Consider the following 144,179-nt stretch of genomic DNA (forward strand, 5'->3'; position numbering starts at 1 on the left):
TTTTTTTGGGAGTCATTGTTGAAACTGAATGCTATTAATTTCTCTACTCCTTCTTCTCCGTGTTCTCTACTTTGGGTTTATCTAATTTCTTCTTCAACTCCTCCAGCTGCTGTCTCGCTCTCTGGGTGAAGTATCCTTCCACGTTGCTAATGTCCGGATGGACGAAGCCTGGCATTTTAACTTGTTCAATTTGCTCAACCTTCGACGGTCCTTTGGCACCAGATTTTTCTGAATACTCTCGTGTATTGTCTTGGAATGTAAAGCCCTGGAAGTAACAGCAACAATGTGGGAACGCCCGTCTCGGATATATTTGAGTAAAAAAATTCACCATCTTGTTGCATTCCATTCTTTTTTTTCTTATATAAATGTGAACATTTTCTTTTAATTTCCCGGTTATTTACTGATATATATAAATTTGGTTCCACATTATTTCGAAGTTCACATTTTAATTTAAATTCTATTGCTTCTTGACTTTAGTGACAAGTGGATAGATTAAAAAATATTGTAGGTTTTATTAATCAAAGACAAATTTTAAGACGAGAGTGTATTTGCCATGAAATCTCCTTCCAATAAGATACTCATGCACGAGGAGACGGTTGCCAGAGCATTAATGGTTGAAAAACTGTTGCTTAATAGTTTTGATCAGCCTTCATAAACTGTCTCATCTCAATGTTTAAATCTATTTTTAAAAAAAGTACAATAAATTAATAAAATACATTTATTATTTGCATTAAGTATTCATTTATTATACATTTTTCTACTTTTCCTTCTTTTGCTTCAAATTTTTTCTTTCCAGTATTTTCTTTTTTAAGGCCTTCAGCTGTTCTCTCTGTTTGTTGAAGAAGAACTGTTCCTCTTGTGCTGCCCCAAACTGGCCCATACCACCGCCAGACTCCCTCACAGAACCGCCAGCTCCCCCGCCCCTGCCGGCCCCAGATCCAGGAATTCCAGTAGGGTTTGAATAGCTCTTATATCTCACCTGCGGCAGAGATATTTGGGCTCTTCCTTCTCTGTTCCGTATAAGCATATTGATTCCACTCCGTTTGTACGTATTCTGGGAGTACAGTCGATTTCGGCCTACATTGGAGAGGATATCCCCATCTAAATATTTAATTGGATTCAGCAAGAAACGGGAGGCCATTTTTGTATACGATGTTTAATCTGACAGTACAAATTTGACATTAATCAAAGTGTTCCTTAAGAGCAAGAAGTTCCATTGTATTGACAAACCTATTTATTCAACAACAACATCGAGGAACAAAAAATCGAGAAATGAGTTGGTTTTTCTGTCTTTATACTACTTTAAATGTTAGGCATGACTTGAGTAATATGAAAAATAAATTTGAAGAGGTTTAAGACTTAATTTTTGTAGGTGTTTACATACTATCAACGTGACTTAAAGAGTTTTTGAAGTCCAAAAAAGTTATAAGAATATTGTTAGATGGTTTCAATATTCAAAAATATAGTTTGTTGCCTTCTCCATAAGTATTAAACTGTTTATAACAGACATTAAAATAAATCACTAAAGTACTTTCATGTTCTGTTTTTGGGCTTGCCAGATTTTGTCTGATATAACACATAACATATCGAAGATCTAATCTTGATCATTACATTTTTCAATGGAAGGGTAATTGTTTTTAATCCCCGAACCCAATTCAGGTCCAATACGTTCTAAATATTTTACTTGCTGTGTCTAGAAGCCATGCCCAAAAAAATTATATACACGCTAAATTAAACGAAACAAAACATATTTTTTTAATGTTCACAACTTACCGTACTAATGTATTTATCAACTCCTGCAAATTAATTTGCTACAGTTAATTGCTTTTCGCTTTAATAAAAATTTTAATAATTATTTATTTCATTATAAATATGAGAAGTTAGCAGGAATTTAATTGATTTGACGGATTTCATTTCAAAATGGTGGTCCATAAGGTATCTGATACTTTGAGCTGACTATCACAATATTTAATAATATACTAAATAACACCGAATAAAATATATTTACTTTCAGATCATAATCATTTGGGTCGCTGTCATCGCTGTTAACGTAAGGTTAGATTGAAACGGAGTTGTAAATGAATTTTTATTAGTTTTTATTCATTAATATGGTAGCGTTTGTTTCCAGAGAAAACGAATCACACATTTTTCATAAAAAATTGCTTAAAGATTGCACCTGCTTCCCAAAAGACAGTCAGCAACCGCGCGTCTCAGAGTTAGCTGCGAAATATGGCAGATATGAGAGAAGAGTGGTTTATCTATTCAAACATCAGGATTCAGGAATTGTTTCCATTTATGTACCAAATCAAGAGAAACAGGACAAGTTTCCGGATTTAACGGTTGGAAAAACAGACAAATACGGTTTTCCCAGCCGATACAATATACTTGACATTTTCAAAAATCCAGTAAGTTTGTCACCATCACTTATATCACCGAAACCAGAAAAACTACAGAATAAAACAATACTCGAACCGTCACAACACAAAAAACATGAAAAGAAAACAGAAAATGAATCCAAACTTAAAAACTCAACTGGTCAACAAGATCCCATACCTGATACTAATCAACATGTATCCCCTGATAATGGTCAACTTGTAGAACTACCTCACCATGTTATTATACCGGGTGACGAAGAACATAACCATGATGGCCAAAATGTACAAAAACCTCACTACTATATTGTACCAGGTGACCAAGAACATACCCATGATGGCCAAAATGTACAAAAACCTCACTACTATATTGTACCAGGTGACCAAGAACATACCCATGATGGCCAAAATGTACAAAAACCTCTCTACATTATTGTACCAGGTGACCAAGAACATACCCATGATGGCCAAAATGTACAAAAACCTCACTACCATATTGTACCAGCTGACCAAGAACATATCCATGATGGCCAAAATGAACAAAAACCTCACTACCATATTGTACCAGCTGACCAAGAACATACCCATGATGGCCAAAATGTACAAAAACCTCACTACCATATTGTACCAGGTGACCAAGAACATATCCATGATGGCCAAAGTGAACAAAAACCTCACTACCATATTGTACCAGCTGACCAAGAACATACCCATGATGGCCAAAATGTACAAAAACCTCACTACCATATTGTACCAGCTGACCAAGAACATACCCATGATGGCCAAAATGTACAAAAACCTCACTACCATATTGTACCAGGTGACCAAGAACATATCCATGATGGCCAAAGTGAACAAAAACCTCACTACCATATTGTACCAGGTGACCAAGAACATACAGATCATGAAAAAGGGTTGGAACCAAATAAAAAGGTTCATTTGAACTTAACTATTGTTGAGGAACCAGAGCTAATCTCATCAAATCCTACGAAGAAAAATATTGAAATTGATATAGCTAAAGATGTGCTTCAAAAACCATCTCAAAATGATGACAAAATTATAGGAGATAACAACTCAGATATCCTGAACATTTTATTAGATGACAAAAGGAATGTGAAGCTTCCACCACCAAAAGACATACAAATACCAATCAGCCCTAAATTTAATAAGTGGCTGATTGAACAAATTAAAATTGTGGATAATGATGTCCTCGGACTAAAGCTACCCAATGACGTAGAGGTGCAAAGATTTAAATACCTACTCATCAATCTCATAACTAAGAGTGGTTTTCGCCTGACTGAGCTCGGAGACTTAATGGATGCCAACGGTCGCGTGTTGAAGATTTCGAACTTAAAACTGAAAAGAGTTATGATAAGTGACCCAGCGGTTTACAAACATATCATGTCGAATTATAAATGTATAATCCCTCATGATATTCCGTATTTAGAAGCTGTTTTCGTTGGTTTAATCCGCCCGCCAAAGATCCTAGGTGTGATACCATTAAGAATGACTCTACTGCCAAAATGCAACGGAAATCGATGCAACCATAACAGTCGGTGTAACCCAGCTACTGGCAAAGTTAGCCCTATCGACCTGAAACAAACTACCGAACTTAATAATGTACCTGCAATAGAAAAGAATTTAAATGAACCAGCAATATTATCGTCCAAAGAAGAATCCAGAAGTCACACTGAACCAGAGCTGACCTTAAACCTAAACCCGGAGGATCTCGAGGCGGTTTTTGGAGAATATTCAGATCAGACGGCCAATGAAGAGAATGTCGAAGAATATAATAGTATTGATGGCAGTGATGATGATGAGGAAGTGATATTCCCAAAGATTGTTGGTGGCAACGCGGCCACTAGTAGCGGGACACCGGTCAGCAGCCGAGGACGATCAGGTTATAACGACCCATGGGTATATCGCTAGGAACTAGTATCTCACATTGATAGAAAAATTACATTAACATTCCAACACTTCTGTTTTAAGTTAAAAATAAATGTTTAGTAACATAACGTCTATGCATGTATTACTTATGTACTTCGTCCTTGTAATTACTACAACGAGGATAATTTTTTTATTGATTTTTTATTGGTTTTGGTTGATATTTATTTTATTATTTTATTTTTAATGTAATAATCTTTATATAATTCATCCGAAATGAAAGTAAAAAGCAAACGATACAGATGTAGGGTTTAAATAAAAATTATTAAAATAAAAGGTTTTTTTTTCTTTGCGAGATATCGTATAATTGTTTGGCATAATAGATTAAAATTAAAATTATAATAAAGGATCGACTGCACAGCTCCAGGATAGCAATATTGCCTTCAGCATTATTACCTTCAAAGCAGTGAGACAAAGTCACCCTTCCACATGCTACTATAATAGTGAGGTATGGTGCCTGCAACATTTGAATTAAAGCTTGCTATAAAATGTTACTTTCTCTTGTATAATTATAGGTCATACTTATGACTGGTTACTTAAGCAAATTCAATATAACTTACGGTTCCTTGGGAAAAGAACATCCCCAAAGATCATGCCATCTAGGCCAATTAGTATGACTAGCTCACCACCGAACTCGCTAGTTCGTCTTGTATGCGGTTGAAGTGGGAACGAGAGGTATAACAGCTAAATCTCTCTACAACCTAATAAAAGACTTGGGCCTGTCCACGACCGACGTATTTCGTACGTATTTGAAGGACAGCCCTAGTAGATTAATTTCAAATTTGGTTAGATAGAGAGAAGAGCTTGGAGGGTAGAGGTGAGCGTTTAGCGCGCGTTAGATAGAGGTCCCTTAAACCTACATCTTGGTCGCAAGTCCCAGGCACTGTTGAAGCTCCTCTTCCTGCAACGCGGTGGACCCGGCACCCGACACTGAAACCATGGAAATCTGAAAAGTTTCGTCTCCACTCGCTGCTAGGAACATAAATTCCATAGCATATTCACTCTGAACATCCTCTATAGTCCTTGGTATCCTAACCACTTAATCCATATATATTAGTGCGGTATTACAGTACATGCAACAAATATCACAATTAATGTTTTACGACTGACATACGACATAAGGTGAATTTAGATAGTAATTTATTTTATTCCACTGTAACTGATACAAAAAGCGATGAGCAATACATAAAAAACATCCTATCTCAAAGATATAGAATATATTTTAGTAGGACACATAGTTAATTAAGAAATAAAATAAGTTCAAAAAATTTGTGGTAAATTTTGATAAAACTGAAAACATCACGACAGCAAACAATTGTATTTTAGATTAATGGATGAAAAATTAATTTTAACGATTTTTTATATTTAAATCACCAAACGGCTACACGGCTGTATCCCAATACTTACTAGTACTAACATCTGAGACGAACTCAAACAACAGCGAGTATCTGATTCATATATAATTAAGGGAAATATTTTAAGTTATTTACTAACACAGAATTATCAAATTGATGCTATGAATGTTACTATTACTGGTAAAATCATTATCTGATAAATTGACCAAATAATAGACGTATATTTCCTTCGTCTTATTTTCTTTGCATCATTGCATAATTCACATTTAAAGCAGATTCAGTTAGTATAAGAATAAAGTTATATTAGCAAATAAAATAGCTCATTATTAATACATAATGTATTGATAATATTGTTCAAAATATTCAAATCTTTTTCATAATAATTAAAACTACAACTACAATATTAAAACTAAATTATAGAAGTATTTAATTTGACTGATCAATAGAATGAATTTGGAATTAATTTGTCTTTAAATGTTAAGTCGGCTAAACTGGCAACAATTTATAACGATACGATTTACGACTACAGCGCCTATTTAATTTGTCAGTTTATTAAAATAAATAAAAGTATCTTGGAATAAGCGTTTAAAATTTTAAATGAAGAGAGAAAAGAAATAGAAAATAAGAAAAAAATGTTTTCTTTTATGAAAAACATTTATCAGAAAAAAACTTTAATTTAAATTTAAATGAATTCACTTGTATCTTTTAAAAATGGATGAAAGCGTCATCTATCGAGCTTAGTTGTAAACTATCTTTAAACCAGAAACTTGTATATTGGAAAGATACGTTGGCATGTTGACAATTAGTCTTGGAATATTACACTAGATGGCTCTTCTACTTTTTATGTTCTACGAGCAATAGATGGCATTTTAGATTATTGTTTACTAATGTTTAATATTGTAATAATCAAATAAAATAAACAGATAAAGAAAATAGTATTACGATATTGCTGGAATTACGTAAGTTTAATAGTATGTCCCATTCATTCGCTTGGTTGAGTATTTTTTTTCTGTTTCATAAAAAAATGTAACCGAGCAGGTTAAGATTTGTGTTCATTCTGTCACAGTCAGTGACCGAATCGAATCGTCGGAGCGGTGGTTACGCTAAAAATATAATAACGAAACAGTTTAACGAAAAAAAATACATTAAAACAAGCAACTTAGTTGAAAGTCTTCGTTAAGTATGAAACAGATAAAAGGCGTGATTGTCTTTTTAAATAATGTTTCATAAATGAAATTGTATTTTGTGATTTCGCGGCATCGGTTGTATATTGTTTGTGAATGGTACGGTTAATGTTGCAGCTATGAAAGGATGTTAAGAATTATCCCTAAAATATAAGTGTTTAACTTTTGAGTTGGATGGGATTGCACGGCTGGTGAGTTTATATTTATTTATTTTTATTTAATAACTCTAATTGCTTGAAATATTAGATAAAATAAATAATTGTTTTACATATAAAGATAGAACTTAGTTATTAAACATGTTTTTGATAGTATTTTAAGTAAAAATTATAGTTTCTTTTTTAAAACGTTGCTACTTTTCATTATTAATTGTTTCTTGATTATTTTTTCCATTGAATAATTCTAGTTATAAACAAATATGTAATAATTTTATGTTTGAAATAACACTATAAGCTTAGAATCTATAGTCGTAACTAAGTTTTGTTGATAATAAATTTAAAAAAAAACCAATAAGAATTTTTTCCTTTTGGTAAGCAAACATTTTCGACATAGATTACTTTTCTTCTTAAAATCTTTGTTCAATTTATGTAAATATCCGATTAAAAAGACATCGAACAATGAACAAGGTTAAGTATAACGTATAAGGATATAAAGTCGGTTCAGAAATAGGGGCAAATAAAAAAAAACATCACTCAGAAGGTCAAAATAAAGAGGAACTTATAACTATAAATTATTCTTTTTGGACGTTTCACAATATTATTTTTTTTACCCGGACGGCCTTGAGAATGTTTTTGAGACTGTCTTATGTCATTCATATTACAATAAATTCTATATTATGAGATGTTTTTTCTTCTTTAAATTATCGGTGAGTAGTTGCATTTTGTGTTTAATCCTTTCTTGTATTACAAATATTTAATACCTTTATATATGAGCAAATATTTTTCTATTGTCTTTTTATATCGCGTGAAGTCCCCACATGCTAGCGATTAACACCGTTTAATATTTATAACCTGTAAATAAAGAAATGGTTTTATATCAACTTATGATATTTTTTTTTTTGTTTTTTTTTTTTTTACAAATAAGTTTACATTACTCAGACGCGAAATAAAATACATGTTGATTTTCTCATTGATCTAATATATCTTTAATCGAAATTATATTTATTTTGTAAAGTATTTCGAAATATAAAGCCTTTGTCACCTGTCAATGGATGTTTGACATTTAAACAATCGTAACTTTTATTAACTAAGCACGCTATAAAGAACTATTAAATTAATGGCGTAATTTCTAATTAGAAAATATTCTATTTCTTAGTTAAAGAAACATTAATCGCTATTTGTTGGATTAATAAGAGAATAATTGTAGTTAAATGGCATTAAAGAAATAATTTGTTAGGAGAATAACTCACACTATCATACTTTTCTTACGCACACGTACATAAAATCGTACTATTATATTAGAATAACATTGACATGACCTTGTGTGAATATATAAACATAGTGTAAGCATTGAAATACAAATACGAGTGTAATATGGAAAAGGACTTTTGCTAAAATTTATTAAAACCTCCATTGTATTATAAATATAGCAAGTGTCCAGATATTTTTGTATTGAATGCATAGTGATGGCGGGAAAATTAATAAATAACCTTAATAATTCTTTCAAAATGAAACTTAACGTAATAAAATAACTTTATTCGATTCCTAACCTATTTAGAATTTATTATAATGAATCTGATATTAGTCACTATCGATTACAAATATGGCCATTATATACACATGTACAAATGCCAAGATGATAATTATTTAAATTAAAAATCAGCAAGCGATCTTTAACAAAAAGTTTCTATATATAATCACGTGAAGGTATTTTGTTTTTCTAACACCGGAAACGCTGTGGTGCCGGAAATTTAGAATTGGCTTAACGTGAGCATTGTTTTGAAAAAATAATATCAACAAAATTTAATAAAGTAATTTTATTTTCGTTTTAATTATTCCTTTCGTATACATAATAAAAAATATAATGTTATTTAACTGATACGTAATGTTACTAATTATCTGTTAAAAAAAAAGCGAATCCTATTATCTTTTTTTTTTTAATAAAATTGGTCTTATGTTCTTGCGTTTTCTCTATAATACATTTCTTGGTTTGGTAAATTAAAAAATAATATGTATGCATATGCATGGCGTGTCGTGCACGACGGATTAATTGTCACGGCGATTTAGTTATAACATTTTATTTATACAAAATTGGAAATAGTTTGACTTTAGACTATTGATAGATTGATTCGTTCGTATGTAGTTGAACAGTTCCGAACAGAAAACTGTGCGTGTTGCGTTTGAAGACGCGAACAGGTAATAAGGGTACATAACTTGTTTCAGTTAAACGAAATAAAAATATAAATATATATTAATTAAAATAGTTTCTCGATTTATGCTTTACCTTGTCTGTCAATTTATTTTGTTTTGATTTATATTTTATAAGTCATAACATAAAAAAGGCTCGATTATACGTTTTGATCGTAATGAATCTTATGATCATTATAAAAATATTTAAATCTATCTCACTATACCTACAAATGACTATAAATAATTTTGGTTTGATTTTATGTAGACGCCATTTTTTTTTCGATTACAGTTGATATGACGGACATATTATAGAGACGTCAAGATTAATTCAATAATGGCTAAAATGGCTGTATATAACGAATCCTATTAACAATATAAATAAATCATTCATTTATTCCATTCAATCATTTAAATTAATAAAATTTTAGTACATTTCGTAACTTACGAAATCAGCAGAATTGCATATAAATCGTAAGTTATACCGACGATATTCGTAATATAATTACAATATTATATTATACATACATTAAATATACGAACAAATAGCATAAATAATTCCAAGGTGAGGTGAGTAAGGTTAAGTTTTACAAATGCTTGCACATCCAAACAGGTTTCATGCGTTCAGAGAGCGTTTCTTAATATCCACGTAAAGCTGTCCGCGGACTTTTATCATGTTTATTTTGTTTCCAGCTTTATTTTATATTTTATCCGACAGAGCAAAATGTAAGTTATGCTATCACGGACGTTTAAACGTTGTCATATAAAATAATTTACCGAATTTATTACGTATATAGTGAAGTTATAATTTTATATTCAATAATAAAATTTTAATTTATATCATATATGGTCTCGTATGTACTACATTAAAGACAGTATACAAATTACTACGCCGTCAATAACTAACTTAGCTTAAGGAGATCTACTTTATCTTGTTGTAGATTTTAATTAATGTAAATAGTATTATTTTTTATATTACAATACTAATACTAATAAATCTGTATATTTTATATATTATATATGAATTGTCTCCACTGAAAATCTCAATTCATTGTTAACGACGTCGTTGTTCTGTGTATGAATGATCGTAAAAAACTTGTCAGTGAGCAGTAAACCTTAGTTAATTCAATCATTTCATATATGGGTTAAAGGATCAACTACCAATAACGGATGTAACGATTTATAAGACCTGGGGTCAATTGTACGAGCGGCTACAATAACGGCTTTCGTATGTGTAACTTGACGTAGAGAATATACACACACACACACACACACACGCATATATATGTATATGTGTGTGTGTGTAGTCCTCATTAAAAATATCTTCCATATTCCTATTATATTATAAAAAAGATTAGCTTAATTCTTTAATTTAAATATATGTATATACAAAAATTTTATAATAATTGATCATTTATAACGCTATCGATGAAATTTGTATTAAATTTGGTAATTAGGTAGATATATCAAAAAGATAATTTTATTCGTAAAAACTCATATGAAAAAAAAATGACATAAAATTGTTATTATAATCTGATTAGCCAAATTAAGGAGGACTGTTAATGAGAGAGAAACAGTAAATAACAGATGTACCTAGTTAGAAAATACATGGATTTTAGATAATTTATAGCAATTTCTCATACTTATTTTTTTGTAAATCCCATGCTATGAGTCTATGAAAATAGTAATTTTTTTAAATATATTCAAAAAATTGCTTCACTTGATTATCATTGTAGTGAAGATTCATCTAATGATAATGAACTTACATCAATCAATAGTTTGTTGTATGGAGGTCGGGCTTCGTATTAAGTAATAAATATATGACGCCGCCTTGTCCGCTTAAACGCTTTTTAAAATTATACATTGAAGGATAAACACTTCTTTGGTTACGAGAATAAATAACAATTTGAATTAAGACGAGAACTGAGAGCGAACGATATTTTTTTACGAAAACCAACATGCTAGCATTTGTTTTATGCTATGGCTTCGTTCGCACTGGAATCGTGGAATATTTGGACGGATTATACGAATCTTGAGCACCGTGTGGAGGGAACGGGAAGGAGTTTGTCGAACGGAATAAAGGCGTTTAGAACAACGGTGTCCATCACATACATTTAACTTATAACGCAAAAGTTGGCCAGGTCTCCAACCAAGAGAGAATGAAACCAGTCAACTATCTCAGGTAATATGTTAAGAGACACTATCACAGTTCAAAGTAGATCGAAGAAGATATGACCTTGCACTAATCTAGTACTTAAAACTTAACTAAGTTAAAGCTCCTTTTTCATTATCCTATTTTGAACATCTTCAGTCATTCCTAGTAGAGAAGTCAAAGAAGATAAAGATATATTTGTTGATAAGCATTGCCGGAAAAGCTTCCCTCCTAAAATAATGCGTTTTATAAGTTATTATTATTGTAATTGCCAAAAATTTATATTCAACAAAAGATCTTGTTTAAGGGAATTTGGTGTTAAGCCCGCGGCTTTGGCAAGGTCACTTGGAGAGCGGTTACATGTTTTTAACACGGTGGTACCGGGACATTCTTGGTGGTGTCCTGCTGGTTAGAAGCAGTTAGACAAGAGGAATCTAAAGTCCAAATCCAAAAATTTAAATGACACCTTTATTTCATCTGCTCAAGAAATTACATAGACTATTGTGTACAGTCGTATCGAGAAACGTTTTTCTAGTTCGGAATTAGTGAGGATTTACTGCGTCTTCGCTTAGCAGTTACTATTATCATCATAGGAAGCATTCAAACATGAAAATACCAGAAAAACATTAAAAAAAAAATATATATATATATTTTGTGATTATAGCTTAGGCGTCGTGTTTCCTGGCTGTATGTGATGGGCGTTGGCTTTGAAACAATATGTTTAAGTTCGCTTCAAATAAAGCTGTGATTTTAAAAAGATAATTAATATATATTTACTCCAGTATAAATTAATATATTGGTATCATTTTTTTATTTCCTTTGAATAATGCAATATAAATTCCTTAATATAAAATCATTTAAGATATTAAGGAATTTCCTACGACTGACTTTACTGCCTCTCTCGATTTCTTAGTCCTTGTTGCTTTTATAAGGTTATCGGATATTGGGTTGTACTGTATTATTGTAATACATTTACCGTTTTAGACAAAAGAACTTCCAATTCTGTGAGCCTATTAGGCAACTAGTAGTATTTAATAAATACTAGCCTCTAATTCGAAAGAACGCTGAATTATGGGTTGTAAAATAATATTTTTTATATATTATATAATATATAAAATCGAAAACATTTACAAAAATCCGGCAAGAAAATGAACAAAATTATTATCACATTTCTAATGACAATATGAGTATTTAGGAATAACTCTGAATTAATTTTTTTAACTATAAGTTAGACACAGCATGGCTTGTGACTAACGTGTGAGTGTGCGCGGAATTCTTAGTACCAAATAAAATGGCGCCTTAAAGTTTTAATAGATTGTTTTAGAGTTTAGATTCTACCTGGTTTTTAAATTGATAGTAAAATAGACTTTATTACGGATTAGTAAAGAATTTTATTGCTTACACATTTTCATGCTCATTTTGAATACAAACGACAAGTTTGACTTTTTCATTCGAAAACATTGCTATATGTTTAGGAGTTAAAAAAATCTTCACTTTCGTTTATAGAAAATATATATATTGTTCTTTAAAAGGGAATTTTACTAGTAACGATAAAATGCCTGAATTAAAAATGTATAATGAAAAAATCATATATACGAGAAGGAATCCAAAATGGCTATTCAGAAATAGGTATAGCGGTCAAGTTTCTTTGGTGACTATCATGCTTCTTCAGTGTTTGGCTTGAATTTGCTCAAATATAAAAACTATAGCAATTTAAAAGTAAATATTTCTAATAAAAAATGACTTAATTATAGTTAATTTAGATTTTTATCGAAATAATGATAGCGAATATCATAATCAAACTGAAGAACAAAATAATGATAATACAAAAAACTTCACAAAAACAAGGCTTTATGTTTCAAATCGAATAGAAAAAAATACATTTTATGTAATGGCAATACTAAGGTGCGAAAAAAAAAATAGGTTTATGGAGTATTAACGCCAAATAATTGAATGTTTTTATAAATATTAACCCTGATAATCTCAAACCAATAGAACCAATTACTCAGTAACTGAGCACTGAGCAACCTTGCCCTACTCAACTATAACAGAGACCCACTTAAATAAATCTAAAATGAAGTCTATGCATACATGTTAAGGTAGATACAGGTCAATACATAAATATTGTTTGCTTAAAAGAAAATCTATTTATAAAGGAAAAATATACAAAACTGGCAAATCTGTCAAACATATATTGTAGTCGAGTTTTTAAAATGATTTCCTTAAAAACAATACATAATAATATTTGTGAATCATTTGCATGTTAATTACGTGATCAAACAGCGAATAACATGTAAATCACAAAGTATTACTGAATTTTAAACGGGATATACGTGATTTTTTACCAATTTATACATCTTTATCGTGAAAAAAAATACCATAAAATTTAGGTAAAAAATTCCTACATCAGCCAAGCCCGGCCAAGGTTAGAAATAAGTGCTTTTGGCGATCTTTTTTTTTTTTTCACATCCGTATGACGTAGGTTTATTCCATGACGCTAGCAAATATGGTAACACTTATACTGCGTTTTTGTCAATAGCAATAAAATTCTGCATTTTAAACGTTCTTTAATTTGTAAATTTAAAGTTATTTATTTCCAACCATTCATTAAAATTCTTGCAATAATCACTGTATTTATAAAATTATTCGACAACAACCAAAAAGGTTTGATCACAATAAGGTTTTATAAACTTTCATATTATCAGATAAATTGCATAATGTAAATACTATTTACTAGGCTTACATAATTGCAACTCGGTCAATGTCTCATAATGTTACTTTACTATAATTGACCGATTTTCGTAACTATTTAGTAATTTTGTCTAGTTTACGGCATGAGAATTGCTGATTTAGATACGACCTTGCATTTAACATAATGAGATTGTTCGGTTACTGTTTAATTATAATCTGTAACACAATTAACTAATATTTTTATCTGTAGTATACAGCCATGATTGCACGAAGTATAAAAAAACTTACAAATGATTTAGGTAATCTTTATTTTGTTGATAATAATGATGAAATTATAATATAAATTATTAGTAATGTATATATATATATAGAAAGTTCATTATTTCCTAAACCAAATAACATTACAAAAGGCATTGACAGCATTGCGCAGGCGCATGTCACATGACATAATACTGCGTCCCCATTTAATTCGGTGTTATATTGAGATGCAAAAACATGCATCTTTAAAAGTCAAAGAGGAACAAGGCTTTTTGCACAACAAGTTTTTGGTGAAGCAAAAAAACTGTCACGCTGAACTTGCATAGGTTTATAGAAAAACCTTCGGCGTGTCTTAAAAACTTTGCAGTATTATAGTACATAACGCACTTAGCCTGACTAGTTTGTTATTACCTCGTGCTATACTCTATAGTATTAACGTAGCTTATTGAATGAGAAACGGGAAACGCAAAACTCCTCGTATTTAGTGCACGATGCAAACTTGTACTAAACACTCAACTGTTATAAAATATCTGATGAACCCTAATATTACGAAAGAAAAAGATAAACCGTTTGCATTATTTGCTAAGAGCTTATCTTAAATTTTAAGCAATAATCTGTTTTAATTTCACGCTATCATTGTTTGTAAACAAGCAATTAAAAATGGATCAATTTCTTTAGCCTTATCCATTGACTTAATAGTTAATAGCCAGTAAAAGCCAGAATTTTATTTCGAAGATAGCGTTTGAAGGTCTAGGTCAATGAAAAGCTAGAAAAATTACCTTCAAATAAATAAAAAAAAAAAAAAACGAAACACGAAGCTTATGAGGTAAATGGAAATGGTATTACGACACGACCTTGTCCTCTTCAATGACAACGAATTGCAAATTGTGATTTCACGATCTTCCTCAAATTACCTTGGATTATGTTCGACATGAATACTTACTATAACAAGAAACGTTAAATAACATTGGCCGCATAGAATGTAATATTGACCTATATTTATTTAAAAAAAAAAAAAGTTTAATTCAATGACTGTTGCAGATTATTAACATTTTTTATCTGTTATATTAGCTGTAATGATTGCTTTTTTAATCTGTATCTATAAAGACATATTTGTTTTTGTAATACATGTATTGCCAACATGTTCTCAGACGTCTGCACTAATTCCGTTATCATTGTTTCATGCTGTAGTTTGTGTGAAATAGTATGCAAATCGCGAAAAGTCTAGTTTTCTTTGAGATATAAAATCGCAATGACAAAGTATGGTCACGGGAACACATAGAGTACGTTGCCCCGACAGTAGCATTCGATGTTGTATTATTCATTAACCAGACACGTCAGAACCAAATATAGTAACAACATCCTGTATATATATCTATAAAATATGCCATTATCTATAAATGATACCAATATATTTGGCTCATAGTGCTACTAGAACTCTTTTTTTTAATTGTTACTTTCAGTTTCATAGAAAAACATCACATTTTTCGCTATAAAATTATTGAAACTTCAAGAAGAATAACATACAAAAAACAAGTATACATAAAAAAAATGTTTTATCAAAATTATGTACAACTGAAAATCATAGCAAAGAGGTTTAAATAAAAAAAAATATTATCAAAAACGTAAAATATAAAAGTCTATTTGTTTTTATATACGTATAGTTAATTTTAATTCATCACCATATCTGTCCTCTGATCTTTTATCTGTAGTTCACTACAACCTAATGTGTACAGCAATTCTTCGCTCGGATTAAACTATTTACCCACGGCCCATTAGCAACCTGATGAGAATATTGCTACGATTTATGCTCTCATACAAGCTAAATATGAAACTAAGGTTTGCTAATTCATTATTAAGAATTTAACGTTTAGTTTCATCAAATATTTGAGATTAATTTGGGCTCTAAAGCTGTATAACTTGTACTTATATCTCTATAACTTTGATATCTGTACTATACGTAAGATGAATCTTGAAGATGACCCCGAATGATCATTTGAGTGGCAACCAAATTGAGTTTAAGAGTAAAAACGTGATTGAGAAACGGCCTTACACGCTAATATTTTATTAAGATAATATATATGAAATAATTTTTGCTTATTCTTAAATATATAAGTCTTATAGTAAAATATTAAATATTGTGAAGTTTCATTAACATAAATTAAGTATATTTAATTTTAATCTGTAATAACAGTCATATATTTCTATAAGATTTTGGATTTATATTTGCAGAAAACGGTTGTGCCAATACGTCATAGGATCACGTCGTTATGCCATGGGTTTGTGCCACTCGTATTTTTTGTTTTCATTACGAAGAAAATAAAAAAAAAATACAATAAAATCAAACCAAGAACGATTAATTAAAACATAATTTTCTTTTATTACTACGCGGACGATAAAAACTGCTGACGTTATTATCATTACTTCGTATATAACATTGTTTGTTACTAGGGACTATTTTCAGTACGAAATTATATCTTCACTAAGTTAACACCGCGGATTCGTCCATTTAGTATATTTTTTTACACATCGTCGTCAGTCTTGATAGATATATACTTTTAATGGCCTTAAATGTAATTTCTATATTAGTTTTTTTGGATTAAACTTGGGTTAATTCTTTACATAAAACATTTTTTTGTTAAATCTCTCGTCCGCATTGACTTGCAATGGTGTATAGTACTGCTTTTCACAGATACTTTTACTTAATTCATTATCAACATTTTTTTTTTCCTACGGATATTCCTAAATTATTATCTGTATTGATATTATAAAAGAATAAATGCGAAAGCTACTTAAAGTGTTGTTCTATGAGTGTAACATAAAAACCGTGATACAGATAATTCAAACCGCAGGCGATTCCTTTCACTATTTTGATGCAATATTATCAAGGACACGACTGATCGAAAATATATATCTATGGTTATTCAGATTTATTTATATGGAACATGTTTTTATGCGACAATTTTATCATATAGAAAAAATTAGTGCTTTAACAATACTTTCACTATTTTTTTCATTATTGTTTTATATATATATTACTTTAAACTTATAATCGACAAAAACTTAACAAACATTGAAAACACTATGATAAAATTTAAAAATAGTTCCTAGTTCCTTTTATTTAACAAACTTACTTTATAAATTAATTTATTAACTACACATTGAAAATTAAATCAAAGTAAATTAATACGTTAATATATATATATATATATATATGCTTTGTATGTTAAAATGAATTACATATAGCCTATAAGCTTTATACAAAAATATATTATTCAATATCTAAAAAAAATAAATGGGAAAGTGATTCGGATGTTAGATTTCAAAAGGTCGCTTCACGACCTTGACTATACAAACAAGTTAGATCGCTTCCGTAAAACGTATTTTACGATTCTATTGCTTCATCTTATTTTTTTTTTTAAATTTCAATAAATTTTAATAATCGTTGAATTTACGACAAACTTTGAGTTACCTTCGTGAGACAGTTTCGTAAATCTAAATATTTTCTAGTTTGCGAAACTTTTAGTTTAGTTGTACAATATTGAATATTTAAGAAACAATCTGTAATATAACTTAGGACAGAAACGATAATAAAAATTACTTCATAATTTTGATTAAAAGAGGTGTTAAAATCTCTCTTTTATTTATAACTCGGATATTCTAAAGATTATTGTCTAAATGGAATTACGATAATATGTAATTACTTTTTGTTAATCAAAGAAATGAAGCAATAAAATTATATATAGAAAAAAAAAAACTAAAATTTTTCACTCCTATGATTTATTATTTAGGATCTGTAAATATTTTGATTTGAAGCACATTAAAGGATCACACTTTAATTTTTTTTATGTCGTATGAGTAAGGAATACGAATAAATTTTTTAAGGCTATAAAACCTCCTTGGGACGTAATAAAGACAACGATCCATCCATTCAGCCAATTTCCTTATTAAATCATATGTGATACATTCTAACAGTAGTTAAGTATCAGTGACCCCCATATAGCAGCCAAATTCCACCGTCTAATTCTAAAATAGTACAAAACAAAATGTCAGACGCACGAACAGGTAAAGGTCGTCTTTGTGAGCTGCTCAATTAAAAATGGCGGCTTATTTATAATGCCTGTTAAATATTTGAAAGAAATATCATATAAATTGCTTGATGCGAATAGAATTCTCTTTATATTTTACTCATTATCCCAACTTTATATTCCAAAAAATATTATTAGCTAGTTTATTGTAAATTGTTTCACAGTAAACTAGCATGTGTGAAGATTTTGATACATTCCGTATATATTGTGATTAAGCTAGGGACAAGGGCAAGGACGGAATAGTAAGGGTAAGAATCCATCGTAATTTTATTAATATTTGGGTCAAGAAGTACAAAACTTATAGTGTAACGTATTTTCATTGATTCTAGACAAAACGTTCATACTGTTTCAAATTTTCCCTCCAATTTTGAGGCTTTAAGTGACACTTCGTAATTCTGATCCCAAAAAAGTTCTAGTTTTACGAATCTTCTATTTTACATTTTCTTTAAGTAAAAGATTTTTATCTAATTCAACAAAAAACAAATATAAATTTATGCTTGAATTAAATTTCAAAATCGTAATTTAAATCGCGATCCGTAAAATTTTGCTATCTTAGGCACCATTAGATGTTTTTTACGCAACCTCTGACGCGAATCCTGCAAGAGAACCTTGGTATTTTGTATTATCTGTATAAATTCTTATCTATTATTATCTATTCTGTGTCATATCGTTCTTGACATGCTTGTACAACCTTCGTGTTATGGTTAATAATGTATTTACAACGTTTGAGAATGATTTTCATGAATATTCCATTCATAACCTGTTAGTTAGTTAGTCAGACACGTGTGTAAGACGGATACGCAAGATTTGTATTTTTTTAATTAAAATTCATTAGAATAGCTTATATATAATAAATATAATTTATGCTTATATGTTATCTGTTATTTTGTTGTCACAGATAATAACAGGTTAACATAGGCAGAATAGTTTCAACAGTCAACTAGTAGTACTCTTCTAAAACTTCCTTTTAAGTCTTAATAGTTGTGTATTTTTATGAATAAACAACGATTATCTCAACAACATTCGACATGTTATATTAATTGATAATAATAAACAATCAATTCAGTTATTAATTGTATCGGTACTTATAAGGCACTATTGCGTTGTTATCATTAAATGGCTATACCATTGATAATAAAGGGAAACGTGAGTCGAAAGAAATAAATTTACAGCCCGCGACTTTGTTTGCATATATCGACATTTTTATTTGGTATGATAAACATTTTTCTTTCATTAATCATAAATGTAGCTGTTATTCGTTTGGGTGTACGTTAAGCAACGTTTTATCTAACCTAACAGTTGATGGGCTACCCTGTCCTATTAGAATTAATTTTATATCCACCATTAAATAGTTACTGTATGTATGTTTGCTAATATTAACATATCTCGTAAATGTTTATATATTTCGTGATACTCACAGTCTACACCAGAATACGAATTGCCTGTTAGAACATTACATGATGCTTTTGTGACAACTGGGTCACTTTCGATGTCTTAGTATGGAGGCAGTCATTCTAACTGTGACTTGAGAGACTTGAAATAACAAGAGTAGGCTCCGATTATTTCGCTCTGCGATGTGTAAAAAATAGATAAGAAAAACATATGAATTGAGAAGAAATCTGTATCATAAAAATATATAGAATTGATGTGTATATTCGCTATATTAAATTGACCTTTGTTTGCGTATACATAATATATATTAAAGAAAAAATATTTTCTTCTCTATCTCTGTTTGTGCTTATCTCTGAAATTATTGGACTGATTTTGACGTAAACTTCAGAGGCAGATAGTTAATATAATAAGCATAACTTAGACTACCTTTAGTGTATTTATTAGGCAAATAACTATTTCGTACGGACGAGGTCGCGGGCACAGCTGATATGTATATATGTATAAAATAATCTGTTAAGTCTATTTCTTCCTGTCATTTTATGTATGTCGTATAGTATCTAGTTCATACCTACATTTGAAAGGATGTCCCAAGTCTAGACTGTATCTCTGTGTCTAGATAACCCGATTGGTTATCCAGGATATTGGTGATCCAGAGGCCATTGAACTTATTAACTGTAAACTAACGGCATAACGTAGGAAATTTACCGTTGCGACAATCACAATACAAAGCTTTTATTATAACTTAGACTTATTAGCTACTGTTTACTATATTACACAATTATTGTCTTTATGTTCGTATATAATATAAGATTACAGAAACAAATGCCTATCAGTTGGATTAAATTAAATATATAAAAAAAATATGATTATTAAATTAATATTTATCAATGTATAAAATATAATTAGAAACGATTGGATGTATAGATTTAAGGAGCATTAATAAGAAATATTAAGGGCTTAATGGCGATGCATTGTTTGCTAACAACTTTGGCGCCGAAATTGACGGTTGGCTTGTAGTGGGTAAGCCAGCATTAATCTATCAGTACGGTCCACAAATTCTTCACCAAATCCCGCTGGACTGGACATTATCTTAAAAACACAGATAATTAACTAACGAAATGTATTACGGTAACTATTATTTGTGTTTTTCCATGATATGGCTTATTCAAACTGGGATTGTGGAACGGTTTGTCAATGTCGACATTTTATTTTATGAACGTATTTTAATACTGTCTAGAGAAGACGCTGTTAAAATTAGGAAATAATATTCCTGTATTTAATTACTATAGTTAAATTATGCCATCACTTAGAAAGACTATTCGTTGCTGATTCTAAATCTTTCTTAAACTATGTTATTTAGACAGCCATTGCTTAGTTGCAGCAACTTATATAGCACATTATATATTAGTAATTTTAATACTTTGTTTATTATTTAGTGATATCAGTGAAAATATATTATTTTATGAAATTTAATAACAGAAAATATGTAACTCTACCTTGGTCGAGTAACGTTAGAACCTACGTTTCCAACGGATACGTAAACAGATCTGTATGGTTCAACTTACTCTAAGTTTTCATAGTCATAGCACATACGAAGCGTATCACGTTTCTTATTCAACGATCTGCGTTAACGCTGTAACGTGCGAAGATCTATTAATAAAAAATGTTAACCCGTCGTATGTATTGAGTTTATTCAAACTAAGAGTAAGCATAAAGTATAAACAACTTTAAACGAAAATGTATAAATTTCTAGTAAATTAACGAGACTCATACTAAAGAATATGTCTAACGTTTTGTATAATTTTGAATTAATTCAGCTATTTTCTCAATTTAAATAAGACAGTTGTTTGAATTCACAGGTAGATACAACTCAAATATTAAGACAGTTATCGCATTTCGCTTACGATTCTAAAACAAACGATGAGTACTACTCGTGAGTAAAACTGACATATTTTATAAAAGTTAAATCCGCGTATAAAATTATTGTCAGCAATAATTATCAAACGTATGTTCATTTACACGTAATACTTGGACCAAATATAATACAGCCTTTAATTTGCACTATTTGGTGAGGACTTTCACTCTGCAATAACTATAAACCTAAAAACAAATTACTAACACGTTTGATTTAAATGCACTCTTCGAGAAAAACCTTAGTATTAGTAATATAAAGTTTATGTTTGTTATAAGTACGGATAACGTCTGAACCCGTGTTAGTATTAAAGTGATGTGTGAACTATGACGTCATTTCTCTGTACTTCTATATATAAAGGAAACTTGTATTAGTTACACTGTGTATAACTCAAGAACGGCTGTACGGATTTTGCTGGAAATTTGTGGGAAGGTAGGTTGGAATCAGGAGACGGACATGAGATACTTTTGAATTTACTAATAAAATCCAAAATCTGTTTATTTATTGCCTCTTAATCGAAACAATTCGCCTGGTCAGCTATACATTTCTAAATATGAAACTAACGCGGACAAAGTCGCGGGCAAAAGCTAGTTTGTAATAGGTATCGTTTGTCTTGATAGTCACAAAACTACATACGAAGCGTTTGCCGTTTCCCAATCATTGACCTACGTTAATACTATAAAGTGCGAAGATTTGTAAATAATAAACTATTAACGCTCCGTATATAGTGTAACTATTCGAACCTATGGTAAGAATAATCATGCAGTTTTTATTAATAAATCTATACAAAATTAATAAAATATTTTGATAATTTTCAGGTATTTGATAATTAATTATTTTATACCAAAGATAATAATAATCATATAATTAAGATTTAAACAAGATAATTGGTACAGAAGCTGACATCAGTATTATTTTACAACTGCAGCTGACGGTTTTATTACGTGAACAAATTTTAGGTATTTTAAGGTAGCAAAAACAACACACATGGATAATGATCTACAATATCAGTGAGATAAAATAAAATAATAATAAAATTAATATTTAATTAACGAAAATAATAAAAATTTTAATATTCACGTTATAAAAACACATATAGATCATCAAGTTAAAAAATTATCAGAAACATTATCTTATGAGAGAATTTTAAAAAAAGATGGCTGCTAGTTAACCACATTAAGGGACTAAACAGGAAGCGGACTTGGAAAACAAATACAACCTTCTGACACAAAAAAAAAACTATCTGTTATAGACTTTTTTTTTAATATTTTCCCCTAAGCAACATGTTTAATTCGAGTATATGTACAATAATATATGTCTCGTTATATACAACACACATATCTATATATATATATATATATATATATATATATATATATAATTATGTTTATTTAAATTATGCAATTTCCGCATATCTGCTTAGTTTCAAATGACTCATGATAAATAATTATTAGTATAACAAATATCTGCATGCAATTTTATTATAGTTCTAGATCATTACAGCTATCGATTACTGATTATAGTTATCATATGCATATTAAGGCATATTTAATTCACATATAGATAAATATAATGAATAAAAAATCATAAAGAAGACGAAACAAACATTCACAATTTGGTATATCGTTCGTCAAAACTTCAACATTTTAAATAAAACTCGCGAAGATTTCACTAAATTATGTAGTAATATTCTGCGCATATAAAAAATCAATAGGGAATTATCAAAAGACAAAATCTCGATCTCAATGCTTAATAGTTAAATGGTGAACAAATCTTGTAAGCGTCTTATATGCAACGATTGCTTCATAATCGTTTATTAATATTATTATTTATACTAAGTATATGAAAATTTTACTAAATGTATATACATCTCATGATAAAAATTTACGTAATTGGTTTCAATAACATTGCATTAATTACGCATTTATTTGTCTAAGACGATAATATAAAATATAACATACGCCTGGACTTGAGTCCTTTAAAGTAAATCGTGCTCACATCCCTTGAAACCTATTTCCAACGGATAACACAGTATAAAGTCATATATCTCCGGCGATATATTTTTCTTAGTGCACCTTTGTCATATAAACGTTGTGTTAATTTTCTCTCCCGGGACACTTTGTTTGAATACCGTCCTTGAATATAAAAGAACAACAGACACACACACAAACTTAAATGTGGTATTTTTATGTGATTATAGTTAGTACAGATGTAGTCGTGAGCTCATCACGTCTACACTACTTAATGTAATCTATCCAAACCGGATATATTATAATTAATTTCCCTAGTTTTATTGCCGATGCTTGGCCCTTTTCTTAAAAAATAATATAGTCACTGGAATTAAAACAACTGTTTTATTAGCATCGCGCGTTAAGTGACGTGTTTTTTCTCGTGCATACAAGTTAGGCACAAACTATAATGCCAAACTAAGTCACGGATATCAGTAAGTAATAAATAGTATTTCATAACATAAATACAAAATAAAAAAATATTTAATTAAATCAGTATGTGTATTAGGAAGTTCTTTTTATATATAGAAGTGCTGATAGTGTTGCTAGTAGAAATAAAATTATTTCTAACAAAATCTTTCCCAAAATTTCTATGCATTTATTGTATAGGTACATTTAACGATTTTGACAGTTCACAAAATAGCTTCATTATATCACCCGTGTTTCAACAATTATCTAAAATAATTTAATTAAAATTTATATGTACATACCTCCCAGATACATCCCATCAAGCTTTGACGTTTGTTTTCACAGATAACGTATAAAAAGTTTAAATTTAAAAAAGTCGTAATTTTTTTATTCACGGATGTGATGATAATTAAAGATTATGCTATAAACTATTCACATGCAGCTAATAAACATTATTTTATATCAAATAATAATAATATTAAAGAGATCTTTGAGATATTTCAGTAGTTTTTTAGTTTAGCATAATATTTATCGAGCTTCAATTAGAAGCTCAGCGCTAAAGCGTATTTTGTACTAATGACAGCAACATTTAATATGGCGGCTTTTTTTAAATGTTGCCAGAAAAAGTTTTAAATACTTTAAACTTTATATGGTAATACTAATAACAATTATTAATTAAATAATCGTAACTGATAAAATTATTTCCCATAGGTTTAAATGTGTAGTATAAGAGTTTTTGTTAATAGATTTTTGTAAAACATTTAATCGGGGTTACTATGACGAGCCAAACCAAGATTTACAATTCCAATTGCAATTACAGTAATCTGTGCAATCGATACAAAACGTGACTAATTAGTTGTTATGCAATTTTGTTTTCGAAAACTAATTAAGTAACAAACTTCACAATTAACAGTACTGTCGATAAGATGAAACAAAAGTTACGTTAATTTTTAATCAGTAGTATAAAATATTTATATTATTATTATTTTTTTTATATAAATTATCATAGAATTGTTTTAGTTTAAGATGCATTCTCAATTTTTTTTTTTTGACATTTTTGACATGACAGTTTTAACAATTAAGATCACGATTTTAATAATAAAATTGTACTGTATCGTTTCGCAGTTTTTCCATTTGTAAGCCAGATGCCGTGTGATTTACGTCTCGTGACATCATAACATCAAACAAATACCGAAGACAAGCCATTGGAAAGAAAATAATTTTTACCTTCTGACATCTTTATGAGCACCATATTTAAGTAAAAACTTATCTGATTTAAATCACTTATGACAATGTCCTGAAATGATTCTTATATAATCTTAAATTCAAACCGCGTATAAAATAAAATACGAATGTTTAAATTTAAAATTTTACATTTTTTTTAATAACTTTAATCGTATTATTTTTTGGATTTTGAACGTACCTACATTTATAAGACTTGTGCTGCTGTCGCTACTCAAGACCCCATGTTGTCATAGTAAACTATAAATACACGCTGTTTACATAAAAATATCTCGGTTCGTTCCTTGTTTCAGCCTTTGATGTTTGAGTTTCGTATTACTGAGAATAATTTAAACACAATATCATAAATTTATACGGAGTTTGTTAAACAGGATTTTTCAACTTGTTTGAATGTTAAATTGAACTGAGGAACATATTATTGAATTAAATAAATATCTATACTTACTACGTACTTAAAACAGAAGACGTCTGTTTAAATGGAAAATCATTTTCTTGAATAGTAAATGAACACGTTTATTTCAGTACACTTGGGTTGCATCATTTTAAGTCCAGTCAAGTGCTCTCGAGCTGAATTAGTAACTTACATTATAATAATTGAAGTGCACAGGATCAAGATATCACGATTAATTTTAGATATTCGCTTAAACTGTCCGAAGAAATTATGAACAGCGCCATCTCTTAAGCGTGCTTCAGAACTAAAAGAAGCCCGTTCAAGGAGTTTTTATTCAAAAGATATGAGTGTTGAAAAGTATAATAAATTTTGTTTCTGTCTGTTATAATCTGAACTACCATTTCAATTTTACAATGTCCTCTTCTCGTGTTAAGTCATGAATTATGATCAAAAGCAATTTGTTGAATGCAATTGGCTTAATCTGGCAATAACGAGGTCAAGGGGTTAGTTAGAGTGTGAACTAACTTTTTGCATCTCATCTCGGTTATTCATCGTCAAAGATTGCGTTTAAATAATTGCTTGGATGAAGTAAAGCTTTTTATTCAGTGGCTACATCCAATTAATTGGCCACTTGCAATTGTATGGCATTTTTTATAAAAAAAAAATGCCATTTTTGTAGCATATTGATTTTAAGATATTATATTTATTCCTATTTATGTTATAATCCAACTCATATGTTTTCTTAACTAAACAGGTTAAATGACATTCAGATAGCCACGTAAATTTAGGATATTATCATCTATACAAAATTTTAAATGTAAGAAATTAATTACTGCTATATATTATATTAACGAGGTCGTTATTGGAAATTATCAAGATTCACTAGTTACGTGCCTTTTTCCACGATACAGCCCGCATGCTACCTTAATGAGAACCGAGTGACACTCACAGAAAACAGAATACGAACAAATGTGATGAATTTAAAACTTAAAAAAAACACAAAGGTTCATTCAAATTAACTTAAGTTGGTAATAAAACTAAGGATTATTAGTAAGGATTGATTGTCACATAAACATCTACTATAAAAAGTTTATTCCATAGTTCATCACGAAAAACTTTAATGCTGTATGTTATTAGTCGGGTAATAATAACTCATACTAAGGGTATAACACGTATAGGTAAAACACATGGTACTTTGTTCATTATTTCATATTATTGCATTCTCCAAGGCATGAAGGAATTTGTGGGTAGGTGGAAAAACAATTTTTACAAAGTCAAAAAATGTATTGTAAAATAAATAATGTACAGTTAAAAACTACAAAATAATTAAACTAAATTTGAAATATATCTTTCTAAGATCATTCCTTCGAAGGCTTCATCCATACTTTTCCCAAACTTTATTAAACTCAGTTTTGTTACTATGTAACGCCATCTATAATTGCAGCACTAAACCAAAGTACATTAAATAAACAAGTGAATTGTTCAATCTACATTTTATATTATAAAAATAATACATAATCGGTATATCAAATAGGATGTTAATGTTATGACCAACAAAAATTATATAAAATTATAATATAAAGCGTGCTTGCACAATATATATATATACTCATAGTTTCTTCCACCGCACATAGTCCAAACCATATATACTGTTTTCTTCGTTTTTAATATATTTATAGTTTACTTCAAACAGACTATCCCATGAGTATATAATGTTTTTAATGTTATCAGGATTTCCTAGCCAGTTGAGGCCATCTTTATAAAAGTCCTATTATTATTATTTAATATCGTTCTATTGTTCCAGGTGTTCAGAGCGTGTGATGGTCCGCTGGGCGCTGGTACTCCTAGTGGCTGTAGCTTGCCACGCCGCCACACTCGACTCGGAGCTGGGCGTCGGCAAATCCATCAACATCTTCATGAGGTGACACGACACTTCACCATTAACTAATATACTGTACTGTAGCAGAAAAATTACGCGTACAGGGAGTAGCTAGCCATTTCGTTTGGCCTTTAATTTGCTATGGTGATATAAGCATATTTATTCAAACTATTTTACGTAGAAGCTATGTATATAGATTCTAAACCGGTTAAAAAAATTCGAGGTTCGAGCCATTTGGTGTATGTTTACTCCGGCACTGAGTAAATCCTTCTTAGTCTTCATACTAGGCGGAGCCAAGACCAAATTCTTAGTCTACAAATAGGATAATTGGACCTATTGTTTCTTATTCCCGTAAATTTCTAAGCATCAAGGGAAAATAACTTATGAAGATCCAACTTAAAGCCTATGAGGATGATTACAATCATTTAAATGTATGATTTTTTTTCAATCTCCTCAAATAATAAGCAGATCAAAATCATGTATATAATTTAATGTAAGGATTTTATTCTTATCTATAATAAAATCTACGAAGAATCGAATCGGAGACAATTTTATGTAAATCTCATTAGCACCTCATTCCTCTCGACCCTGCGTCATAATCAGAACACCTGAGGACTGATCTAGATTCGTGTTGAACGATGCCAACAAAAGGGAGTATAATACAAAATTGCTTCAATCTATTTACTATAAGAGTACAAGATTGACTCACTCCCAGTCTTTTGTGCTGTCAATCATAATAACCTTTACGGCCATAAAGAACATTTGTATGCAATATTTTTTTATTCAGGCTTTTAATGTATAGAGAATGTGGAAGACAATTGCTTTATTGGATGATTTCTTTGGAGATACTTTTATCACTGCTGTTGTTGAGAAATACTTTCGTTTTTCTTAATTAGGAAGAATTAATGAACGTTATGTCCTACATTTAGTAATACATTTTAGTCTAATTCTTGACGTAACGTAGCCGGGGAAGGACAAATATGGTTATGTTATCTGTGATTGTAATGATTTTGATAACAAATTGCAAGATTTTATAGGATATGTACTTTATCACCGAAAAGCAACTCGACAATAAACGATCTGTATCATAAAATTTAAGTGTCTGCTTGTGTTGTTACAATAACTTGCTGTTCTTTGTCCTTAAGATTATTTTAACGAAACGATCAAATATTTTCCGTCCGTCTGTATTTTAATATGGAACTATTTAAATAACGCTCTTTATATATATTTTAATATCATACGTTTATGTGGAGAATATTTAAAATGGAGTAGAAATATAATGTATTTACTGAAATCAATTAATAACAAGAGAACGAGTATGAAAGACTAGTTTTATAATAACATCGACAAAGTTTTATTCTTATCTGTATTGGAATTGTTTTTTTGGCGGAAATTAAATCAGGATTAATTTATCCTTTAAATGAAAGAAGACAAACATATTTAGGATATCACTTGCAATAAGTATGACATTGGCATAATATTCTACTATTCCAGTGCGACTGGAGCCATAGCATAAAAAAAATATGAAAATGTTGACATTACAGATGAATGAAATAGTGCTATTTCTCACATGTGCTCAGTAATATAATTAAATATATGTTTACATAGGAAACCACATTGTTTAATCATGCAACGTTGAACTAATGTTTCTAAACGATTCTTCCATATTTGTGTTTAAAAGTCCCTTACACGTCTTTGTTCTCTGAGTGAGACTTCACATCGCCTTTGAGGGTATTACAGACTTATTGTAATTTACAGAATAACAATAACATAGAATAAATCGACATAATTTATAATATAATACAAGTTTATTATATTTATAGCAACAGAATTAAATTCAATTAAATATCATTGGATTCCGAACCGAATTTTTCACAATGATTAATGCTTAATGTAACAACATACTTCATCTATAATTCCTAGCAGACTATGAGCAGTTCCGGTATGAGATCAAAAGATCGTTTCAGATATGGCTACCTCAGTATATGCATGCGAGTGGTACCACGCAACGACACAGATGGCTGGGTGTTCAGAGAACCAACTGTCAACGTGTTCAAAGACGTCGACCAGCTGGTTCTGGCCCCAAAACCGAGGACAGCAAAAACGCTGTTCGACGGTGACTTCCACATGGAGTTCTGCGATAACTTGAAACAGCTATTACAGGCGTACTTTAGAGACTTCAGCTTTGAGAGGTACTATAAAGAGAGCTTGAGTTTGGATGATTTTTTTACGTAGAATTCCCATTCAATTCCATAAAAATCTTAAAGTTTCCTTCAAGCAGCATAAATTGAACCAAGAACTGATATACTGTAATGCTTGTAGGACCTAAACTCTCTGTATTGCTCCCACTGATTACATCTGAAGTTGAAACAAAAGAAGAACCTGGAATTATTTATTTTTTAGTCCCAGTTATTATATGTCCTCATGTTTATTTTAATATATTTTCCAGGTTAGAACGTCCGTGGCGGGCGTTCACAGCTGGCTGGCCCACGGACATCATGGCTAGGAACCTTGGAATCAACTCATCATTCATCACTGGCGATCATTGCTACGTGCTAGTGAGAGTATCCAGGTATTTAAACCACCAACTTGATGGCTCGACATTCTTATGCCTTATTGCCTTTGGAACTCTGGTTAAACTATAGCAGTGACACAAGAATAACAAATTTCTTTAACAAAAAGTCAAAACTTCCTTAAAATATACATAAAGTATTGGTTGTTAAATTGTTATCTTTCCAGAATTTGAAAAATGCGGTTTTTTTTTTATTCTATCCAAAGAAATTAACATAATTGTATAATATTAGCATAATAGTAAAGGCTGAATAATTTTGAACATAGAGTATATGGATCAATATTAAAAAAAAAAAACTGTCAGTAATTAAAAAGTTATTTGTCAGGTTCCGCGAAACCGCCAAGCTGAAAGAGATACCGTCCGATATTTCCGTCGAGGACGTAGTGTATGAGGCGATTGATGAAACTAATGTCGGCGACACGGTGTCCATAGCTGACTTCATACGGAAATATGGCTCGCATTATATAGCGTCATATGTCACTGGGAATTCACTGTATCAGGTAAGTCTGATAGGTGTATACGATGACAAACACACGACAGATACAGTTCAAGAAAGATAATGATAGAAAACACGAAAATGAAACATCCAAAGTTGACCTTCGTTCGGTAGAAACTGACTTTTCAAAAAAAATGTTAATTATTATACGATACATATTTAAAGCTTAAATAAAAACTTCATGGTTTCCGTATTAAAATGTTGCCAGCACTTGTAATTACAGGTATCTACTTATAATAGAAATACATACAAAACCTCCTTACTTTTGCCAAGCAGAAAAAAAATTTAATGGAAGAAATAGGTCCATTAAAATGCTGTTTTCCATTTAATTATTTTAATTATTTTTTTTACGTATAATCCATAACTTGGTGGTTAATATAGTAGTGAGCATGTTTCACAACAACGTGTGCAATCGCGTGGGATGGATCACGTTAGTAACGTGAGTTTGTTTACAAAACTTGAGGTTATTTTGAAAATCGTCAATCGTTTACTTGATAACGTTTGACTCACTTGATGTGTTTAACTTTACCATCGCTGTCTTCTATATGAATATCAATTTATTGCTTTTATTTTTTTTTATGGCATTCCATTGTAAATGGCCTGTGTTATTTTATATGGTCTATTGTACATTACTTTTTATTTATATTGGACTAATGAAAACTTTTTATTACATTACATTTAACTTTTTTTTTTATTTTAATAGCATTCATTTGTTAATGGCCTGTCTTATTTTTATTTATATTGAAATTAAGAAATTATTTTTTCATTATCACACTATTCCAGCTATAGTTAAAATATAATTTTATTTTTATCTAAATATCAAAACGCATATTATGTTTGTTTGTGCCTTACGTAATTTTAAAATAAAAGTCAGTTTGGAATGATACTTTTGTAGATTTCCAGATATTATTTTCTGCGAGACCCGTTTAATTAAAAGTTTTGTCTTACCCACGAATTTTAGCGGGTAAATTAAATGATATCGAAAAAAATATATACGTCAATGTGACAGAGCAACGTTTGGAATTCTTTATTCTTGTTTCAACTATCGCTATTCTGAAATCTGATTAGTATATTTTATTAAATATTATAAGGTATTCGTGTTCTCTCGCGGCGTGTACTCTCGTATACGGGAGCGAGTGAAATCAAAGGGCGTGGGTTCTATACCGCCAGCTGACATCGACAATTACTTCTCACCGCTGTACGCTGAACATATAGGAGCTGTCAAGGTTGGCTGTTGATGATAGGGTTGCCACCTTCGAGTTCTGGACATTTAATAAATAATATTTAATGATTTCTCGTTCTCATCTCAGGGCTGAGAAAAAGTTAATTAATTTATTTGTTTGAATTTTAATTCACATGAATTCTAAACAAGAAGGTGGCAACCCTCCTATTATAAGATTCTATCAACAGTAAAAAATACGTTGCATCATGCTTCGTATTTAAACATCTTTTCTATTCATCTCATCTATTATCATTTTCATAGGAAATCACAAACTAAATTGTCAAAATTTTATAACTCGTTTTAAAATTATTGCCATTTCAAATTTATTCCTAGTGTTTTATCCGGAAAATACATTACAAGTTACAAATAAAAAATCTTAAAAAACAACTGGAGAGCAAACGAATTTTGTTTTAAATACTTAAACTGTAAATATGGCTATTATAATAGTATGAGGTATGATATAATAGAAAAGAGGTTTGGTTCCAACCTTGGAAAAACCATAGACGAAGAGTATACGCCACGAAGGAATAATATAAAAAAATAAATTCGTGAATCCTGTCTATGCTCTCACTCCAGGTGTTTGTGTTCTCTAGAACCGTATACTCAGTTATCAAAGAAAGACTTAAAAGCAAAGGCGTCGGTGACATTACAGCCAAGGAGCTGGAGGGATATTTCTCACCCTGGCAAGCCAAACATATCGGTCAGATAAAGGTAGTCAATAAAACCTCATTAATCATTCACTCTCATTTGACATCTCTCTTATTCTATTTTTTATAATCTGTTAGTCTTTTGTCAGTTGAAGTTTTAAATTGTCTTTCAATTTGACAGGTCGCGAGCGGGAACAAAACTGTCGAGAGTTGGGCGATGAAGAAGTTAAGAGTACATTATTATATTTTCTCATATCCGAGTTTGTTGAAGCTGCACGGAGAGCCGGCGTTGTTGAGAAATTTGGACACGTTGCTAGGCAACGAAGCGTTGCTGCAACTAGAACTGAAAACACTATCGCCAGCATTCAAAGACGTTAAAAAGAAAAAGTGGTTCGAAGAAGTTATAGACAATTATTTAAAGTTATGGGAGAGTAATATGTGATAATGGTGATAATTAGGTAATGTAGGATTTAGTCGTTTTTAAATTTATTACAATTGTTTGTGTAGCGCCATCTATGTGTGATCGTTGAAACTGTTGGGATTCATTGACAGTTATTTTTTATATGCTAGTACATTAAAAAAAAATTATAGATATTTTAGAATTATTTTTACAAAAAATGTTTTGGCTTTGAATGTGATACCAATAATAACAAAATGAACCACAAATTTGAGACGAAAACGTTTATATTACGCAAATATAAATATATATATTTTTATAATTATTTATGATATTTAATTAATGTAATATTTTTAAGATTTACACTTTTACATAAATAGTTAAATATACTTTAATATGGATAATTGCGTACAGCGCCATCTAGATCGGTTTATGTAAACTAAAGTGTACCCGATGTGAACAGCGATTTATGTGCAATAAAATCAACTTTTTAATAAAAAAAAAATATGTACAAATATAATAATGCGGGATCAAAAGTGAATGCATTTATAAATCACAATCTTGTATGTAAATATATGGAGTCAGTTGTGAAATAAAATTGATTGTGATCGTATTGTTTTTTTTTTTCAACAATATTCCCTATCAGATCAAAGAATTGACATTAAAATATAAATTTATAACTCACCATTAGATCTTTTTTTACAAACTATGAATATGCTTTATGACATTAATCTTAAGAGATAATCTGTCCTAATTACCGCAGCTTCCTATGACGAAATGGTTTATTGTCTCAAACTTTATCAAAAACAAACCAATCTGAACGATAATGTGTCATTCAACTTTAGATTTAGTCGGTTTCGTGTCTAAATTTGGCGAAGTTTTAAAATTTTTTGTTCCATGTATAAACCTCAAGTTGATAAAACTTTTTTTTTTATTATCATATTTTTTATCTGTACAACTGTCAGTGGAATTTACTATAGTTTAGGACGTAAGAGAAAATATATATAGGTATATAATAATAGTAATAATTCTATCAAAACTCACAAACCCCAGATAAATGTAATTCACATACAGTTCAAAGGTTATCACGGAACGTGGCTCACAACTGACAACCTTGGATTTTTTTAAGTGATCTTAAATAAATTTGTAAATGGAACATGTCATTAGAAAAGTCTGTTGAGAAGGTTTGAACATTTAAAATAGGTTATCATTGATGTGCTTAGTTATTTACAATAGTAAAACCAGAAAAAAGTTTATATATCTATTTTCTGGTTACAATCTTATAGTTTACGACGGCTGTATGAGTTATGCCTTGGTTTAGTTTAAAAAGTAATATCCATAAATAAAATTTAGGCATTGTCAGTGATGTTACCCATCAGTTTAAGCAATTGTTGGTATAGTTGAGAGGGATTTTGTTTAAAAAAATATTTTAACGACCCGGTTTCCTATTTAAGCATATCACACTAACGTGTACGTTAACCGGACTGTAAACATGCAGTTTAATTAACAAATATAATACTAATAGTTAAGTGGAATTTATTTTATCGCTCAGTTTTGACCTATTAAACTATTTAGCGCTTATTCCAGCGCTGCTTCGTTACACTTTGAGAGTCGATATAATAAAACAGTACATACGCATATTCTTAAAGTGTTAATTTCGCATTAATCTCAGTCCATCATGAAATTAATTAAAGATTTACGAAACTCCGTATAGTATGTGATAATAAACTAATCTTAGGTCAAGTTCACTATGTTTCGTTTAGCGAAATGTAAAAAAAAACGTCAGTCTAAACGCCGCCCGCATCCGATGTGATTGCTTCCCGTTATGTACCTACTTGATTACGAAATATGTTTTTGTTGTTTTTGGCTATATTTTTCTGTTGCGGCCTCTGTGACAGCGAGGAGGGCGATCTTGGATACAGTTTGAACATCGGCAATGCAATAGATGTGTTCGCCAAGTAAGTCAAGTAATTATTTTTTTTTTTTTATAAATATATATATATTTTTACGAGATTTATTATAAAAATCGATACAGTTTCTTGATTATTATTATTTTTTATATATTTTATGCAATATTGATCTATTTGACGCGATTTTTTTTATTTAGTTTGTCGGTGATTGTCTGTGATCTTGACTTCTGAGATACCGAATATGATTGTTATTGTCATAAGTAATCTTTTTTTTTATTTATTAACCCTTAGCCGCTGTTTTGACCGCTATACTATTATTATTTTGTAAATATAGCACTTTTAAACATAGTATTTTTAATATAGCATATTGAGTATATAAACAACTTATCAAGACAAAAAAAAAATTCTTAAAAACGTGATTTCACATTAAATCTCTATTAAATATTACAGCGGTAAAGAAGTGATCTATTATAACAACCTTTTAGCTTTAATTTTTTACGCATTCCATTGATTTTTTTTTTTTATACAAATGTAATTTTACAAACGCATAGACATTTAAATGAACTCTTATTATCATTTATATATATATTTATAAAATTTTAATTAAACAATGGAACTAATACATTTTGGATTACCACGTGTATTTTATTAATTTAAAAACAACACACTCCCTACTTTTCGTTCACTTTGCAACAACCGTGATCACTGGCAAACGAGATCATCTCGTCGGGAGTATGTATTTTTTAAAATAATAAAATACGCGTAGTAGGTAATCCGAAAAATATTAGCTTCATTTAAATGAATACTCGCGAAAGTCTTAGAAATAAACAGTTATTTTAATTAACTAACAGTTACGGAGATTTATCTCAAGTAACCCAAGTGGTATCTGCTGATTATGAAGATGAGAACGAGGACTCGATAGAGCCTTTCAGAGAGAAAAATATCAGGGTATTCGAAAATGTCAGCAGTGTCGAGAGACTTGGAGACACTATGATGGACATGACAATACTGCTATGTGAGACCTTCGAAGATTTGCTGTCCACTTACTTTCAGAACTTCAAAATAGAAGGGTGAGGAAAAATTTTCGATATTTTATTCTTAATCTCAATGAAATTGATTGTCGGAACAGATTAGTAAACTGGACAGGTTCTGTTTAAGAATAAAAATTCAATTGATGACAAATAAATAGATTCGTTTCATAACGAACATATGTGCAGACCGTGTTCTGTTTGTTTCCAGTACAGAAAAACCATGGAAGGCGTTTTTGGGAGACTGGATCTACGACGAGATCATGAGGACATTTGGCATTGAATTTGATTCGAAATCTGACAACTGCTGTTATGTTCTGGTCAAGCTGTCAAAAGTATACAAATCTGTCAAAATGGACACATCCAAGGATATCCGGGTGAAGGAATATGTCCGATATGCTGTTGACAATTTAAATGTGTCAAATTCGGCGGAAGTGAGACGATTTATGAAAAGCTACGGCACACACTACATAGACTCATACGTGACCGGAAATTTCATATATCAGGTACATATAATGATATTTTTGGAAAGAACGTGTCTTTATTTAATATTTCATGAACTGTAAACAGCTATAACACGGTATTTTTTTCCAAAAATGCTATCACATTCTTATTAATAATGCTTAATATTCAATAACATTCGTGATAAGTAACAAAATTAATATAACTTTCTTTCCAGGTTTTTAAATACAAACGATCAGGTTACAATCTTCTTAAGTCTTATATACGACTACAGGATCGTCGTAAAAGTAATTCTGATAGCCTAAGGTTCTATTTCTCTTCCTACTTCCTTAAACAAGTCGGGGATATCAGGGTGAGTCATGAAAGTAATCTCTTCGATGAAACAGTACACAACAAATATAATTAAGTAAAGAAATTTATTTTACTCAAGAACTCATATTTCTTTAAAAAGTTTTACTGTATAATTGCAATTACAGTAATATATATTTCATAGTACTGTTTATATAATTTTTATTTTTACTAAACATGTTACGAACAATGTATTGCAAATTATAGATTTCTTATCTTAAAGGGCCAGATTAAAATTTATTACTATTATTATTTATTATTATTTCAATATCATATATAATGATTTATACATAATAAAAGTATTGCTTTTTGCATCTGGTTTACTTATAAAAAGTTTAAATTAAAAAAAAATTTACCGATTTCTAAACTATATCCACTTACTATTCAGCGACATTCAACAATATTTAATAATTTAACCGAGTACAATTGATAACGTAATGTTACACAATTAATATTGGAATTCGATACTCGGACAGATCTTGTTTGGTTTCATGAAATTTGCTGGCATTTGTATTATTTGTAACAAACATGAATTAAAAAAAAGTTGTCTCACGTTACGACTTCCATTAGAAATGTCATTTTCAAATTCAAATGATTGGGTAGGTTGATACGTTAAGAAATTTGTATACATCAATCATATTTATTTATATATAAATATCTTAATCTCAATCTCAATCTCAATGTCTTATATTTACGAACAAAAGAATTAATGTAATATTAATATACTCATTATATCAAATAAATACAAGAAATTTTCAACAAATTGTTATGGACATTAAAAAAAAAAAAATTTAAATTAAAGGTATGAAAACACAAATTAAATAATATTGGCTATTAACGACAACAACAAAGAATTTTATGGATAAAATATCACAAACCTGATTAACTTATTCGTAACTCCTCCCGCAGCGGAAATCGGAAGTTCCAACTGTCAATACCACTCGAGAAATATGATAGCGTTGTTAACCTAACATTTTCAAAATCTTGTACGCTTAAATATAGGTTATAAGTTTTAATTTTTACAATATGTATGTATTTACGTAAAACTTCGTTATTTTTCTGGTGCGTCGTGCTCAAAATATATATTTAATTAACATCTATAGGTACAGGTATTCAACGATGTTGAAATTAGCTACAGCCTAAGTTAATTTAAAACCACAATGTTTTAAGTCATTACAAAAAAAATTAATTATAAACAATCATATTTTTAGTTTTTATGGACATTAAAAAAAGATTGAATTCAAGAAAATTCCTTTACAGATCGCCAGTGGTAATAAGAACTTGGAAGAATGGTCTAGAAATAACTTACGTGACAGCCAATATCTGTTTTCAAGACCGAGTCTCTTAAGACTTCATTATAATCCTATACTAGCGTTCAAACTCAACAGTATGCTGGACAACGGAGCCCTACTGGGCCTCGGATTGAAAATATTGAAACCTATATTCAAGGATAAGTACAAAATGGACAAATATAGTGAAATTGTTGAAAACGACCTCAAACTGTGGGAAGTCAACGCATAGGAGAACGGATATTTAGTCAAAACATCACCTCATTCTTACACCAGTATTTAATTAAAGAAAACTAAGTAACTTAAATGATTTCCTTTATTAATACATTTAGTTTAAGTTACAGATTATAATACGTTCACATTTAATTCATCATTGAATCACATACAACCATTAGAATTACTATTATGAGATCTTACGTTAAGACTAACATGGAAAAAAGTTAGAAGCATCAACATACAAAATCTATAAGATTAACATACAGACCCCAAAAAACCTCTAGGCCACAGTTTTATATATACCACCCTGTCCCCGACATACATACATTTATAAGATATGCTGTCTAAGCTTACAGTTAATCAGAAAATATATGTCATCGCTGATTCCGAGTTAACTGAGCTAATCACATAATATATTGAAAATATATAATAATTTTATATAAACATACTAAGTCTAAATATTCCAAATATTTGGCCAACAAATCGTTTATCAATTCCTGTTCCCATGGATACCGTTTAATCTATTAAAACAGTCTGTCCATACAACCCACACATATAAGCTAACAATAAGATTCAAAAATTCTCAAGAAATCTGATTTCATTGAATATTGAAATCACATTTACATATAATTGACAACATATGCGGAAAGAAGATAGAAGCGTCTACTGGTAATATTTAGAATATTTTAATATTATATTAGTACTATTTAATTATATGAGATAATATGAGATACAAAGCCTATCCTGTAATGTCATGTTGGCATATTAGTTATATAGAGGTTGGTTGAATATAACAACAAAAAAGTGTCCTAGTATACAGCATTCATGTTTAAAAAAATATAAACATAATAAGTATTTTTAATAACTTCAGACTTTAACATGAAATTATTAAATATATTTTATTATAGGGCAACCCTAAACTTATGTCACTTTATTGTAAACAATTTCTATAACTGTCAATCGGTAACACTATTTTTTGACACTTGCTTGATATAGTGCTGGGGTGATATTCTATCACTGAACCGTCATACTGTATTAATTACAACCGGACATCAATACAGGTTATAAATTAATATTAATAAAGGTTATTCATTATAATGTAATAACAAATTATTGTTTAATATTTTAGATGTCGACAAAAATGTAAAGTTGCCATATTTTTTTTTTTATAAGTATACTTTTATAACACAATTTCATTGTGTTGATATATGCCGAATAATATGATCGATATACAAATTTTATGTAATGGAATTTAATCAAGGACATTAAACAGTCACGTTGCGAAGACTCGACAAGTTCTGCAACAATTTTGATTGGTTTTGGCCGTATTTTACCGATCTTTGGACACTTAATGTTTGAACGAAGATTTTAGTGTATTTCATACGTGCTCTTGACCCTTGTGCAGGCAAACTGACAGCGATTCACACGTTTACCGTTGATGAGCAAGTAGAGGGGATTGTTCACTCTGATGCTCTTGAATTCGTATTCCTGAAACATGTAGTCAGGTGTTAAAAACATATTGTATTGGTATTTCAAACTATCTAATATCTGATCAGCTTATTTTAATACATTATGAATTTTACTACCTTCACCAATCGTTTCCTTAGTAATAGTTGGTATTCTCAACCTACACACCAAAGTTTTCGTTAATAACACCATCGCATTTCATCGTAAATGTAACAATGATAAAGAAAATGACTATGAAGTCATCAAGGCCGTGAAGCGCCATGTTATCTAATACATTTTTTTGTGTACATATTAATTAGTGCGTGCATTTATCGATAAATTAATGAACTAAATCGATAGTCGAAAATTTGATATTGTTAAAGTTTTTTTGTAAGGATCTTTAATTCTATTGTTAGGCGATAGTCCATACAACAAAATTGATCTATGATTTAAGAATTACAAAGGCGAAAGAACTGCCAAAAAGACACGGATAGTTATTAACATTAATGCGCAGATTTACGGATATATAAATATACTTATACCCCACCATTAATTCCATTTATATTATAAATGAAAAATTTTATAACGGTGTATCGTTATTTGTTGCTCTTTTATGTAGAGATCAACCCTCTCGTCATTCCATGGATTCACCGTGCGTGTGCCAGGTCCGTCGCGTTGCAGGGAGAGGAGCTTCAACCGTGCCTGGGGCTTGCGACCCAGGTGTAGGTTTAAGGGGCCCCTATCTAACGCCCGTTTAACGCTCACCTCCACTGTCCAAGCTCCTCTCTCTACCCAACCAAGTTTGAAAGGAAGCCACTAGGGCTGCCCTCGAAGTATGTTCCAAGAATGAACTGATGTTAGTTCCGGACAGGTTTTAGGGACATTTAGATATTATACCTCTCGCTCCCATTTCTACTGCATACAAATTTACGACAACCTATTCTTAGTGAGTTCGTTATATATATTGAAGGGATTTTGATGAAACTTTCTCATAACGTAGCAAAGATATCAGAATGAAACACATGCTATAATTTATACCCTCATTAAGTGTAGTCCGCACGGGAGTCGGGAACATATCTTAAGCTGTGTATTGATGTGAAGTCACAGACAAAAACAAGTATCTGATAGACGTACCAGGTCGTCATGTGTGCCTTGATGATGTTCGAGGACTGGTTCGGGGAGTGCGACCGCGTCTCCCACCACTGGGCCGCGTCCTTCAGCCCAATTATACACGGACACCAAAACGCACAGCGTACTCTCGTCTGTTAGGGCGAATGTGCTGAAGAGATGAGATAATTAGAGATTAGAGAGATTAAAGGACGTCAATAGTAAAATTTGTTTGGAAGGATCCGCTATACAAGGAATTCAATTGGGAATTTTTGGAAGAAACTTCATACAGAATCCAGGATATTTTCTTTGATTTAACTTAACTTTTGGCACCAAGTAACACTTTTGTTATAAAAGCTCTACAGGTTTAACCAAATTTATATAACTTTTGTGTTATTTAATTACAAAATAAATTTATTATAGATTAAATACAGCTAATAAATGTATGTCACTCACAATGGCACGCAGTTCTCATGGTGTATGGATCCCACGACACGTCCCAAGATAACTTTATTCTCATTGCTGCCATCTTGCAGCTTGTCAAGTGTTACGTGCTCCAACAAAACGTCCTTCCTGTTACCGAAGGTTTGGAAGTTTTGTGGAAGATAGTCCCCCAGCATTCTTTGATCTATGGACTGCAAAAATATATGGAACTTAGAATTTGTTAATTTTTTTTTTTTTGATATATATTAAAGATTTGTACAAAGCTCCATTTACTCATTGGAATGATTTACCTATATCCCATTGATCAGAAAATAGTGTAAAAATATAATGCATGTAAGTTTCATTGTATCTTTCTAATTAACTTTAAAATAATAGACCTTAACTATTTTGTCTATATCATCAAGTTAAATTAAATCAGGAGACAGATTTGAGTATTTTCTTGCACGTGACACACTCCTGACTGATATTGCTACGCTGTGACTTGTAGTTGGCCTTTATTATATCATTGCTCTTAGAGAATTTGTATATAGAGATAGTTTCAGTAAAGGTTAGTCTAAACGTGGCGTGCACAGAGATTTGGGGTAGGGTCAGCAGATTATGTTTGAAAAAAATAATACAAAATTTCATCATTTCCTCTTCTTAAACCTTGATAATAATGAGGTCTTTCGCAAGTATTCATTTAAATGAAACTAATGTTTTCGGATTACTACGCGTCATTTATAATTATTATGCAGACGAGATGTCACGATCACGGTAGCTGCTAAGTAATCGAAATGTCGGAAGTAAGTACCTAAACCGGAAATATTAGTTTCATTTAAACATTGATAATATCCGCGCATAATGTATAAATGAATGTAATGAATCATCTCTCAATTACCTCTGAGCCACGAAAGTACCTTAAAACGATTACGATCTGTTTATCACCGCTTTATAAAAGTTATTTAAATCGGAATATTCAATGGAGATCCAAACATTCTGCATACAACACGAGATTTGTAGATCGTCCTTGAAATTTTTTGTATGGAAAATAAGCACCGAGTAGTTGTGCCTACAGCCGCTTTCTGCATAGCGGCGCTAGCAGTTAGCAGCGGCCGATCGAAAATGTTTCGTTTTTACATTGATAGATGGCAGTTTTAACAAATCGTAAATCAAATGTCATTTTAAATGTCTGTAAACATTTGTATTTCGTAGTGTATAATTAAAAGTAAGAATTAAATAATATAGGTTTAGTTGTTACATGGGTAGGGAATGCAGTGTTTATCTATGGTGTGCACGCCACTTGTCTATATACATATAAACCACTTTATTAAAAATATTTTCTTTGCAATTTTTGTATATTTTTGGAAGTGTGTTTATGTTGGCGGTTTTTTTTCTAAACCGCTGTACCGATTTTGACGCGACTTTCACTGGCAGATAGTCGCTATTATAATAAGGATTTGGACTAGTTATACTTTAATTTTTTTTTCTTTTATAAAAAAATTATAATTAAATGCAGAGAAAGGTTTAGCAAAATGTTATTATGTGATAGAAGTCTTAATGGGTACTTACTCGCACCATATTCGCGAGTCTCTTGGCCTTGATCCTTCCCCTCGTCCTTACGAGTGTGGTTGCAGCTGCCAGGTGTGCCTTGAGAGCTGTCAGCTCGCGAACTGCTGGAGCCCAGCCTGGATCCAGCTGCATCGCTGTGCGGAACATCTCCAGAGCTTCGTTGTACTGCTCTTCATATTTCAACGCCTGTTAGATTTATTGTGATATTGCCAAACGTTACGATATAGGGAGTATACTTTGTTTCGCTTAAAGATATAAAAGAAATACATTTTTATATTTTGCATTTTGTAATAAATAAACAGTAATAAAATAATGTATTCGAGTTATATATAAATGAAATAAAAAAAATTGGAAAGGTGCAACGGTGTTGCCTTCACCTAAAATAAAACGTCGCAAATAAAATCCGCCTAAAGGGAGAATATTTGTTTATTGTTCTATTGAGATTTTCCACCTCAAGGATGTTTGGGGCAACATTTTTTGTGTGCGTAACATAAGTTCGTTGTAAATAGACCTTTAGCCTTTGGGTAAACCATCGTAAATAAAGCCAATATTTTCGGATGAGAGCTAATCTCGTCTGCCCGTGATCACGGTTGCTGCAAAGTAACCGAAAAGTCGGGAGTATGTAGTTTTTAAAATAATAAAATAACGCGTTCATCATCAGTCTATCGGAGCCCACTGCCGAGCAAAGGCCTCTTCTGACATGGAGAAGGTTAGAGCATTAATCACCACGCTTGCTAAAAACGGGTTGGCGATTTCAATATTATAATTTGAAATTATAAGACCAGGTTTCCTCACGATGTTTTCCTTCACCGTCCGTCAGTTGTGTCTTAATACTCTTAGAAAGTACATAAGACTCGGAAAAGATCACTTTGGTACTTGCTAGTTTTCGAACCCGCCCTCACGTATGAGAGGAGGGCCTTTAACCTCCAGGCCACCACGACTTCGCGCATAATTCGCAAATAACGCGTTGTAATCAGAAAAATATTAGTTTTATCCCAATGAAAACTTTTGAAAGTCTTAGATCTCGTTAAGACATCGTATATTAAGGTTCGACGCTATGCACAAGATAGATGACAATTGAGGCAAAAAGTCACGGAAATATCTTTCGGTATCCAAAAACACAACCGCCATGATACCCAAGTGTTTCTGAGTAAAGATGGCCGAAGTATTTCTAAGTCGTCTAAGTGACTATTCCAACATTTGTCACATAATCTGTACAGCGGTTTAATATTCACAGGACTTAAGGGATAAAATGTCACAGTCAGAGTTATATTATGGCATCCTTTTCAAACTAGTTTAAAATCCTACAATACTATTACAAATTTCATCATAACATTGTTTGTGGGTTGCGTTTGTTAAAAATATAGGACAGAATTTTCTTTCCAGGATATTTTTTTGAGATACAGATGAGATCTTTTTTGTCCTTATAAGACAGAACTCTTGCATTATTTCTCATGTTGCTGCTATACACGGGTGATGGGAGACACTTATGGCACACACAAAAAAGGAGTTTTACTATTCCGAGTCATAAACATTTTTATCAGAGTATTTTTTTTTAAGTATTAACATTTGCCTCTTGTGTATAAATTTGTTAAAAGTACTGTAATATGGAATACTTACCACACCCTTGTTGTAATATAAATCTGGTTGACCCCTAGCTATTGGATCCGACCAGGCCTGTTTGTAAGCACTCATACATAGTTTCAACGTAGCCGGATCTTGTTTGACCATGAAGAACTGACATAAATAAGCATTGCCGAGAACTGTCCACGATATACCATCCTTTGTATCTTGAGCTACGGCCTCCTTGGCCATAACTACACTGGCTAAGATCGCAGATTTCGCTTCACTGGCGCTACCAGTGTTTTCTTGACGTAGTATTATTGAAAGGCATCGCAGTGCCACGCGATTACGTTCCTATAAATATAATGTATTGTGGTATATCATTAAAACAATAATTCATTAAGGGATCGTTCAACTAATTTACCTAGTATAATAGCAGAAGTTCACTCCATATTGTATACATAAGCTAGGACCATATAAAATAAATTAAAATATAGCTTACATGTTTAAGAGCACCTTCAAAACTATTTTTAGCTTCCTTAACATTCATATTCTTCAGATAGCATTCGCCGAGTTCATTCCAGGCACTAACTAAATTGGGGTTTAGTTTCACCGCCTTGCTTAAGCATTGGGCAGCTTGAGGATCATAGACGGAGCTAATGTTGTAGCATCTACCCTTCAAGTATAGGAATTCTGCTCGGTGAGAAAATGGTATTTGTGTGTCAACTGTAATTTACAAAGGTTACTTGTAATATAGAATGATAACCACCTATGTCACGTTATTTATATCATACCATCAATATTTTCAAATTTCTCGACTAACTTCTGTTTTTTCTCTTCAACACATTTGTTTTTCTCTGATGCCATTTCAAAAGGATGATTTTCAAAGAAAAGATCCCTAAAGGAATATAGGTCTCGCAAATCTTGCTACAAATAAAATTTGAATATTAATATTTTCATTCAGTAATATGGATTGGGAACTGAATATTTATAACGGAGGAAAAATATTTTATAAAGAATGCACCTATTTGAAATTTTTAAAAAAATGAACGTTTTAGAAGCCAATATGATGAAATCATAATTAAATTTTAAGTAATTATTAATTGTTTATACGAAAAGGTAATGGAACATTATCAGCCCTAAATGTATTTAAAAAAAATAAAAAAGTATTCGCAACACTTACAGATAAATTCAAAAGAAGCTCTGATGCATCTTCCAGCAATTCCGCTGGTTCTTCAGCATCGTTCGACATTTTTATTTGTCCTAAAAGCCGATTATTAATTAAACAGGCTTATTTTCAATTTACTTTGTACACAAAAACATTTTCATCTCATTTAGACTTTCAGCCTTTAACCTCGTTGAAAATGTCAATGCCAAAGTCAACTGTCATTTGGTTATTTAGCAGAAATTTTAAATGAAAAATTAATTCAGCGGGCACGGCTTAAGTTTATCCTATAAAGCCATATTATAAAACATTAAGCATTAGGTAGTTGTACCCTAAAATAATATTACTTTTATTACGATTTAAACAATTTGTTAAAATTTTATATAATATTACTTATGTTCCTCTTTTACTTTATAACTAAATAGCATTTAGTAAAATAATGTTTAAAGACGACTTATAATAAGAAATCCCGAATTAAAATTCATGACAAATGACATAATATAATAAGAATTGACAAACAAACCCCATCAAAACTCAAGTTCAAGTTCTGTCAAGCAAACAATTAATCGCTAGAAATTACGAAATTTTACGTAGGTAGTTATCAAAACAATTTATAAAACAAATCGCATTAAAGATTAACAATGAAAACTGGACTTCTTTATGGAATCGTTGCAAACTCAAAAACTCGGATGCGTTGTGTATTTTGTGGGGTTTATATACCGAAGGCCACGAAATGCATCGAAGAGCACACAAATGGCACGAAACATAAAGAGAATATAGAACAAATGGCTGAGAATGGGATAAGTTTCAACCATTACGATGATCAGTTGTACTGCAAGCCATGTAACATTAATTTGGGGGAAGAAGAGTCAGTACCATCACATCTTGAATGCGACACCCACGCAAATTGGATGGCCGCTATGGACGACTTGATAGAAGGTGAGTTCATCAATGTAGATGCTTATCTGGCTGGCGAGAGCGAAGACGTCTATTGCGAGGTCTGTAATTGCAAGATCACTTGTGTGCTCAGTAATATTGAAGAACATGTAAATGATATACTCCACCGCAGCAACGTAGCTGAGAAACTCAAACCATCAAATGGCATATTTCCCACCGAGAAAGACGATGAACTGTGGTGCAAGGTATGCAACCAGCCCATAGAGAATACAGCAAGAAGCCTACTCTCGCACATTGATGATAACTTTGTTCACGTCATGTGGCTCATGGAGATGCAGGATCTTATCGAAACCCATGAAATATCAGTACAAGATTATCTTAAATGTAAAGAGGAGAAAAATGCATATTGCAACAGATGCCAGGTTGAGATCCCTTGCAATATCCAAAGCATCAAAGATCACATTGCAAATGGTGAACATTGAATTAAATTCATTAGTTTATTAATTTAAATTTTAACCCCATTATGTTGTAGTTATTTATTTATAGATAGACGAATTGAAATCACAATTTTTATTTAATTTTTAATCCAATATGAAATCAATTAATATAGTGCACTGGTGTGTTATAAAATACAAAGATTAACAAGTTATTAGTCTTTTCATGGTGATTCATTTAAGAAAAATATTGCACATCAAAGCTATTGTATGAGATGGATTGATTTAATTACAGTTGTTTTGATTTGTACATTCCCCTGTAGTTGTACCATTTTGTGTTCTATTATTTATAAATAGTATGTTTAATCTGTGGATATTAGTAGTGCTATCCATATATATATTTTTTTAATTAAAAAAAAAGACATGATTTTCCTGTATACTGTATTATATATAAATGTATTAAAAATAGATCTGATTTATTCTATTTAGAATTTAAAAGATATTTTTTAACACTGGTTGTTTACAATGCTACAAAAAAAAAAATGTGTTTATCTCGCTCTTGTAAACTGTTATGGCTTGTATACTGTAAATACAAAAAAAAGTTAAATCTTCAAATTCTATGTATTGAAATGTTTATAAAAGCATGCTATAAAATTATATATTTAAATGAAGCTGTTTCTCATAGCTAATATATATATATATAGAACCTGCAAAAAAATCTATTATTGACTAGCAACATAACATTTCAAATGTGTATAATATAGATAGTGAAATCTGTTTTTTTTTTTTGCAGGTTTTATGACTTACAATTAAAACTGTAGTTATTGGAATTGTTCAGAGAATTACATTACCAAATAAATAATATTTAAAGCTTCTTTTTTTTATTTCTAATCCATATAACGTTAAAAATATCATAACAAGCTAGAAAAATATCAGAATATATTTAATAATTAATTTAAGTCGTTTATGTGATATATTTTCATTGTTGCCAACATATGTTACTCTGTTGCTGGTTGCCCCCCTCTATTGCGTTGTAAACTGTTGCCAGTTACAATATTACTGGTCACATTGTTGCAAGTCAAGATGTTGCCAATTATACTGATGCTAGTTCAAATTGCCGACTGCTTTCTATTGTGACTAGCAAATCATTTTTCTATCAGTATAGTATCAAAGTATGAAATGATAAGTTGTTCATACATTTTAGAAAGCCACAATGATTTTTTTGACAACCTTATCAGAAATCGAAGGGATAATCATTTTCATCTTCTTCTTGGATGACAGCCAATTGTCCAGAGGATTGTCTTGGTTGGGAGACGTCTGAAGAATGAGTGTTGCTAGTGGTTGTTATAGACTCAGACTGTTTTGGCTCTCCTTGACGACTTCGAATCCTTTCTTCATCCAAACTTATCACGTGTATCAAATCGTTCGCACAGCAATCTATATTAGCGACAGCTTTACCTAGTTTGTTCTGTAGTGTACTGAAATTGAATAAAATGTGTATTTGTAGTTAGATCGACAGACGTCGGTTCTGTTTAAAGTTCTAAACAACATATTTCTGTAAATTTCTTACACAATTCTATCAATATTATTTCTCAAATCTTTTAAAGTCTTCCTTAATTTAACTTGTTCCTCCCTCAATGTTCTGTTGACGTCGTCTTTGGTCAATTCTCCTGTGGGTCTGTGTGAGCGATTAGCTAACCTTGATTCAACTAACTTTTTCTGATTCATCGTTTCTATGATCGCCATTTCCGTGCATGTGAGTTCTTCTTGCAAGGAATCGTAATCTCTTGCGGCCTTTACCAGGAATGAAATAATTATACAATATTATATATGCATATATATATATATGGCCGTTTCGTTGATTATGAGTTTTTTTTTTGGCTACCATTAATCGTACTTGATACCTCTTCTCTCTGCCAATTGAGGTCTTGAAGTTTAATTTTATTAGTGTGCAGCCTTCTTCTCAGAATGGCGTCGACTTTTAAAGAAAACGCTTGAGCCGATATAGACAATTTCATTCTGGCTGCCCGAACCTAAAACATTACACAATTGTTCTAACATTCTAAAACTAATAAATGTTTATTACTAACTTCTTATTCCATTCCTTTGGCCACACATTTTACTTATTTTATATCGATAATGGTTACCTGTTTTCTAGTAACTACAGCATTGCAAAGCGCTTTTAATCCTGACCTTTTTAGACGGGAACATCTTTTTTCCCATTGCTTTATCGGCGATCCTCTGTATTAAATAACATAATGAGCGAATTAAATTTTTCTGTTAAGGAAACAAATTATATTATTATTGGCTAATGATGATTAATTTCTTTACCGTTTCTTATTTTGATTAGAGGCAGGTATACCGTCAGTAAAAAAATTGTTAAGACTCGATTCTTCTATCCTCAACGCTTGTTTTTTATTGCTTATATCTCTATCTATTATTATCTTTATACGTTCGATCCCAGATGTCTTTTTATACAACTCCTCAATTAGATTTTCAAAATATTTTTTCTGATCACGAAGATATTCGTATTCCTAAGCGTGTATTTAATTACTTAGTATTAAATCAAGAGTTTGTCGTATTTAGAAAAGCCATGGCAAATACTTTTAAAAATTCGACTTTTCTTAGATAAAAAAATATAGCTATAGAATAAAATGTATTCACTTGAATTATTGAGTCTTCAACATCATCAGTCAAAGGACATAGCGCTCCTCTTTGAGATCCATCGTTTGAGTTTTCCTTAATTTCTTTTTGTACTCGATCGACAACTACCCTCAGTGCGTTATGTTCGTATTTTAAAGCGTCAATCGCTTCTTGCAGCCGTTTTGATAGATCTTCTAGTACCCACTGCCACGACGCTATATCGGATATTCTAAAAACAAGAATAAACTGTTGTATTACCATATATAATAGTTATCAGTTTTTCACTCATGAAACTTGTGGTAAAGATACTGATATTTTATTTATGTGTTTAAGGTGTATTAATGAGGGCGAAGTGAGGCTGTCGAAAAGTTATCACATTATATTTTTCCTTTTTTATTAAGATTTAAATTAATACTAATAGTATTTGCCTACGAATACTGATCGAGATAAAAAAAAAACAAACATACAAAGAAATCTTTCTAAAACATTGAATTATTGAATATTATGCTGGTGTTTTCAAAATAAGGTATCTACTAAAAGTATTAATATAAAGAATTAAACTACATTTAAAAACTGACCGATCCTTCACACATTTTTTATATTGGTAGTCATTCGATTCGCGCTCTAAGTCAGTAATCATCACCAGTTCCTGGTTTCCAGTTAACTGCTCCACCACTTTCTCACTGAGCTCATCACTAATTGCTCTCAACTTGTCTATCCCCCTCGTGGCACCCAAACAAACATCTTCACAAAACATATTTTTTTTTAAATATAAATGTGTAACCACAAACTTTTTTATTTCAAAAATAAATGTCACAACGATTTTGGTTTGTATAACCTTATGTCAATTTTATTTTTAATATATAAAAGGTTTATTGTGTTTTATAAATCGTTCATTTTTTCGTGCCAGAATACATAAACCTTGATTTACGGCGATTTATTCGTACTGATGGTACAAATGGATAGTTTAATAAATAACTCTTAAAGGTTCGTCAAAAAATATATAGGACACCTTAGATGGTATGGTAACCTCATGTATTGTATCTTACTATTCAATTTATAAAAAACAAATCTCATTTCGTTACGAAAATACATTTTTTTTTATGTCAAAGCTGGGAAACAAGGCAGCCGTTTGGCTGACTTAATGGAAGTTAGTCACGGTTTCCCATGGACATCTGCAATATAAGATGTTGTGGATGCGTTGCCAGCCTTGGTTGTTGAGGAAAAAGGAAAAGGTGGGGATGAGGAAATGGCAGGAAAGGGTGGAAACAGGGAAAAGGCAACCGGCTCTCTCGCTCATCGGACGAAATGCAGCCTTGAAAGACTTCTTCACGATCTTCTGTGAGAAGGTGGTACTTCCCCGGTCGAGCCAGTCCATGGTTGGGATGTAGTAACTTGACCAAAACCACGCTCTACCACCATTCTTGTACATACCCAAAAAGGCAATTTTTTTTTAATTACTTCAACAATTGTAGTTAGTTTTATGAGAAAGAAACAAAAGATTCAATTTTTCTTCCCACGTAATATATATGAAGGTATTTTGTTGCGGTAAAATTTCTTTTTGCTTCATTACATTAAATAAGAATAAAATTAAAAATAATAATATACTGAAGGATCATCAGGTCTGCTTTCGATCTATGAGGGTTAAAAGAAACTACTTAAATATTTTTGACAATATTTATTTTGTGCTGTATGCTTACTCCAAGTGTTCATCGTCAGACTACATACAGATAGTTGACAGTCTTGGATTCGTAAAACTTCGCACATTGTTGTATTAATTAAGGTTATTCAATGAGAAACGCGCAACGTTTCGTATGTAGTCTGACAATGATAACATAGACTAAGCGTCTTTGACTCCTCGAGCAAGAATCTCTGGAGCTTTCATAACAAAATTATATTTTCTGATTGTTTGAAAAATAACATTTTCTCGTACTAAAACGTTTCTATATCAATGAGTATAATTCTACAAATTCTATAAATACTAGAGTTTGTGAAGATGTGGGTTCGTTTGTTACTCTATCACTCAAAAACTAATAAATTGATTTCTATGAAAACTCACAATAATATAGCTTATGTATAGGAGTAATAATTTATTGCGGAAATCCATGTTGTCCTTGCGGCATTAAAGCGTCACAATTGATGCATGTCGCTGACCATTGCTTAAAATTGACATACAAATCAACTGTTACAACAGCAACACGTTGTATTTCTTTGAGAGTGCAAATATAGCACGCGGACAAACTCACGTGCAAAAACTAGTAATTATATAATCGATTTTATTATAAATTCATATTCTATGAGTTGAAACAATTGTATTGTAATAATAAACACAAATAAACATAAAAAAATAAATTTCAATTATATTATAATATAAATAATATTTGTAAGTAACAGCTTTCAGTATTTCACAATCTCACTATGCTTTTGTTTGGTTGAAATCCAATAACATCAGTGGAATTTGGATTACAATTAAGGAGCATTTTACAACAAAATTACATGATGAATCGATTGTTAATCCCTTAAAAAGATAGTATTTTTAAACATCCATTTCACACAAACGATTATATGTCCTCTTAAACTTAGTTTAGAGTTTAGTTTTGATTGTATATATCTTTTAAAGTGTTGTGGATCGGTTTTAATATCACAAAATAAACTATTTCAGCCACACTTATTATACTAAATCCAAGGAAGAGGCTTAGCAGTCCACCAATGGCACCTGAAAAATACATTTAAGTTCCCGATAAAAGTACTGTTATAAGCTCTTTATACTTATAGTTAAAATATATATACTTTTCCACCGTTCAGCTTAAGTGAGGGTTCGACAGTTCAATATTCAGAGCCACTGACACTCTATGTTCCGATAGAATTAGGTGTGATTCATGTTTGTTTTAAATAAATTTTTGATTTCGATTCATTAGAATTATTTTATTAATAAGTTTCACTTATGTTTGTCAAGATAAAATACTTATATGTGATTAAAAGTACTTCTCATGGACGTCATATACATAAATTAAAGTGTACGTGAAAAGCTGATGCACAAAGTGAATATTTTTTTAAGAATAAGTTAGTGATGCATACATTTGATATAGAAACTTTAAGGTAGATTCGTCCACTGAGCGTCGCACACGCTCTCATGTAAGTGACTAGGAATCCTAGTCTCAAGGAATCGTATATTAACGTTTGTCAATTAGTAACGTGAAACATAAACAAAATTAAAATTTTTGCCGCTCTACGATTCAGTGAAATTACAAAATATAAAATACACATTTAATACGGGACCCACATTTAATTAATTACATAGAGCGTTAGAAATAAGTCTTGCAACTTTTTATTAAGTAACGATAATAACTTTCGGTTGATTTAACAGCCGTCAGTCAAACTGTAGCAAAAATTAAAAAAAAACATTTTACCAGCGAAATAGAAATCATCGTATTGAGCGTGACGGTGTTGACCTAAAAACATGTCCGTGTAGAAATGGATGTTGATGCTCGTTCGCTCTCCTCTGCAATTAAATAAAATACACACACACATATATATATATATATATATATATATATACACATACGCATGTATATAACAAACGTTAATAGAGTAGAATAACTAGGATGTATCCTAGCAGATTGTAATCTGCTTTGACAAAAGATAAGTGTGAGAGTTTTTTTTCATTCTCTAAGTTTTACTACTTTCGACTTGTCAGTAGCTGTTAGCCCTATTGGCTTTTACAGCGTCACCAGAAGGGGTATGTGTAAGTCCAAGATACATTTGTTTGGTATTTAAAGTTGGAAAAGGGTTCTGAACATAAAAAATTTCTATAACAACCAAATAGACGGGTGCAAATGTTGATTACCCCTGACAAAAAAACCTTATTCTAATAAGACTTAAAGACCCCGATTTCTCCAAAAAAAAATAAGCGTTTTAACTTCACCATGATATAAAAAATACATATCAAAATGTTAGTCAACTCACTTAAAAATACCCCAATGGTACTTATGGTGGGTATCTTTCATGAGATCAGAATAATAGACCTGGGTGGAATAAAGTACGTCATTACAAGCTGGATAGCATGATGTTGCTGTCTCATGAGTATTACGCTGCTCCTCGCTGTCAGCATAGTACGCGAAGATCAGTTGTTCGCCAACTTTCGCTACAAATAACAATTCATTTGCTACCCTCGTTTCACAGGTTGGACTATTTTTTTTGTCATGGTTGATTACCTTTGACATCGGAAACACATTTATAATCTTCTCTTGTTGAACATATTCTGTCCGAAATATGTTTTCCTGGTAGAAAAAAAATTGTAAACTCTCCAAAATCCAAAAATAAATCTTCAAAACATTTATAGTCATTAACTTACTTGGCCAATGGAACAGAACGCAATTGCATTGTTTAATAGTTTTCTTGATTCTCAAATCTAATTTGCAATTTGTGTCCGTGTAGAATTTGTAATATTTGAGTTCTCTTTCATTTTGGAAGAAACATTGTCTTTGTTCTGGTGAGAGTGCTCTTAAGGAATTATCAGTTTTGTAGGTGATTGCCGAAACCTCAACTGTGGTCATTTTATCCATGGGTAGCCGAAGAATTGTACTCTTGTAGACGTGTTCCGCTGGTGATCCTATCAAAACCTGTATTTAAAATAACTGATTTAGGGCTTGATGAAGACTAGTTATCGAAATAAAAGGCAACCTATATATTATTCTAATTTAAATATAACAAAATTTATATCAAACCGATGTTGTTTTTGCTTATTAGTTTAAAAACACACATATACAAGAATTTTTGCATTTTAATATGAGCGAGCCTGATAAACCATATCACGTTGGAAAATACACATTGTTTAGAAGTCCTTCGATTAACAAAATGGCGGTAGGAAATGGATGAATTCAGCTGAGATAATATTTCTCTAGTGTGGGTTAGCATTGATAATAATTATTGGTATTTGTTATAAACATTCTGTATATAGTTTAATATTTAATCAGCTGTGTACAAGTATATTATAATTAATTTTAATATTATTCTCGTACTACGGCCCTAGAACAGATTTAAACTTTATAACACGGAATAAAGATAATGACGACAGATCTGGTAACGATCTTTTTGCCTTAATTTATATATAATGATGAATTTAATAAATAAAAACGTTGACAGTAGCAAAATATTCCACGATTCCAGTGCGAATGAAGCCATAGCATAAAAAAATGATTAATGCAATATATTTATGTGTATGTTTTTGCTCACATTGAAGCCGATGTTATTTCCATCGCATTCAAATTGATGTTCACTCGTATTTAGATAGAGTTCAATATCCAAACCGTTAACTTCACCGGAGGCCATGACTCTGTATGGGAGCATGCCAGGTTTTGGTGGAAAAACTTTAGGATATCCACCATCTAAATCCCATTCCAGGGGAGATGTTGTTATAAATTTCGAAAACGAGTGTTGCCACTCTAATGTTCTGTTTGTCCTGTAGGGAATCATTTAAAATATAACATATAGATTTAAATCTGGTCGGTAGAAAAATATATTTTTTTAAAATAAGACGTGTTTTTTGCATCCTGCTGGTTCAACTAAAATGAAACATGAAATCATTTAGGCCGGTACGTTTAAGCAAGTAACAACATGTTTTATACGTGTGTTTAAAATCTTAGTGCAAATTTCCAACTCACATTCCATTTAACGGCAGGCCATTGAATGTGTAACAAAGACCATAGTCCGTGAAGATAGGTTTCAGCAATTTTTCACAACAGTCTATTTTCAATGTTTCAATCTCATATTCTGACCGCCAGTGACATACTTTCACGATTTCCGTGCAAGTCGGAGAAGCCTAAAAATGATTGATTTGAAAACTACACTATAAAACTATATTTATTTAGAATAAGTAAATAATGGCTAGCCCATAGAATAAAAGTAGTCTCAGATTTTGCTTTAACATATATATTACCTTTATGATGAAGTCTTGCAGTTTAATGTTTTCTGCTACTGTCAAGGGTCGGTTTAACTCGAATTTTGATTCCGGATTCATTTGTGGACAAACTAAGGAAGCGAAGAAACGTTCAGTACTGTAACAAAGTATGTTTTGATTTAATATGATTTTCAATACATTTTATGTAGTACTGTAAAAATATAATAATTATATCCTAACAGTACGTTAGTTAACAAGTATTTCTAAACAGCCGAACACAGAACTAAATATAAATACAGATTAGTATCTAAAATAAAATAAAAGCTCACTTTTTCAAGTTAGTTACGTTAGCATACGAAGATTTCATGTGTAAATGTGGGCACAGTACTACACTAGGGAAGGGAACGGCCCAAATTGGTGTTGGCAACGAGTCGATGACGTTGACGAACGGCGTGGAGGTCCACTTGGAGACCAGTTGGATGATATTCATCGCGCAGATACTGATACTGAGAACCATAATAATGATCCAAGTGACACGCTCCTTGAAGCTAAATGAGGGCTCGAAGATATATCTGAAATGATTCTCAAATACCTTCAGGACACAAATTAATTAAATATGTGGCCGTAGTAGGAGTAAATATGAATTCGACAGTAAGATATTTGGTTTGTTTCTTTGTTTTTATTATATATTAAGGATTAAAAAAGAGGATATTTGAACATAAAAAGTAATTTTCAATAAGGTAAATCTAAAGAAATGAATGGAAGGAAAATAAATTAAAAATATTAAGGCAACAATTTATCAAATCTATTTGAATCTATAGTCGTGGTGGCCTGGAGGTTAAAGGCCCGCCTCTCATACGTGAGGGCGCGGGTTCGAAACTTGGCAAGTACCAATGTGATCTTTTCCGAGTCATATGTACTTTCTAAGACTATTTAGACACCACTGACGGACGCTGAAGGAAAACATCGTGAGGAAACCTGGTCTTATAAATTCAAATTAGAAGATTGAAATCGCCAATCCGCTTTGAGCAAGCGTGGTGATTAATGCTCTAACCTTCGCCAAGCGAGAAGTGGCCTTTGCTTAGCAGTGGGCTCCGATAGGCTGATGATGATATGAAAAAAACGTCTTCGTTCCGATAATCACTTAATTTTATACATTTAGTGGGCATTCAAACAATAGATCAGCGCTTCACCAACACGCTATGTTTACAAGAATGTTAGGTAACATTAGACAAATAAGTTAGTTTGTTATTGAAATGTATTTAATTACAGAATAACGTAACCGTCCTAACCAATAATACTAGCTGCCTAACCCGGCTTTGCTCGTGTTTAATTAAGAAAAAATTAAATCCTCCTTTATAGTTCAATGAGCTAAGGAAGAGGACTGATTATTATATACTTTGATACTCTCAATCAATCTATTAAATAAATATGCATTACAAATGTGTTCCGAACTTCCTACCTATAAACATGGTGATCATAAATTAATTGATACTAGAAAACAGAAGAGTCATAGAGCTGAGGTAATTGAGAATTTGTCGCAATAAATTTTCATTTGGGTATATAGAGAAACCAAAGGCCAAGGCGTTTGATACTGAATTAGGAGGTAAAACATTGTTATCTAACTTGTATATTAGATGAAACGTTATGTAATCTTTGACGCATAAAACCAGATAACGCTCCCTTAACTTTCTTAATCATTCAAACTTACTTGACTCCGTGTAGAGAGCCCTCATAAAGGAATTGTTTAAATCCTTTCAACACTTGTCCCAGCCACAGTTTCACGAACAATGTACAACCAACGCTTTCTCTTCTATTGATATTTTTCGTTTTGAGTACCTCAGGACTGATATACTTGTAGTCCTTTACGTAAAAATCTCCATAGTACTGATTGTTTCCGATTACGTCCCTCTTGTTTTTAGATCTGAACTTAAAATTTTCCATTTTCATACAAAGTCTGAAAGCATCTTTTTCTCTATGTTTCAGCGTTTAAATTGTGTTCGTAAGCAGCGTCTATGGCAAAACTAAGTATGCACTTTCACTAATTGTTGGCGATGCAACCCTATTTATTGATGCTCTTGTAATTAGTAGATGTCGAAGTTTATTGCACACGTTTTTAAAAGTTGTAATATCTTTAATTAGAGAAGACTTGTTATCATTGGATAGTCACAATAGAGGGTTATTTATTTAAATAAGAAATTAACTTAGAAAAGACATAGGATTTCAAATTCACACTCATTTTTTGAAAAGATTTGATTTTTTTAGGCAACAGTATCTGTAAAGTGGAGTCTTTGGTCCTAGTTTCCTTCTTCTTTCTTCCTAAGAATTTCGGGTTATATAGAGCGAAAACCAGGTCGAAGCCTACTGAACTATATTTTTTCATTTGTTGTGTCATTTCCGGGACTATGGAAATATTCACTTTGACTTTGTTACAATTTTTCATCTAGAGATTTTGGGACAGACATAATACGAAGTAAATATTACACGGCTTCTGGAATGATAAGATCAGTTTTGTGGTAACTGCAAATTGCACTTAACTGTATTGGTGCAATTAAATAGATAGCAATTAGTTCCTTAATAAAATGCTATAAGGTAAAAAGGGTTGTTAAATATAACTTTTATTTTAACTAAACCACGAGCTGTGTTATGCGCAGGTCCTTGTTCTGGTAGCGTACATTCATTCTTGGAATACTGAACAATAAGGAAATCTGCCTGCCTATAAATTACTTCCGGTTTATAGATGTTTTTGATCAACAAATATTTATCCATCCAACCTTAGCCATTTATAATTTACGCTAAAAGATGATAGTAAGAGAAGGATAATAGAAAGACTTATGTTGTTTTAGATTTCTAATATATTAGAACATATTATATATTTTTAACATATTGATTATGATATGAGTTTAGTCTTAGACTATATCTTTGTCTTTACCTGACAGTCACAAAGACGTCTCACAAAAAGACGGGAAGGAAATACATCAAAATAATTTAACACTAATTAATTTATCCTTACGTGCAGAAAAATACAGATTTTTTGCTGTTTTAACTTAATTAATAATCTAGTAAAAGATATGACGTAAACAAAAGTAGGGAAATTTACGAATAGAATCACACATGTATGGGTCGTTTTTAGGTATTCTAAGGACAGTGAGATCTAAGATTTTCGCGAGTATTCATTTAAATGAAACTAGTATTATTCGAATTTACTACGCGGATTTTATTATTTAAAAACTACATAATCCCGACGTTTCGGTTACTTTGCAGCAACCGTGAACACGGGCAGACGAGGTGCTGCAAAGTAACCGAAACGTCGGGATTATGTTGTTTTTAAATAATAAAATCCGCGTAGTAAATCCGAATAATACTAGTTTCATTTCAATTCTAAGGATAGGTTTCAAATGTTAACCTAATGCCTCAATATAGGTTTTGTTTTCACCATACTTACCCATACGTCATTGGAGACTTTCTGTACACATTAACGAAAATAATTAGAGTCGAAATCGCACTGTGAACGCCACGTTACGTAATTTCTAAACGATTTAAAATAATATTAGTATTATAAACATATATTTCTCTTTATTTTAATTTAATTTTTTTATCTTATCCAATTCATCCTATATTTTTTGCTTCAAGTATCAAAACCATTCAACTCGTTGTCCGAAGCCATAAAAAATAGCACGGTGTCGAATTACAGGACCAAAGGCTTAACAAAGAGGATTTTAAATAGTTGTATTTTATAAAAATATTTTATTTCATAAACAGAAACATAAATATTATTTTATATAAGTAAAAAAATCTGTTTTATAAGTCTAAAATATTTAAAATATAAACTATTTATAAGATTTATGTTTCTTGTAGAATCTCCTCATTTAAAAAGGTCAATAAAAATGATGTCGATCTTTCGAGTCCTTAACGAATTAAAAATTACTATAATGTTGTAAATTCTCTCATAGTTTTGTATTCGTGTCACAAAAAAATAATAATTACTTACGAATTTTCCAAGTACTTTTTAATCACTAAAGTTTTTTTTACTCAAATACTTTTGGGATTATCTAAAAAACTCATTTTAGACTAAAATTAATTACAAACATATAACAGCCGTGATGAGATTATATGAATTGTAAGTGAAATTTTAATTCGCTGAAATAAATTTCGACGAAACAAATTATGCAAAATTGAAATACAATTTAAAAATTTTGTTTAGAGAAAGATTAGAAAATTAGATAGACGTGGAAGGTAAAAAATGTACTTTCATATAGGTAATACATATAAAAAATTTATTTATGGAAAAGCGGTTTTTTGGAACGCAATAAAATCTCTTGTGATGTCACATGTTTAGTTCAGGTCGGTGTAGAATTTTTGAATTTCAATCAATAAATAAATTAAAATTTTGTTTAAACAGCCAAAGTCAAATACGTTTTATATAAAACTAAGCTTCCCTGGTTTTAAACTAACAACATTCCAACCACACATTTCATACGATAATATTTTTACTAGTAAATTTAACGACATTTACAAGCTGTTACAGATAGTTCTTTGTTTAAAGGTCACTGTGGTCAGTACGTTTGATAACGAAATTGTATCTACTATAATATAGCGTGAATCTTCATATAAGTATTAATAATAATAATGATTACAAATGTTTCAAAATAAGGAAGTTTACGATTGATGATTTAAAACAGAAGAGAAGCTTGTGACGTCACAGGACAACGCTCGCTGAATTTGTTCGTACTTTCTTGATATCTTTTAATTTTTACTAGATGATATAAATATAAAATATCTCAAATCAATAACCAAAAATATCAGCGATGTAAAATTCATATATGTATATTAAAAATGTACAAAGAAACTTCGAGCCTACGACTTCCGGAGTACTTCAACAATTCGATATAGTGAATAAATAATAATCTAGGATCTATATAATACGTATGATTTATAGGTCTTAAGAACAACTATGAATAGAATAGATTTAAAACTTATTATTAAAATTTATAAAGTTTTTTTGAGATATGAACACGTTTAGTATATCATTCTTAAAAGGTATCTTATACTTGTTGGACATGCCAATACCTGCCAGTACTTGAAGCGAAGTGTACTGTGACGTCAAACTGTGGTCACGTGACGTAATTTTAAAAAAACAAAATGGATTCTCCATATTTGCTGTGACATCTTAAGTAAGCGTATAATGTTTGAAACATATCACTTGATATCCAAATAATATTTTATGTTATTTAATCAAATTTATCAAAGGTCTCATTATTTTTGTTATTGTTGAATATTAAATTAGACATGTTTAATAAATTGAAGCGCCTTTATTCGTATGGTCACTCCACATATTTTTTTTAACTCAGAAATAAATAATGACGTCGCATAATTTTTTATAAATCAAATAATCGATAATAATATTTCATAGAAAAAACCTTTGATGATCAAAATAGGTTTGCAGCTTGATAAAAAAAAATACGTCGTTATTATAATATAATTAAATGATATTTGAATAAAATAAGCGATCATTATAAAACTAAATAAGTATTATGTAAAGTATCAAGATCTCACAGTCGCGCTATTTTCTAATATCATTAAACGAGCCACGATACCCATTGTTACGCGACTTCCTCCGTCGATACACGCCGAACTCATTTTATTAGCCATTAGCGCCAAAAAGCGAAATAAAAAGTATTAGATAGATTTTTAATATAATATAATCAAGTGTTATAATATTACTATTATTTACGTTTTAGATTCCATGATGTCACCGTTAGCTAAAGCCCTTTGCTGTATGATTTTTCTATCGCTGGTCTGTAAATGTGAGTATCCGTTTTCAAATATACAATTAAATCGTCCAAGCTTCCACGGATAATAACTGTTATCAACATCCTTATTATCTTTTTTCAAAATATCACTATCATAAAAAAATTAAAGATAAAATAGTGAACAAATATACGCAAACAAAACAACTTGATGTTTCTCGTAAGACAGAAATTAAGTATAGAAGAATGAGAAATAAGAATAGAAGTTTAAGTAAATGATGACTATTAAATGTCTATTCATATATTAAATTTATGGCCTTTATCTTTGCAAATTTCAAATGTAAAGTCCAGTGTAAACGAGAGGGAATATGAAATTTTTGTCCCCAAAAAAACACATGTTATTTTTTTGGTTACATCACTTTTATTGTTGTGAAATGTACCATTAATTTTGATCACCGTTCGTTCTTCGAGTGCCTAATCCGCAGGCTTTCATTCCAGCGTTCAGCATCCATTGCTATTACTGCAACAGTGCCAACAACACAGCCTGCTTGGATGTTAAGCAATATGATGATGAAGTGCGCTCGAGGATTATACCCATCGTTCACTGCGAGTCCGCCATACCGAGCCCGGTTGCTATGAATTTTTTCTGCAGAAAGATCGTTCAGACGAGTAAGGGAATAAATATATTCATAAACTAGTAAAAGCTGTACGTGTATATGTCGAACTTGATTTTTCGCAGAAGTATTTCTTGTTGTGTGAAGATTCTATAAGTTTGGCAAATGTGATTTTTTTTTATTATTTTACAACTATATTAATACGACGTTTCGTTTCCTTTACAGCGACCGTGATGACGGGCAGACGAGATGAAAGTGCCCGTTATCGCGGTTGCTGCAAAGAAACCGACAGGTCGGGATTATGTATATATAAAATAATGAAAAACGCGTTGCAATATAGGGAAGTTTTAGTGTCATATCATAGGCAAATGTGACTTTGCAGTATATCACACTTATCGCGAATCGGAGGTTCGTGTGACTCGCGGTTGCGGCTGGGTTCCTCATCACAAGGAGTGTTACAAGGACGACAACAGCGATCACCTGGGCACCGTCTGCCAATGCTTCCAAGACCTGTGCAACAGTGGCGACACCGTGGACCCTACCACCGCCACCACATTATTCATAGCCTTCTCTATTTGCTTGTATTTCTTGCGCTGAAATAAACAATGCATTCAACTTTATAGCATTTGTTTGCTAATACATATTTGTATAAGGTTTATAATACAGACGTAAAATTTCTTTATAAACTTTGTAAGACATGATATTGAAAACTATATTTGTATCAACTAACTAGCTTCGACGAGACCACATATTTTATAATGATCGGATCTATTTTGGAATGAATTCAAAAATAAAGAGATAAAAATATAATTCTGTACTTAATTCCACGTGTCAATAAAAGCAGGTCAGCGGGATGCATCATCTGTATCTGGATGTGGATGTGGGCGGTCAGGGAAAGCCCTTTTCAGGTCTCTCGCACACGCCGCTTTATTTGTGTACCGCTTATTTAATTAAGGTAAGGACTTGGCGCCGGTCACAGCGGATTATGATGCTTTTATATAAATAAACATTTATTAATACTTTAAATATGTATTTTAAACTTTTTAATGAATATTCAATCATGATATATCACATTAAATAATGATTTAATTATCTATAGCTCAGTACTCTGCTTATATAGTTTGTGTGAAAAAAATTTTTACTCGTGTATTTCTCAGTATCAGCTTATTTACTCTTTTTTTGAACTTGTGTATGGGATAATGGCAATTGACCATAAGGAAGGAAGGGAGTAGGAAACCTCGATTTAGAAAGCAATATTATTAGACTCAAATAAAGAGATATCTCAATTTGTATAGAAAATTAAGCTTTTCATAGTATTTAAAAAATCCTTCTCGACCATCAAACAGAACGCACCCTATAAATAACAAGGGATAAAAAAATACAGTAAAATATGCGTTCTATACAAAAATAACATTTCTATCTCTATTGACTCCAATTAAATACGGGAAATAAATATCATAAAATGTATGTTTTACACATTTTTTTAACTTTCTAAACGAGATATCTAAATAGAGAGAATTTATCAAGCACTAAAGCTAGTGCAAAATATTTGAAATAGTAAAAAAAATATATAATAATATAGTGATGTAATTTAACTAGTCTTTTTATATCATCTCATTTATTCATCCTCTTAAAAACTCTATTATGAAAGAAACGTTTTTAAAACACATGCTTATAAAAGACGAACTATTAAATATATTTTTCGTATTAACAAAAATATAAAATAATAGCCACGGCCGTCTCGGTCAAGTTGATATTATAAATAAAATTTCGCCAACAATCCAAGCACTGTACTCCAGCGACTAATAGCTAAGTTACGACGGGACTTAATTTGTTTTGAGCTACAGTTATTTGCTCAGCGCCCTCTGGCGGGCTTTATCTGAGTCGTCCTATTTAATACAACACAGAATTAGATTACCCAGAAACTAGTTGTCTTATAATTTCTCTCAAGCGTTCAATTTGCTACATTTAAACCGCGGCTTCGCTAGACAGAATTACAAATGGACCTGATTGTTATTTACGTTGTATAAAACAGTTTAGTTATTTTTACGTTATTGTACAACAAACATGCACATGTATAAGGTTTATGGATTTATAAATTCACTAACTTACATACATCGCTGACGTAATTTCGCTGTGGGTTAATGTAATTATTGACGGTGCATTAAAGCTAATGATGGGAGCGAGAGGTATAACAGCAAATCTCTCTACAACCTACTAAAAGACCTAACCTAGCCAGTCCGGAACTAACATTATTATATTCTTAGAACGTACTTAGAAGGCAGCCCTAGTAGGTTCGTTTCAAATTTTTTCACTGTTGAAACTCCTCTGCAACGCGATGGACCCGGCACCCGCACGGTGAATCCATGGAATGCTGAGAAGTTTCGTCTCATAATAAAACTAGTCTGTTATTGGAATACCACCTTAGGAGCTTAGGACAAGAAGAGCATTGGTATACCTTGTCTTACCTAGACCTTGTCCCATCTAAACCACTCCTAGACTTTTTTCCTTTATCCCTATTTATCCCTAGTTTTCACAGCAGAAATATAATTGAAGATCCAACATCAAATGTGAATTGTAAGAAATGATAATTTATGGTAAGATATATATTTGGTTCGTTTAAAAACAAGTATCATGTACCAATAGAGAAAATACATCACAATGAATTAATTGGTCATATTTTTAAATAGTACCCTAGAATTTAGAATGGGCTACGAAAATTCGTCAATATATAATTATAATTGACGATGTTTTTGTATGTATAAAATTTTTGTCTGTTCTTTCAATTTTTATGATATATTAATATTTATCTCAGTCTTTTAAAAATATCCCAGTAATATCATGTTTATTGCATATCAGCAATTCCATATCATCATCAGCCTATCGGAGGCCACTGCTGAGCAAAGGCTCATACAGAGAAGGTTAGAGAAATAATCACCACGGTTGCTCAAGACGGATTGGGGATTTCAAACTTATAATACAACATTTTAAGCCCAGGTTTCCTCACCTTCAATTAATGAAATTAAATATTGTAATAAATACATAGCTCATCATACGATGAACATATCAAAGATTATTTCATTGAATATGTGACAGCGAGCAGATCCTCGTGGAACCGAAACCAAGACCCTAGTTCCTTAAATGGCCTTGAAGTCTGGGCGTTCAGTACCGATGGCGAAGGACGTGTTTCCATTTTGAAGTAAGATAGTCTTTACTTAAAATGATACTTGTTTATTGCTAACAAATTCTGACAATGAATGTCAAGAATTGTAAAGCAGAGAGCAAAGACTGTGGCTCCTAAGAGCGGCAATGTAGAATGAATTCAGTATGATATGCTTGGACTGTTATATGGTAAGTTCTGTATTACAATTGTGGGTAGTTGAACACAACTAATCACCTGATGTATTACTAAAATTGTTTACATCGACGAAGTGGGTAATACGAAAACAAATATAACGAACGAATAATATTTTATTTTGTATTGATATGACTAGACTCTCAGCGCGACATATATATGCGAAAAGTTGTATTAACGTAATCTGTATGTTAAAATTAAAAAGTTTACTGTCAGCCGTGTAATATTTCCTGTTCTTTAGATTTTATCAATTTGCAAGATGATAATTTATTATCAGTGTAAGTTAAGCGTTAGATGTTAAAAATATAGTTTGCAAGATAAAATTATTTCTATAATAGTATTGATTTATAAAGATAGTCAACTTTTTGTATTCAAACTTTACTTATTGATAGTAATGATATTTTTTTGGATGTATGATGAAATTCTTGTTCTTAAAAAAAATAATAAGTTAGTCAATAAATAAAAAATTCAAATTCGCCACGTTTTATATGTCGAATTTATTAGAAAATTGTGGTTTAGAAAAGTAAATCTACAAATTTTAATCCTAAATTGTCGATGCGTTTTATTTATAAAAAGCTCTAAAATGCATTTTTTTCGCGTCCTATTATTCTAACGTTACATATAATTCTACTCTTATTATAAGTCTTAAAGTTTGTTAGGCTGTATGTATGTATGTTTGTTGCTTTTTATCGGATTTTTTTACAACTTTATGCTAACGTAGATTGGATATTAGATCAAAACAGACATTAATTTATTGTCAAATTTCGTCTAGTCTTTGTAAGTTTTCAAAATTAAGTCGCAACAGTTGTATTCGGAATAGTCACTTGACACAGACAAAACTTTTATCACTCTCCACTACCGGGATATTAAAAGAATAATTCGTTGCATGAATTTATTTAGTTAAATCTATTAATAAATTACATTTAAGAAATAATTTCATATATTAAATGGTGGAAATATTTTTTTGGATTAGAAAAATCCACCCAGCCGTTAAATATTTCCATCAGTTTTATATTGAAAATGAACAGGTAACACTTATTGCGTACAATGGCGGTATTTCAGTTGCCACAGATTATTAATAAAATTGACATAGCAATTTTGGCTAGATATACAAAGAGTTTGGCGATGTCAATCGTTAAATTATATCGAGCTTAGACGAGATTTTTCGAGTGAAAAATAATTTTTTTATTAAAAGGAATAGCAAATAATTTTAATATTTTTCACAATTACGATTTAAGGTGTAAAGTGAGTAACTAAATTTCTCGAAGTAGGTTTTAATAAAACTATAGCTCGTAATAATACTCGTGAAAGCCCAATAATGATTAATTTTTTTTTTTTTTTTATATAATTTAAAGGATTTAACGATTTCATTAAATTAAATTTCTTTGGCGTTTCTTTTCTCGCGCTCGGAGACGTTTTGCTCCAATTGTTCGCCCCTTTCAGCCTCATTGTCCGTCATTTCTGTAATAAAATAATGAATGAGAAACATTTCTATGATGTCTATATTAATTTTAATAAAAAAATTCATATTACACGCTTAAGAGAACATCAAAAAACAATCTCGAACATTGGAAGTATCGCATGTCGTATTACTAGGAGTCAATAAAACAATTAGTGTCGTATTTATAGGCTGTGGTTACACGAGTGGAGCAGGGCGCCTCTTAAACCGGAAGCGTTGTTATAATTCGATAAGAGCGTTGAAAGGTTCAGTGTAGAAGTTAACAGGAAACAGTTAATCATTTGAAACCTAGACGAACATAACCCGTATGCTACGAATATATACATATATTTGTGTGTGTATCTGTTTGGTTGTGTATGTGTGAGTGTGTTATTAACGGTTAATGTAAATTATTATAAGAAAATAAAGTTATTCAAGAAAGTAAAATACATATAAACAATTTAAACAAAAAGATATGACTGTAAAGACCAAGCAGAATGTATTGTTAAGTGATATGATTAGAAAATCAAATAAATTCGTTATTTGACTGAGAATTAAGTGTTACCAATGTCATCGCCATGGTAAGCTCTCCCCAGCCGTGGGCCAAACCACATCCCAACTTCCTTACTTTGAGGTTCAAAGCTCTGTCGTTTTATGTAATGATAAAGATCTTCTAAGGGCATGTCTCGACCGACCCTAGGGAATGCGTACAGCTGACGTTTCGTGGACTCCGGGTCTAAAACTGATGGACCTGAGTAAAAAAATTGTGTATCAACTGATTTTGATTTATTATGTTGTATGCAAATGTTGCCAACATCCCCCAAAAAATAATAGAATTGTCTCTACACTGTTGCCATAATCCCACGAAGAATAATAAAATAAATCTACTAATTTTATCATTCATAACAAACTGTGATGCTATCTAATATACAACCTTACCAAATAAGTAATACGGTTTTAAATTGTGACATTCATATATTTAATTAGATTTCAAATTCTTGGGAATTAAATTTTAGACTTAAGTCCTGCTTAAAAAAATATCCAATGACAATGACAGCGGTGTTTGAAATATTAAAACGAAATTAAAAAAAAAAATTAATAATTTTCTACAGTCCGACGACTTACTGGGCAGTTTTTCCTTGATTGGCAACTGCCAAGTGTGACTGGCGCGGCCAACCCTTGGAAATGGATATAGATTGAGAACCCCATCACGACGCAATTTGGCACTTGTATCTATAATATAAACATCAATCAAATATTCAACCCACGACAAATGAATGAATGAAACGAAAATAATATATGACATGAAACTGAAAGTTTCACACTATGAACTCAACTTGAAACACATCAAACTTTATCTACATGAGTTATATTTGAGATTGTTTATCGTAAAAATCGTCATTGAAACTTATTTCTATCGAGAAAGTTTTTTCCTGATTGGAGTTTTTGATGTATTCACAAATTTATACTTTTTGTCATATTCTCCTACATTTCTATTATAACTTTTCGATACGATATCTATACAATTCTTTTCTTCTTATTTCACGTTGTACCGACCACAATATATCTCTTTAGTCATATTTTTTTCTAATACAAATAGTTGTGACGCGTGTTAAAAGTACCTACAACTTGCATGATGATATCAAAGATTTTTGTGTGTGCTCGTTTGAATGAAATTATTTTCTTCCTATATTGCTACTCGTTTTTATTATTTCACTTACACAATCCGGACGTTTCGGTTCCTTTACAGCAACCGTGATCTTTTTTTTGTTTCGATTTGACTGTAGCTGTTAGCGCTAATGGCTTTGACAGTGTCACCGGGTTTAACCGTGTTGGCGGGTACACAACTGTACAACTTTTGTAATTTGTATAATTTAAAAGTAGAATTAGATATAAGCGTCTGTTTAGAATTAACTTTTTTCTACACGTAATGAATTTTGGTTTCTCGTTATACATTAAACACATTATAAATTAGATTCTTTCAAAATGAAACATCACTGACAAAATACAAAAGCTTCTTTATCATTAATTTTATTTATTTGAATTAATTTATTCTTAATTCGATTTTAAATACTCAAATTAGTTTATTTAAATAATTAAGTGGTTATTTTAGAATATATTTAAGTCATGAAGACGATAGGTCTTATAATATTACCTGTTAAATATTTAAGTATTATTCGAATTGAAGCATAAACAGTGACCAGTACATTTTTTTATTTTATTATATATAGTTTCAAAATGACTAAGAATACTGTATTAATAAGATAATAGTGGTTATATTTACTGCTACTTTAATTGTTTCTTGGCTCAAATTACCATGTGTATTATCTTTGGTTTAACAAAAATTATTAATTGCTGAGATATGTTTAAGATAAGTTAAAAAATATTTTACTAGAGCTGTAACTGATTAACATTTCTAAACGAATCAATATCTATAAAAATTAACGATAAAACACAAATCAATTCGTAACTATTTATATCTAAGCTACAATACAGTAAAAAAATAATTTTCATTCAAGTATCATGAACTCATCATATCTCATATTTTCTCATCGTCTCTGACCATAAGTCATCACAGTGGGTGTAAAATAAATAATAAGTCAAGTTTAAATTTATTTTGTTAATTCAATATATGGCCAATATTTATGGTTATATATTCAAGACGTACTAGATACGTAAATGTTTCTATCTACGTTAAAACAATGTCTGCATCACGTTAACGTTTTTCTGAATGTACTTACGATAGGAGCTTGAGACTACTGAGGTGAAGAAGAAGAGGCAGAGAGATACAACGGCTATGGACTGCATTTTTTACCTGAGGGAATGTATTATAATTAATTTTATACATAATATAAGTTTCTGGTTATAAATATATATATATATATATATATATGTCTACCAGAACTTAAAATTGGATGATATTGGTGAAATTACAATAAAAAAAATTGTCGCGTACAGTCGTTATGTTGAAGGATAATGTTTTTAATATTAAAACCTATTTTTATACAACTCATAAACATTTAGATTAGCTTTTTTTTTAATTACTAAAATAGTTTTCAATTACAAATCAGTTATTTACAGCTATTAAAAGAAATGATATGAAGGTATTTAATTGATCAAAATTATTTTATAAATAACATTAAGAAGAGAAATAAGGGACGACTTAAATAATAAATTATCACCAAATGTTTTTAAGAAATATAAAAAATAATAGAGCTGATGTATATACATTGAAGTAATCACTCTATTATTTTATGAAGTAAAAGATGAAGCTGTGAAAGGAAATAAAGAGTTTTTAAATTCAAACTCCCGAGTGTAAACCAACTTGAACGGCTTTTTTTAACTTAAATTATCAGTGACGAGATCTAAGACTGTCGCGAGTATTCAATTAAATGAAATTAATATTATTCGTGTGTCACATCTCGTCTGTCCGTGGTCACGTCTGCTGCAAAGTAACCGAAACGTCGTGGGTATGTAGTTTTTTAAATAATAAAATATGCGTATTAATCCGAATAATATTAGTTTCATTTAAAATATCAGTACTAAACGTAAAGTTATTTCTAAACAGAAACAAACCGACTAAACATAAATGATAAAGTTATGTCTATTCACCAGTTAGGCTCTACATATAACTTCTGATTAAGGACATTTAAAGATAATCGTATAACAAAAAACAGAGACAAGGGCAAGAAAATTAATATATATATCAGTTCTAATAAAATATATACATATATATATATATATATATATATATATATTTAATTATTATTATGGAAGAATCGAAAATAAATTAAAAGTTCACTAAACATTATTTGTTAATTGTTATGATTAAATTCCAATGAGTCCGTGATACATTTTATAATATTTTGATATAATGATATAGAATTGAAAAAAATACCTTAAAATATAAAATACGAGTACATTAAATTCTTAACTTTAAATTATTCGGAATTAAATTTTGGTGTCCTGTAATTAGTTAACTTTTCGTATTTACACTAAAAGATCTTAAGTGTTACTCACCGACTTCTACTTTAAAAAGTCATTTTGTTACTAATAAAATATTTGTTCGTAACTTTCATTACGTTGTTTGAACAATTTTTTTTTAATTAACTTTTCTGTTCGTATTAATATGAATATTTTAAAAATATTTGATATAAAAAAAAAATTATTTATATATACATATATATAATTGAATAATATAAAATATATATGTAAATGTATAAAATTGAAATGGCAATAATATTATTAATATTTAACAAAATTATTTTTAATAATATATACATATGACAAAGACCAACTTACCGTGTCTCTGTCTCTTGATGGAATGATGTAAGGTTGGTTCACCATCGCTTTTATAGTACGCGAGCTACGAAATACAGTGCTTCTCAAAGGTAAATACAAACCTTGATATATATAAAAATATAATTAAATCAATAAACGTATATATTTATATTGAAAAATTACTATAAAAACAATATCATATCTATCATAATAATGTGAAAAGAAATAAAATATTTTATATGAAATAAAAAAATATACGTTTTGTATACACTAGTTTTTGCCAGCGACTTCGTCTGTGTTAGTTACAGAATTAGAAATGTAGAGCTGAGCGGGCGAACTCTATTCCTGCTTAAAGACAGCAGATACAAAGATTTTGGATTTGAACAACTTATTATTTTTTTCTTTTTCAAACGGATGGAATATCCTATATCCTTTCCTTGTTCTAAGCTATCTCTCCAATTTTCAGCTAAACCCGTACAGCCGTTCTTGAGTTATAAATAATGTAACTAACTCGACTTTCTTTTATATATATATATATAATATGCTTAACTTATAAAGATATATATATAAACTTTTTCACTCGAACATTTATATTTGGGAAGCCGTGTCTTCTGTGGTGTAGAATCACGTAGATGTGCTTACAGTGAATTCATTTACATCTGTCAGTTCGCTATTTTCAGGAACCAAAAGCTACAAACCATACCACTGATAGCCCTTCAGAGTTTAAGTTAAGATAAATATTTTTAATTTTTTTTTATTTCTGTTTCTGAACGAATTTTAACGTCTAGGTGTGGCTTTATTTAAAAACAGACGTAAAATAATTTATGACAAATATGATGATGTTTTTAAACTTCAAAGTCTTGTTAATTATTTTAATTTACAAATTTATTTATAAAATATGTTTTTTTGTCGTTTTCTTTGCAAGCAATAAATATTTTTGTTTATATTTGTATCGTTATATTATTATTATTTCACTTTTATTAAATTTAAATATCATATTATTGAAACTTCTTATAAATACATTATTTTCTTTACTAATCAAGGAATTAATTGTAAAACGTACCAAGCCTTACTTTTAAGGTATAATCATATAATGGAATAAGGCTTTCATTGTTGAAATCAATAAATGTGCACTTTCAATAAAAAAAATCTTTTATTTTATAAAAAACACGCAAAACGCTCTTTCATTTATAACAGCTTAAACAACTGTGATCACAGTACTTTTGTTGTTATAAAAAATGTATTTATTTTTAATTATATTTTAATGAAAACTATAGTGTCATGTAATTGCAGAGATGACGAGATAAAAACTAGATATATTATTGAAATATAGATAGCATTTTAATTATCTCACTAGCAAACTGGTGACCATCGTGCTTACCACAAGTTTGTTCGTAACATAAGCTTTAAAAGTTTTTCATACAAAAATCATCGCACCCTGTATATAATGAGCGTTTAGCGCGCGTTAGTTAGGGGCCCCTTAAACCTACACCCGGGTCGCAAGTCCCAGGCGCTGTCGAAGCTCCTCTCCCTGCAACGAGACGGCTGTGTATAACCAAAATATTATTTAGCTATCTTTGTCTGCCACACATATATTAAAATTCACAGTTTTATCACCTTTAAAAACTGATTGGTGTAAAGATAATAAAAATTATAAACATTTTATAATGATCAAAAAGAAGGTAATTTACAAAAACAGTTAGTCTGAACGATATATTTAGACAAAGGAGAAACAGTTAAATATTACTCAGAATATTTAACTTTTTTTTTAAGTATATGAATGTAAGTAGGTACGTAATTTGTTTTTCATTGATTCAATGCGAGTAAGTTTATGAGTAACAACTAAAGTAAACACATACATTCCTGTAGATTGTAGAACTTTTATTAATTGAATATTTAAAGTATATCACATTAGGTAATAAGTTAAAATTTATTAAAATTTATATTATTTTATTGTTTATTTCATATATACTCGATAATTATATAACATTATTTATTTATTGATTATCGATGGGACATATATACATGCAACATATATCCTCAAACAATAATAAATATATCTGTTTTGACTGAACAAATCTAAGTGAAGCTTTTAAGATAATGTCAATCATAATTTACGAGACATCAGGTTTTAAACACAATTTAATATCATCCAGGAAATATGTAAGTATGAGTGATAAATAATTTTGTTAGCAAATATTAACTGTGAGTTTACAATTAAATACGGAATATGTTAATCTAACCTGAGTCGTCAAAGGCTTCAGGGGGTCCGTATCAATTAGTGTATCTCAAAACTAACTAATATCTTAAACAACAATTAGATGTGATGTTTTGTTAATGACGCTGTGTACCAATTCAAGGATAATAACTCTACCAGGTTAGTTATTACAACGAAAACTGATAGTATTTCTCGTTAAAGACGAAACTTTATATATACTTATTCCGTAGAAAATATGTTTACATAAAAAAAAAATATATTAAAAACATATCCAAGATTAAGAAGAGCTTAAGTAAATTGGAGTGTCCGAAATTAATTTACTCCGGTTCGAAAATAGGAGGGAAAATTAAAATGCAGAATTACCGCGGCGAAGCCGTGACGTTACCGGCATTATTACTCTCATATTTTATATATTTTTATTAAAATTACTTAACTTAATGTATCTCGATGATGAGATTTGAGCCTAAGGTCAAAGTTATATAAAAAAAATTCACAGAGACGCTTTTAAGAATATTATATTCATTATCATAATTCGTTGACTTGTGAGCTCGAAATTTTATATTCATTATAATTCTATAATAATTAATAATCTAATTTAAGTTTTATTTATATAATAGAGATTTTTTTTATAAAATATTCATCAGCGTTGCGTGTTTTTTTTATTTAGTTTGGACGTATAAAATGACAGAATAAATTGAGAGCGAGTGTTCTGCGTACGTGTTCTGTTAAGAGATACGAAGGAATTTGTTTTCATCATATATATACGGGTATTCAAATCTAACGTAATTTCTGACTTACCTACACCAAATCACAGATACGTGATAATGTTACTTTGATAAAATAGTAAAGTAAGCTTTTTTCTTATTACTTATATTTTAATAACATAGCATTTTTTTTGTTTTGACAAAAAACATATGTGTGTGTCATAAAATAAAAAATCTTTTTATATAAAAAAATTTATATGAGATTGTATAAAAATATTTAAAGAAATATATCAATTATAACACCGGCATTTTTTAAATATACCGCCAAATTATACCCACGTTTCTATAAAAATTTCATTACAGTCATACATTATGAAACAAAATAAATTACTTTATTAAAGCAAACATATCAGACTAAGTTAATTTAATGAAGCGGTGTTTTGGCTACGATAGTTTTATCCCATGCATAGATTAGCATTGATAACGTGGAACGGACAAATTAATCGCGTTTATGTTTTAATAAACTTAGTCTACACTGTTGATGGCACTATAAAGCTAAAATGTCCTGTAAACTGGGCTTTAAATTAAATACAACGTGATCTTTTATAATAATGTAGTTGTTTTTAACTGTTACAGTAAAATTAAAGGGTTTTTAAATTAATTTAATTCGTTTTTTGGTTTAATTAAAGCATGACAATAAGGTTTATTGTTAAGTTAATTGTATTTTTGTTTAATAACAGCAATGCTTTACTATGATAGTAATTATGAAACGAATCTATTGTTATTTTCTAGTTAATTCTTTTAACTTTTCTAGTAGTAGCATAATTTTTAGACGAAGCTTTAAGCATAAATAAAACGTTTTTGCACTGTATAGAAGACAAACAGAAACAAATATTATTATTACTTTCATTACAAAAAATCTTACTCCCGACCTGAAGATTACGTACATCAACCTATAAAACAGCTAGTTGTTTTTGAGGCCTAAAAAGTTAGTTATTGAAATCAATCAAATATCCTTCTTTTCAAAGTATTCCATGCACACCTCTCTGCAGTATTAATTATATATTTTCATTGGCCTATTTAGAGACGTTGTTAGTAAAAAAAATATCACCAAACTCGAATTCATAACTCTGAAACTAATTTGGCTTAACTACCGATTAAAAAATTCCTTATACATATAACAATATTATGTTTTTATAAAATAGCTATGATTTGTGAAATCTATCGGTTAATACGAGAACTCCAAGGGCTGGTAGGATTCCAGCTTGCAACAATTTGACTACCACCTAACAATTCAAGGTTAAACTAAGTTGTTGGGGAGTTAACTTAAATAACGCCATCTAACGGAGGGTGTTGAAAACTTTACTAACGTATATAGATGGCGCTGCCAGTAGCTTAGCTCTACACCATTACCATTCCCGCAGGGCCGTAGGGTTTCTAATTGATTTGATTGATTCAGATATTTTAAGGACAAATAAAAAATATATACAAACCGTATATGCGTTATATATTGGAAGGCTTAGGATATTGAATTTAAATTGTATATATTTTTTAATTGATGAACACTTGAAGACATTTATTTGTCAAGGTTATTCATTATATATATAGGAATATACTCGTAATTTAAAGCACCGAGGTGCTGTCACGTGGCAAGGCAGCTCAAACACACGCATTCATCCGATTCCAATGAGATGGTGTGACTTCACCTAATATCTTACGTTCAAGAAAACTACGAGTCACTACACGAAAAAAAATGTTACAGCGTGATTTGTTTTTATCGTATACCTAGTTCATAAGACGACTCCATTAATATTTTAATAAAATATTTGCTCATAAGATACATTATTTGTTATTATTTACAAGAATATTTTTTATACATGATGTATTTATTATATTTTCGAAGGCATAGCATTGTTGAGTGTGACACGCTATTAATTATCAAATAAACTGATAACAAGAGCAAAATGTCGTACAAACATTATCTATGCATAATATGTTAGAAAGAGATCTAAGACTTTCGCGAGTATTCATTTAAATGAAACTAATATTTTTCGGATTACTATTCGTATTTTAAAAAACTACATACTCTAAGTTGCTGCAAAGTAACCGAAACGTCGTGAGTATGTAGTTTTTCTTAAATAACAAAATACGTCTAGTAATCCGAAAAATATCATTTTCATTTATATGTAAGAATGTTACTGTATTAAATTTTTTAACCTAGTTTGTAACTCTAAAGTTATGTGTGTTATGATATTTTGCGAAAAAATATAAAATGAAAAGAAATTTCTTGTAACTAAATTGGAAAGCAACATACTAATATGCCTTAAAACGTTGAATTAACACTTCTCATTTATTATACTAGTTGTTTCAAGAAATGTTGCCATATGGGATGGGATTGGATGAAAAGAAAGTAGGATAATGGTTGAATGTTCCCTAAACGGTTGTAGCCCCATGAACGCATCTGTAATTACTTCTACAGGCTGGTCTTACTTGAGACGTCGAAGATGTGGGACATTGTTTAGTCGAATTAGCATAAATAAAACTATAGATAGATACATCTAAGCTCTAAAATGTTACCTTTTATTACACAGTATTTTTGTATATACTCTTTGTCTCATACTTCAAGTATAAAAGTTATTATAATAGCTTCAGAGCTAAGACTTATCTGCTTACAGGAAGCACTCAGACACTACCCTTACGACAAGTTTTGTATTACAGCAAATACGGAGACTCTGCAGTTTATGTTTCATTAATTTGCTAGGGCTATGGTCGTGGACGCCGAATTTGGAGCCAAACACGAGTCTATTTGAGGCCAAAAAGGAGTTCGATGACCTCGCCTTGGTCTTTTCAGAACGTTTCCCTGGAAATGTAACATTGGTTGTTTAATGAACTTCAGAGCCAAACCTGCAAAAAGCTTGGTGTCTTTACGTGTATATCAAGAATAAGCCTCGGACAGCTTCAGTGTACGTACAAAGATCAGTCACAAAGTGATTTGAATACTGCTGTCTCAAGGCCAGGTACTGACAATTCATCTCACAGTTCTAGACTTTGTGAGGAGACGAACAAAGCGGCTCATTAGTAATCACAATTCGGTTCAAACCGATCTATCTTTGAAGACAGGACTTAAATAGCCAGGCTTTTACTATGGGATGACTTCAGACACACGGAGTCATGGTTCTTTCGTTGTAAGATTTCCTCTCATCAGGTGATGGATGCTCTTCCTTCTTAGTTGTTACTCTTGGAAAAGAAAATTTCTCTTTGCCTGTCTCACCGTCTTGTCCTAATTTAAATTTGGATGTCTTTGGTGCTGTTACTATGATAAAAACTTCACTTCTTAAGACTTAATTTCGACCACACAATGAAAAGTTAGCAAGGCACTATCGAGTCGAAATTAAAAATACATACTGTGACTTACGAAAATTGATTAATAAAAAACGGGATACCAGCCGTATTGAGTTCGAATGTGCAAATATTAGTAAGGTTACGCACGGGTCAATCGGAGAATATAACTTACCTTACGTCAAACAACAATAGCAAGACGACAAACAAAATTTACAATTAAAAATAAACTATTAAAATTATTGTTTTCTAGATATTAATAAGGTAGGACAAAAAAAATATCCCGTTTAACATTTTTATCATACACTTAATATAAATATATCTAAATGTGGGTATATTTTCTGGCATGTCAGTACAATAACACCAAGCGTAACCGCGGTAAGCAACTAGTGTAACATGTGCTTGTAGGAAGTGCGCTCTCTGAACTCTTAGCCGTGAATATTAATGCGATGCATCACGTTATCTGGAGCCTCATCTAGTGTTTGAACAATGCCTGGATCGCAACCGGCGTTACTGAAATGCGCTGTAATTATTTTAATTTGAATAATATATACTGAATTAAATGTTAAATGTATGAGAAATGATTTATATCTATTGTTAATGCTATATATGTATTAAACTAAATGTGTATGTCTGTGTATCTTCATTTTTTTTAGTGGCTAATACGTCGGTTTTTTGTGTTTAACTTACAGTTAGTGAGTCAGTGAGTTCAAAATAATTAATATTTTATATCTATTCTATTGTTTGACTTATCTGCATATACTTAGCTATATACTTTGTATATCTTTAAACTTGATTTGTGTAAAATAATATATGCTTGTGTTTATTTACATACAAAATACCCGAAAAAAAAATCCATTTTTATTATAGGACTGTAAGTAACGTAGATAGTTAAAAAAATGACGTCACATCGTTTTAATAGTGTTAGTTTAAACTGAAGAAATATAAATATTGGCTCAATATTATTTATTTATAAATAATTATCAAATAAAATAAAATAATTTTATGTTTATTTATTACTCAGCAGCATTCCCTATGTCAATACTTTACTGTGAAATTATCAAAGGGTTACATGTATAAAATTACTTATTTTTTTAAATGACGTCATTAACTTTGATATATTAAACAATATTAGTTTATGTTATTTAAAAAATATATATTAATACGAGTGCGTCTTTGTATTACAGATATGTACAAAACAATTTACAGCTTTGAAACTTTTCATATCCATGTTGTCAAAGAGCTTGTAAGAGATATCTCTGAAGCAGAGATCACAAATAAGCTTCAAACTAGTAAACTTAAAAAAATAAACAAGAAATAATTAATTAAATATAATAATATACATAGAATTAAATTTTAATAAAAAAAATCAAAATCATCATAAATTTAATGGCACACTATAAACGAATTAAGAAGTCATTGACCTTTTATAGTTATTTGAATTTCCCTTTATAAATAAAATATAAGTTGATCCATATGTTGTTAATTATCACTTTGAATGGAACTAGAGCTAAAAATATACGAGAAAATACTGAATATAGGTATTTAAAAAAAAAAACATTTTCCTATAAATTTTTCTTATCGTATATTTTTAAAAATAACAGTCAAAAAACCGTAAGCAACAGACCATTTAATATTAAAAATATATACCAAAAACAACACAGGCGAAACTCATTACGGCCAACCGCTATTTAAAAACGTTCCAAATTTAAAAACAAAGAACACCAAAATGTAAGGTACATCAACAAAACATTCCACCGACGCCATTGGCTGAAAATTGTTTACACTCCCGTCCCATTGGTCAAAGATAATATTACAGCTTATATCAGTCCTGCAGGAAGATAAACCAGAACTGAACCGCAAATGTTGACAGATACTTTTTTATTATTATTACTATTTTATACCCTATCTGTGTGGTGTAGAGTTTGAATTTGCTTGCGACACTTGAAGGTCGTGTTACACTCGTGTTCAAAGAAGCGAGATGGAATATCAAGTGCTGATATTTTTGTGGGCGCGGAAAAGAGACTCCTAAAGTATCCTAAAGGGTTGCATTACGCTCTTTACAAGTAAAATATTATGTTAATGTTTGCATACATTAAGCCTACGTTCGAATTATGAATAATTTACTGACGTCATTCTTTTTTTTTTAATTCAATCTACTTTTTTTTATATTCAGCCAATGCAAAATAATGTTGCTTTTAAAAGTACAGTTAGAACATCATGCCAAAATGAGAAATTACAAATTGTTTTAAGATATCGAAAAATGAAAAACGTCATTATCAAACCAACTCCTTATTTCGCAAAATAATTTTATTACAAAAGATAATTTAAAACTGTCCAACTTCACCCCACCACTCGGAGAAAAAGAGGGTTGGGCGGGGCGAAAATTAAAACAGATATACGGATAAAAAGCTAGATATCTCTTTCCAGCAAGTGAGCAATCCTCGGAAGGTGTAAGCGGTTTACAATGGGAGTTGACACAGACTCTATCCCCGTCCCGCTCTGTTTTGGCTCACTCAAATAGAGCTATCTCGATAAGGGCTCCATAGCTATAAAGGTATAAGCGGCTAGTAGTCACAGTTCCACGTGAGATTGTGTTTTGTAATCAGTGAAGTGGCGCCTTTATTCTGAAGCGCACAATGTTCGCGCGTTTGACAGTTTGACATTTCGTTTGGCGGGAACAGCGTTTTATGTTTTCAGTCAAAGGTCCAGAGATATTCAGCCGAATTAACGTTTGTGAACTCCTTAGTTAATTATTGTTAAAGTGATGTTAGACGCCAGTTGAGCATTGTTGTAGTTATTGCTTCTGCAATAACTAGGATTCATTTCTTTGAGTAAATAAGGTAAGTTAATATTGAATAGTATCTTTTATTAGTTTGCAAGAAAAACTAAAGGCCTCTGAAAAAAAAATTCAATAATATCAACACCGTAATATAATTTTAAATACATAATGTCAAAAAAATTTTTTAGTAAATGATCCTTTTTTACAATACATATACCTATAACTCACCTAATTAAATGACTTCAAATATAATTTTCAAATATATATAACACGGCTTAAATACAATGTCACAAATGGAAGAATTAAAAGGAGATTTTAAGGCGGATATTAAATTTAAATAAAAAAAAAAATATCTCAAAGTATCTCACCCCCAAAGTGATCCTCTTCGTAGTAGCTGTGGTAGCAGATTGTAGCTTTACCGTGACTTTTCTTCTCGGCGTAGGTTTTGGTAAAATCTCCGACGTGTCCGTCTTCAATACACTCGCATTGTCTCTGGACAAAGTTTCAATGATTTTTACATCCGATTCGTTTCTTATGGAATATTTCTCTGAATCAGTTGCATTTAAAACTCCACTGTGTTCGTTTGTTTTGTTTATTCTAACGGACAAAGTGGTGTTCATGTCCGTAGCGTTGTCGTTTCTCATCAGTGGTATGTCCGTGTTAGTGCTTGTATTATTAATTGGGACTAATTGGACACTCTCTGTTTCCGGTGGTATGGAACCTTCGTTTGTAGTACTATTTGTATTATCTGTGTCTAAAGTATTTTTTTCATTGAAAGCACTTACTGCGGAACCTAAAATCTCATTAGATTTATACGTTTTATACGTTATTATACGAACATAATCATTTGCTTTGGATTTCGTTGTGGCTTTCCTGTGTACATATTTATCTGATGTATTATATCCATGCAGTCTACTTTCATTTAATATCGAAGTTTGTGTAAAATATTTCATAGTATTTAAATTTTTATTTGTTGTTGATTGTTTTTTAATTAATTCTTCGCGTTGTACTAAAATCCTGTTCGTCAAAGCGTCTTTGAATTCGTCCAATGTGAGGAAAGCTTTCGGTATCTTTGATTCTACGGGATTGTTGATATATATATATGAACCTGCTCCAGACTTCAGACTCTCCTTCACCATCAGATTGTGCTTCTTATATCCGTTGACCTCTCTCAATTTCTCCACGTGTATCTCAAATTTTTTATTCCCTCTGAAAATCCTTCTTGTGAATATTTTAAAATGTTCTGGAAATTTATACTTATTTAACACCAGCTACCCGAATTCGTTACATATAATAAAATAAATTATTCCAGGAGTACGTCAACTTACACAAGAAAAATGTCTTCCAAACCGTATCGTAACAAACAAACAAACTTTCACATATATTACAATACTTATATTAAATGAAATATTTACCGTTAGCCATAGCTTCTTCGTATTTTGAATACAGTTCCTTTATAACATATTCTGGTATCCTATCACCAGATATCTGGTGCACAGCCGTGAGGAATAGGAAATAACAAAGAAACATCGCAACAGTTTATGTGAAAATAGCCTCGGACGAGTTTATGCATCAACGCATCATTGACGAATTTAATCAAGATTAAATTGCAAACGTAAATTTATTTGGTTTTCATTTAAAATTATTAATATATGTGTACGTTATAAAACAAACAAAGATAAAATAGGATTTATTGATATGAAAAAATCATTAATTACTTAAAAATTGTTTTGAGTTATGTTTATTCTTTAATAATATTCAAAAATACTTGAAAAATATTTCTTAATATGTACCCTTAACCACACGGTTAAGACAGTTGTACTCCCATCACATCAGAACTGCTGTTTAGATTTCGATGAAATTAAGAATTACTTAGACGCTCGGAAATGAATATAAAAAGTGTTCCGATATCTTCATTTAAAACGTAAGAAACAAAAATATTAATTATCACTACATGTTCTATGACGTTCTTTCTATTCAAACAAAGACAAAGTCGAGACAAACAGCTAGTTTATAATAACATTATCATAAACAGTTGTGTAAATAAATACTAAATAAAATCGAATTTAATTATCTGAGATATTCGAACTAAAATATTACTGTAAATAAGTATAAAAAAAATGATAATGCACACACAAACACACACACACACACACATATGATAGTGCACACGGGTCTAAATGCGTTTTATTTAAATGACATTATTCTAAACGTGTCTCTATAGCCATTAAGTTAATAAAACTTAAAATATTATATTTATTGTATTTGATACAAATTATAGTAAAGATATTTGAATATTTTATATGAAAATAAAATTAACTGAATACCCTTCTGTAACTGCGATTCTTTTTCTTTCGAATAAACGATTAAAAATCTTAGATGGCAATTTGAAAATCTATACAGATCTTAAATAAAACACGTGATTGTTTCTATTTATTTCGTTTATATGTGATACCTTGATTTTTTTAAATTATTTTGCTTCATTCGCACTGGAATATTAGAATATTTTGCCAGTGTCAAAGTTTTTATTAGTTGGACGAATTATATTCTTGACTACTGACTTTTTTTTTTTTTTGACACTGACAATGCCATCCGACTGACAAAGAGGTTTGTAACATGGAGGTTTGATTAGAAGTCTTAAAATACGCTTGAAGGTATATAATACCAGTTAATAAAACAAATACTATAATAATCAACGTTTTCATTATTACATCAATTAATTGTTGAAGTTATTATATATCTAATATTGTAATTGTAGAAAAATAGTTGTAATTAAAATCTATACTTATTGTACTATACACTGTGGTGTGTATGTAAGTGTTAATATATAATTTCGCATTATTTTAATAAATATAAACATAACTAGGCGGTTATATTAAATATTGATATAATTATTATAATATATTTACTTCGCACTGTTAGATATCTCTTCGCATAAGTCGCATATGAAGAAATCTTCTCTTTAATCATGTCCGTATATATTTTAATGCATATGTCTCCAGTTAATAACCGAAGCATAACAAGTTAAAGTTATTTCATTTTAAGTAGGATTAAAAAAAAAATAATTTATATAATATAAATCCTGGTCTACATGAAAGTTCGTTTGTCACTGGTCTAATGGGACAATCATTATCAATACATTGTTGAATCGTTGTAGTACTTATAGTTTTTACTTATTTAATTTTAAATAATAAACAGATATGTAATGTAAGTGATATCTCACGAAGTTGTTATGTATAAATCAGACAAATATTTAATTCATTCGCCTTTTTTTATATAGTAACTAACTATATCAAATTTATTGATGTCATAAAATATAAATGGCGTAAATTTAAACAGTGTTGATCAAATACTAGTACTTACTAATTTCTTTTAGCTGTCCTAATAGATGTATTAAAATATTAATGTATAAGATAGTTTTTTTTTAAGATTTACACAAAAAAAGTCTAATTTATATTCAACGTGTAGGAATGATCAGATTAATTGAATTTTAATTCAATTATTATCATATAGGTAACCAAAATTTTGCTATACGAAAATATAAATTTATCAAAAAATTTTGTGCCGTGCGATTTATTTATATTTACAACCTTTATATTACCAACGAATTTAAATAAAACTAACGATTCTTCCTTATGTATGATGTAATGTGTCAAAGTTCATTTTAATAATATTTTATACCTAATAATAGAATTTTCTACGTTACATTAATTTCAATCGATATGAAGCAATCATCTTTAGAAGCAATTTTATTTCCTTTTTCTTTTTTGTCAATAAATTACTGCCATACTTTCGATAACACAAAATTATAGAAAATATGTATAACATTATAAATAAAACGTATGTACTTGATAAAATTATACAGGTTTACACAAAAGAGGTCGTATATATAGAGGGTGTAGACGAGGTCCATGTTACTGTAAGTTGTAACATACATATGTTTTGAACGTGTTAAATAATCATTTGGTATAAATCCTATCTTCAAAAATAACCATCAGTTGTGTAAAATAAACGAGTTAAATATGAAATTTTCTAGAAAATTCGATTGAAATGAAGATACGGAAGTTATTGTAATGAGATCTAAGACTTTCGCGAGTATTCGTTTAAAAAACTAATATTTTTCGTAATAACTACGTTTATTTAATTATTTAAAAAATTTAATCCGAAAAACATTCGTTTTATTTATTTATATGAAATTTCTTAACATATCCATATACATGAAAATCATTTTACAAGTTCGATAAAAAAACGTCTGAATGAAAAAGTATCGGTGAAAAAATTCAAAAATATCTTAATAATTGATAATAAATTAAAAAATAAAACAAACGCATTCCTCTCTCATACAGCTTTTTTTTTGTCTTGAATAAGCACAAGGGCACAAGCTCTTTATCCTGCATACAAATGACTTTTTCTTTTCTCACAGAATCTTCGAGAAGGTTCTTTAACATGAATTTCTGATAACATATGATATTATATTTATTTGGTACCTATATCAACAATATCTCTTTTTTCCCTATCAACAGCAAAATATTTAATCGAAGAAGTGGAGAGTTATTAAATACATATCTATAAAACAGGGAAATATAAAATTATATTTTCTCAAAACTAATTATAATAATGATTCTTTTATTATTATTATCTTTTAAATGAAACGAAGTTTTTCGGATACTACACAACACTTTCGTGTCAGACACTTTCATCACGTCCGTCCGTGATCACGGCTGCCGTAAAGTGTAAAGTAACCGAAACGTCGGGATCACCTAGTTAAACGTGAAAAACGCGTAGTATCTAAAAAAATTAGTTTACTTACATTAAATTTTAATATTAAGTCTCGGTTAAAAAACTCAAGGAATTGTTTTTATAGTCAAATCATGATCGCTGAAAATGCTATACCGTATTTTTATTACCTCATACAGAAATAAGTTAAGACTTATGAGATCTAAGATTTTCGCGGGTTTTATTCATCTAAATGAAACTAATAGTTAAGACTCTTTCATCACAATGATACAGCAATTCTAGCTTTGGTTTATTCCTTTTTTTAAATAATATATTATAAAGCGTAACATAAACTACGCAGTTACCCGCGACTTTGTCCGCGACGTTTCACATAATAGTTTTCGTATGTACAAAAGAACACGCATATAACATATAGGGCTTTTAATTTTTTATCTCTTACCAGTTAAAGATTATATTGAATAGATACATCTCATTACTTTTTATTTAGATGAAAATAAAGGATTTAAGATATACTTACTTTGAAAGATTTATTGAAATTTATCATGTTGTTTTGATGTGATGCTCGCAGAAGTGAACACATTCGTATAATATAAATATATTATTATAAGTAAATCGGAGTTTTGTTATATTCTGGTTATCCCGTTTCCGTGGAAATCAAATATACTTTTCACATAATCCCCACACACGTGATGGTTAGATTAAAATCAAAAAAATCTAAATGGATTGCTCTCAGGCCAGCACGATAGAGGAGTACGGTGTGTATACAATGCTGCCGGCGCAGCAGCTCGCGCCAATCAGCCCCTGGCCACCTGACGGTGTACTGGACCGCATGGACGACCTCGTGCACAAAGGTAAAGGTAATGGTGACCACCATTTTATATACCATCAATAATACACAAATTGGCAGAAAAAAAAATTGATTCAAACAAATTAATATGAAAATATTATAATTGTAATGCGAATACTTGATTCGTTATAAACCTGCACCACAAGTGTTGTTGTGACGTGATAAGAAGTAAGAAGGCTTGTGGTGGACAGGTCACAGCGGTGTTAACCAGCTCGGCGGCGTGTTTGTAGGAGGCAGACCGCTCCCGGACTCCACGAGGCAGAAGATAGTGGAACTGGCGCACTCCGGAGCACGACCCTGCGACATCAGCAGGATACTCCAAGTCAGCAACGGATGCGTCTCCAAGATACTGGGAAGGTGAGACCCAACAAGCTACGCATTACCAAAACATGCAACCGTAATAATTGCTATTAAAACGAAAAAATCACACACATTATCACAACGATAGGCTTTTTATCTAAAATTTTCGAGTATTATGGGCCCTTGTTAAAAAGTGAGTTACATCTTCTACCCAATATAATTTTTTAGTCAGTAATAAATGATACAGAAGTTCCAACCGCAATTGTCACGGTCGATACATAACAACGAACTATCCCAAATATGTTGTTCTAAACCATCTCCGACTAGCCGTGACCACAGAATGTAACCACCTAGAACTAGTGGAATAACCCGACCGAAATGTAATGGGATAAGATTGTATACATTTTATAATCAAGTGGTGTGTATTTTATTGTGTCGGCTTATACAAGGTGCTTACGAAGGTCGGTAAAGTGACACCAAGTATTTTACACGCCACGTACGTCAATAGATTTTTCTTTTGTAACTTCTGCGGTTAAATTGTCGCTCAATGTTACTTGAGTTGCATACATTCTAAGACTTTAAAATCATACTTATATATACCAAATATATCTCCATAAAACTTTTTTTTTTTCATTAAACATTAAAGTCTAAACATTTTTAATAAAAAAAAATCATTATCGATATTTTTATATAGCAGTTTAATAATCATGTCCTCTAATATAATAAAACGTTTGCTAGCATATTATTGGTTAGTATTTTTTTAATTAAACCCTAAAGTTAGATAAAATTACTAATTAGGTAAACGTATAACAGCCGTCAGCTGGGCAACAGGGCGAAAAACTTACGGCCGGGCATTGAACGTGATACCTTTCGCAATACGACACCAGTCCCATCACTAGTTCCTATTAACTCAGGGTTCAGCATAACATATAAACTAAATACAATATAATTCTATATAAACATTTCTTATAGTAATGAAATTTTTATGATATAAAATATAATAAAGATACTTTCGAGCAATAATGAAAATTAGTTAATTAATTTTTATATTGTTATCAAAACTACATTTCGCGTCAAACTTCGTCGCTATTTTTCCTCGTTTTTTACCTTATTTTAGCCACTAGATATACGATATACCCACAGTTTATTTCAACGAAATCAATAATAGCTATCAATATTTTTTTGGCACCAGCAGACCACCCAGTAAGATTGTATGAACACGTAGAGAAATGTGGCTACTACGCGATTATTTCAATGTAATCACAAACAGCTGACTCTACTTTAAATATTTCAGAAATAATGAGATCTAAGACTTTCGCGAGTATTCATTTAAATGAAACTAATATATTCGGATGTAATACGAGTTATTTTACTACTTTTAAAAACTACATACTCCCGACGTTTCGGTTACTTTGCAGCAGCCGTGATCACGGACAGACGAGATGATATGATCACGGTTGCTGCAAAGTAACCGAAACGCCGTTAGTATGTAGTATAATAATAATAAAGTAACGCTAAGTGATCCGAAAAATATTAGTTTCATTTAAATTTCATAATTAAATGTTTTTATGTTATAATAAAAGATAGTATAACAAAAATGGTTAAAAAACGCTTGATTATTGTATTGATTTGTAGCACCTGGACATATAAGATATCTTAAACTGTGTTACGTTTAGGTATTACGAGACCGGTTCCATAAGACCGCGCGCCATCGGCGGTTCCAAGCCCCGTGTGGCTACAGCCGAAGTTGTTAGCAAGATAGCCCAGTACAAGAGAGAATGTCCATCCATCTTCGCCTGGGAGATAAGGGACCGTCTGCTCAGCGAGGGTGTCTGCACGTCAGATAATATTCCAAGCGTGAGTATATATTTTTGAATATTAATTTACTTATTATAAAATATCATCTTCCCACAAATTAGGCTCATAACACACGGATCTTTTTCAGTTTATCGCTACCAAATTGCGTATAGCATTCTGTATTAACACATAGTGACGAAAACAAAGTTAAAAATACTCATTTTGGTTACATTTTATAATAATAATAATAATAATCAGATAAAGAATTTAATGTCGTATTGAATCTTATTTTCATTTATATATGATTTTAGAATACATTTTCTTCTATCTTATGTTATGTTATTTTGCTTCCAAATTTTACGATTTAATATTCAAGATGATCAATTGTAAATGATATAAAATTTTCCATACGATTGATAATATGTTATTTTACTATTACAATAACATTAAATCCGATGAAATTAATTCTAATACTTGGTAATAATATCTCATTAACTTATCTGCATTTTGTCGTAACTTTTAATACTTATGAAATAATATATACCGATATGCAATATTATTATAATATTAGCATCACATTGAAGATACGAAGATATTGGGAAATTAGTAAATGTAATACAAAAACAAAAAAATAATAAGAAATGCAACAGAATTGTACATTGTAATAGCTATGAATAGGTAATTAGATTTGGCTTGGTGAATATAATTCTGAGGTATATAAAAATTACGATGTCCCAAACTATACATGATTTATTTACATGAACATGGGTCATTCGTATAAAAAAAATATAATACCTAGAAATAAATAAATTAAGAGTCATAAATTAAAAACTATTCATTTTAGTGTATGATAAATAAATATTTTTATATATGCACCTAAACAGGAAAATTGATACAAAAAAAATGGAAGCAAATATCAAGCGAAGTCTTAGAAAAGAATGAATATAAACACAATGGTGTTCCGACATAGCTATGGTTCGATTATATATAACCCATAACGCCTTATCTTCAGACACTATAGCCTCCAAGCCACCCTCTCGCAAAACAATATGACGTTATAACTTTTTTTCTTCATTTTTTTCCCTTTTTTGAATATCCTCCCTTCAGAGACATCGCCGTACGTTATAAAGGATGCTTTGAATCGAAATATCAATATATAAATATTTTCTTGCATACAATATTTTATATTCAAATATATAAAATATTTTATATATCAAATACTATATTTTACTATATTATAAATGATCACGAAATAAAAATAGATCAAAATATTTTGGCTGAATAACGCTAATAAAAAAAAACATTAAATCCTTTTTTTTATCGCTTCGGCTTTATGACTCAACTCCTTTGCCAAACGGCGTGTTGGCGATTAAAAAAAAATATATAACTGATAACGTTTTTAATGACAGCGGAATTATTAAACATCTTTACGACAGAAACTGGTGCTTAACATAAATTAATAATGAAATTCGCGCCATCACCCTGTTACTGACGGTTAAAAAGAAGCTGATTTAAATACCTTCGAGATCGGGGAAAAACATTACCGAAGACAGAGAAAGGGATGGGTGTATATACATCGGGTGGGTGCGAAAGAGTTGGACGGCGTTCTCTTTTTTCGGGGGGAGATTTTAACACGGCATGAATAAAGAAAATATGAAGGCTTTTGTTGCCGTAAAAATTCCAGTACAGGGGATAAAGTCTTTAAGTTATCAGAGGGTGGTAGGTATTCTGTGTTTATATACTGTCTGTACGGTCAGCATAATATTTGGTTCTTACCATCAAATGGACCAATACGTAATGATTTGAATGAAAATATCCTGAATAAAAATAAATTTAGTATGTTTACTTTCGTACCTTTCGATTACATATTAGGATCGTGCGCGCTTTAAGCGTGAAAGTAAGTATAATTGTTAATAAATCAATATGACAATAATGAAATAATAGTTGGTGAAAAATGAATTCATTCAAAATGTTCGGGTATAATGACTAAGATTCTGTAAGGCTTTTTTGCTGACGTTACATTATATAATATGAACTCATATGTCTATACACGTAACTTAACATCGCTTCATATTGTATACATTAATAAATCAAGTAACGTGAAACACTTATGAATATTTATATTATTTGAAGACAAAATATTTGACACTGCAGTATCTATTAATATTTTTATTTTGTTGAAATTCAACAACTAAGTAATCCTTTCTAATGATATGAAACGAACCATTGGAATTTCAACTCAAATGCAATACGATATGGTTCAATTTCAATCGTCAGTAATCGATGTCAGAGAAAAATGTATTTAATATATATCATAACATAGTTTACATTTAATTGACAGTCCAAGAGCTAGGGTTGTCACTTGGCGGCTAGTTCCCGTAGCAAATCACTTCCGGTCCACTAAATACGGGGTAAATTAATGCGTTTAGCACGCTCCGACCCTATGGGGATGACAACTTTATTTTATTATATGGCGATATTTTCTTGTCACTTTGGACAGTTTTTTTTTTTTGGCGACGATCGTTACCATTCAGCCGACAACTTTTTGAAATAAAATCTCTCGTGGATCTGTAGTGTGTATTTTTAATTTTTTTTTTAATTAAGTTGTACCAACTCCAAATGTTTCTTCTATCTTAATATATAAAAATATTAAATTTTATACGAGAAACACAAATTTCTTACGTATTCTTCTTATATATTCTTACTTATTTATTTATTTATTTATGTATCTGTATTTCCATACTAATTTCGTTATACGCAGTCGATACTTCAGTCCTAGTATTAAAACATTATTTTATAAATAACACTATTATCATTACACACGGTCCAATAAACAGTACAGATTTAAAATATCATTAAACTGTATCTGAGATGACGATCTCACGGACGGAACAAATTGCAACAACGATACAGATTATCGCGAACACGTGTCTAACACGCGACTAGCCCGGGTACTACATACTCTCATTTACCCCACTGTAATATACACATAGAAATTTAGACTCTATACATTATAAGGTAAGGTACAAACTACGTGTGGCATTATAATATATATTCTAAATAATGATGAGACGAAATTAGATTCTATACTGTAAATGATTAGGTTTATTTTTGTTTGGTTATTTTGTATGAATGTTAGTTAAAAGCTACGAATGCTAGGGTAATGTATCCGATTCGCCGATGCTTACTGGAGTTGAGTGTATAATGAGATAAACAAATAAATATATCCTTGCTTTGCTTGTGACACGCACATACGACGCCGCGGGCTAAGATTGTGTCCAAACTATTGCGGATTCCCATTTGTGATTTGACAACTGTAAAAAAAACTAAAAGTATAGTTTAATTAACTAAGTCAAAGTCTCCATTACAAATAATTCATATATTATTTCCCAATAAATAAACATGTCTGTTATCTTACCACAAGTTTGCAGCTAAAGCCAAACAGTCTGATTAAAAGTTTTTCACTCATAAATCTTTGTTCATGATAGCATAGGCGTTGTGTGGAATCGTGATCAGAACATTAAATGTTAAAACAGCGCTACCAGCAATACAAACTTTTAAATAAAGTAGATAGTATGTAAGGATGTGAAACTTATACATTCCCAGCGAAAAGCGCTTGATTGACGCTTTAAAACTTAACACCAATGTAGTTGTACGTCAGATAATATATATAATGTACAACTTTTTGTCCTAAACCTCATCTACGTGGACTTGGAAATATGGCTCATAGAGAAATGTATTAACTATGTTAAAACAATATATATGACAACCAATAGTAAGCAACATATTTAGACTGCTTCCCGTGACTTCATATACAATACAACGCTTATAACTTGATCCTTCGGAAGCTACGCAAGATGAATTAATAAATTATAGTCTATGTCTCATATTAATGTCTAATCTACTATACTGTAAAGTTTTATTAAAATCAGTACAGCGGTTTCAACGTGAAGGAGCAACAAACATAATCTGTAGGAAATTATTATTTTTTTATCAAAATGAGCTCACGATATTGAATAAAATTAATATGTGTTACAACAAAATAACCTTAAATGTAATTGGTTAAGACATATTTTTGTGTATAATATCCAGAACAATGCATTCCAAACCCAAGTTTCATTTGTAGGTAGGCACAAATTCTTAATAACCCTACCATACCTACTTATAGGATAATACTATACAGATCCGCCTTAATCCGGTATAAAGTGATTTAATTCGGATATTAACAACTCAATAAACTTGATGATGTTATCGACACGTGTCTCTCTACAATAACCTATTATTAAACTCAAACCGTATTGTAATTTGCTTAGCACTTGACGTACGAGTATTGCGTATGAAAATGGGATTAAACATTTTGCGTTTGAAAATAAAAGATTTTTTTTTTTTAAATTAAATAAAATAATATAAATAAAATATATTTCGTATTCCATTTTTAAACGATTTTAAAATATTTTCCAATACAAAATACAATATTGGCAGCGCATTAAGACCGTCAATAGTGTTTTATATTAACAAAGTGGACTTTAAACCTTTGTTTATAAGGTTCATTATATGTGTTACATTTGATGGGATAAGTAAAGGGGAACGAAGCCATGCGCAATAAGTATAGCCAGGCACGTGTCCGCTTGTAACATGTAATTTTTTGTAATATTCCCCCCATCATTGACTTGAAAACGCTTTAATTTCTTCGGTAAAGGAATATTTGGAAGTGTATCGCTAGAAAGAGAATATCAAGTCATTCGTTCATTCATTCATTATTTTCTAATCATTCGTTTTTTGTTATATACGTACTACATGGACATATTTTTTATTATACAATAACATAATTAAAATTAGTCCTTGTTAACGCAACAAAACTTAACGTTTTAATTCCTTTTTTGTTTGAAATTTTCATTAATTCTTTACGATAAATATATTTGGTAACTTTAGAATAGGGTGTCTTGGTTCTCATCCTTATACACACAGGGTGATCAAGCCACTTGTTATCACTATGAAGTAGGTATGTGCTATAGAATTGCATTGGCAAAATATTACACGATTCGTTGTAAATGAGATCATAAAAAAAAATATATAGAAATTTAAAAAAACTAATTTGCCTCAAATTAATTGATGTCAAACGTTATTTTAAATTAACAAGAAAATATGTTTAAATCGGGATCAACATTATATATTACAACAGTACAAAAACATTATAAATGCATACTAAGGATGCAACTAATCTCGTAACTATGACTCTAAAACTTAAATCTTTATTTAATTTCATATATATATCTGTTTATTATTTATCTGCTAACCCTACACCAATATAACGAAACATACGTGACAGGATAAATAGCAGATAGCGATGAACATCAATATAGGGAAAAAAAATTACAGGCTGTTCACTTAGATCATGATTTAAAAAAAAAAATTATCATTTATGCACAGGAATCACATACAACTTCTGTGCAGATATTTTTAACACTAAAATATTCTAGATACTGATTACTTTATACGATCTCATTAAAAGTTTAAGCCTTAAAAAAAAAACCTTAAAGTTTGTATCAATTAAATTACAAAATATGTATATACTAATGTTATATAAAATGTATATAGTGCTAATGTTTTCGGTATCCGATAAGCCTTTTGTGGCGTGTATCAAAGCAATCCAATATCGGATATGGCTAATACCAGCCATTAGCTCAAACGGCTAGACCATTCATTAGCCAATCAAGGCTTAGCGTTCCACGGAATCCATTGTTAGTTACAATAACTGTTTACTGTGATTTATAAAACGGCTAAGCTCAGCGTGTTGACTGATTAAAATTTTGTTACAAATTTTTGTTTTAACGTCCCGTTACAGATTTATATTTTGATTGATTTAATTTCTATTATATTATAATGGAAAATTAAATAACTTAAATGTATGGAGTGAAAATTTCATGATAATATATTTTATTATTCCAAGAAAGCGATTCGAATGACATAAATATATTTCAAGAGAAATATATAATATTTTTTTTTAAGAAACTAGTTGTTGTCCGCAGTTTTGCTCACTGAGATCCTTTAAACTAATCAAACCAGTCCTCGAGTGTTATGAGCTTTGATGTTATAACAGCAGTTTAACAAAAATCGATTTATATCTCTTAACAGCTGTTTCATACCTTAACTAAGTTAAGCTTGTTTAAATAGTAATAAAAATTAATACGATTTATATATGAGCAACAACGAAACTATCTGTGTTAAAGTTAACCGTTCGTACTCGTGGTAAGGCTCTACTATTTTATCATGAAACACTTACAAACATCGATCAGTCGAAAATGAATTGTATAATCTAGAATATTTTAAGTTTATATTTCTTTAAATCATTAAAATGTTTATTTACCATAACGCTGTACCCTGGCTTTCCCTGCCAGATGTTGATTCGTATAACATCGATGAAACACAACCTATTCAAGGATCACAACTATCGTTTATAGAGTGGATTAAAATTAAAACTCCGTAAAACTCACAGCATATGCCAATATTTGAATGCGAGGGGGCCGACCCCCGGACCAAATGAGATTTTGCTTTAAAAAAAATACACGCTTTATTGCTTAAAAGTCGTGACTGCAATGTAAAACAATACACAGTAACAAATATAGTGTTTAACATTAATTTCTATTTCGATATATAATATCTATAAATATAAATAATATCTTTGATAAACAAAAAAAATTTTACCGAGACATAATTTTTTTTAAATATCGGATCTATAAGTTTTTAAGGCGGTAAAATCGTTTTGCACAGATTTTTATCCGTACATTTCTTAGTTTTGAAATTCTAAACAAATTGCAATGGAATTTCAGCCGGCAGATAAGTTATAAGAAAAAGGTATGTATATACTATATACAAGGGTGAAGTCATAAGGAAGGTAATGCATTAATGAATGTTAAGAAAACAGATAGAGATAAGAAATCTGTTCATTGTATATTAAAAGAAAAGTCTCGGGAATAATAAATAAATATCGGGAAACTCAAATATACTTAAAAATAATAATATCTCGTCTACTTCCATTTACTAACATAATAAACAACATAAAAAAACATTTTGAAAAAAATTACTTATAAGCAAACGTATTAACATTTTTCGTACCATAACTGAGTACATTGCTGAAATACAATGCACATTATAAATAACACTGTGGTAGATAACACTTAAGAAAAACAAATCTATATAACTTTATATATATATATAACTTACAAGTATGTATGAACATATGACTACCGTATATCTTACCTATTATATATACGCCTGAATTTATATATATATATATACAACGTTGATAGTATATAGAGTGCCTATTAATTCACGTACCTCAGGCATGTATATAAGTTGAAGACACTCAAGGCTCAAGGCATTCTTAGGCCCTCTCGGTCGGCTGAACATCAAACGAACTAGACTCATAATCATCCGTTTAGGCTTTCTTTGATACAACATTAGCCTCTTTAAGGGAATTTAATTTGAATTTGCTGTCGTGTATTTAAATTACACAGATATCAGCGGTTATTCTCTCTTGATTATATCAATTATTTTGTTAAAGAGCATTTTTTTTTTCAAAGTTCCTATAAGTATAACCTCTTTTCTAGTATTACACTTAAGTAAGCATTAGGTACGCGTTTTTAAATATAGAATTCTAACAAGCTATATACATTTTATGACTAAGTTTCTTAAATTATCGTCTAAATTTAAAACGTTATTCTCTTTTAGTACAAAAACATTTTGGACATCAATCAAAATCAACTGATCGGAAATAATCACACGGAATATGGGGATTGTTAACCAAAATTTAAAGGCATTTTACAATAATTTCACAGCCACCATCCCCATGGAGAGCGCTGACAGTGCCAAATCTACAAAATAATGGTTATCTAAATCAGTATTCACAGTCATTACTATACCCTTCGAGTTATCATGAATTATGACTTATTACAGACCCTACAAAGAATGCCCCAAATGACATGTCACTGTATTGTCACCTAGTGGATTTACGAATGTGGTAACACTGGATTTAGGGATGACCTCCTCTATCTCTTTCAGTCGCACAATAAAAATCATCCGTCTCGCTCTGGCAATATTTATTATAATTTTATTCAGTGGCCGCTATAGATGCTTTGTGCTTAAACGATGTCCTCTAAGGGCTTTTGTTGTTCAAGGGTGGTATTAAATGTAATAACACTATCCCAAACGTTGAATATTTATGGTTTTTTTTTGGCGGTTATTGCGAGATTTAATACGGTGATTACTGTGTGTCAGTTGTATGTAATTATGATTCGCAAGTGTTAGGTTTCAATAACACGTACGGTTGTCGATGTTTGCTCATTTGTGAGGGAGAATTACATTTATCGTGAGGGATGTATCGAATATTTAAATTTTATCTATTATTAGGGAAAGAGAATGTATATCTTCTGATGGTTGTGATGAAATATATTTTTATTTTATTCATTTATATATATTTTATGAATAAAAAAACATACATACATACATCCTCATCATCATCATGATGATACATACATACATACATCCTACATAGTTAAAACTATATAAAAAAAAAATACAAAGCAGATTCCTGTCAAAAGTTCAACAACCTATTTACTATAACACGCGTCAAACCGAACGCGACTCAACAAAAGTAACGAATGCTATAACAAAATAGAACTGGGCATAAAATAAAAATCCGTTGGATTTATAATTGTGATTCATTCGAGCGTTCATCCCCGTACAGTACTAAATAATACACTATTATTATATATTATTATTAATAGTTATGAGATTATTGTCATTAAAATATAATCATTATTGACTTGAGCGGTTGAAGAAATAAATACAATCGACTTTTGCCATTTGATTGACTCTCAAAGACGATGCCATCTAATTGTGTTGACCCCACGGCTGTTTTCACTTCATTATGAATGTTTTAAAATAATGGAATTTTATTTTTAATAGAACATTTTTATTATAATAATATTTACTTATAAATTAGTGTTTTATTTATATAAAATGAAGAATGTAGATTATACTATTATAATAAATAATCTGTTGACCGGTATTTGTAACTAGAGACCAGCTGTCAATGTCAATTGATTTCGATGACAATGAATCAATTTCCGCGTCAAGACACGTATCATTTTGTCCGGGACAATTACTTAGTCACGCATCCATTACACCCTTATCCATAAAATAATATAAAACAAATCAATAATCAATTTTCCGCCAACCCGTCCGTGTGTTTGTTGGGATTTATTATTCTGGCAACATCCGTCTAGCGGAAAATCTGTCGACTCGAAGGTTTACAGCGGATATTTTTATTTATTATCTGTGATCGCATGAATACATTTCTTTTTTTACACTTATTAAAATAAACATTTTCCACGGACTCGTACTTGAATTTTAACAGAGCGTTCATGTATGTCTTTTGCGACATATTTATAACAGCATTTCTATTCTCGCGTCGAAACGACGAATGTGAATCAATTAATTCTACAAACATGGGAAAGCACCTAATAAACGGTTGCATTACAACGTCTCTGAATACTCAATTGTATTAAACTCCTCATACTTCTGTACCACCCCGTCGCGTCTTATTGACAAACTGCCTATAAGTCAATCAAACAATGCCTTTATTGACCCATTTCTTTGAATAGTAAATCGACAATTAAATTTAAATATCCACAACGTGGGAATATATCGAATTAAGTGTTGACTTGTGTCTTGACATGGGCGGGTGATATTTTTTTCTAGAAGGCGTACAGGGGCGTTGTGCGGTCGCATTGTTTCGATTATACAGAAAATTTATTATGTTTGATATGTATGGGAAGAAATAATTAACTTAGCGAGCATAATAGAAGCCGTTTTCATATTACAACGCAAAAACGAATTCATATTATATAAATATTAATGAAAATTTTTATAAAATGCATAACAAATAATATACAATCGATTGCAGGTAGAATTAATTAATGTTTTAATAAAATTAACAACGTCATATGAGAAAAGTTCAATAACAATGGCCGATGTAAGCGTACGTGCATTCCAATTTCGCGATTGATTATAAAACAAACAAAGACTGGATCAATGGATTGCGAAAAAATATATCACGGAAAGGTGAGCAGTTGTTCGCTTACGTTGCAGCTTGAGATTTGAAGTCAAAGTCACCCAAAATATTGACTCGCAAAGTGCCGACTCGTCGCACAATACACAGCAGGTTGCCTATTGTGAGACCCTCGCTACGATCCGACAATTGGAGTAATGCACTGCTTTTTTTATTATTCGCTTTATAATTTTAAACTTAAACGAACAATACCAAAGATAGCGACGGACATATTTTTAAATCATTCCTTTGTTTCACACGACAGAAACACTACCGGCTCTGAGCTTTTTCACTCGACATTATATATATATATATACCTATATGTATATCTATAAACATGTCAATACAAGCGAAAATTTTCGCATAGTATTAATTAAATTACAAACAATATAATGAAATATAAAATCGATAAAGACCCTCTATTTGCTCCATTTTACACAACGCTCTTTACAAGATGGGTCTCGCAAAAAAAAAAGCGCTCTTTAAGCTTATTGAAAAGTATTCTCGCCCTACGTTCACGGAGTCTGAGCAAATATAAGATAATTCTTGCGCCTCACCTCACCCGGTATTTAGGGGCACCTTTCATTTTTACTGTACCGTACGTTAGGTGCATATAATGGGATTTATATTTACAAAACACGTTTCCGATATGAATTAATATTGGATATTAGAAAAACGTAAAAACATCGTGTACGGAACCTCATAAGATTTTTAATTTAATTTTATTTTATTCTGATGTATTTATGTTTTTGTTCAAATTGAAAAAATACAATGACTTAAACTAATTTCGAATGAAAAAGAATTTCATAATATTAGTATTCATTTTTTTATTTTCCCAAAAATATACTCCGTTTAAATGATATATAATTATTTATAACGATATATATAAAGTCGTAATAAGTTTAAAATTAAAACAGAAATATTGACGGCTTTACAAAAATCAATATAATGTCACTTAAACTTTAATTGTTATTATTATTTTTTCGATAACTTACTATTATTAATTACTATTACTGATTGGTCAGTTACAAAAATTTTAACTTCATTTCAGTTACAACATCACTATATTTTAATATATTCATTAATATATAATTAAGCTAAAAGCTGTGTAAGTTTTTGCCTTTAAATCTTAGTTTTAATCGTGATTTGTATCGAACTAATACTTAGCTGCCATCTTACTCTGATTAAACATAATCATTAAATATAAATTACTATAAATATCAATTTAGAGATGTTAAACAAGTTGTATAACATTTTTATTCTGCTTTTAAACCTTTTTTCTATTTCATTATCTTCACATGAAACACTGGCCAAAATGATAACTTGTTCTTCATCAACTCCCAATATTACCTTTTGTTATAACAAAAATGACATATTTTTTGTTTTGTTTAAAAGAAATTACATTCTACTAAGCATCCTTAAATGTAATGAAACTGAATAAAAAAAAAACAATATGGCGGGAACAAGCCTAGGCTATTGAACATATGTTTTTTATTTCATCATAGATTTTTTCATATATATATATCTTTTGACGTTATCCTTTTAAACACCTTAATCCCATCCAATAAGAAGTTTAAATCGTATTGCGACGAATGCATTATATTTTTTTTTACGGCAATAAAAAACAAAACCACATTTGAGTGTAATCACATGAAAAACCATTGTTGGATAAATAAAAAAAAAATTAAAGAAAATCAATTCATGTGTACACACGAATATAAACATATTTCATTAAAGGGTTATTTACTAATTGGTGAATTAAGCAAGTACAATCGCGGACGCAAGTCAATGGGCGTGTAAATCGAATTAAGAACATTTACAGGTTTGTGTGGAGTTTTTTTTTTTTTTTCCGGAACGACCACTGCGCAGACGTTTTTCACACATGGCCACACCCGGGTCGCTTGACTATGCATAATATTTTTATTTCAATATAACAGAACCTAGTGTATTTAAACGTATCTGAGTTCGTTTTTGTTTATCCTCCTCTCGTCCCTTTACATTTTTAATGGTGTTTGAAAACGATTTTTAATTAAAAGATCAAAATAAATTGTTGCTGTTAACTAAATAACAAGAGCAATACAAATCGTCCGTTTATTTATTGAATATAATATCAAAAAACATTCAATTAGCGCGACTCATTGGCTGTCAACTCTTTGTTGTTGCGTCGCTTGTTATAAATTTCCGTTTCATTTTATTTTCAAACTCGAAAAACCCTTTCGCAGAAACATTTTTCTAGTCGAATAGTCGAAACTAAGATCACGGACTTTTAATTAGACTGCTTGTTATAATTTTCTCATCGAACAACTCTATCATCCGTCATCCGAAGCGATAAACTTTTACACAATTTATTTATTAGCACATCAAAGTTGATTCATTCATTAACAGAATAATATAAATGACAATAACCTCATTAATTGATTCAAGCCGAATTACAATAAACAAAAAAAAACGGAAACAACATTATCTGTGTCAAAAAACTGTCAACTATCAAAGTCAATCATACAGTATAAAAACGGCCACGTTAGTTTTTCGAACGTGCCGCGCTTTCTCGGTCGATCGGGCATCGCGTCAGCTGCCATTCAGCCGACAGGGCGGACCACCGCGGCTGCGTATCGAGTTACATTCTATCGTCTTACTGCCTTCCTGTCCTACGTCTAAGTTACGCGCTACGTCCGTTTGGCGCGCTGTCACATGACAGTGACAGTTGGTAGGCCCGCTGAGGCCCGATATGTCTTGGGTTCCTTACTTTTTAACTAGGGTGGCCTGTCCGTTTATCAACTAATGTGTATTATATTACATTAAAAATGCAATATGTATATACTATTACTACTTAAATTTTATATTATAGTTATTGAAATAATTGTGGTAAAAACAACACGTCTATCAACATATGTAAATACAACACAGGTTTCAAACAGAGGTGTATTTCATATTTGTTTCATTTAAGGAATATATACGTTTTAATTTTACAACAATAATCTATTGCTTAAAATATTTTGTTTGTATTATGAATTTTCTGGTAAATATAATTGATTATATTTGATAGCGTTAGTGCACGCCTCTCTGACCGCATGTTGTCAGTTTGTCCTCTACATCATTATCGATAAAACTCTTCCACCCAATTATAAAAGATAAAAACTGTTAACAATATTGATATTCCGGAGGTTACAGGCACAACTCCAGGCCGTATCGATAAATTTTGCCTTCGATTATTTCCTATATAAATTCTATATAAAATTTTATGTCAAATTACTTTCATTTAAAAAAATATTTGTATACAGGCTTTATTGAAGTCCTTATTCTTATATAATAATTACTTTAAATGATATATTGTAATAGTATTAAATTTCAAACAGGTTTCTTCAATAAACCGTGTGTTACGAAACCTGGCTGCTCAGAAAGAAAAGTCAAGCAACCAGCAACCATCCAACGACTGTTCGACGCCTGTATACGAGCGGTTGCGATTACTTGGTACCCCGGGATCGGCTCCGACGTGGCCGAGGTCGCCCTGGCCGACGCAGATAGACACCAGAACACCACCTTACCAACTACACAGCTTGAGTCCTGGACCTCAGGCTATTGGCTGCAACGGCACAGAACTGCCGGTCATGAAGAAAGGTCAGTGCTGCAAAGACTTATATGTAAACGGATTATAACTTGAAGTAATTTCTGTTTTCATGAAAGACATTTTCGTCTTCAATGATCATGGTTGCTGTAAATTAATAATAATATTAAAAAATGCAGAACGAAATATAAATAAGCGAGTCAAAATCAATAAATTATATTTAGATAAATGTGTACTAACTAAATTCTTATAAATTATTATATTAGCAATGCTTTGTGTAGCTTAATGGCGAGAAATTTATAAAAACATCTTTTAAGACGATACAAAACAGAAGTCTAGACTAAAATTAATCGAGTTAAAATCCATCGATACATATCCTCCATGCACATGACTTTTTTAACTAGATCCACGAACAAACTCATAACTGGCTGCAGACGAGCAATTAAAAAAAAACAGCAAAAAAGGGCAAACAATCCTGGTCACACTGTCTGCGTGGAAACAGAACTTTTTTTGTCCACATTTTCGCCGGCATTTTGATAGTCGATTTGCGGCTCCCCCCCTAAGGGGCGCCTCCAGTACCGTCAAAAACATTACTCTGCTCATCCGGTTGGAAGATTTAATTTTCATTTTTATCTCAAACATCCCCTTTGTAGTGGTCTGTAGTCTGTATCCAATTAGGTGGCTTTGAAGATTTTTCTGGAACTCCGCATAACTGCAATCTAAAGTTATGGAATTTTTAATTTCGATACCGTATTAGTATAAACGTTAGTCTTATTGCTGTTTGACGCCATTTTGATTGACTCGAACGCGAATCGCAATAGAATTGTCATGAGGAATAAATGTTTATAATTTTTTTACATTGTAAATAATAGCATTAAATGAAAAATAAATTCTTGATATAATTTATATTTCTAATTTAAATGAGCTTCACACTATTAGGTTACTATAAACTGGACTAAGCCCTCGGGCTAGTTAACGTAACAAGATTAAACGCTTTGTGATTTTGATTATATTCTGGCAACATTTAATACAGACGTTTGATGGTAAATAGAGCTATATTTAATTTAAACATTCTTTAATACTCTAATAGAGATTATCTATTAACAAAACGAATTGACATTGACATTAAATTGACGTACCAAAGACAATTTCACCTTTTTAAGTAATTATCATTATCGAGGGACGAATCAAAAATAAAATTCCTTACAATTCCTGACAAACCAATAGCTTGAATAGCTCACAGACAAGGTCAAAGTACGACACCGTGAAATCATTTAAGGAACCAAAACTAAATAAAGGGAGGCTTTGATAAATGATGGAAGGAGACAGAAGATATGACACTATAATGATAAAAAGGGACGGAAAAGCGTCTGGCCTCTTAAGATAAGAAAGAAAAATGTCGCGAGATTTATCCTGAGGGTCCAAATAAATGGTTATCATGGGGTTCCGTAGTAAATTAGTGAGATGTATTGCTAGTTAAATATTTATAGTGGCTAAATAAATGGAACGGTTCCATTTCAGGTTACCACTTGTTATTTATACTCCCATTATATTAATGAATTCATATAAATATATTCACAAAAAAACATTCTTTATAACAATCCAACAAATAAATTCACATTTCGTACATTACCATACAAATACGTCAAATAAATCATGTCTATACGAGTAAAGTATCAGACGCAGAAAAAGACGACAGGAAAAAAATTAAAAGAATAGTGTGAAAATGTTTTATAAAAGCGACTAACACACGTCCTCTTTGAATATAAAGCATCGAATAATTCATGATTTTTTTGGCAAAGTTTTCGGGGACAATATATTCAGGTAGTTTCAGTTATATGACAAAGAAAACTAATTATATTATACGTACAATATTTACTCAATCTTTCCTAAGAAAATCCTCTGTTAACTTATTTGGATAAATCCAATACTTATCTGTATAAAAAATTAAGAATATTTTTTCATTTGAATGTCCACATAGTTTACTCTACATCACGTTATTTTATACAATTTTTGTCTTAAGTTTGTTTTTGGAGGCACAGATTTAAATTTTAAAAGCCATTAATTAAAAAAATACGTGTGTGTAGATGTATACTTGAGGGTAGGTACATATATTTTCATTAAAAAGAAATCATGTCTGTATTATGTCTAACTATGATATGAAATTTCTATTGCCTACTAAAATGTAAAGAGCATAGTTACAAAATCTTTTTTCTTCACTTCGTATGTCATAATGAACGTAGGTTTAATTCTTGCCATTAACGAATAGTTGGAACATTAATATTTACGTAACTCAAAAAACAAATTAATTAAATATATTAAATTATAATTTAATCTTCAAAGCTCACATCACACACTGACAGACAGACAACGCACACATATGTAATACATATGGGCATGATGATTTATATAGATAATTCACACATATAAAGCTTGTATGTATGTACGTATGTCGGCGCTTCAAAGCGGACGGCTCTAACCCTTTGATCTGCGAAGTGCTCCAAATAGCTATGGTTAGCTCTAGCCCTTCTATTTCGATGTCTTAAATCGTTTGAAGACAATATTTCATAATATGAATTAACATTTTTTTTGGTTAATTATTAATAAATAATAGGATTCAATAATTTTACTTTTTAATTCATTTATTAGAGTTTTTATCTCTATATGATTAAGTTTACTCTATAAATTTTCTTTAAGATTTGGTAAATTTAGTCAACTATAAAACCTCTTTTATTGAGTCTGAAATAGGCGTGGTACAATTTCTACCTAAAATGAAATTACATTCAAATACCTAATAGAGTTAACCACTAACAAACAAAAGGGCCGAGGACAAAACAACGGGATTCCGCACAAAATAGCAATTAAATAACGCATCACCCTCGAATGACTCGAACTGACCATAGGGCTCCGTGGACATAGACAAACAGATTAAAAAAGGATTTAACAGATTATAAACCTCTTTAAAAACAAATAATAGATTATATATAAAAATATAACTACAATATAGAACCTTTTTTGTTTATTATAATTTGTAAATTGAAAAAAGTAAATTTATTCCGCAACAATTATATGGTTATGATATAAATTCATTAAACATAATATAAAACGATAATGCCGAATAAAATGAAATAGTGATAATTTGAAAATGATTTTACAGATAAATACAAAACAAACAGATAATAAAAGTGTACCAACATGATCAAAAAATTATTCATTCGGCTAGTCAAACAATAAGGCTATGGATGCGAACCTTTGAGGGCCCGCGTCCAATAACGCATGTAACAGGATTATGGTACGTTAAAATGTACGTTAAGGGGCGTTTTAAACCCTTCACGAACCCCGTGTGTAATTACGTCTGTTAATTTGTACGGTTATTACCTCACATCTATGTAGGTACTGTTTGCTCGTGTCGTGGTTGAGATGATATTTAAATTATACTTACATGTTATAAATAAGAATTTAAGGCCATTTTAATATTTTTTTCTCATTGAAATATTTAATATATATGTTTCATATATTTTCAATACTAATAATAATTATATGTTGTATCTATAATTAATTTATCTTTAGGCTTCCTACCTACACTATGATTAATGAGTGAACATTATTGGAATATATAATCAAAATAAATCAATAACTTAAAAAAAATAGCTATACAAGTAAAGCGGAGCCTTCTTCAACGTATCATCTTAAATATCAATAGATGAATAGAAAATAAAGTAAAAATATATGTAAATAGATTTAATCAAAACATACTATTGAGAAAGTTGTTCATATTTTCAACATTAATATTAAATTTCTTAAAATATTTTTTTTTACGAAATATGTAAGGTAAATTTAGATACATGGTGTTCACTTATACCGAATCTCGGCAATAGATCTGAATTCGTTTGTTTGAAACAATATAAGATCAATAGAAACTCGAATGAATTAAATAACCGAGTAAAAAATAGGACTTCAATAAAAGAAATCCGACGTAAGTTTGTAATAAAACAAGTAATATAAATTATTATGGCATCATTTCATTTCATATAAATAATGCCAGGGTTGAAAGTCCAGTGGGCGGAGCGCGCATTACTGCCGCCCTGGTGAGCGCCGCGAGTAAACAACTTGTCTATAATTATACCACATACGGCTGTATATGGCCGTATATAGCTGTATATAGCTGTATGGCCGTATACGACTGTATATATAATGCCGGCGTACCTGACGTACGATGTTTAAAATACAAATTTAAAATGGCTTCTCCTATCAGTTTGTATTTCTTTAATCATGTAATAAATTATTGTGGATTGATTAAATTTTGTATAAAACTTTCCTAACATATTTTTAGTATTAATATTGTCGATATTTTAAAATAGACATGTTTACTAGACTGTAAAATATTAAAGGAGGTTTTATTAAAGAAATTATTTACCGTCACGTAGGTATAGATACATTAAAATTTTTTAATCTATGAACTAATGAAACGTAAAATTTGACAGATTATTATAATTGATAAAAATGTTTATGATATTTAAGTCTATAGGAACCATAGTTATTATATATTATTTATTTGTTTCTAACAACTTATGTCCGATGTTTTATAACACGTTTTTTTTAATGTATGACACTATATATTTGTATGTACAAATACGTGCATATATACATATATAAAATTCAATGAGTACTTGAAATTTTTTTCTCATTTTCGGAGAATAACAGTACCGAGTATTATGAAGTAGTTTATATGAGTATTTGTTAAAAATAAAAAAGTTATTACTTTTATTAATTGAATGCGTTTTCAAGTCAAATGTATTCTGCCAATAAATATACGAAGTGAATGTTATCCACCCTTAGCTTATGCAGTGTTGGAAATTTTAGTTTAACGTAATAAATAAATATTTCATAATATATAAGATGAATTAGGAAATATAGGTAAGTAGATAAATGAAAAGACACACGTATATTATAAATTACAACGTTTTTAGTAATCTTTTGACAGAACCTAAACCGAGTAAAAATATTCGTAAATAATTCATTATAATTAAATATTAAATTAAGTATTTTTTGTAATAATAACAAAGTAATGTCTTTTGAGAAAATAAATTAATAGATATGTGATTTTACGTATTTCACTTCGATGTTAGAATTGCACGTCTCATGCGTATATATAATAAATTTTATACTAGCCGTGCCTTCGACTTCATCTTATATATAAACAATATTAAGGCATATTTTTCTAAACCTAGCACAATATATAACACACCTCAACAGTCACTGATAATATTTTTTGTCGTATTTTCTGGAATATTGTATTTAATTAAAAAACGAGTTAAAAGTCAAAGGAACACATTCCAAGTAAACAATTTTTATTTATTATCAACAAAATTTCTAAATTAAAAAGAATTTGTAGGAACTTATAATTATTTATATTGAAAAATTACGAATCATTGTTTTTAACTTACCTGCAAATATAAGCTTAAAAGAATAAATGTAGGTAATAAAAACCTCGAATAGAGGTAGAACAGATTGTATAAAAACATTGTTACCTGTACCTTACCTATCATTTATAAACTGCAAATCAAATCAAGCCCGCTTATACAGCTTGTTCAAATCGAGCATGTTTATTTAAAAAAATCATACAATTTTCAGAGGTCACAGATGTACAACTCTAATACACGACAAATTATTCATAGTTTTATCTATTCGTCAGTAGAATCGATAGAAGAGCAAATAATACATATTTATTTGAGCAAACTCAAATGTCGTCAAATGAGCCTCATTAGAAACTTTAGACGTAAGAACTGTCGAAGTTATATAGTATACACATATATAAACTTGCACATATATATTTTATAAAATTATATACAGCTATATGAATATCTATACAAGTACATTAACAACCTTTATGAAATCTAAATAAATGTTAATATATATCTATAATTCGAAGGTCGTTTCCCGTTTCTCACAAAATGGCTGAACCGTGACCGCACTGCTGATAGGAAAATTCATAAATCGTGTGACTTTTACGTTATTTGTCTTACGTCGGATGAATTTCAATGTATTATTAAACTCAATTTATACAAATTTCAACCATACGAACCCACTTTTCTTGTATGATTTTTATTTAAATGTGATTTTTTTTACCTTTATAAAATAGACGCCATGTTTCATTATTATCGTGAAATACTTCTATTAATATATTTTACAATAAAACTAGTCACTTTCGAATTTATAGTAGCTATGTGTTGGAAATATTTTAATACATTATTTTTCAAAATGTTCACCTGACACTAGGTATATCTTATATCAGAGTTAAATATTAATAAAAATAAAACATAGAAGAAAGTACACGTACATCAATCTTCAATCATATTAATATATAGGTACTTATAAGTTATAAATATAACGAACACAACTCCCTCAAGACGACGCGGGGGATTCAATGAAACGTCAACCTGACATTTTTGCGATAAGGCAACATCGTTGTTTATTACGTGGCGGCCATCTTTTCTGTGGCGAATATATTAAAACTAAAATTATAATAATAAAATTAATTTAATTTAATATACAATTTTTTTTTCATAAAAACAACAATTATAATATCTATTGATAAGTTATTTGAAAATTTGGTATTATTAATTAATGTATATTATTTTAAATCACCGTAGCTCCCTACGCGTCTGGACTAATTTCGGTGCCGTCAAATAGAGACACATCTATTATCTGATACGGATCTTGGTGCCTTCATGAAACATTAATGTTTTCCCAACTGACAGATGGGCTGCTGATACACCGAATGACATTTGCCACTAGCAAACAGAATGCCATGGGACTCAGAACTTTATGCGACTGTAGTGACGGTGTAAATATTGAAGTACCTCCTCTCGCGTTTTGAGGTGTCATATTCGCGGCGATGTCTGTGGGTGGGCTGATAATTAAGAAGTGATGTATGTCGTGTTCTGTTATTGTATTTACTATTAAATATTTTAGTAATTTGAAAATGTTTATTTATATTAAAAGTAACATTTTTTATAAACCAGGCCCGTTAGCATAAGAGCGAAAGTTCATGAAGTTTCTTTTCATTTACATAGAAAAAAAACTGTTTTTATTTATCAGTCCAGGTAGTTTATATCCATTTAAACCACAGTTGGTATGCTGTAGCATATAAATATAACAATAAAAACACTTAAATGCTACATCCGTGAGGGATAAGCTGTATAATACTCCGCTCATGAAAACACTTCGTTCCGATCATATGAGAATCCTACTACGGTAACTCCTATCTAGAAAGTCCATAAAAATACAAAAAAAAAATCTTTTTAAAAAGTTATCCAGGTCGAGTATTTTTTGTTTGTTTATAGTCTATGGTGTGTCTGGAATATTGATATCAAACTTTAAAAAAACACAACCAATTGAATACAACTGATTAAGCAGCCCTTAAAACCGAGTTGGAAACGACACCATTATTGGGCATACATTTTTAAGCGATAACGCTATCGTAGGCAGGGTTACGTGGTAGGCTGTCCCGTTATCGTCCCCTTCTGCATGAACGCCCTCGTTACAGTCCCCCCGGACCCCCTGACGGCTCCCGCAACCCCCGCAACCCCCACGCTACTCTACCACGCATCTTGACACTTGAAAATAATTTATTCAAAACATACATAGTTTACTTGAAATGTTTCAAATAAACTTTATATACGTATAATTTGAACGTTCTTTTTAACGTGGTTTAATATTATATATATTTCTTTTAGACAGGACTTCCATCCATATAGATTTTTAAACGTTAACATGTAATATAACAATTTTGAAAAATATGTGTTAAATTTTACAAGGACGGCAATCAAATTCTGTTTAAACAGGAGTTTGTTACATGAGAATGTATTCTTTAAAATAACTATACATATATTCTTTAAATACATGTATTATTTAAATAAATATATATGATATTAGTACGTAGGTTCTTCAGTCGCAGTACGCGTCCGTTCGTCCCCCGTCTACTAGACGGGATTACGAAAGCGGACACGCCGCAAAATAACTCACTCTAAATAAAATACACTCTTTTCTACTTCACTTAGTCATATAATTAAAATTTTTAATTATTTTATATAAGAATGAGGTGCTAATTTTATTAGACCAACAGATAATCTATAGCTTCACATAATCTGTGCAATTTATAACCGAATAGCTGTCAAAGTAAAGTGAACATTTCACATTTTAAACAGATAATAATGTATTAAAAGTTTTGGAGACCGAAACCCGAGCGTTTTGATAAATCGCGTAACCAAAGATTAAAATCTCAAGTCGAATAAATCCGCCGTTATGGTTGTTTGTTGAATTAAGTAAGGTAAGTTCCGCGATGTTTCAAATTCTTAGGAGATAAGTGACGCAACTTCTGATTGGATTCCGTTATCAATTGTTATTTAATTATAATGTTCGAGTCGTTAACGATCACAGGTTTTTCAATTTACAGAATACGAAATATTTATTTTTATTTAATGATTAAAATTTGTTTTATTTATAAGGAGCTAGTTTTTTTTGGATACAACATGCTTTTGTTTATGTGTTCGATTTTCCTGACTCAGGATTTCCTCCGAATGGAATAGCGATAAGTTATTTTTTCTTCATAACAATATATACAATATTTAAAACAAAATTAGTCTTACTTTCTCCTTAATACATCATGTATCCCTCACTCAAGCCCGGTCAATTTCGATCCAGCCATTTCGGAGGTTACCCGAATATATAAAACTTTTAAACAAAATTTATTTTGTTATATTGAGTAAAATGTAGATATTTTAATATTAAAATTTATTATTTTAAGAGATTATAATTCTTCAAGACTAAGATAATTTTCTTCTCGTAATATCTACCAGCTGCAGTTGTAACTCGTACACACTGGTAGAGTTTTCAATTGATAAAAACTTTAAGCTAAACTAGTTTTTTTCAGATTAAGATATGTCTCAGATAAAACAACCTTTTAGATATTTCAGCTCTATAGCTGGATAAATATGGTTTTGGTGAACGGGTTTTTGTTCGATAAATGATTTAAAAAAACTTAAATATTAAAATATCGGTTGATAACATTTATTTATTAAGAACCCTTGGTTGGTTTGCGTTAGTTAAGCAGAGACTTGTAGTCTTTTTGCCATATTTCATATACATTTACAATAATAGGTATTAAAGACTATTTGTTTTTTGACTGTTATACTGAGTATAATATAGTAATTAACCGATACAAAATAATCGATCAGGCGAGGAACCGCTTGAAGGTTTGGAAGCTCTACATTCTGATGAGACGGGTTCCGGAGACAACTCGAACGCGGGCTCCAGCGGCGCTGATGAAGACGCCGCGAGACTCCGATTGAAGAGGAAGTTACAGCGGAACAGAACCAGCTTCACCAACGAACAGATTGACAATCTGGAGAGAGGTAGGTTGCAGGAAAAACTTGTTCTAGATAGATTCTTACCGATGAACAAGCAAAAATACTATAATATCAAATGCATGTTTCTCTTAATGACGTTAACAATGAAGGCTAATAAATATATTACAGAATTCGAGAGAACTCACTACCCCGACGTGTTCGCGCGGGAGAGACTCGCCGCTAAAATAGGACTCCCCGAAGCAAGGATACAGGTAGGGTAGAAATAAAAGGACCTTCGGCTTATAAATAGAAAATGTAACATGAGAAAATATACACAACGTATAATAATTAAAATAAAAACATTTTCAAGTTACTGTCAAAGTAACGTAATGATATGTTACAAGCATTAGACGATAGTAGTGACCGCGTAGCGCGGTGTGTTAACCTGACCCGACCTTAAGGTGTGGTTCTCGAATCGGCGCGCGAAGTGGCGTCGCGAGGAGAAGATCCGCAGCCAGAGACGGAGCCCCGAGTGCTTCACGACGCACGCCCACGCGCACGCACACGCGCACTCCCACGCGCACGCGCACGCGCCCGCACCGGTGACGCACGCGCACCCGCCCGCCCTCTCCGCGCCCGCACAACACTCGCAGCATCAATACCAGCCGCCTCTCAACGTGGACACTTACAGGTCAGTAGTTGTATCAGGAATCAACGTACTAACATAAACATACAAGACCACGTTTATGACCCTTCCTCCAAATAATAAGTGCCATGCACCTATGAGAGTTATTTTTTGCACAATAATCAATAAAAATCTTAATAAAAAAATTACAGACGCTTCTCCTTATGTAAATAAATGTCAACTGACACGGAAGGAGCACTGCTTTATATGCTGTACATTATCATATTAACAAATTTCTCATAACATTTCGTACTGCTTTAAAAGACTTTGTACCATCGAGGAAGCGACGTATCGATACTATCAGCAGCTATTTTCCGATCTCGTGACCTGTTCCGTGTGTCGCAGCCCCTTGACTCCTATGGGCTACAGCGGCGGGATGGTGGGCGATTCTCCGGTGTGTGAGGGCGGGGACGAGCTGTGTAAGGGAGGTTTCCTGGGCTACCCGCGGTACGACCTGCCCTCATACAGACACTACAACCACGGATACCAACACGAACCAGCCTCGCCACCGCCGGGTATGTCACAGCACTTAACAAATGACTATCACGGCTCTAGACACATATATTAATCATAATGTACTTCTGTTATAGTAACTCAGACAACACTGGTGTTTGTGTAACGGCTCTAGTTTGTCAAAATTTTCAATTCACAAGCTAAATATCCCAGACATATTTTTATATTCGCGAATTTTAAATGTGTGTGATAATAGAGCTCACAGTTCCTTGGGAAACCGACATCCCCAAAAGACCATGCCATCAAGGCCAACACATATTACGAGCTCACAAACGAACTCACTAAGCATAGGTTAATTGTAAAATTGTACGCGGTAGAAGTAGGAGCGAGAGGTATAACAGCCAAATCTCTCTACAACCTGCTAAAATACTTGGGCCTGTCAAGAATTAACATCAGTTCATTCTTGGAACGTGCGTCTAAGGCAGCCCTAGTAGGTTCCTTTCAAACTTGGTTAGGTAGAGGGAGGAGCTTGGACAGTGGAGGAGAGCGTTTAACGGGCGTTAGATTAGGGTCCCTTAAACCTACACCTGGGTCGCAAGTCCCAGGCACTGTTGAAGCTTGCAACGCCATGGACCCGGCACCCGCACGGCGAATCCATGGAATGACGAGAATTTTCGTCTCATTAAGATGACGGTGTAGCTGAATTTAGTTTAACTTTTTTGAGAAAAATTGTTATTTTATAATATCATCTGGATAACGTTCCCTGTCATTATATCTGTGGGTAGATGGAAATGAAAGCGTATCTATCCGTGTAACAGCCGGTGTAGTCTTGAAAATGCCCGAATTATAACAAGAAGGAAACACAGATGAAAACTATTCCACGCCTTTGCTGTGCGCAAAAACGGAAGCATATCTCTTGGCATGGATGCGAGGAAGAGTCCATCTGGTTGGTCGAAAATAAAAATTGATGCAGGAATTAAAACAAAAAATTGCTGCATTCTCCAATAAATATCCTATAGACTATTGACGGGCTTACTTTACACGTGTGCTAGAACCTGACTAGATTGTTTGAACCAGGCCGTCATCACCAACAAACCTTTTTGCGCGTCTCTCCACGGAGTTATCTCGACGGTAGTGAAGTGATATATGGCAGCATATTCCCAAGTGCCAGCAGTCTTTCACACACGCAAGATATTTATTTGTATAAACAAAAACGCTGTTCCGTCGTGAATTACTGCCGTACTTTTAAAAGGCAATGGGGTTTTCTTTCAGTTGCCTCATCATTCTCAATGAACCGCCAAAAATTAAGCCTTTGGGGTACTCCAATGCCTGGTAACTGAGGACAGTTTGAGTTTTCCGAGTATATTTTCTAAAAGTAGGATTCAAGGTAAACGGACTCTTTTTGGCAGTGAAAAAATACGCTTGTGTTTATTATAACTCTTGTATGGTCTTTAACTGTATAAATTCTGCAAATCGGATAAAAGGTCACCAACTCGAGGAAAATACGCAAAAATATGTCCATTAAGGAATAAGTCAAACCTTAGTCTAGTCCAATACAAAGTCTAAGAAAAATGTATACCTTTTTTGATTAAACAACTCAATCTAAAGATTTTTAATTTTATGTTTATATAAGATGAAATTTGTGAATCGATAGGTAATCATTTATTTCGTGTTGGAAAATCTAAAGTATAAAGACCATACCGTAATGATTGATGATTTGTGACAATCAGATAATGAAATTTTATTTCTGAACGTGTCCTGTAAGTTTCTAACAGCTTATCAGCAAAATATAATAAAAAATAGTCATTGAAGACCGAGGTCAATGGCCATCTCTTAAGAAAACTCAGTAGAATTTAACAGTTTTCTAAAATAACATATAAAGTTGCGAATATTTCTTTATGTGTCAAAAACAGCACTGACCTATGAAAAGTTGAAAGCGTGTGTTTTACTAAAACACCGATTAGACAATTGAAGACTCGAATTTTGTGGAATGAACTTGAAAACTGCGGGGAAAATTAAAATATTCGCGGGAATCATAAAAAAAAATTTCAAATGGTTAAAGATGTTACGTGTGATTGTAAAAGTTTTGGTATACAGGAGTATTCAAATACGTTTTTTGCAAATTTTTTGGATTAAAAGTAAGAGGTGAAAGGTTGCATCTGGAGCTCCTCTCACTGGAACAAAATGTCGAAGAAAGATAGCATTCGGTGACGGCGAACTGCTGCAAGAATCTTTGTCCGTATTGAGCATAGACACGAGAAAACGTTGCAAAATCACTTAGTATTCCTAATAAAGTACTTAAATAAATACTATATATGTATTAATTTATAACTTTCGTGTAAGACGACAACTAGAGCTGCTAAACAAAATCCTGTGGTATTTTCTAAACGTAATTTTTTTGCTGAATTTTACAGAAATTACGAATAACTTGCTAAAACTAATTGATACTATACAACTTAGTACTCACCTTATTTTTTCCTGTAGAAAAATATCTAATAAAAGCTGTTTCTTAGTCTGATATGAATTTCTGAGATTGACAAATGAGTAAATTCTCCCTCAGATATATTAAAGTAATTAAAAACAATTATGAATTAATTTTCAATTGTCCTAATATTATAAATAATTAGTATAAACGCTTTATTTGAGGCCAATGAAACGAGAAAAAGTGAATAAACAGATCCTCTCCAAGTAAAGTTGCGATAGCATTCCATCTTTAATATTTTCTTTGTAACTTATAGATTAAAATTGTTTAGCATTTCACGTAACTTTTCGAGTCTTAAACAAAAACCATCAGTTTAAGTGAAAATTTAAATAGGTAGTTTATCAAGTCGGCATCACTAATTGAAAATGTGTTTACACTTTTTATCGCGTTTCGTTGGCCGAGATGTCATATTTAACCAAATGGAACAAGTGCAAGTGACGGTCCGTTGATACACAGAGCATGTTGTAACAGAGCTGGGCGGACTGCTGGGGGCTGGAGTGTCCGTGCCTCTAGCTGTTCCAGGACACGACCAGCAGTACTGGCCGAGACTGCAGTGACGTTGGTGGATGTAGACACACACACACACACATACACAAACATGGACACGCACACATTTCCACAATGCATCACATCATGGACTACACACATACACACACCATTACCTTAACCTGTGTTTCGTTGATGTTGTATCGATTCACGCACACATAGATACGAACGCTTTCCGTACAATCAATAACCGAACACGTCACAGTGAGAAAATACAAAAGATAAATAAATCGGTAGATCGATAACAATAGTTATATTGAGGCTCCGTGTCGCGACCGGCCACAGATTACATTAACGATAACTAATATATTAAGTAAGTTAGCTGCTTTTCAGTCCTCCTTAGCCTGCGTCGCCTCGACGCCTGGCGTGAACACTCGCCGCAGACATTAACCTTGTTTAATATATTATATAGAATAGTATAAAGAATAAACATATCTATAACTATAGCCACAAACCGGAAACGAGCACAAACGAAGGCTCAAATGTAAATGTAAATTAGGATACTTCATACAAATAAATATAAACCTAGTTGTAAGGGCTGGCGGACACAGAATACGTTATTTTAATTTTATTATTATAATAATAAAACTTGTAAACTCTATAAACTTCTAAAGTTCTCGATGTATCATACATTATATGTAAGCCTTTAGGTGTAAGTCAGCCCCGTCGGGAGACGTTAGTGAAAGATTTGTATGTATGTGACTCTGATAGCCCTAATGTATAATAAATGTTACATTTATTTAATATTCATTTCGTAGCTTAGTCTAAGATCGATGTAATTTTAATACCAATAATATGTACATTTGTTGTAAATGTTTAAAAAAAAATTTTTAACTTAAGAAAAGAATGCTCTGAATATCTCCGACATTCAGACGGCGTCCGAATGTAATGTATGAGAATAATTTTTCTAACTTTATCAAATTAATAAAAAAAATATTATCTGTATTAAATACCAGCGAGGTAATGTTAGTGTCGCTGTTGCAAAGCCCTGTAGAGCTGTGTCCCGTCAGTAGCTCGCGGGTCGCTGCGTCAGGACGGTGGAAGTGATTTAAAATTTCAATTATTTAGGGTATTCGTTTCGAATTTACTAACATTAGCTGTAAACCTGTACATGTTATGATAAATGTGAATAACTCGTGTGATGTCGCGCTCCCACGGCTGCATTGTAATTATAATACATTTTTGGATCAAAAAAAAAATTTGTTTGATTTCATATGAATATAAAATTCTTAATTTAAAATATATATTGATTACAATAAAAAGTCATAATTTTCGAATAATATAATTAAAGCTCTCAATTGTATTACAGCAATTTCATTTTAAAATTAATCGAATTTATATATATGTATATATATTAAAAAAAAAAACGTACTTACACATAACCTCATAAGATAAAACATTCTACGAACCTTGTAGATATATCATGGAAGAGTAACTTTATTATCAGACGCAGAGACCTTTATAAGGCGAACCATGTTTCGTTTGACAATTTTCATCTCTGTTATCCGTATATGGAAACATCCGAAAAGTTTTACTATTAAACTGTGACATACAAACTAACATATTAAATAATTATTACTATTTTCATATAAAATTTATCAAAAATTTATCGGTCTATATTATTTAAGACACATCATAAGGCAATGTCGGAAATTAAATTTTGTACTTGTCACATCTAAAGCTAGCTCGCTATCAAACAAATTCCCAATGAACACTACACCTTACCAGCTAACGAGCCTCTTCCATCATAAGTCATCATGGATCAGCTGATCTATACTACTGATGACGTCTTTGTCTGAACTGTCGTTCATTGACCTCCTGCAGCTGGCCACGACGTCCGGCACGTTTTTAACTAAACCTAGATCTGATGCTGTCATCTCACTGTCATCCTGCTCCTCGCACAGGTCCACGATGTCCACGGGGTCACCCATCCTAGCCGAGTCCACATCGATGACCTCGCCCCTCACACTACTGACTATATCTGTGTTACAATCTGTCAACTCTAAACTCACAAACTGGACTTCACCGTCTGAATCCTCGTTTCCGTTTCCGTGTTCCATGACTACAGTGACGTCACTCACACATTTAGCCGCTCCCCTATTCCTGACTAACTTCGGCCTGGGTATCTGTTCCGCTATTTTAATTCTTTTAAACTCGTAACAGTTGTCTTCCAGCTCGTCCTCCACCTCGTACAGATCGCTCTGTTCCGACAGCGTTCTCTTTCTGCTGTCGTTTTGTTCACATCTCTTGTTGTCCACTCTGGCCTGTGCAGGCTGCGCGGGCGCATTCTTGTCCAGCTTCTTATAAACTATGGAGTTGCTCCTAACTACTTTGATTATTTTGTTACCTGACGTCGTCATGGTCTCGTGAGTGGACAGTTTTCGTTTCCTACTTAGGTTTAACGTTATAGGTGCAGAGTGTATCACAGCCTCTGAAACTTTCTTCCTCGCCCTAATCTCGTCTAACGAGAGTACTTTGAAGTCTAGCGAGCTTCTCTGCTCCGTGGTTTGCTTGCCTGACAGTTCGTCTAGTGACACCCTATCATACTTGGTGGTGAGATTCGCCCTGACTATTTTCCTTTCCTTGGGCACCTCCGCAGGCAGCGCCTCGTAGCTGTAGAAGGCCGCGGCCTCAGCTTGTATCTTCTCCAGGAGCAACAACTCCTGTGACTTGGTCCTAGCTATTTTCTGTGCGTCATCCGATACCTTAGTGGGTGTACAGGAAGGGGCGCTTTCGTTATCCGATTCTGCAAGAACACACCAAGTAACCCGTTTAATAAACTACCGTCAAGAGAAAAATCAATGATTTTCGTATTTATTTTTGTATCGACCACGATTACTAGGTGTGCTCTTCGTGTTATCTGAAAACGCCCCTGGGGTGGACGGCCCAAAAATAATTACAAAAATCATATTATGAAACGTATTTTATTTGCTTGTTTATAAATTAACACAATTTTTTTTTTATTTATTCATATTTCAAAACAAAGCCAAACTACATTCTCTTTTTTTTTCCAATACCAGTTCCTATATGAGTTGTAAGTGTTAATTATCTTAAACGAAACGTCCTCACACTCGGTTATACTAAATAATATAATATTGTTATCTTATACAACCGTTATACTAATACTAACATAACAACAACCCCGTTTAATGCAAAACAACTTATTATCCAGCATCGACACACACACATACAAGGGCATGAGATAAGCCACGCCCCTTATACGTTATTTCAATGTGTTCTGATACTGGTCACATCTAAAATACACACATGTTTACACATTAACATGTGTGAGTGTACTAAAATTAATTAAATATATCCGTACAAGTTTCCCACGCGCACTGCCATCATTAACCAACCAACCTTTCATTGTGAGTAACTAAAACAACATCTGTCGATATACAAAATATATATAGAACTATAAAATCCAATCGATACCACCATACAATAACTGAGGCTCGATCTGAGGGACAGGAAATTATAATCGTAACATAAAATACGCTACAAGTATCAAAGATATCAATTAAATATATGAGAAACGAACGAAATATAACTCAATGGTCTTTGTACTGCCAACAGAACGGCCGAGCATAGTTTACATGAGCCAAACTTATCGAACTACCCTCCACCGTGTTCATATAAATAATACAATGACTAGCCATAACCCTAAACATGTCGGTACTTGCAGTTCATTTATAGGAACTTTATTAGTGCGAAAATATTACAAAAAGAAAAGAAAAAAGAAATACAAACAAAACATTAACTATCCTTCCAATGTAAAAAGGCTACAGTGCTAAAACAGTCGGAAGCATTATCAGACGTTTCCGCTAAGCTATAATTTGATTTAATTATCATATAAATCAATGTTAATTTTCAATATGTTCTTAAGCGATAATTTCTTACGAAACCGGTAGCACGTTTTTCCTCGTGGTACCGGATCCCCTTACTGCTAGACATTTTTTTTTTCATTTTTTTACGATATCTATCTAATAGGGTGCAAAGTGTCGACACGCATTACATATACCGCTGTACAGCCACTTGCCACTAATATACAAACAATTCAAAGGCAATAAAGCTTTTTTTTTTTTCATTTTTTATATCACTTAGAGTAATGAGTAATAGTAAATGTGTATATATATTTTTTTTGTATTTTATTAAACCTATTCATATTTACTATAAAAGACAAAAGATTACATCAACAACTAAGAAAATGTTTAGTTACAGACCAACCACGGCAATGGCGCCGTGAGGTTGGCTGTGTTATGTAAAACTATAAAACAAAAAAGCAAATGTACCCTACACGGCTGGACTCCATATAGAAGCACTATTATTATTGCACATACAAAAAACAGGCTTCAGATTTCCATAGAGCCGTATAAGGAGATATGAGTGACTAATAATATGAGGGCACTTCATATATGGCCCTCAGAATATTAACATAACGTTGCCCCTTCTGGCTAATACATTGCACTAAAATAAATATTAAGGATTCAATAAACACATTTTAAATCCTAAATGAACAAAATTTCTCATATACGCTATATAATTGACTAACCGATAAAAAGAAATCACTTCTATAATAATTCAGGCTAAACATTCACCTCTGTACGAATTATGCATCCAGTCCGTTACAATAAACGAATATAATAATAATAATAAAAAAAAAACAAAAAAAAAAAACCTTAAATAAAAATAAATAATATTTCTAACACCCTTCTCAACTTAGTCCGATACATATATTATGCGATCTCATCAGTGTTGGCACATGCAAAGAAATTAATTTTTGTTTTCGCTATATCGTACGTAACTTTGCTATAATAAGTGCCACAGCATCTAAGCATATCTTAACTATGAACACTCACACCAGGAATTTGAGTATACCAGTTCATTTTCATCTAATATTTCATATATGGCAACACTAACAACAGAACGGCTTCATCTCACAATCATAGTGTTACAAACTTATAACTCTTCTACAGGTTCATCGAGTGACTGGTATTCATCTCATCCCTCACATAAGTCACATTCACTAAACATCCGTCACTTTAGTGTCCGTACACTATAAAAAAGAACTATAGTTTTGCGGATTCAACCGCAATCCCCTTTATACTGTTTGAGAGATTTATATCGACGCCTTTCATTAATTACACTACATATGCTGTTACTGAAATGGTTCCATTACAGAGCTTATATAAAACACACTTGCAAATAAATAGAACCATTACCGCAGTACAAACAAACTGCTAGCATTAAAACATCTCTATAAGACATTGAAATGTGAACAACCAGTTATAATTAATAACAACCGCATTATTGCATCGCTGTACTAACATACATGAAGGCACAATCAATAATATGTATACATATGAAATCAATCATCAATGGCTGGCTGGCAGTAGAAAACCTTGTTGAAAAATAATTAAAAAAAAAAACATAATGAAACACATAGAAACTAGATTACATTATTGTTACCAAACATTTGTCTGCCTTTAGTATGGCTATCAACTTCATATATATACTGTATACATATGATTGCATCACCGGCTCATTATTTCAAGTTGTCCACATTAATATTATATAAACACATTATAATATTCTTTAAACACAATTAATTTCATTTCGTGTCGTTGTCAGGGCAATATCATTATAATGGAGGCTATCTATGGCTAAAAATGTAATATTTAAACCCAAAATTTTAAGAGTTTTAATTTCACAAAGTTTAATATATATATATATCATTAATAATCTATTACCCTGACACAATATATATATGAAGCACTAATAGAAGCGTCTCTCAAACGTGTAAGGGGTGTAGTTTCAGTAGAGGCGCATACCTTCCTCGAAGTTGACGACTAGCGGGTCGACGGGCACGTATGTAGTGTCGTGTGCGTGCGCGTGAGCATGCGTGTGTGTGTGCGCGTGTGCGTGCGCGTGCACACGCCTCGGAAACTCGCTGCTGCCGGGCAATACACCTAGGATCGCTGAATCTAGCACCACTGGAAGATTTACATTACGTTATGTTGGTTACATTACGTCTATAGAATGACCACGTAATTACATCCTCGCATGAGTTACAGAGCTTTATTCATATTTAAAACGGGATGTCTCACACGAACTTATCAATTAAAGAAATCACATATAAGCTTCATGAAAAGCAGAAAAAGAAAATTGTACCGAAATTAGCTTGCATATATCAAGGCATATCTTGACTGGACTCGGTTACATGGTTTGCTAGTGGCTTTTATCTGTCAGTAAAAGTCATTTGAAATATATATACATATATACCTATTTTGCTTTGAAAATCTTTCTGGAGAATGGTCCATTTTATTTAATAATTATGAGTCAGTAGCCCTGTATGTATGAAACCCCAAAACTCCACTTCTATTTATTTCATACACATCTTTAAACCAACATTGAAGTCCTAGATGCTAATACCCATTAAAAGCTAAAGTAACCTAAGACTGTGACAGTTATTCAATAATATGAGTAACTTTTTTTTTCTCACAATTTCTATTGCTTGGACTTTGAGTTGAGTTCAGAGAGAAAATAAACAATGTACATACATATGTCATTTCATATTAAAATAGAACTTTCATTCCTGGTCCTGGAGTAAGTTCAATAAATTTTTATTAATCATCATTGGAATGGTCCATCAAAATCGATTCAATAGTTTTTAGCTACAGATATCTATACACCCCGACCTCCTCACAAACCTTCACATTCTATTATTACTAGGAATTGTTTGTCATGTTCAAATGTAAAACGTAATATAACCTTGTTGTCTCTGTTGCTGCCATAATAGCGGTACTGGTGTTGGAGCAGGGGCTTGCGGGGGTAAGGCTGGCACTCCACCACCCACCTCTATGGCTGTCTCAATGCCTACTTGGGCCTGGAATTCAATGTGAAAATGATAATTAAGTGTAAATTTTTTTCATTATTGCTGTCAATTAATCTGTAAATAGGTACCATTAGAAAAGATTGATTATGAACATTTCAATGACTAATTAGTTCTTATTTACTTGATATGAAGATATCTCTGAGTTTTATGGAGAAAAATGTATGTATTCGACAGATGTTGAATATTTTTCGTACATAAAATCAAGTCACATACACTGACAACAGGTGCAGGCTGGCTCGGTGCAATTCCATCAGAGCGCGCATCTGGATTCTTGTGCATGAAGGGGCAATGCTTCTTTTGACACCCGCCTGGCTGATTCTCCCAATAGCAAGGAATTTGCTTGCGGTTTTTCTTTAATTTAAAATTGTAATGTTACCACTAATGTTAAAAATAGCTATAAACATCAAGTGAAATCTAATGGTGGTTATATACAATATAAGACTTATAAAAGATGTTACTGAGAGAAATTTGAAGATATATTAAGCTTTTTAAAAATAAGTTTGAGGTTACAAACCCTTAGTTCCATGTGTCTTAGTTTGCAGCACTTGTCCAAGCACTTCCCTTGCTGCCAGGCAGTGCACATTGTCTCACAACCCAGTGCAGAGGGCTCATGACGAAACATACAATTGTCTCCCTACAAAGTAATTGATAAATTAATGTATGCTTAGCAAGGATTGGATGGAAAGATTTCTTATATCAATGTGTTAGGTCTTCATGACCACGATATTTTACAAACAATATCAGTTTTGTCATTGCATCTGCAAATACTAAGTCATATATCTTAGTAAGAATGTTGCCTTGTACAGACATAGAACATTATAAACAAAACTTTTTAGCAGTTTATTACAAGATATACTAATAAACCTTTTAACAAATTAACGTTAATCGATTCTTAAGGGTTGTTACACAATTCACAAAACTTTAAAACTTAAATTAATTACAATTCATATCGTTGTATAGTAATTGATGTCTCGGAATCAAACTAAATTGAGAGTCACGTACCTTAGTGCATGTCGAGTAATAATAAAAATAGCAATCGTTAAATTTTCTAGGCGACTCCATCGCTATTCGCTTGTCCGGGGTCTGCGAAAAATTCATTTTTATATTTAGAATTTACACCACACGAACCACTTCAACTTTAGCAGTCAGTCCAGCATCCTCATGGTAAACCAATTAATTACTCAAAAATCTTATCAACCACAAAACTGAATTTTCATGTTGACAATACGTAGAGCATGTCGTGACTAAAACTACATAATTACACTTTAAAAAATGCCGCTTTCACATCTTACTTACCGCGATTACGATAAACTAAAATTAATTAAATTAACAACAAATATCTACACCACGCCACTGTGTAAATTAAAATAATATTAACGTCACTATCAGAAAGAAAATGTAGTAGATATGGCGGACATGTGGCGGAAAGCGAACTTTCATTTCATTTCACTCAAATGTTGGTTGCTTGTCTAGTTGTCTATGAACTTCCATAGATGGAATTGACATATAAAATCAGACTCCATAGAGATTTTATCTTTCAAGTCTTTTCATAACTATAATTAATCATTTGTAATAAACATTTACCCAACAAAAGTATGGTTTTGTATAAAATGATTTTAATCAAAGTTTCATTCAAATTATATCATAGCAGCTTCGTACCCACATTGCACACACAATCAAAAAGCGACGTTTAAATAAAGTACTTCCTTTTTATTTCATTTTAATAAAATTTTGGTTGATAGAAATCCAATATATTTTACTTTTTCAATATTGCAGGCTCACCAGAATCATCAAATTCGTTGACTTATTTAGTTTCAGGGTTTCGGTTTTTTTTTTAATATTATATTGTATCAAGGTGTATATAAATGAGAGAACTAAGTGTAGTATGAATTTATTTATCAATATTACATCATGATTTAATACATTAAAATAAATAAATGCTCAAATGTAGTCAAGTATCATAAAAAAGCAGTACTAAAGAAACAATAACACTAGACCTAAGTAAAATTCTTTAATTCTGTATTAATTCCGAATGTTATATTTTATAGGGTAGAAAGAAAAACAAAATGAAATAAGTATTAAAAAAAAAATAGTTTTACATTCATAGACTCGACACGTTTCCGTCTTTTTTTTTAACATTCAAGAATCCGTCAACAATATATAACAATCGATAAAGAAATATAACATCAGTGTGAATATTGAGTCATAATATAGTGCGAGTGTAAAATGGAGAACGATAAATCAGTCGTTTTATAAACTGCCCGTACACATAACTTTGACAACTGACAGTTTTGCAACAATTAACTTTTTAATCATCCACTGTTCAGAAATTTATTATAACGGAAACATTAACGTAGTTTAATTAATAGTTTGTAGTAGGAACTTCGACAGGTGACAGTCAACAAAGCTGTGCATATGAGCATATAAAAATTAAATAAAAATGTCAATTAAAATAAGGTAAATTGAAAAAGGTACATAAAATTCCAATTATTTGGGAATGTAATTACAATTTTGTTGGTTAATGATGTAGGAATAGGTGTTAGTAATAATAACAATGTGGCCTCATCGCAGCTATAAAAAGTTTATAAACAAACTTAGTGGATGACTGCAAAACACAACACAAAATTGAATACTCCTTTCAAGCCTAACAGTCTTAAAACTCATTAATCAAATCAATCAATCAATAGACAATACATTTCAAATATAGAACTCAAGATTGCAACTTTAAATTTCGAGACGATATCAGTATGAGTACATGTAGTGAGTAGTTTTCAATTGCAATCTTGAGCTTCATATACAAAAACATTAAAACTAAAATATAACAGAAAACAATGGGATTACACATCAATCGTAGTTTTCAATTACAATGAAGACTACATTGATCTCGTAAAGCAATCAACATGTCACTGGATAATTGAATATTTTTTTTTTGCATATTTTCTATCATTTGCTAGGAAGTTACATCATACATAGCTTATTAAAATATTTTTTTTCGTTATATTTTCTGTTAATTACTGGCTGCTAAGAGACGGAAAGTTAGTTTATTGTTACACGCAACAAAAATAAACTTTTTTTTTTTTTACAAATAGTGGGGCTTCAAATTTCAAGTCGAGTATTTCAAACGTGCATATCGTTCGCTTCAACAATCAACAACACTTGCAAGTACACACAATATCTAATATTTTAATCCAATTCCTGGCAAGAGCTCGCTCCGAGGACGTCGGATCCTAGCCCCTCACTAATCGAAAACAATTTACCCTGCAATATACTGTTTATAACTATTGTCATGTCATTCAAAGCAAGGGGCTGCAGCGACTAACGAACCGAATTACTACTACAGATTTTAAACTAAAGTACGATTAGCGCACGGGGCGTCGCATCACAGGGAAAGGTGTGTAGTGAATGAGAACTGTGCCTTATGAATTAACATTTTCGACTCAAAAACCGAACGTTCCTTAGTTTTTTATATGAAAACCTTTGCCAGGAAGATTTATGATGGAAAAACTTTGGAACGTTGGAAACCAAAGTCCTAGGCACACGGTAAATAAAGATGATTTAATTTTCATGATTTCATTTATCTCTTCGACGAGCTCTTGATTTGCTGAAGTTTGAGACGGAGTGCGTCCACGGCCGCTTCGTTCTTTATGGAGACTTGCTGCGTTGTGTGAAGCTGAAACAATTATTATCATATAAAAATAAACTACTGCCATCCGCCATTAATTTTGGTTATAAGAAAGTTTATAATAAAATAAAATATTTACTAAATGCTATTAACAGTTTACTGATGTGCAATAATTTTATTAATTATAATTTTTAGGCAACATAAAGATTTTTTTTTTTAATTTATGCTTACTGAAGAATGTTATATAAAAATATTTATAGCGGACTTATTGTTGTCGTACGGCATTATTAAGAGAATTCGTTTTACGGCGTTTATCACGAAAAGAAGTTTTATGCATAATGATATAATACATTTTTAAGTAAACTGTTTAATGATAGGTTTTTATTTTGTGTGAACGATGTTTTATTATTATTTATCATCAAGTACCTCCAGTTGCGGGTCGAGGCTGTGTGTTCTGGGCAAACTGTTCTCCGTTATAGAATCTGCGAGCGCGCGGTTGTCGCTCGGCGTGCGCGGCTGTGACGAGGGGTTCGACTCCGTTTTTATGCCAGCTTTAGCCTATAAACATACCGTGTTGTATAAAGTGAAAAATCCGTTTAAGAAAATAAAAGAATTTAATTCATAGTGTATACCTGCAGTGCTCTTAATCGTTCCAAAAATATAACGTGAGTTTTCTCGTCGTTTTCATTAGTTATGTCTGTAAAAAATATAGTAAGATACATTAAGATCAAGCGTATTATATAAGTTTTACTGTCGTTCGCTCTATTATCTTCTCCATCCGATTTATGCTTTCTGCCATGATTAATCTTTAGCTTGTTTATAAGTAATAACTATATACCTAAGATTGAACCACACTTACCAATATTATCAGTTTTAAAGTCGCTCTTGTATATGGAAACTGAAGCCATTTTCCTCTGATCGGCCACTTCTCTGAGACCTCTTTCCACGTAATTTCGGAAGTAGAAGGAAGATCCTTGCATGAAAGTCCAGATGTCGACCTCAGGGTGACGTTCCTGTGTGATAAATCAATAACACAAACATATGTTACATAGAATAGAAGGAACATCTTATTCACGTTTCTTAATATGGAAATCGTAATACATATTTAATTTTGTTTACGACATATAGAGGATTTTATGTTTATATCCGTTTTGTCAATAATAATATTATCTTCAGATAATTCCTGGGGATATTACTAAATATTCTAAAAGGAGAGCGTGTGAGGATTTGTCATACAGCCATCTTTTTTTTGTCTATATTCAATCTTTTGAGTAACATAGTTTATTTACTTACGTATAATGTATAAAATTAAGGAATAATTATGTCATACATTTTGATACTACGTTTTATATTTATAGCAGACTGACCCCAGAGTCTGCATTTGTTTAAAATTTATATTTGTCCCGGTCATCTTTAAAGGAAGATGAAAAAGCATATTTTAGGAGAAACTATGAGAAATGTGATCTACCTTCATGTTTTTAACATTATGAGTTCATCTATTTCTTAATATTGTTTTTTTGTTATGTTCAATAAACATGCGGACTCGGTCAGTATAACATCTCACCCGCAGATCATACAGCTGCGACAGCGCCTCCCTGTTATGTTCTTTGGAGCCGATCCTCTTGAGTATGGCGGCCAACTCATCGTGCACTCCTCGCGGCAGTCGGCCGGCTTGGAGCGACGTGTTCATAGAGCTCGGCGGCACACCGTTGTTCACCACCTCTGGCTCTTTACGCTCGTCTAGCTTAAGTTGCTGTGAGCAAAACAATATTTTTAGAGAAAATTAAAAAAATAATTCTTCATTGTAAAAAAATATAGTTGAAATTGTCATTGATGACATTTAAACATGAATTATAACATAATTCGTAAATGTATCTGCTTTGAGTATTTTTATTTCTTATGTCATATACAAATATAAATCTAAACTTAGTAACTTAAAATAGTTGTATGTCAATTAAGTAACATTAATTTAATATTATTTTAGTCTGATTATTTAATGAGACGAAACTTCTCATCATTCAATGGATTCACCGTGCAGGTGGCGGGTTCATCGCGTTGCAGGGAGAGGAGCTTCAATAGTGCTTGGGACTTGCGATCTAGGTGTATGTCTAAGGGGCCCCTATTTAACGCGCATGTATCGCTCACCTCCACGGTCTAAGCAATATATTTAAGTAATGTCTTACCTTGAGTACTTTATGTAAATAAGGATAGAGATCTGATTCATTGACGTCAGGTATCTGTGTGAGGTGGTTGGTTATGGACGCTCCCTTCATTTTGACTAAGGTGTGGACTAGAGTCTTGACGGTTCTGGAAAGATAAACAAAAACAAATTACAATCATAAAATATCATTATAATGCAATCTAGCATTTGTGAAACATGCTTATAAAAATTTAACTTTTTACAGTTTTTGATATAACAATATATATACATATGTATGTATCTTTATAAAAGTGAGTTAAAACTGCTCAAAAGGTAGTAATGACTAAACATTTATACATTATTGTGATATTAAATTTACAACTTTCTTCATTTTAATAATGTTTTTTGGTCATATTACATTTTTTATTTTGTAACATTTTACCCGTATTTTCGTTATTTTAAACGCTACCCGATCACGGACAGGCGATATGACAATTGTTTGTAAACAAGTGTAGTATGATAAATCGCGGGAATATATACGAGAACTACCATCTTATTCACACGAGTTTTTCTCGTTACCTATAAGGAGTGTCGCTTATTTCTGGATTCTTCTTCCAGTAGCTGTTAGGATAGGCCTTGTAGAAGAGATGTATCTTGAATAACACAGCGTCATAATCAATGGAGGTCACATCCCACGTCGGTATCATCTTCAACGTTTTCCAGAAACATTTCAGCAATAGATCTTGATATCTGGGATAGGCCGGGTCGGATTCGACAATCGAGTCGTGTAGAAGTGATATGATTGCACTATAAAATATATTAAAACTCATTTAAATATATACATTTGTGAGAAATTTGTGTTTTGTAAGTGTGAGTGTGTACACACCATAACAAAGCTGTGCGCGGTGAGTGTTCTAGAACTCTAACGCAAACGTTATTGAGTATTCTGACGATGCGTTCGGCTTCCGTTGTGGGCGTGGCGGGTGACGCTCCAAGCACCAGCAGTAACTCGCCCAGCAGAGACCTTAGTGCTGCTTCACCCACTTGTCTACCGCACCCGGCTGTCTCGTAGAACTAAAAGGAAAAATGTATTATTTTTAACATATTAAAAAATATATTACTTGTCTTGTTTTTGGTTTTATGTTATGAGTTGTGTGTATATTCAAAATATCAACTGATATTTTTGGTTACACTATTTCAACAGCAACCTCACTACATATTTGAGAATTAAACATACGTATAAATATAGATACCTCAGATTTTCGCAAGTATTCAATTGAATGAAACTAAGTTTTTCGGATACTACGCATTTACTATTATTTTGAACTACATACTCCCGACCTTCGGTTCCTATACCGCAACCGTGACGACGGGCGGACGAGATCTAATGAAATTTTAAAAATACAATATCCGAAAATCTTCGTAATATTTTTATAAGTCTACTTGGCAGAATTTATATCAAACTAACACAGATATTATCATATCAGTTTTTCATATTGTCGATACATAAAATGTATAGTCTTGAAGTACCTCATTAATGGCAAGTGACTAAGTTCCACACTATTACCACAAGTTTGTAATATCAAACCATATATTCAGTTTTTCCAATATACCATTAAAAACGCTGTTTATATAGTGTTACGATGAAAGTTTATACTAAGAGTTCAGTTCATCTCGTTCGGTATACTCACAGTTGACAATGACTGTGCCAAACATTTATACGCCTGCAGAGTATGTTGGGCGGGTCCGGGCGTCATTCTTAGCCGCCGTAGTTGTGCGGACACTGCTGATATTAGCCGTGCCTCGTGGGACGCGACCGCAGCCCCGCGACCAGATTCCAGAGTACCAGAGATCAGAGATAGGGCTCTGATAGCCGCCTGGCAACGTATACGGTATTACAATTATATGTAATAGATACAACTTTCGCTATAATTTCTGTATAGATTTCTGAGATGAAATGGTGTAAATATTTTATTTATGCACACGCTTTGCAGACGCGACATATAATATAAACTGCTTTGTATAGCATGACGGCGGCAGTCTATATAGGGACGTAACGAGATTTCATCAATCTATACATATTATAAAACAAAGTCCCTCGCCACGTCTGTCTGTCTGTTCGGGGTAAACGGAAAAACTACTGCACCTATTATCAAACAGATATCACCACTCGAAAGCTTAATTCTCGAGGAAGGTTTTAGTGTATAATTTGTTAAGTTCTTGTATTTACTTTAATATAAATAACATTTTTATTAGCATAGTTGTTGTTATTGTATATAAGTTTATCTTGTTTTATAAATAATATTGAAACTCACGTTGAGATCCGGACTCGATATAGAATGTATGGTGTCGGCCAGCTGAGTGTCATCGAGGGCTGGCTTGTGAGGCACCAGGTGAGGAGTGGGTCTGGACGGGGATAGTGTGGACATACTGTGGAAAAAATATAATAGTATCATATACATATGTACAAAAATCTATTGAAAGGAAGAAAAAAATAAGCTCGACATAGCTATTAAATATAATAAGTTTATATAACTATAATAACAGGTCGAAAATTATCTCAGTGAAATGATTTTAAACAACCTTCAGTAAGAGAGTGTTATACACTAAGTAGCAAACAAAACGTTTGTCATGGACCAGGTTTCATCTGCCTACAATCTACTTCCTGTATATTAATTGAGAACTGTCATCTAGATTCATAGATCTTTTGATCAAAAATAGTTCTCTCGTCGGATCCAGTGATAATTATTAATCATTTTTATAAGAACATTGACATTTTTTATCCGAATCTTTAATTTTATTTGTAAGTTTAAAGAATAATTCTTAAATAATGTAATAAGATTCAGATGTAGGTACTTTTTTATTATTATTAGTGTATATATATATATATATATATATATATATATTTGTTTTCTTTATAAATGATTGTTGTAGTGAATTGTATGTTTGATGCTTCTTGTGGTTAATGTTCTTGCTATATTTGTTTTGTTTGCATTTTTTTTCTAATCTAAGTTATACTACACTCCATGTCAAAATAGCTGTGGAAACTGTTCTGACAAATTGTTTTTCCCTACCGAAACAATTTATTGTGTGCTTACATAAGCTGAAAGTTTTCCCATAAATAAATAAATACATTTTCCATAAAATATTTTTATATCAAATGAATTAAACGTAAATATAGTAACACATGCCTCGGCCTGACCGGCGCACTGACATTCCTGACAGTGGACACGGGTATCGGTTCGTCTAGGAACTTCAAGTCCAACTCGGGTAAATCTGGCTTCCGGACTACTGGGACAGCTGCATCAAGCTTGGCGATCAGGTCAGGGTCGAGTCTGAAGGGCCCCGTTATTACTTTCGGCTCTGTCATTGCTCTCACCGGCCTGAATAATCAAAAAAAATAATTATCAACTATTTTTTTAATTCTTAGAATATATGGGCCCAGGTTGTATTAGAATAAACTTATTTTTTTACATAAAATTTCTTATTCTAATAACCAGCTCGTGCCTTCGGTTGAATTAAGGACTGATACACTAACAAAAATCAAGCTTCTGCTTAACCTACATTTTTTGTAGTCAGTTCAAATGCAGTCAATATTACTCTTTGACATTACCTACCTGCCAGCGAAATTCCCGTCGAAATCGGTCCAGCCGTTCCAAAAATTAGCCAGTACAAAACAAACACAGACAAAACTTTTAAAAATTGTGATTGTGACGTAAATATATACTTATCATATGTTTCATGTAAAGCTGTTAATTTGTAACTATAGACAGACACTACCATTTTATTAGTAAATGTATAGCCATATGAGGTCGTTTTAAATATTATATCAAATTCATTAATATACATATAGGAATATTTTCGGCATATCTTTATATGTAAAAAAAAATTTTCGAGCTCTTTCAATGCAAACTCGATTAAATTTGAATGTAACAGTAAACAAAATTAACTGAACAAACCTATTACTAATTAAAATAATATATCATAAATAAAGTACTAACGGTTGAACTATAACTGGTTGCTCTTCAATTTCCTCTTCCTCATATTCCTGGGCGGGTTCTTCTTGTGGTGGTTCTGGTTCTTGCTGTTGATACAATTAAGTATATATTTTAAACATCTTTTTTGATACGTAATTGTAATACGATTTATGTAACCACATTATGTTGACATATCTAACAAATTATCAATAAAACATTAATGACATGATAATGGAAAGATATCAAATTATGATAATTCTGTATTTGATATTTGGATTGATATCGCTTGAAGTAAAAATTAATAAGTTTATTAATATTACTAAAGTATACACAGAGTATTCTTATTGTAGGTTTTTTTATATGTATGACAAATTTTATCGTTCACATATATTATGTATATATATTATAAATAAAACACGAAGGACTCTTCTAACAAAATTTTACATATCCATACTATATAACCCGAACGTATCCATTATAAAGGGAGTAACTAAGACCATCGATATTTTAAGAAATTTTCCTTCTCATCTTACTCCATTACCTAAATACTAGTACAACACTGCCAAAAAGTATTAATAATATCTAATATATATTTCAAATACATATTTATAGTCTGTTAAATATATGTATGTTTGTCTGTGTACCTCAACGGCGTGCATGAGAGGTCTGCCACCAGCTGATAGCGGCACCAGCCCGGCCCGACGCTCCTCCGCTGTTCGAGTCTTCCCAGCTCGCTTGATGCGCTCCTCAAGTAGAGAGAGATCTTTATCAGATATCTGAAACACGATACCTTATACATTACACACAGGAAATGACATAAAATCGCCATTACATGTTTCAATACAACTTCGGAACAACAAAAATGATTGGGAAACAAACGATGAGGAGGCGAAACGAAAGATATGATATATTTAGTTTTCTACCGATAATATTGAGAGAGAGTCGATTGATAAAGTCAAAATTGACATTTCAATAATGTATTTATTATTATCATTACAATATTTACGTGAGCAGACTTAAATATACAAGCAGCCAATCAAGCTCGTCATTTCTGTTACATTATATTAACACTAGTGTTATAGTGAGAGACATCAGCACGCCAGACTTTGAGAAGCGTTCCTTGTTAGCAAGAATCATTTCAAAAAAATATTATATACACTGTTAAAAATTTATGCGATTCATTGACTGTTATATTACCCGGCGAGTAACAGATACATTCAACACATCATTTTTACTACTGTAACTAGTTTTTTTTATTGAAAAACATCAAAAGTAACCACTTTTTGTTGCACTGAGTGTACAAGCGCAAATGTATCCCCACTACGCCGAAATCTTGCCAAATTACGTGCCATGTACTATATTTTATCTAGTCTATCCCTCGCACCTGTCCGATCATCTTATAAACTCTCTCCCCGTCCAGGAAGTACGCCGTGGCCACACAGTTCAAGGCGGCTGACCGCACAGCATTATCCCGGTCCCCTATGAGACGCGCCAGTTCTTTAAGAGCCGCGCCGCCTCCCGACATCACCGTTGAACCGTAGGTCTCCAGAAGATGGTTAATGCACTCCAGACATTCTGAAATTAACGTCATTCATTTTTCATTCGACTTCATTCCCCGGTGAGAACATTCATTTCAATATTTTATTTCATGTTTAAACTTACCACTAAAGGAAAATCTCAATAATTACGCAATCGCAAATACAAATAATAAACTACAGTAATTTTTTGATAGAAATACAACAAAATCACATGGAACTCCTTCAAGTTGCATGAGACACTAAAACATCACTACGTCAATGAGCCTACATCAGTAAACCTGCTTTTAAATTGAACTAATATTTTTCGGATTACTACGCGTATCTTATTTTAATAACTACATACTCCCGACGTTTCGGTTATTTTGCAGCATCCGTGATCTCGTCTGGCAGACTCATCTTTTAATCCGAAAAATATTATTTTCATTTAAATAAATACTTTCGAGTCTTAGACCCCATTAAACCTGCTGTTCTGTCCTGATTTTGAATGTATAAACATCTACATACTAACCAGCCCTCTGCCTGGCGTTCTTGGACTTCAGACCTTCCATCAAGTATCCGAACAGTTTAGTGACTGAATACACGACTCCTATTTGCTTGAATAAAGCCTTTACACCATTTCGTACAGTGTCTTTCGGGTCTCCGACCTGGGATGTAAGAAATACATTAGCAAGTGCATACTAACACATTTCATAATATATTGAAGTAACACTACTTAATGTAGTAAGTTAATTTAACTCCAGCCAGTTAATGATTCGTTGGAGAACTAATCGATTTATTGTTGAAAACTGATCAATAATTAATTACCTTCAGCACTAAGTACGGTATAAAGCAATTAGCTTCATATTCAGCCATAGTATAGTCACTGTCAATTAAATACTGGAACACGATATTCAAATATTCCAAGCCCTTTAGTATGACTGAAGGGTTTGTGTCAAAGAATCTCAGGGTCAGCCATTTTAATACAAGGTCCAGGTTCGCCATCAACGCTGTTCCGTTCTCGTGAAGGTCTTCTGATAACGCTTCGATAGCTTTCAAGTGATAACTGAAAAAAAATTAAATTTAATATCAAGAGAATAAAGTGTATTTTGTTAATTTTTCTTTATTAACTCACCGGAAGTCGCTGTGAAACATATTAGCGACGAGTTGTTTGTTAAGGCCGGCGCTGTTCATTTGTTCTTTGAGCAATTCAAAGAATTCCTCGCGAGGTGTTGTGAAGTTCCATTTCAATACTGAAATATATGAAAAAAATGTTAAAGTAGTTTGAGATATAAGAGAGATATCTATATATCTCTGTCCCTCTCTCGTAAATCTATTGCACGACATGTCATCTTCATACATATGGGAACTTGTTTGAAAGATTCTTTTAGTTACTTTGATTTAATAAACTCTGTGACGGCACCTTTTAGTTTCTGATCATCAATAATACGCTGGTTCTTAGCGTTATTGTTGGGTAGCAGGGGAGTGCAATCTTCGTCTTCCTTTTTGCCGCGACTCGAGGCCGAAGCCGGTTTAACTACCTGGTTTATAAAACAATACTAAAATTATAATACATAGATTAACAAACAAAAACAATGAAGTATACAATATTTATATTTACAACAATAAAGTTGTTGCAAGAAATATGCTAATTTAATTTTTATGAATCATATTAAATTCACCCCAAAAACTAATGTTCATTACTAGATAGTTTTCAAATTAAGTCAATGTACCTTCTTCGTCATTGTTCCCTTTTTATCTCCCTCCTTCTTCAGAGCGCCTCCCGTCTTAACACCCTTGGGTTCGTCTTTTTTGTTCTTAGCTGGTAAAGGTTGGACCGGCAAATTCGGACGGGCCTTGTCCAGAGCCGCTTGCACTACAGTCTTGGAACCCGGCTGTGAAATTCAAAATTAGATTGAGGAAATATAAGTGGATATGTTGAAGGGATTTTAAAGCGACTATATGTTTCAAGACTTAGTCGTTTTTGAGTTATACCTTCAGTTTGTCCATCTGTTTGTGCATGGCTTCGTATCCCAGGTGCAACATGACGGGGAACACAGCGTCAGCGGCCGCCCGTCTTACATCCGCCGCTCGATCCTCCAGACACGCGAACAGTATGGGCACGCACTGGGACAACTCCTCGCGAGGAAACGACTTCGGAGGAACTGAAAATAATTTAATATATACGATAAACATAAAATCTTCAAAGGAACAGATGCGGCCAAAGTTAGGATATAATTACGTAAATAAATTTTCAAGATTCTGTACTTTCTGACAATATATATTTTAAACTAATATTTTGTACGCAATATTATTTTAAAAACGTTTAGTTCATGTAATAAAACCATTAAATTTTTAAAAATTTACCACCCGTCTGCAGGAGACGATAATCGTGACTACTAATAATGTAATAGAAAAGATTTTCCTTACTATTAGGTAGCTTTTCAGCTAGCCATGTAAGTAGCGTAGCTCGCAGTACTGGTGAACCGGCTTTAAGAGCGTCCAGAACCATTTCACCATCGAAGGCGACCGCCGCGCCCGCCGCCCCGCACCACGCGTCCACACACGACACAGCTGAGGTACGAATCCATTGCTTGCTGTCACCAAACGCTGGAAAAATATGGATTTCATGGTACAGGAGTATCGTATACAATATAAGATGAGAAATTGATATATGAATGTAAACAAACCTTGAAAGAAAGCCGGGAAAAAGGTCCTCACGTGCTGTTTGCATTTAGGGCCCATAGACGTCGCTAACAGCTCACAAATTTGTAGAGCACTTTGAGCTAGTTTTGAGTTAGAATCCAGAAGCCGAGCGACCAGGGCCGCTGGTAGTTCACCCAGCGAAGGTTTGATCGGTGAGGAGTTTGTGATGATTGCCTTCACCTTATCCAAACCTTCATTACGAACCTGAAACGTTCATATTATTGCTGTTTATTTAATTTTTCAACAGGTTCTTGTTTAAATCATAGAGATTATTTACTATCTATACATATAAATAACATTTAAGTGTCTGTTTGTAATATTGAAATAACCGTTTTTTACTACATGCATACGATACGTTCACCAAAATATATATATATTTTTAATTTTGGTCGTCTATTTCTTCCGACTTCCGGCTAATATCTGAAATGGCTGAACCAATTTTAACGGGACGTTTTTTGTCAGACAGCTGATGTAATTAGGAGTAACTTAGGCTACTTTTTCCGGATCCCGAAATTAACCGTTAACAGGCGTGAGTAGTTTTTTTCCTTGTTTTTTCTTTTTTATTTCACGCAGACGGAGTCGCGGGTAATAGCTAGTTATTATAATGCAATTAGATCTACCTTCCAATTTTTATCTCCTATTTCGGCGACCAGAGCGTCAGTGATAAGCGGTGCTATATCTGTCCTCGGTCTATTATCTTCTACAGCAGGCGGTTCCTCGTCTGCGGCATCTTCATAAGCTTCATCGAGATCGTCTCCTATTGAACCTTTACTTGCCGACTACAAAGGAGTACAATACAAATTTTCGATGATTATGTATATGCGTTAATAAATTAATATATTTTATATTAATTATCATGTAATGCATACCTTACTCACTGTTCCCAATTGTCTAGTCGGTGTGGGCGGAGTGCTGTTGGCGTATTTATCCAGTTCCAAGCTTATCAGTTGCTTGGTAGCGGCCTTTTCGCTGTCAAAATGACTGATAAGTGACGGGCCCACATATAAAGACAGTATTCCCAAGAAATTGACGGTAGACGTTCGGACGTTAGGATTCGTCGCAGACAACGCTTTCTTCGAATGTGCGATTATTGATTTGACATTCATTCTGGAAACCAATCTAATTTGTAATTCATTTAAATAAAACCATATGTAATACGTTCAGAAACATTTGAAGTATCACTAACGTGAAACCGAATTCCTTTATCGCTACTGCCATCCAATTGAACATTTCTGCTTGAACTTTGGGGTTCTTCTGCGAGTCCATAGCGAAAGTGAGCCCTTCATTGAGTACGTGTTCCAAACCGCAACTCTCAGCCAGCGATGTCAGACACTCGGATGAAACTGAGGAACAGGAAGTTTCAGCCAACTTTGTGACGATATCTTGAAGAACAAAGTCAGCGGCGGTTCTGTATGAAGAGTAATTGTTAGAAAATTATATTTTTAATTTAAAAAAACTCATTATTCCAGTACAAATAGTTTAATTCATATTTTTAAGCATTTCATGTATTAACTTACGTAGATATGGGAAAGTTTTCCGTGATATATTTACAGGCCTCCAATCTCGCTTTCAAGACTTGAACATTGGTGTCTTTGAGACCTGGTTTCTTGTTCAGTGTTCTATACAAGACTTGTGCTGTCGCATCCGATGTAGTCAGACCTTGGACTGTTGAATGGAACGACTGTACGGCTGTTAGACGACTCTTCCAGTTGCCATCTCCTAAACCTGAAAATTATAAGAAATATATTATAGCGTTACATTCTCGCACGCTTAATACATTATACAAGTCATAAAGTATCTTTACTTAGATTCATCATATGGACACAATATATATATATATACAATTGTTCACTTTAAATACATAATTAATTTAAAAAAAAAAGATTTAAAGAGGTCATTGATCTCCATGGATCCATTATTTAGTAATCAACATTAATTGTAAGTGTCAAGAATTACTAATTAACTATAGTTTTGTTAATACTCTAATAATAACAAAAATATAAAAAATAGTTTAATACCAGTAAGAACGTCCGATGTAAAGATCTGTTCTGCGCGGGAGTCTACTTCTTCCGGTGACAGTTCCAATTCCCGCGGAGGGCTTGAAGGGCCACGCGCTGGGGTCTTCTTGGCTGTAGGTTTCTTTGCTGCTATAAATATTTAAAAAAACAGTTAAATCATTAATATTTTGCCAATTTAACATGACAGTCATTTAATTATCTGTATTTATAATTTTTAAACTACATATGTAGTTGTTGAACTTGTTGAATATCAAATAATTAGGCTATTTGAATCGCTTCTTCTTTTAACTTACTTTACAAATATTATTACTATACTATCGGTAAAATTCAGTATTTAAAAATTTATACAACTTGTACAATCTCTGGCGATATTCATTACTGATATAGTGAAGACGTGTTATGTTTTATCCAATCGGTTGATCGGATCGATTGATTAAAACTTCAGATTTATTATAATTGAAAATATATAGTAAGAGTATAAAATTTTAATATGAGAAATAATATAATCCTTCTAGTACAATCACTCGTAAATCTTCACAGAGACCATTATGATCAAGTATGAAGGGGACATTTTAAAATTATCGTCATAAAAATTATTTGAAACGTGATGACTATATGTATATACATTTTTTTATCGGACCAGTGTGCTTAGCACCTGTTCGCATCTACACACTACATATGAAGCGTTTTCCGTTCTCAATGATGAACATATTAATACTGTAATGTACCAAGATATAATTGAAAACTGTTAACGCTGTTTGTAGTGTGACGATTCAAACTGGGAGTAAGCATACTGATTTTACATATATACATACATACGTATATACGTGTATATATATATATATATATATGTATATATATGTGTCTACATGGTACTAACTTCCGGACGCTGGTCTTTTAACAGGTTTGGGTTGACTCGAGCCAGCCTTGGCGTCGCCCTTGCCGCTGGGCGGAGGAGCTTTAGCTTTAGCTTCCTTCTTGGGAGCGGCCACTTTGATTTTAATCTCCGCCTGGTAATACGTTATTAGTGATATTAGCGACCAATTACTCTTACTCTAACTACCAATTTAGTAATCACTATGCAGTTTTTACTTTAAATATATTGTATGATAGATGTATTTAAGTCTCCAGTATAGTGAAACCACTAACACTAATGTATACTAAATGTTAGAATATAATAATGTTAAATGCTGTCGTTTATGACATCAAATTAAGACTAACAGGCTGATAATGATTAACTTAACAAAGCTTAAACACTTAACCGTCTGCTGTGATAAAACCGTTAAACTAGTGTTGCGTGACAAGTACAGCACACCATCAATAATGTTTAGGAAATCAGAACTCAAACACTTGTATCAATCTGAATTAACACAAATCTGTTATATATACGTATGTGAAAAAATTATTAATGAAAAACTCGAAGTTTAACGGTGCAGACTTTTGGTAAGGGGTGTATTTGTGTATGTCTTTTAAATTTATGAATTAGTATTATATTGAGCCTTACCTTTTCTGCGAATTCTTTAATTTTCTGCTCTTTCAAGTTGTCTAGTTTACCAATATGTGGAGCAATATTTTTCTCTCCAACCAATTTTGTCGCAGTACCCAGGGCTTCCGCTGCGGCGTCTCTCACTGCGGGATCTATTGACAGGCAACATTTAAGTCATAGACAAAATATTAAAGATGCACAAGTTTTTTTTTTAATTATTAAAAAAAGACATTTAATTTTTTTATCATAAATATAATATTCTGCCTATCTTATAAGTACTTATAATAACTGTATTGATTATATAAATCATGAGATTTCCAAATATTTGTAATAATTCAGTTTTATTAATTGTATTATTAAAGCGTATATAAATATATTGTTAACATCCTACTATTCATACGTATAGCAACGAACGAGTACTGAATAACATTAAGGATATTTTCATCGTTAATCTTATATTTTATACAATCTCTTACTTTGTTGCGTTCTATTTATATTAATAGAGATTTTTTTTAGATAATGTCATCCACCAATATTATTTCTCCAAACATAAATAATATCAATATTACCAGCGCTCTCCAGTAACTTCAAGAGTCCAGCCACATAAGCCTTAATGAGTTTCTTATTGAAGGCCGCCGGCTGTGTGATACACAGAGCTCGCGCCAGGAACACAGCGCTCTCAGCCTTTATCGAAGGGTTTTTATTATCGAACGCTGCTAGCATATCTTCCATGATAGCTTCCAGATTCGTCTGAAGATGTGAAAGAGAAATTTACATTAGAAATGTATTGGCGTCCTCCAAACCTATTCAATGTAATACATATACTAAAAACTTTATTGGACATGAATATAAAGAAAAAAATATATATAAATCTAATGTTAGTTTTTGTTTAATTCTTTGAAGAAAAGATATAGAGCGAGGTTTAAAATTTAAATTAGAATATATGTAATGAAGAATTGATGATAAAGTTTGCTACTGCTTTAAGATACGACAACGCTAAACCCACTAATTATAGTAGGAGAGTCCAAGAGAGGATTCTTGAAGTGACTCGGACCTGTCAGAAAATATATTGGGACAATCGGTACACTCTGTTCAGATACCTCTACCGAGTATGAACCCTTTATATGGTGCGGTGTGTTGAGGGGGACCGATCAGATTAGTAAAAAAATCGATGCTTAGCTAAACTCGTGCGCATCAGATTAAGAGTATATTTCAATAATCTGACACTTGGATTGTGATAGTAAGAAATAAGCGAGTCTCGAAGTTGTAAAAAAAACGTCACCTCGAAATACTCGAGCGCTGTTAATTTTTTTTTTTTTTGTAAGAAACACAATAACAATAACGAAAAACCAATCTAAAGATTTCCATGGGTCGATGTTTGTAAAATCGTGGAGATAACATTACTACTACCACTACCTCATTCTCTCCTTGTAATTTAAATTTTAATGATTACTAACTTGTGTTTCTGTTTGTGGTAATAAAAATATTTAGTTATATGTGGGGTTTTCCAATAGGGACGCTTGAACTTTGACAGCTGATTGCGGCCATGTTGTTTGAGTGACAGCTGTCAAATGCAGTGTGTTATATTCATTCCGTCCTCCCAAACCACCATGGCAGGTTACAGTGTCGAGCAGCACGTGCAAATCATAAAATTGTTTTATGAAAATGGGTCTTCAGTTCGAGCAACGTTCCGCGCACTTCGCCCGTTTTACGGTCGCGATGATCGTCCTGCCGAGTCGACTATCCGTCGATTGGTGGACAAATTCGAGTCAACCGGGTCAGTTAACAATCAGCCGGTTCCCGTGCGTCAACGTAACGCGAGATCTGCCGAGAATATCGCCGCTGTGCGCGACAGTGTCCTCGAAAACCCGCGGCAGTCAATTCCGCGTCGCGCACAGGAACTCGGCCTTTCGCAGACGACAACTTGGCGAATTTTGCGTTGTGACTTGAGCCTGCACCCGTACAAGATCCAGCTGACCCAAGAGCTCAAGGTTAATGACCATAGACAGCGCCGTGTGTTCGCTGACTGGGCATTAGAGCAGTTGGAAGTTGACGCCGATTTTGGCAAAAAAATCATCTTCAGCGACGAGGCGCATTTTTGGATGAATGGCTATGTCAACAAGCAAAATTGCCGTATTTGGGACGAGACCAATCCACACGAGGTTCACCAAGTGGCAATGCACCCGCAGAAAGTGACTGTTTGGTGCGGATTTTGGGCCGGAGGCGTGATTGGTCCGTATTTTTTCGAAAACGATAATGGTGTGGCCGTCACCGTCAATGGTGAGCGATACCGGTCGATGATAACCAACTTCTTTTGGCCTGAAATCGAGAATATGGATCTGGACAACATGTGGTTTCAACAGGACGGCGCTACGTGCCACACAGCACACGCTACGATGGAAGTTCTGCACGATCAAGCGCCCTTAATGGAAAACCCTATATTAATAAATCATCCAATTTCCATGCTTAAATGCGGATAACTTGTTTATAAATTTCCTTTAAAGAACTCAGGCTAGCGATATTCAGTCAGATTATTATTCAGGAGAGCTAAGACCTTATATTGACCTTGAAGTATCTCAAAATTGCCTTATTTTTCCATACACTAAAATCTATTATGAGTTTATGTTGCCTAAATCATCAGACATTTTAATATGACACCTTTTAGAGTTTAGTTGACATACACTTGTAACGTCTGACGCGCTCGAATAAGTTATTTAGTTTTTCAACCGCTTGTCACGGCCCCCATGAATTAAACCTCAGGTTAATAATCAATAGTTATCGGAAATATAAAGCGCGTACACACTGTTGATAACTAAAGAGGTCGAGTTCTTTTATGGTCTCATTTTTACACATTTTTGAAAATGATAACAAGCTCTCTCCAGACTAAAATAGTAAACTTGAAATAATTTTTTGGAACGCTCTTTCCAACCCAATATTTTTTCTTTTTGGAACAATCTTTAAAACCCATGACGCTCGAGTAACCCGAAATTTACAACTTTACAAAATAAACTAAAACGATTGACGAAAAAATCCATCGTAGGAACTAGGAAGACTAGTTCTCCAGAAAATATATTTTTAATGTGGTATTGGTATTGATTGAATACAAACAATCAAATAGTAAATATTGTTATTTTTGTTCAACATGACATGTAGCGTACATAAGCCTATGTATAGTTTCGAAGGCCTCTTCAGGTCGGTTTTATGGTATTTTAACTAATGGGATTCAGCTAATGGGATGAGAGGCCCCTAACGTTTGTAGATCTTGTATTGCTGATTTTACTTACCAAGTGTTTATTTATGATAATTACATTAAAACGTTCGGTATGATGACAAACAATTTAGAAGGAAATACATTCATTACATAAAATTAAATGCAAATGTAATTTTATAACTGATATAAAACATACGAGATAAAATAACGAGCACACGTTCAGTTCAACTAGAAATGAGACTGACAAACGTGTGTGTGGATTGAGTCGAGAGTAAGATGGCCTTATGTAGATACTGTTTATAACAACTTACTGCGTACAATTTAAGTTAAATAAAGTACTAATATATTTTTAGACGTGCCATCAATTAACGGGCTGTAATAGAGCACCCGACGAGCCCTAACACGAGTTTTATGTTTTCACTATCTCGTATATTAATGGGTACTTAGTCACATTATTCTTTCCATGACCTACAATCAAATATTTGATTAGTTTGTTAATAGATTATTGATTTAATAGGCTTTTTTATATCAAAACAATAAGGTTATCACAAACTTAAATAATACAAACAGATCTCAATGCTAGGCTATCCATTTATTTCTAATTCTTTTCAGAATAATTTTGTATAAACGTCTTATTTTTATTAAAGTATCTATTACACTCGCACTTGTCGTAGGGGTTTGCGTTACTATTTATAGATTTTTTTCTTTTCCGTAATCATGTGATGTGACCTTGAGAATTTTGTCAGTAAGAGGTCTTATACCTATGCATCAAAGGTGCCCTTTTAGTCAATTATGCACCCCGGCCTGAAATTTCACTTTCGAAAAAAAAACCTTAAATCAAAAGGGATAGAATCTATTTTTCTCTGAAATACTAAAATATCAATATCTGAGGAGAAGCACATTTTCACTGCGAACCCATTTGCGTTTTAAGTATACTTCTGTTACATATAAGGGCTGTACTGAATATTCAAGAGCTAACCACGTCATCGTAATTTTTTTAATTAAGGCTTACGTTTTTCTGACTTAATACCTTAATACTTAATACCTAGATAACTTCAAGTGCAGACTTTGCCACAAATCCGTGCATACCCACGTGTTTTGCAAATCATCGAGAGTTCATGTAGCGATTATCAAACACTTACAGACGAGCTAAAGTTTTTTTATATATATAATGATCGCATATCACCCACACGACTACAGCGGAAGTAGGTTAAAAGCTGTTGTTAATTTTTTTCTTCTAAGAGTGTACAGATCCAGCACTGACGTCCTTTGAGATGCCCGGGTAGAGCCATGACGTGAAGTCTTACAAGATATATATAGAACTTGATTCAGGCACAAGGAGCAGGCAGTACGGCCAAATAATTAGGTCGAATATTTTAGATGTTTTTAAAGATGCTATTAATTTGAACACCCCAGGAAAAATATGCTTTTTTTGTGATAATTTTCAAAACTTCTACAGTATTTTGAACTTGCGAGTATGTTTTACGTCACACACTATACGGATGAGCTAAGAGATGACCCTCTACTCCTATATTTCGACTTCTATGTACCAATGTATATATTTTCACGTGCCATCCTATCACCTCCACACACAGCATACTCACGCATGGGTATATAGCGTCTATAGCTTCTCTCAGCGCGCTCACGACGTTCGTCTTCTTCTCCTTGAACTTCTCGAGTATAGCGGACACACAGGCGACCGCGTACGGCGAGAACTTGTTCCGGAGCCCGCTCGCCACCATCCCCAGCAGCCGGCCGCCGAGCGCCACTAGCATCACGTTAGTGTCCTTAGATATCACCTGCGACATATATCAAACATTCCATAGTACAATTTTTAATTGTGATTATCAATTCAAGCTTTCGTTTGCGTAATCCGTACATACAAACCGAAGCTCTAATAACAC

The 144,179-nt window shown here is 31.7% G+C and overlaps 15 protein-coding genes across 19 annotated transcripts in view; 7 read left to right on the forward strand and 8 right to left on the reverse strand.

Moving 5' to 3' along the window:
- The first annotated feature begins 1,877 nt into the window (after positions 1 to 1,877).
- Positions 1,878 to 4,391, forward strand: LOC116774531 (uncharacterized). Its single transcript, XM_032667276.2, has 3 exons — positions 1,878 to 1,935; positions 2,015 to 2,055; positions 2,129 to 4,391. Exons 1-3 carry the CDS (start codon positions 1,921 to 1,923, stop codon positions 4,299 to 4,301), a joined length of 2,229 nt encoding a protein of 742 aa, XP_032523167.2. The 5' UTR covers positions 1,878 to 1,920; the 3' UTR covers positions 4,302 to 4,391.
- Positions 4,392 to 6,707: 2,316 nt separating this feature from the next.
- LOC116774401 (torso-like protein) lies at positions 6,708 to 33,566 on the forward strand. 3 transcript variants are annotated; one of them, XM_032667126.2, is made up of 8 exons: positions 6,709 to 7,046; positions 27,545 to 27,661; positions 29,587 to 29,811; positions 30,069 to 30,191; positions 30,517 to 30,691; positions 31,779 to 31,913; positions 32,486 to 32,620; positions 32,738 to 33,566. In XM_032667126.2, the coding sequence occupies exons 1-8, from the start codon at positions 7,030 to 7,032 to the stop codon at positions 32,996 to 32,998; spliced, it is 1,188 nt and encodes a 395-aa protein (XP_032523017.1). In that variant the 5' UTR covers positions 6,709 to 7,029; the 3' UTR covers positions 32,999 to 33,566. The 3 variants fall into 3 exon arrangements, with proteins under 3 accessions (XP_032523015.1, XP_032523017.1, XP_032523014.1); XM_032667124.2 differs by lacking the exon at positions 31,779 to 31,913 and having other exon boundaries at positions 6,708 to 7,046; XM_032667123.2 differs by lacking the exon at positions 32,486 to 32,620 and having other exon boundaries at positions 6,716 to 7,046.
- A 487-nt stretch (positions 33,567 to 34,053) lies between these two features.
- Positions 34,054 to 38,297, forward strand: LOC116774309 (torso-like protein). Its single transcript, XM_032667004.2, has 5 exons — positions 34,054 to 34,911; positions 35,715 to 35,933; positions 36,103 to 36,397; positions 36,571 to 36,705; positions 37,962 to 38,297. Exons 1-5 carry the CDS (start codon positions 34,802 to 34,804, stop codon positions 38,220 to 38,222), a joined length of 1,020 nt encoding a protein of 339 aa, XP_032522895.2. The 5' UTR covers positions 34,054 to 34,801; the 3' UTR covers positions 38,223 to 38,297.
- On the reverse strand, positions 38,293 to 45,691 carry LOC116774308 (tetratricopeptide repeat protein 5-like). Its single transcript, XM_032667003.2, has 8 exons — positions 45,498 to 45,691; positions 45,109 to 45,241; positions 44,817 to 45,040; positions 44,372 to 44,668; positions 42,752 to 42,937; positions 41,216 to 41,394; positions 40,787 to 40,931; positions 38,293 to 39,694 (listed from the first exon to the last, which is right to left on the reverse strand). Exons 1-8 carry the CDS (start codon positions 45,564 to 45,566, stop codon positions 39,575 to 39,577), a joined length of 1,353 nt encoding a protein of 450 aa, XP_032522894.2. The 5' UTR covers positions 45,567 to 45,691; the 3' UTR covers positions 38,293 to 39,574.
- A 297-nt stretch (positions 45,692 to 45,988) lies between these two features.
- On the forward strand, positions 45,989 to 47,685 carry LOC116774443 (uncharacterized). The gene has a single exon (XM_032667178.2). It carries the CDS (start codon positions 46,121 to 46,123, stop codon positions 46,856 to 46,858), a length of 738 nt encoding a protein of 245 aa, XP_032523069.1. The 5' UTR covers positions 45,989 to 46,120; the 3' UTR covers positions 46,859 to 47,685.
- On the reverse strand, positions 47,533 to 50,275 carry LOC116774442 (uncharacterized). 2 transcript variants are annotated; one of them, XM_032667177.2, is made up of 7 exons: positions 50,032 to 50,275; positions 49,475 to 49,682; positions 49,142 to 49,344; positions 48,958 to 49,051; positions 48,715 to 48,843; positions 48,381 to 48,604; positions 47,533 to 48,288 (listed from the first exon to the last, which is right to left on the reverse strand). In XM_032667177.2, the coding sequence occupies exons 1-7, from the start codon at positions 50,208 to 50,210 to the stop codon at positions 48,045 to 48,047; spliced, it is 1,281 nt and encodes a 426-aa protein (XP_032523068.2). In that variant the 5' UTR covers positions 50,211 to 50,275; the 3' UTR covers positions 47,533 to 48,044. The 2 variants fall into 2 exon arrangements, with proteins under 2 accessions (XP_032523068.2, XP_061380832.1); XM_061524848.1 differs by lacking the exon at positions 49,142 to 49,344 and having other exon boundaries at positions 49,004 to 49,051.
- Positions 50,276 to 51,852: 1,577 nt separating this feature from the next.
- Positions 51,853 to 54,943, reverse strand: LOC133319668 (pickpocket protein 28-like). The gene is made up of 6 exons (XM_061524871.1): positions 54,689 to 54,943; positions 53,808 to 54,075; positions 53,668 to 53,733; positions 53,420 to 53,597; positions 52,864 to 52,955; positions 51,853 to 52,169 (listed from the first exon to the last, which is right to left on the reverse strand). The coding sequence occupies exons 1-6, from the start codon at positions 54,926 to 54,928 to the stop codon at positions 52,045 to 52,047; spliced, it is 969 nt and encodes a 322-aa protein (XP_061380855.1). The 5' UTR covers positions 54,929 to 54,943; the 3' UTR covers positions 51,853 to 52,044.
- A 70-nt stretch (positions 54,944 to 55,013) lies between these two features.
- On the reverse strand, positions 55,014 to 56,025 carry LOC133319705 (uncharacterized). Its single transcript, XM_061524957.1, has 4 exons — positions 55,682 to 56,025; positions 55,392 to 55,509; positions 55,117 to 55,274; positions 55,014 to 55,017 (listed from the first exon to the last, which is right to left on the reverse strand). The coding sequence occupies exons 1-4, from the start codon at positions 55,867 to 55,869 to the stop codon at positions 55,014 to 55,016; spliced, it is 468 nt and encodes a 155-aa protein (XP_061380941.1). The 5' UTR covers positions 55,870 to 56,025.
- A 4,915-nt stretch (positions 56,026 to 60,940) lies between these two features.
- On the forward strand, positions 60,941 to 62,526 carry LOC116774471 (uncharacterized). Of its 2 annotated transcripts, XM_061524931.1 has the most exons (4): positions 60,941 to 61,028; positions 61,094 to 61,159; positions 61,601 to 61,771; positions 62,099 to 62,526. In XM_061524931.1, exons 2-4 carry the CDS (start codon positions 61,099 to 61,101, stop codon positions 62,311 to 62,313), a joined length of 447 nt encoding a protein of 148 aa, XP_061380915.1. In that variant the 5' UTR covers positions 60,941 to 61,028; positions 61,094 to 61,098; the 3' UTR covers positions 62,314 to 62,526. The 2 variants fall into 2 exon arrangements, with proteins under 2 accessions (XP_061380915.1, XP_032523100.2); XM_032667209.2 differs by having other exon boundaries at positions 60,948 to 61,159.
- A 3,441-nt stretch (positions 62,527 to 65,967) lies between these two features.
- LOC116774351 (CAPA peptides) lies at positions 65,968 to 69,319 on the reverse strand. Its single transcript, XM_032667058.2, has 4 exons — positions 69,251 to 69,319; positions 67,635 to 67,742; positions 67,075 to 67,260; positions 65,968 to 66,532 (listed from the first exon to the last, which is right to left on the reverse strand). Exons 1-4 carry the CDS (start codon positions 69,315 to 69,317, stop codon positions 66,447 to 66,449), a joined length of 447 nt encoding a protein of 148 aa, XP_032522949.1. The 5' UTR covers positions 69,318 to 69,319; the 3' UTR covers positions 65,968 to 66,446.
- A 10,008-nt stretch (positions 69,320 to 79,327) lies between these two features.
- On the reverse strand, positions 79,328 to 81,462 carry LOC116774501 (uncharacterized). Its single transcript, XM_061524937.1, has 3 exons — positions 81,249 to 81,462; positions 80,202 to 81,076; positions 79,328 to 79,949 (listed from the first exon to the last, which is right to left on the reverse strand). The coding sequence occupies exons 1-3, from the start codon at positions 81,361 to 81,363 to the stop codon at positions 79,923 to 79,925; spliced, it is 1,017 nt and encodes a 338-aa protein (XP_061380921.1). The 5' UTR covers positions 81,364 to 81,462; the 3' UTR covers positions 79,328 to 79,922.
- A 3,826-nt stretch (positions 81,463 to 85,288) lies between these two features.
- LOC133319706 (paired box protein Pax-6-like) lies at positions 85,289 to 108,807 on the forward strand. Its single transcript, XM_061524958.1, has 6 exons — positions 85,289 to 85,421; positions 85,609 to 85,774; positions 87,394 to 87,574; positions 100,982 to 101,243; positions 105,236 to 105,278; positions 108,678 to 108,807. The coding sequence occupies exons 1-6, from the start codon at positions 85,289 to 85,291 to the stop codon at positions 108,805 to 108,807; spliced, it is 915 nt and encodes a 304-aa protein (XP_061380942.1).
- A 1,051-nt stretch (positions 108,808 to 109,858) lies between these two features.
- On the forward strand, positions 109,859 to 115,039 carry LOC116774436 (paired box protein Pax-6-like). Its single transcript, XM_061524959.1, has 6 exons — positions 109,859 to 109,907; positions 110,430 to 110,606; positions 110,730 to 110,812; positions 111,002 to 111,231; positions 111,571 to 111,740; positions 114,617 to 115,039. The coding sequence occupies exons 1-6, from the start codon at positions 109,859 to 109,861 to the stop codon at positions 114,715 to 114,717; spliced, it is 810 nt and encodes a 269-aa protein (XP_061380943.1). The 3' UTR covers positions 114,718 to 115,039.
- A 933-nt stretch (positions 115,040 to 115,972) lies between these two features.
- Positions 115,973 to 123,063, reverse strand: LOC116774282 (uncharacterized). The gene is made up of 7 exons (XM_032666958.2): positions 122,898 to 123,063; positions 122,604 to 122,684; positions 122,116 to 122,235; positions 121,815 to 121,952; positions 121,478 to 121,592; positions 120,538 to 120,699; positions 115,973 to 117,452 (listed from the first exon to the last, which is right to left on the reverse strand). Exons 2-7 carry the CDS (start codon positions 122,661 to 122,663, stop codon positions 116,452 to 116,454), a joined length of 1,596 nt encoding a protein of 531 aa, XP_032522849.2. The 5' UTR covers positions 122,664 to 122,684; positions 122,898 to 123,063; the 3' UTR covers positions 115,973 to 116,451.
- Positions 123,064 to 123,476: 413 nt separating this feature from the next.
- LOC133319662 (protein mini spindles-like) overlaps positions 123,477 to 144,179 on the reverse strand; it is a 26,083-nt gene continuing 5,380 nt past the window's right edge. The window contains exons 7-37 of the mRNA XM_061524843.1: positions 143,880 to 144,074; positions 139,634 to 139,814; positions 139,083 to 139,216; positions 138,459 to 138,588; positions 137,579 to 137,707; positions 137,078 to 137,285; positions 136,747 to 136,968; positions 136,430 to 136,667; positions 136,181 to 136,339; positions 135,545 to 135,764; positions 135,285 to 135,464; positions 134,850 to 135,019; positions 134,588 to 134,749; positions 134,278 to 134,395; positions 133,990 to 134,107; positions 133,683 to 133,920; positions 133,387 to 133,522; positions 132,725 to 132,915; positions 131,985 to 132,116; positions 131,365 to 131,447; positions 130,555 to 130,746; positions 129,679 to 129,793; positions 129,055 to 129,240; positions 128,250 to 128,437; positions 127,943 to 128,170; positions 127,407 to 127,530; positions 126,788 to 126,976; positions 126,083 to 126,236; positions 125,856 to 125,920; positions 125,650 to 125,781; positions 123,477 to 125,271 (exon numbers count right to left, since the gene is read on the reverse strand). Coding sequence (XP_061380827.1) covers positions 125,176 to 125,271; positions 125,650 to 125,781; positions 125,856 to 125,920; positions 126,083 to 126,236; positions 126,788 to 126,976; positions 127,407 to 127,530; positions 127,943 to 128,170; positions 128,250 to 128,437; positions 129,055 to 129,240; positions 129,679 to 129,793; positions 130,555 to 130,746; positions 131,365 to 131,447; positions 131,985 to 132,116; positions 132,725 to 132,915; positions 133,387 to 133,522; positions 133,683 to 133,920; positions 133,990 to 134,107; positions 134,278 to 134,395; positions 134,588 to 134,749; positions 134,850 to 135,019; positions 135,285 to 135,464; positions 135,545 to 135,764; positions 136,181 to 136,339; positions 136,430 to 136,667; positions 136,747 to 136,968; positions 137,078 to 137,285; positions 137,579 to 137,707; positions 138,459 to 138,588; positions 139,083 to 139,216; positions 139,634 to 139,814; positions 143,880 to 144,074 — 5,013 coding nt within the window. The 3' untranslated portion in view covers positions 123,477 to 125,175. The remainder of the gene's footprint in view (positions 125,272 to 125,649; positions 125,782 to 125,855; positions 125,921 to 126,082; positions 126,237 to 126,787; positions 126,977 to 127,406; positions 127,531 to 127,942; positions 128,171 to 128,249; positions 128,438 to 129,054; positions 129,241 to 129,678; positions 129,794 to 130,554; positions 130,747 to 131,364; positions 131,448 to 131,984; positions 132,117 to 132,724; positions 132,916 to 133,386; positions 133,523 to 133,682; positions 133,921 to 133,989; positions 134,108 to 134,277; positions 134,396 to 134,587; positions 134,750 to 134,849; positions 135,020 to 135,284; positions 135,465 to 135,544; positions 135,765 to 136,180; positions 136,340 to 136,429; positions 136,668 to 136,746; positions 136,969 to 137,077; positions 137,286 to 137,578; positions 137,708 to 138,458; positions 138,589 to 139,082; positions 139,217 to 139,633; positions 139,815 to 143,879; positions 144,075 to 144,179) is intronic.

The sequence above is a fragment of the Danaus plexippus genome, chromosome 26 (genome assembly GCF_018135715.1).
Source record: "Danaus plexippus chromosome 26, MEX_DaPlex, whole genome shotgun sequence".
NCBI lineage: Eukaryota > Metazoa > Arthropoda > Insecta > Lepidoptera > Nymphalidae > Danaus > Danaus plexippus.

What these genes read in the sequence shown, in the direction of transcription:
- LOC116774501 (XM_061524937.1), bottom strand. Translation starts at nt 81,363, where the DNA reads ATGTTTCTTTGTTATTTCCTATTCCTCACGGCTGTGCACCAGATATCT. An exon ending in CGAAGAAGCTATGGCTAACG is followed by an intron (nt 81,077 to 81,248) that starts GTAAATATTTCA and finishes ATAAATTTCCAG; the next exon opens with AACATTTTAAAATATTCACA. An exon ending in CGAAGAGGATCACTTTGGGG is followed by an intron (nt 79,950 to 80,201) that starts GTGAGATACTTT and finishes TTTTTTTTTCAG; the next exon opens with AGGCCTTTAGTTTTTCTTGC.
- LOC133319705 (XM_061524957.1), bottom strand. Translation starts at nt 55,869, where the DNA reads ATGGTTCTCAGTATCAGTATCTGCGCGATGAATATCATCCAACTGGTC. An exon ending in AACGTAACTAACTTGAAAAA is followed by an intron (nt 55,510 to 55,681) that starts GTGAGCTTTTAT and finishes ACTTTGTTACAG; the next exon opens with TACTGAACGTTTCTTCGCTT. An exon ending in TGCAAGACTTCATCATAAAG is followed by an intron (nt 55,275 to 55,391) that starts GTAATATATATG and finishes AATCATTTTTAG; the next exon opens with GCTTCTCCGACTTGCACGGA.
- LOC116774401 (XM_032667126.2), top strand. An exon ending in GTGCTAGTGAGAGTATCCAG is followed by an intron (nt 30,192 to 30,516) that starts GTATTTAAACCA and finishes GTTATTTGTCAG; the next exon opens with GTTCCGCGAAACCGCCAAGC. An exon ending in CTGGGAATTCACTGTATCAG is followed by an intron (nt 30,692 to 31,778) that starts GTAAGTCTGATA and finishes AAATATTATAAG; the next exon opens with GTATTCGTGTTCTCTCGCGG.
- LOC116774309 (XM_032667004.2), top strand. Translation starts at nt 34,802, where the DNA reads ATGTTTTTGTTGTTTTTGGCTATATTTTTCTGTTGCGGCCTCTGTGAC. An exon ending in GCAATAGATGTGTTCGCCAA is followed by an intron (nt 34,912 to 35,714) that starts GTAAGTCAAGTA and finishes ATTAACTAACAG; the next exon opens with TTACGGAGATTTATCTCAAG. An exon ending in AACAAGTCGGGGATATCAGG is followed by an intron (nt 36,706 to 37,961) that starts GTGAGTCATGAA and finishes ATTCCTTTACAG; the next exon opens with ATCGCCAGTGGTAATAAGAA.
- LOC116774443 (XM_032667178.2), top strand. Translation starts at nt 46,121, where the DNA reads ATGAAAACTGGACTTCTTTATGGAATCGTTGCAAACTCAAAAACTCGG.
- LOC133319668 (XM_061524871.1), bottom strand. Translation starts at nt 54,928, where the DNA reads ATGATTCCCTACAGGACAAACAGAACATTAGAGTGGCAACACTCGTTT. An exon ending in TACCATTGGGGTATTTTTAA is followed by an intron (nt 52,956 to 53,419) that starts GTGAGTTGACTA and finishes ATTTAATTGCAG; the next exon opens with AGGAGAGCGAACGAGCATCA. An exon ending in CGATGATTTCTATTTCGCTG is followed by an intron (nt 52,170 to 52,863) that starts GTAAAATGTTTT and finishes TGTATTTTTCAG; the next exon opens with GTGCCATTGGTGGACTGCTA.
- LOC116774308 (XM_032667003.2), bottom strand. Translation starts at nt 45,566, where the DNA reads ATGTCGAACGATGCTGAAGAACCAGCGGAATTGCTGGAAGATGCATCA. An exon ending in AGCTTCTTTTGAATTTATCT is followed by an intron (nt 45,242 to 45,497) that starts GTAAGTGTTGCG and finishes TTTTATTTGTAG; the next exon opens with CAAGATTTGCGAGACCTATA. An exon ending in TTGAAGGTGCTCTTAAACAT is followed by an intron (nt 44,669 to 44,816) that starts GTAAGCTATATT and finishes TTATATTTATAG; the next exon opens with GAACGTAATCGCGTGGCACT.
- LOC116774351 (XM_032667058.2), bottom strand. Translation starts at nt 69,317, where the DNA reads ATGCAGTCCATAGCCGTTGTATCTCTCTGCCTCTTCTTCTTCACCTCA. An exon ending in AGTAGTCTCAAGCTCCTATC is followed by an intron (nt 67,743 to 69,250) that starts GTAAGTACATTC and finishes TTTATATTATAG; the next exon opens with ATACAAGTGCCAAATTGCGT. An exon ending in TTACCATGGCGATGACATTG is followed by an intron (nt 66,533 to 67,074) that starts GTAACACTTAAT and finishes ATTTTATTACAG; the next exon opens with AAATGACGGACAATGAGGCT.
- LOC133319706 (XM_061524958.1), top strand. Translation starts at nt 85,289, where the DNA reads ATGGATTGCTCTCAGGCCAGCACGATAGAGGAGTACGGTGTGTATACA. An exon ending in GTCTCCAAGATACTGGGAAG is followed by an intron (nt 85,775 to 87,393) that starts GTGAGACCCAAC and finishes TGTTACGTTTAG; the next exon opens with GTATTACGAGACCGGTTCCA. An exon ending in CGTCAGATAATATTCCAAGC is followed by an intron (nt 87,575 to 100,981) that starts GTGAGTATATAT and finishes AATTTCAAACAG; the next exon opens with GTTTCTTCAATAAACCGTGT.
- LOC116774282 (XM_032666958.2), bottom strand. Translation starts at nt 122,663, where the DNA reads ATGGAGTCGCCTAGAAAATTTAACGATTGCTATTTTTATTATTACTCG. An exon ending in TAAGACACATGGAACTAAGG is followed by an intron (nt 121,953 to 122,115) that starts GTTTGTAACCTC and finishes TTTAAATTAAAG; the next exon opens with AAAAACCGCAAGCAAATTCC. An exon ending in AGCCTGCACCTGTTGTCAGT is followed by an intron (nt 121,593 to 121,814) that starts GTATGTGACTTG and finishes ATTGAATTCCAG; the next exon opens with GCCCAAGTAGGCATTGAGAC.
- LOC116774436 (XM_061524959.1), top strand. Translation starts at nt 109,859, where the DNA reads ATGTATCCCTCACTCAAGCCCGGTCAATTTCGATCCAGCCATTTCGGA. An exon ending in TCCCCGAAGCAAGGATACAG is followed by an intron (nt 110,813 to 111,001) that starts GTAGGGTAGAAA and finishes CCCGACCTTAAG; the next exon opens with GTGTGGTTCTCGAATCGGCG. An exon ending in CTCAACGTGGACACTTACAG is followed by an intron (nt 111,232 to 111,570) that starts GTCAGTAGTTGT and finishes CGTGTGTCGCAG; the next exon opens with CCCCTTGACTCCTATGGGCT.
- LOC116774471 (XM_061524931.1), top strand. Translation starts at nt 61,099, where the DNA reads ATGATGTCACCGTTAGCTAAAGCCCTTTGCTGTATGATTTTTCTATCG. An exon ending in TCTATCGCTGGTCTGTAAAT is followed by an intron (nt 61,160 to 61,600) that starts GTGAGTATCCGT and finishes CTTTCATTCCAG; the next exon opens with CGTTCAGCATCCATTGCTAT. An exon ending in CAGAAAGATCGTTCAGACGA is followed by an intron (nt 61,772 to 62,098) that starts GTAAGGGAATAA and finishes GTGACTTTGCAG; the next exon opens with TATATCACACTTATCGCGAA.
- LOC116774531 (XM_032667276.2), top strand. An exon ending in GTCATCGCTGTTAACGTAAG is followed by an intron (nt 2,056 to 2,128) that starts GTTAGATTGAAA and finishes GTTTGTTTCCAG; the next exon opens with AGAAAACGAATCACACATTT.
- LOC116774442 (XM_032667177.2), bottom strand. Translation starts at nt 50,210, where the DNA reads ATGTTTTGTGAAGATGTTTGTTTGGGTGCCACGAGGGGGATAGACAAG. An exon ending in TTGAAGACTCAATAATTCAA is followed by an intron (nt 49,345 to 49,474) that starts GTGAATACATTT and finishes ATACACGCTTAG; the next exon opens with GAATACGAATATCTTCGTGA. An exon ending in CTGTAGTTACTAGAAAACAG is followed by an intron (nt 48,844 to 48,957) that starts GTAACCATTATC and finishes GTAATGTTTTAG; the next exon opens with GTTCGGGCAGCCAGAATGAA.